This window comes from Toxorhynchites rutilus, chromosome 3 (assembly GCF_029784135.1).
Source record: "Toxorhynchites rutilus septentrionalis strain SRP chromosome 3, ASM2978413v1, whole genome shotgun sequence".
Classification (NCBI taxonomy): domain Eukaryota; kingdom Metazoa; phylum Arthropoda; class Insecta; order Diptera; family Culicidae; genus Toxorhynchites; species Toxorhynchites rutilus.
This window is the reverse complement of record NC_073746.1, coordinates 277,051,015-277,176,327: the sequence shown is the minus strand read 5'-3', so window position 1 is coordinate 277,176,327 and position 125,313 is coordinate 277,051,015. Positions and strand designations below refer to the sequence as shown.

Genomic DNA, 125,313 nt, shown 5'->3' with positions numbered 1-125,313 from the left:
GCGGGTGTTCGAGCGACGCAGCATAGCTAGTAGAATGCATCTGAAGAGACAGATGCTCACACTTCGATTCGACGGCGGAACGTTGCAGCAGCATTTTCTTAAGTTTGATCGACTTGTGCGGGAATATCGGGCTACCGGTGCGGCGTTGGAAGAGCTCGATGTGGTGTGCCACCTGCTGTTAACGCTTGGATCTTCATATTCGACTGTTGTGACAGCATTGGAAACAATGCCCGAGGAGAATCTGTCCATCGAGTTTGTGAAATGCAGACTGTTGGATGAGGAGACGAAGAGAAAAGGCGTAGAGTTGTGTGTCCCGAAAAATGAGGCTGCGTTTTCCGGTACGAAGCAACATCCGAAGACGAAGAAGAAAATAAAGTGCTTCGGGTGCAAAGTTGAAGGACACAAATTGTCCGAGTGTCCGAACAAGAAGAATTATGATTCGGAGAAGAAAAGTGACAAAAATAAATCGAAGGCTAACGTAGCCGAAACGAGTGGCGTGTGTTTTGTGGGGGTGAAAGAAGGACGACTGAGAAAAGTGCATTGGTACATTGACTCAGGTTGCTCCGATCACTTAGTGAACGATAAATCGTTATTCGAAGACATGACGCGGCTAAAGACTCCCGTGGAGATCGCCATTGCGAAGGACAATGTAACGATAAGGGCGGAGTATTCGGGAACCGTGAAAGTGATGAGCAACGTCGCTGGGAAGCAAATAGAGTGCACGGTGAAAAATGTATTGTATGTGCCGGATTTGCGATGCAATCTTTTCTCAGTGATGCGTGTCGATGAAGCCGGGATGACAGTTGTGTACAAAAACGGAAAAGTCGAAATCCATCGTGGTTGTGAAATCGTCGCGTGTGGTTCTCGAGTCGGTAAGCTGTACCAGTTAGACTTTTGCAGTCAGCGACGTGGTGAAAGTTCGATGTTGACGACCGGTCGTGTGTCAAAAGATCTGGAACTGTGGCACAAACGTCTTGGCCACCTAAACGTGCGTAGTATCGAAAAGTTAAATCGAGACGAGATGGTAACGGGACTGAAGTTGTCACATACGGATAAAGACAGTGTTGTGTGTGAGTCGTGTTTGATCGGCAAGCAGACGCGGAATCCATTTCCGTCTCGTACAGAAAAGAGATCGTCGCGAGTGCTTGAACTTATTCATTCGGACGTTTGTGGTCCGGTTACGCCAGTCGGTGTCGGTGGCGCGAAATACTTTGTGACTTTCGTGGATGATTGGAGCCATTTTTGTATGGTATTTCTCATTAGTGCGAAGAATGAAGTGTTCGAGTGTTTTCGCGACTACGAAGCGGCTGCAACGGCAAAGTTTGGTCAACGGATCAGTCGTTTGCGGTGCGATAACGGCGGTGAATACCGGAGCAAGCATTTTGAAAAGTTCCTGAAGCAGAAGGGTATTATCGTAGAGTGGACGGTTCCGCACACACCCCAACAGAACGGGGTCAGCGAGCGGATGAACCGCACTCTGGTAGACAAGGCCCGGACGATGCTGGAGGATTCCGGTATCAGCAAATGCTTCTGGGGAGAAGCCGTGCAGACGGCTGCGTATCTTTTAAACCGCAGCCCCACGAGTGCGATCGACAGCAGTGAGACTCCGTACGAGCGATGGGAAGGTAACAAGCCTGACTTGGCAAAGCTTCGGGTGTTCGGGTGCAGCGTGTTCGTTCACGTTCCTAGGGAACAACGAGGTAAGCTTGATGCTAAATCATGGAAAGGAATTTTTATTGGTTATGCCATCAATGGTTATCGGGTATGGAATCCGAACCAGCGGAGAATAGTTCATGTTCGTGACGTTGTGTTCCTGGAAGTTTCTTCTCCCACCAAAGCAGTTGAAGGTGTGTCATCTGATGATTTATTCTTAGTGAAGGCAGCTGACGATGGCTCAGTGCGCGGTTCAGCGGGGGCTGACTTGGAGAATGAATCGAGTAATGCCGAATCGGAGGTATTTGAGGATGAAGAGTTCAACAGTGTTAGTGAGGGAGACGAATCCGAGGAAGAAGCAGAGAACCAAACAGCGAAGCGGAAGCGGACGGTCCCTGGCTGGCACAGGGATTATGAAATGGAGTACGCTGCGTACGCGCTGAATGCCGCAAGCTACGTTGAGGAGCTCCCAAACTCACTAGCTGAAGCTCGGAAGCGGCACGACTGGGATAAATGGAAGGTTGCTGTAAATGAAGAGATGCAGTCCCTGATGAAAAATCAGACCTGGGAACTGGTGAAACTACCAGAGGGCCGAAAACCCATCACGTGCAAATGGGTATTCACAGTGAAGAGGGGTGTTGACGGCCAGCCTGACCGTTATAAGGCTCGCTTAGTAGCAAGAGGTTTCAGCCAGCAGTTCGGTTTCGATTATAATGAAACATATTCCCCGGTTGCAAGATTGGACACCCTGCGTACAGTGCTGGCGTTTGCGAACGAGAGAAAGATGATGGTCCATCAAATGGACGTTCGAACCGCCTTTTTGAACGGTTCGCTCACCGAAGAGATTTTTATGACGCAGCCTGAGGGGATGAAGAGTGATGGAAATCTTGTGTGTCGTTTGAAGAAGTCTCTGTACGGACTTAAACAAGCTTCCAAAGCATGGAACGACCGATTCGACCAAGTCATCCGTGAATGTTTGGGTTTTCAGCGAAGCCTGAACGATCAGTGCCTCTACATATGGTCAACGAAGAATGACATCGTTATCATCGTTTTGTATGTAGACGACGTTGTGATTGTGGGTTCGACATTGCAGGCCGTAGAACGCGTGAAGAGTTGCCTCTCACGTGAATTTGAGATGAAGGACATTGGCGAAATAAAGTGTTTCCTCGGGATGAACATCAGCTACGACAGAGAGCATGGAGTGATGCAGATCGACCAGCGACACTACCTTCAGGAAGTCTTGCGACGGTTCAAGATGGAAGATTGTAAGCCTTGTTCGACGCCAATTGAGAACCGGCTAAAACTTCCGAAGGGTGAAGAGGAAAAGCGAACTGTGCAACCCTATCGCGAATTAGTGGGTTGTCTCATGTATGCGTGTTTGACAACGAGACCTGATCTGGCAGCTTCTGTTAACTTTTTCAGTCAGTATCAGAGTTGTCCAACTGATGAGCACTGGACGCATTTAAAAAGAATCCTTCGTTACATCAGAGGATCTCTGGATGTAGGACTTGTCTACCTTCGAGGTAAAGGAAAGGAGTTGGAGGTATATTCGGATGCCGACTGGGCAAACGATCCCAACGATAGGCGATCAGTGAGCGGTAGCGTGTTTAAGGTGTTTGGGTCGACTGTGGCATGGATCACTAGGAAACAACATACTGTTGCGCTCTCTTCGACGGAGGCTGAACTGACAGCTTTGTGCGTTGCCGTTTGCCATGGATTATGGATGCAGCGCCTGCTCCGAGACTTGGGTTGTAAGGTTGATACTCCCGTGACGTATTTTGAAGACAACCAATCAACGATTCGCATCGCAGAGGATTCCAAGGGATTCGGAAGGTTGAAGCATATAGATGTGAAGTTTTTCTTTCTGAGGGACTTGGTTAAACAAAAGCAAATCGTTCTTGAGTATGTCCCAACATCGATTCAGCAGGCAGATATGCTGACCAAGGGTCTACCTGTTGCGGCCTTTCGACGGAACTGCTTAGCCATAGGGTTGGCAAGCTGCAGTGGTTGAGCGGGGGTGTTAGAGTGGGCAACCCCTCGCTACTTGTCATACCTTGATATAGAATACTGTGACAGCACCACTTGTGTGCTTACCTTTGTATCACATACCTTGATACTGTTCGTCATTCCAAATTATATATTCATCGAGAATAAACGTGTTTCCTTTCTTTGCTAATTCCCGCGTGTTAAATCTTTTTTCCAAGCCCATCCGAAATACCGTTTTTAGGGAAAACACGTATATCGGAACAAAAATGCCCCCGACATACATGTATTTGCCATGCCAATTTCCCCACGCTCCATGGATTTGAAGTCTGTGTTAGGGAAACACATTTCAGTCGCAACAAAAATACCCCTAACTTTCATGTGTTTGCAATGCAGATTTCCCCAAGGCTGATTGGTTTTGATGGCTGTGTTAGGGAAACTGTAGATCGGGCCAATCAAAACAAGGCAGTTAGGGCGTGTAGATAACGCCTAACATTTTACAGTTATTCAATTGTTTCTCTAATGAAAAATAACATTTTATTCATTGCGATAGAAGCATAGAAATATTCCCTATCAATCCCTATCAATCATTTTCCCGATCCAGTAAGAAATGTTCGAGTTATAAGCATTCAGAATCTTTCATTTTCTCCTGCATGTTCTGTGTTTAGGTTTTCATTTTACCCTCCATATACTCCGGTTAAACGTAGTCCCACGTCAAAAATATTGGACCACCGTATTTAACTGCTTCAGTAATACCGAGGTGCCCTAGCTTTATTTAGCACCCTGCAATAATAGCCGGAATAAGCTTGTGTTTAACAGTCAAGACAAAATCATGATTCGGTAGATTTGGCTCAGGAAACACACCTCTTTCGGTCCCAGAATCGAAGCTAGTTGCTCAACTCTATATGGATTGAAGGAATTTATTTAAGAATAAAAATGGAATTTTGTTACGTAACGATCACGGCTACCCCCTCACCCTATGGCACATTAGGTATCGAAATCTCGAGCTCCCTCCTCCCCCCTACTTGCGTTACGCAATTTGTGCACGAATTACTTGATCACATTTTGTGAAAGGTGGTGAGCTAGAAACTAGGACCTAGATTCCATCGAACTAGTAATTTAATTGTGGTGTGGTTTGTGATGCCGCGTGATAGATTTGCCTAATATCAAATTCCTCTCTTTTCCATATTCCATGTTCACCGGAGCTTATTCCGACCATATCTCCGGAATCAGTTGAGCGATTCCAACCATATTCGATAGTGACATCTAGAATTAGAATACTTTCCATTCGACGGTTGCCACATTCAAACTGTTAACTGGCAAATTTAGGAGGCCGGTGTGGCCCCCATGGGGTGCCGGTTTCACTCGCATTGGTTGGTTAACTCTGTTTATATGTCAGCATTGAAAATTGACTATTACTTGAAAAATTGCCCTTATATCTCATGGATTTTTTTTTATTCTTTATTTAAGAGGCTTTCAATCTCCTGGGCTGGTTCGCCTCTGTAGTGACGGCAGTAAATATTGCCGCAAGGTACAACAACTTACATAAAATGTATATAAAACATTAACGAAAGAAGAACGCATTAAAACATTTTTAAATAAATTGAATAAAAAATACTAGTTTTTCTCCAATTGCTGCTTGCTTTCTGAACCAGCTGGTAAGGATGTCCTCGGACCATGGCTCCAGGCCAGTGGAGAGGAAGCCGTACCGTTGAAGATGCCGAGAAGTTCTTATTCTCGGCATCTTCAACGGTACGGCTTCCTATATATCATGGAAAATAATTTAGACATTTCAATTCTGTGAGGAAAACATAACAATATGTGCCCTCAGATCTCACGAAACAATACTTTCCCTTATGGGACCTTGCTTTCCACCAGTTCCCCTATTAATAACACAACAATGGAAGCCTCATATCAACAGTCCCGCTGTGTATGGTCCAACTGGTGACCATTCGAACGATAGCAATATTCTTACGCCGAAAAAGACGACATGTGTATCGATAAGATAGGAATACTTTACGCCTAAATGGCTACTGTGTAATATACAACAAATTATCGTGAGATAAAAATGTACACGAATAAATTCGGCTCTGTTACAGCTAATTGCTAAATGAGCCTAATAAAATAAACAGATGGGATGAAAAAAACGATATACGATGCGTTTTACACTGATATGCGATATAATACTGCATATCGCGATACTAGGATGATCGTTATACCGATATACGACTAAATTCATCAATAATATAGAAAATCGTGTTTTTGCATTTTATATGATTTCGGATACACATGATGCATCCTTTGATTGATATTTTATACGTTTGTAATTTGATACGAATTTATTTGCAACCTTGCATGGGCAAAAGTTACACGATTTAATGTTGGTTGGGTGGTGCACTTGCATTCTGTTTAAGATGCGAATGTCATTTCCTGTTGCTGTAAATACTCTTTTGTGGGCATAAACGACATATTTTACAAATGAACCAAAATAAAGTTTATAAACTGTGCACAAGCGTATTGTGTTTCGTTTACAAACAACACAGTAAATTTCCAATATCACTGCAGAATGGTTCTGACGTATTGAACCACCTCACAGATGACACGATTTTTTGTATGCTTCTCGAATGTAAACACATTTCGACCTTTCTGGCTAACACCGCAATGGACTAATCACAGCAAAAAACTATTGACGTTTCCATTTTGGAACATTGTGTACGAATGGTACAAATGTTGCGGCAGTGACGCTTTCCAAGTTGTGAATAAACCTTGTACTATTAAAAGTAAAATATTTTAATTTTGGAAAGTTCTGGTTGATGCGATGGCATTGAAAACCTATGGCGACAAGCCTCTGAGCTTCCAAATTGAGGAAAATGGAGAATATTTCTGTATTGGCTCGGAGGTAATAATGTGTGAGAGCTACGAACTAAACACAATCTTGCGGCATTACGTCCTAATGCAATTGAATTTGATGTTAACAACTCTTCTAGGTGGGAAATTATCTCCGATTGTTTCGAGGTGTGCTCTACAAGAAATACCCGGGCATGGTTCGGCGGATGTTATCTCCAGAGGAACGAAAGAAATTGCTTGACTCCGGTATTAGTAATCAGTTTCTAGCAAGTTCGGTGTCTCTACTGAAGGCAAACGAAGTGCAGGATATTCTAGATGGGAACGATGAAAAATACAAAGCCGTCTCAGTTACAACAACTGAACCTCCGGCTCCAAGGGAGAGCAAGTCGAGCAAAAAGCAACCACCGTGGGTACCTACAATGCCAAATTCCAGTCATCTGGATGCTGTTCCACAAGCAACTCCCATAAACAGAAATCGTGTTTACAATAAGAAAATACGTACATTCCCGATGTGTTTCGACGATACGGATCCGACGTTGAACGTGGAAAACTCTTCTCAAACGGAAGTCTTGGTTCCAATCCGATTGGATATGGAAATTGAGGGACAAAAGCTGCGTGATACTTTTACTTGGAATAGAAATGAGTCAATGATAACACCGGAGCAGTTCGCAGAGGTTCTCTGTGATGATTTGGACTTGAATCCAACGCCATTTGTGCCGGCTATAGCCGCCGCTATTCGTCAACAGATTGAAGCTTATCCGAGCGAGCCGATTGTACTCGAGGAAGGTTCCGATCAACGCGTGCTGGTCAAATTGAACATCCACGTTGGAAACACTTCGTTGGTCGACCAGGTCGAATGGGACATGGCCCAGAAGGATAATAATCCGGAGGATTTTGCTATCAAGCTATGCGCTGAGCTAGGGTTGGGAGGGGAATTCGTTACAGCTATTTCCTACTCGATTCGTGGTCAGTTGTCTTGGCATCAGCGAACTTACGCGTTCAGCGAAGCACCGCTTGCCACGGTGGAGGTTCCCTTCAGGACGCCAAGCGATGCGGATCAGTGGGCACCATTCCTGGAGACGCTCACCGATGCCGAAATGGAGAAAAAGATTCGTGATCAGGATCGCAACACCAGACGTATGCGCCGGTTGGCTAACACCTACACGTAGATATAATTTTAAAGTAGATGGTAAGGTAAACTAATTTGTGACTTTCTGAGTACAGCAAAATATATATGTCCGTATAGTGATTGAGTAATTGCTTGCTTGTAATTTATAAGAATCTCCCTTTTTACAATGTTTGATTCATATCGAAGCATAATGCCTTTTTGACGTAGAACTTCGTCTTTCTTTAAGGGTGCCTAATCAGAAAACAGGTCACGTTTCAATGAAATAAAGTTAACGTTAATAACTATTTTTTGCTGCCAAGGGATTTTGGCGATTTACATACCAAACGAATCGGAAATTCACTAAGATTTGTTTGATATGCTGGAAATTACAATACTCTGGTGTGTAAATAGTTTTATTTGATGAAAACTAGAAGCATTTCCATTTTTCCATACATTTGTTTTGCTCATTCGTGAAATTTCCTACCCGTGCCATCAATAACGAGCATCTTATCGACGAACAACGGAGGGGAAAGTCTCCATGAACAAAGGAAAAGAAGAAGAAGAACGAAGTGGAGTATTTGCCTAAAGTATAAAAATTGAATCTCGCTGAGGCAACCTTTCAGTATCGTTCTGTATTCGAAGCAATGAACATCGCTTGTTCTTCTTTGTTTTGTATCATCACATGTCTTCGTTTTGGATTGAGCTGTGGAAGCGACCAAATTGCTCATTCGCTGATGTATCTGGTATTGTAATCATTACTTCGAACTGACGCCAATGCATAATGTTCTGAACTACACAATTGTGTGAGGAATCATCAAGCTAGGCTATCATCGGCTCACCAGGAAAAAAATAGTACTGGAATTTAGTTTGTGATTTGGTTTCACATGACAGTAGCAAAACACCAAGGATGACAGCTAAACTAATCGAGACCGGCAATATTAACAATACATGGTGAAGCAGGCGTTAAGGTTGTGCGTCAAATAATTATTTGGGGAATATCACGCTAAACCATCGTGAATGTCGTGCTTGAATGTTATGAGTTATTGGAGTTCGCGTGCCAGTCGCAAAACTACCTTCAACAAGTATGGCATTTGCGCTAATCTTTATCATAATGAAGCAATCCAACTCTTTTCGAGGTTATAGGGAATCACAGAAAGAGCAACAAAGTACATGTCGTTATGGAGTTTTGTATGCGATTTGGTTTCACTTGCCAGTAGCAAAACTTTCTCCAGTAAGGATCACATTTGCGCTTATCTCGAGAATGAGAAAGTAATGCAACTTTTCTCGAGGCCAGTAATATTAGCAGAAGCGTTTGTTTTGAGAATAGCGCAAAATGAAAATTTCGCACCATTCTAAAATAATATCCGAAGTTATAAACTAGCAACTTGAACAAAAAAAACATCATAGTTCTACGTCAACAATGCGGTCATGTTTGGATACAACCTTCTATATTTTTTTCAAATTCGTTTATTTTTACAGGCTCAGTAACATTAAGGAACTCAAAGGATCGCTTCAATTCGTTGAAGAGCGATTTCTCATGTTTCGAGCCACTTTCCATAATTTTTTCATCGACGTTTCGCGTGGCAAAGCTTTTAGGAAATTTCGCTAACATGCACGTTCTTTCCCTTCGATCAAGTTTTTAAATTCATTCTCATGGGCTAAATATGTTTGAAATTTTCGATGGTTCTCCGTTTCCGAACAGCTTTAAATGCACACGATTTTTCCACACAAAGTTTGTTATATTCCCCCAAAGGAGGTAAACCATCTCTAGAATTGATAACTACAGCAATCGCGTCCGCATATTGACGAATTTCATGTCAACTCGACTGGTCGTTGGCAGCACCATCTCAGGTATCAGTGAAAGGTTGTAAGCAGAGATGGCAACCTTCCTGATTTTTCGGGATTTTCCAGACAGGTTTTTCAAATTAGTGCTAGAAAATTTCATGCCAGATTGTCTGACGAATTTATGAAATTACAACGAGATTAAGTTTCAGGAACAACATTGTTTCATCGGGAATAATATGTATGTAGATGTATCCCCAGAGTTATTAATGTAAGAATACGTTTCAGAGTATAAGATTATTCAAGGGAAACATTCACAGTCAATATAAAAAAGGTTTAATAAGTAATTTGTTCGTCTGATTCAAAGCAGAATCCACTTTTATGATGGAACTATGGTAAATATATCTACAACCGTACTAAATATCATAAAATTAGGAAAAATTCAACAAGTCTTCCACTGCTGATATGCTTTTCTCATTTGTTGAGTAAAGATTCTTTCCAAAGCATGGACGATGAATTCAGTGAAAATTTGAATATAAATTGCTCTGCAATTGACTGTAGTGATGCTGTAGGGTTTTCGGAAAAAATATAAACGATAAAAAGGGTCGGCGAAACACTAGCATATCCGCATAAGCGGGGATTTACACCATGCTTATTAATTGTTCTACATATCCGGTCTTCACGCGAAGAAAGATATACTCTGTTTCTGGTAGAATTTGGAATGGATTCTGTATTATGAGATGCTACCAAGCAACCTGTTTCTCACATATATGGCACGCAGCAGTTTTCGACGAGGAAGCAAATATGTTCTGGAAGGATAGAATATTCAAGCTGTGTGAAAAATGACGAAAGATTGAGAGACAGAACTATGGATATAAAATTAAATTATAATGCTTTGAATGAAAATTATGTTTTTGATTTCCCAAAAATCGTCATTAACTTTTTGGACAACCCATTATGAGCTATCTTGATTTATCCCGATTTTTATTTTCATTCTTCCTGATTTTTTAAAACTATAGTTGTTAACCCTGGTTGTGAGTGTAAACACATGGATCCTTTAAGAGAAGGTGGAAGTCAAGACGGGTCTATGGTACTAGGTGAGGCCGTTTCGTCACTAAGTTGGTTAGGGGAGCGGTATATGAAAAAAGTACGGAAGAAAGCAGAAGGGGAATTATTTGCTTGAAGCGTGAAACAGACAGGCTGATCACGAGCGTGCTTGGGCACAGGCGTATTGTGCTTTGTTTACCAACAAAACACAGTAGACTCCAAGATGGCTGAAGAGTTATTTTAGCAAGTTGGCCCACCTTAAGGCTGATTTAGACGATGCCAGTCAGCGCTCTAGTTGAAGTATCCAGTGAACAGAGAACAGACACTCTGTTCAAGATACTTGTACCAGTATCGAACAAGTAATTGGCCTCTAACTTGAACAGAGTGTCTGTTCTCTGTTCACTGGATACTTCAACTAGAGCGCTGACTGGCATCGTCTAAATCAGCCTTTAGGATATACTTCTAGGTGCCTTGGTGGAAGCTAGCCACAAATAGCTGCCTAAGGCGGCTCGCACACCGGAGCAATAAGCAACTAGCAACTGTTAACATGCAATAAGCAATATTATCGCCAATGGATTTTTCCATTTAATTTTTGTTGATCTCGCACACCGACGCAATACGATATCTCTGTCGCCTTTACAGAGCAACACATGTCGCTAGCAACATGGCTGTCGGTTGAAGAGCAACTTATCGCCCATATTTTGACAAGTTTCGTACATTAAGCCGATTGTTTGCATAATGTCAGGGGTTTTTATTGCTCTGGTATGCGAAGAACAACAAAATATGTTGCCTGTTGTATATTGTGTATTGCAGTTTGCTAGTTGCTTATTGCTGCTGTGTGCGAGCCGCCTAAATGGCGCTCATTTCTTTCATCTCCCTCCCTCACCCCTCGTCGGGAAATCAAAAATTTTGCGAAACAGTGTGAAGAAAATTATCGTTTTCGCACACTTCCCATCAAGTAATATCAACCAAACTCTAATCGATTATTCACAAGATATTAAATTTTCATCTGCTGTCGCATTGTATAGTGAACAACGTCGGAAAACTCGAGTTAGTGCTCTGAAAGTTGATTATTCACCTTAAGGTGAAGGTGGAAGCTAGCCATTGTAGTAGTATAGGTAAACCCACGTGTAAAAATGGGGAAATAGTGTTTGTGAGAGAAGAGCAAAGCACACGTAAATAGATCAATTCACTTATCAGACTGTGTGACGCTTCATTAACACGAGTCTTTGAATACATTTGAAAAAAATTACAATTCAATACTAAAGTAAAATGTATGAACAATATGTTCCGATGAACAATTGCAAAAATAAATACATATAGAAGGTGCATTTGCATAAGAAGTGAAATTCTGATTATACGCGAGCGTAACATGGGCAAATTCATAACACATGCGAATTGGGGCTCTTTTGGTATTAACAAGTTCTTCCGCATAGTAACTCGATGTTGATAATTCCTTAATATTTTCCTTCATTGATCGTATTGTTTTCACATATTCACGTTGGAGAACCTTTACCCTTCCTTCTCTTCGTTGGCCGAAGCATTTTGATTGAATGTAATACTTTTCCGTTTACTGTTTTTGAAAGCATAGGCAGCTGTGGCAGTGTTCCGAGCTCTGCCATACAATTTTCTTACCCAATGTTAAAGTTGCTAAAACTTACATTATAGACCCATTAAACGTTGAAATAATAATTGTATTAATATCAACACAATTTTACTCTATTGATTTTCATGACATGAAACGCTATGGCTAAGGAATAACATTTTATTGAGTGGTTTTTATAGCCGTTTCGATGATGTTGTCTGGCATCAGTGTCGAAAAAATAACGATGCTTTCACCCGTACAAACAAAACCATTGCCGAAGATTGAAAAATGAAAATTTAACTTTCAGAGCACTAACTCGAGTTTTCCGACGTTGTTCACTATACAGTGCGACAGCAGATGAAAATTTATTATCTTGTGAATAATCGATTAGAGTTTGGTTGATATTACTTGATGGGAAGTGTGCGAAAACGATCATTTTCTTCACACTGTTTCGCAAAATTATTGATTTTCGGGCGAGGGGTGAGGGAGGGAGATGAAAGAAATGAGCGCCATTGTGGCAGCCATATGTGGGTAGCTTCCACCTTCACCTTAAAAGAAAATATTTTAATCTATATAATGTGCCTTTTTTTCTATTTTTAATCTATATAATGTGTCTATTCTTTCTAATCAGTGTGTGTTATGTGAACTCGTATGCCATGTATATTGGTTCAGAAGAATTCAACCTATTGTTGATAGGAATTTTGATTGACAAGTGATCACTACCGGTGGGATCCTGGATTACATTTCACTTGCAATCTGACGATAGTGAATTCGAGCAAAGCGAAAGGTTAAGATCAGTTGGATTAGGTACACGCCTTGTTTACCCAGTGTTCGAAACGGTCATATTGACTACAAATATATTGATACAAAGGTCATAAATCAACAATGAACGGTTGTCGTCGTACTGTTCCCCTCCCAAGACGGCTCCGTGAGAGTTTAAGTATCCCTAGATGTACCGTAGCTCAGGAAGGAGTCAGCACATGTATGCAAGCTGCTTGCGGCTTACCGCAGCTCTCGGTGGTCCATACAAGCTGACAATACAGAGATCATTCCTCTTAAGGATAATGACTTAACTGTTAACGTATGGTACCAAGCTATGCGATTCTACAAGATAACTCGATGATAAAGGCGAAATGTGGGATTCGTTCTTTCAATTGGCTATTGGTTCGAAAAATAATTTCTAGAGTAAAAACAAAAACCATCAATTTCATTTATTAAAAAACCGTAAAATTACATTTTGGCATTTCTACATAGATGATTTCCAAATATTTCATCATTGGTTGGATGCTATGTAAACTATTTCCTTCGCACCTTTTTTATCGTCACTCCAGCTACCTTGAACTCAACGTCCATAGCTGAATGGCCCGTTGTACTTTGTACAATAGTTTGTACTTTCTGCTGAGTGACAGTGCTTGAAACAGGACTAGAGATCTTTTTTTGGACGATCAGTGGATGCTTCGATTGATCGTTTCGATGATACGATTTCGGGGCATTACAACCGACTGCTTGGCGTGCGTTACAACTTTCATCTCCACTGTCATCATCCTCGCAAACTTGTGAAGCGCTATTTTGTCGCATGCTGCTTAAAAAGCTTATAATGTCTACCGCATCACACGACTCATCTAATTGTTCCAGAAATCCGCTATATTGCTCCTCCTTTCCATCACCCAACTGAAAATCATCTTCATCGCACAATTTGCTTCTTTTCGAGTCTCGACCACAAAGGGAAAGCTCTGGCGATTGCAGCCTCTTTCGAGATTCCGATTTGTGTTCCGTAACTGACGTTGCGCTCGGCAACGGTTTCATATCTATGACGGAGGTAGACGGCGGCGTTAAGCGCGGTTGTTTGTAAAGCGCACCCAATAGTGTCAGGGCCTTTTTTTGGACACCTCCCGAATTCTCAACACGCTGTTCCCTGGGGGGGCGTTTCGGTTTCGCTATTTTTGTAGTTTCTGGCTGCCTTTCGGTTACCGTAGTGCACTGCCGTTGAAAATCTCTACCTTTGACAAATTTTCCACCGCTGCTAGGATCCAAACTGTTATTCGATTGCTTCCCAAATGTCATCAATGGTTTGAAATTGGACTGTTGAACATGCTGAACATGCAATGCCGATATACTTTGTGAATAATCATTATCAGGATTCCCTGGGAATGTCAACTCTAGGGACTGCTGACCGGTATCGTGTGAAGTGTGACTAATTTGAGGAATATCAATTATAGGCGCTTCCACATCCTTCATCGTTTCCTCGGGAATCTCATCAACAAAGTAATAGCAATTGGTGTGTTCATCAAAAATTCGGGAAGAAGTCTGACCTGGCTCCGATTTCATTGTCGGTGACGACGGAGGATGTTCTCGAAATGCGCGACCACTGTCCGGAGACATCATGTTATATGTTCTAGACATTCGCAGGATATTACTTGCGGTCTGTATAATCTGCTGGATGCACGATTCATCTACATTACCTCTATCCGAAACCGTTTCATCTGCAACGGAAGCATCTTCTTTATCTTCGTACTCCACTGGTTCTTCTTTTATTTGCACTTCATCGTCGTCTATAACAATTATATCATCGCAATCCTGCACATTTTTCTGTTGGGAATCTGCTATGTTTGGCTTCGGATTGAATTTTAGTCTCTCCGGATTGCATTGCTCCCAAACATCCTGATGCAGTTCTATTTCATTGGGTGTTGCCTTCTCCAAGTGAATCCAACGCCAGGCATGCGGAGTAAGCTTAGTAACCTCTACTGGAGCGTTCCTCCGTTTGGAAGATCGATTGTACGTCTTTTTGGGAGCATGTATTACCTTTATATCCAACTCCAAATTATTACTGTAAATCGGTGTGATTGACGAAGTATTACGTCCGCTCACACAAGGATCATTTTCCTTTGCATCCACTCTCGCCACGGATACCACGGCGGAGCTATCAGGAACTGTACCCTCATTTGCACTACCGGAAACGCTGGAATTGCACAAACCGTGCGTTTTTTTGACCTTCGAGTCAGAATCTGCCTCTGCTAATCCTGTTTCAGGAGAACTGCATCGAGTTGCATCCGCAAGCGTTTGTGTTCTGAGGCTGGCTGATTCAGGTTCTAGTTTTTCCGGCTCAGGATTCGGTGATCCGTGTTTCGAAGAACTTTGGCTGACTGCTTCATCAATCTCCTCGATGACAAAATCGTTCACACTGGTAGCAACAGAAACATCACTTTCGATGTCAGATTCCAGCTCGGTGGTGGATTCAGATGGCAACGCCGTGAGAATTGATTCATCCTGCCCTAGAAAAAGATAAAGGATAACGAAATATTATACTATGAAATACATTTTTCAATACCAAATAGATACTTCAAGATGGGAAGAGGGAATAGTGACAAATGACACGTAATTGGATTGCAGAAACTTTGAATGATAAAAAACCAAACAAATTAATCTATTTCGACTGCAAACAAAAGCTGTTTACTGTGGGCTTATTGAACCCCATAGCTCTCGCTGCTGATGTGTAGGGTGTTTCACGTTGTTTTTTTGCCAACTCAAAGGTCAGACGAAGGATATTGGAAATAAGGATCTCAAGTTCGAGCAGGTGACGGGCAAACTCCTGTTCGTGGTCCGGGGTAAATAATGTTGGTCCCAACTACCGAAGATGTGGCCGATGAGCCTTTTTTGTTGACCTACTCAATGTTGGTTCTGGCTGTTTTCAGCTGAGTATCAACGCAGCTCTGACGTTTTGTCTTCTAAACATAAACACGAGACATCTATAAAAACTAAGGACGCATTTTTCCTGTCAGTGAGACACAAAGCAGGTGTCGGTTTTACCCTGACTGAATATGTTGATTTCACCCCGAATGGATTCCAAATTTCAAAACAACGTTTTTGAGCATCGATAAACGACAAAACCACCTACCGTCTCACAAAATATACTAAACGATGATCTAAGATGAAATGGGATCATAAAAAGTATAGAATTTTCAAAATGTTCCGACTAAAAAATTTCAATTCCACTAGCGAAATTTTACACAGACCGATTTTGTTTTTTGTTGTTTGTTTTGATGGCAATTTCCGCAGACTTAAAAATGCATGAAACATGGAGATATGGTGTTATCTCGAAAAAAAAGTTCGATTCTTTCAATTCGATAATTAATTTTTTTCTATACCTTCTTTGCCACTCAGAGAATGCCCGAAAATCCCAGAAGGTCGATTCTCGGCCAAAATTTTTTTTCGAGATGACACCTCATTTCGACGTTTCATGCATCTGAAGTCATTTGGCATCGAAAAAAAATAATTTATTTTCCATATATTTCCAAGGGGGGAGGAAGATTTTCGAGGATGAAAAAATCAAAACTTCGAGCGCTTTGAGGTACACCTAAATCATGTCCGATTGAGCTGAAACTTTGCACAGGTCATTTTTTGTGCCAATGAATAAACTGTACATGGTCAGTTCTTTAAATTCGATAGTATTTTTTTTCCATACCTTCATTGCCTCTCAGGCTAAGTCCCAAACGGTCGATTTTCGGCCAAAAATTTTTTTCGAGATGACACCAGATCTCGACGTTTCATGTATTTTTAAGTCATTTGGCATCGAAAAAAATCGATTTTCCAAATTTCTTTGAGCGCTTTGAGGCACCCCTAAATCATGTCCGATTGAGCTGAAACTTTGCACAGGTCATTTTTTTGGGCCAATAAACAAAATGTACATGGTCGGTTTTTGAAATTTGACGTAACCATTTTCGCTGCCACCCTATTGACCACTTAACAATTCCATCACGTTTGATTTGTCTCAATGTGCAGAGCTGAGTTGGAGATCTAATAGAACTTAGGAAAACACATTCCGGTCTGCACAAATGCAAGCTAGTAGAAAAGTACTTGCATGAATTTGCAATGTCTTCTTCTTCTTCTACTACTTTTCTTTGTTCACGGAGACTTTAAATCATATGATTCATTCGTCTCCGATGTTTGCAGTGTCAATTTCCCCATGATCCTTGGTTTTGAAGTCCGTAGTAATTGATGCAAACATCTTTGCTATCTATTAAGTAATGCTCGTATTTGAAATCTTAATTTTCTTCCTACATGTCCAGTGTTCAGATTTTGATTTTACCCCCTGTTAGACGTAGTCCTACGCCAGAAAAACTATTCAGAATCCGTATGCTATATATAAAATGCTGACATCCAAAACACTCACCTTTACTGGTAAATTTTGATTCCTGCGTAGCGTCCTGCGCCTGCTCAGCTTCTGGAATTTGTCCTAGCACATTTACGTTGTCGCTATGATTGCTATCAACTGAATGCACTTCATCATACGCTTGATCGGCATCAGTGGTATTCTCCCTTGAATCAGTCGATTCACGTGATTGAAGCACAACTGGTTCAGGCGTTGCTGGTTTCGACGCTTCCACTAGTACTGGCTCTTGATGTAGCTGCGCCACGGGTAGATCTTCCGGGTTGATGATCGTAATTTGGGCCACAAGACTCATCTGATCTGGCGGTTTAGCGGCTTGTTCGCTTGATGTTAAGGTATATGGTAGAGTTTGATAGATCGGCGCTGGCGGCACTGTCGTAGATGAACTCGCACCATAATACTCTATTTGGTCCGGGATAATGGAATAATGCAGCTGGTATGGGACGAGTTGCGACGTTAAGAGATTCATGCTGCTAGCAGATAAGGTTTCAAGAGAAGAATGTGGGATGTCTTCCGTCGATTTGGACAACTGCTCAACTGTTGATTCAGCTGTAATATCCTTCATAGGGATAGCTTGAGCTTTTGGTAAACGTCTTGGAGCACGAGATTTTCGGTTTGGTTTTGTGCTTGAATGTACATTGATTTGTTCGGCTTCTTCAGAAATTCCGGTTTTGGATGCCACCTGGACATGTTTTGTCTCGATTTGGACATCCTTCTCACATCCTTCTAATGGGCGCAAACGTGCACTGTTGTGTAATTTTGACAACTGTTGGAGGGAAATTTGTTTCTCGAGCTCTTCATTCGTCTTTACCCAGTTTTCACTTTTGTGAAGATCTGCATCGTTAGGATTTTGTTTCACCAGGAGCATTGTCCAAAAGAAAACCATGCGAAAGCGGTTTCGAAAGTTTTCCAGCGCATACTGGTAGTCTGTTTCATTCGGCACTAGAGTCTCATTAGTTTCTTCTGTCATTGCCTCTTCAGGGTATGTTGCACTAAGGACTATCCCTCGTAGTCCAAGAATAGTGTTGTAATTTGGAGGAAAAAGAAAGCAGTATCGTGCACTTTGTAAGTAATTTATTAACCCTGGATTAAGCCTCATCGAGAGGCTGGCACGTATGAACTTTATCTCATCGATAGTGAACAATTCAGAGTAGTCATTAACTCGCTCGAAAGAAGTTGTACAGTGTAACAAATGAAATATTGCCTTATTGATGCAATAAATCTTGAGATTCTCTTTAGGCGGAAATTGATCGCCGAACTTATAATGGAACGAATGTTTGAACTTCGCGAAGAACCTTTTTCTAAATAAACATTTGATAGTGTCGGAAAAATGTCGATTTTTAAACAAAGGATCTCGTTTCTTTCGAACTTTCCGTTCCTTTTTTGGGGCACTAGAAGTGGAAGGCAACTCTTGATCCTCCGCTTCCCTTGATGTTGATTCTGTTTGTATATCGACCATGGTTTTCTTCCAATTTTCGTTATTCACTTTGGTAGAGAGCCTTTTCTCCTTTCGTGGTACGTCATCCAGTGTGGCATCGGGGTTTTTCTCGAGAAATTTTTCGATCGTGTAATACCGAGTTCGACAACTCAAACGCGAATGATTCCCAAGTGCTTTGGAACAAGCAGCCCACGATATTTTTCGGGGTCCTTCCTCGGTTAGATTTTCTCTAATAAAATTGATGAGCCGATAATCTTCCTCAATTGTCCAGCCAGAATGTTTGTTAACGTACTTCAAAGTATGATTGTAACGTGCCCAGATCTGACGGTTGGTTCTTCCAGGGAGTAAGTTTGGGGGGATGAATCGAAACTCATCGCCACACTCCTGCACGTAAGCGGTGATAATACAATCTTCCTCCGGAGTAAATTTGGTATTCTTCGTTGGCCTCATAAGTGTAAACATATAACGATTGTAACATTGGATTTTGTTCCGCAAGGGCATTTTTTCGACAACTTTGTTCCACACTATGTTTGATCCGATCCTGTTTTCATCAACTAGTTTAACTAAAAGTTCGTCTTCTTCCTCAGTCCATCGTTCGTGTTTGATCTGGGCCAAGTCGGAGAATGTTGTCTGATAATGAACGAAACACTGATAAGGGGATCTACCTGGAACCTCTTTGGCGATTTCAATCCAGTTTTGGCGGTGATACTTTTCAGTCGCCGCAAGCAGTTGTTTTTCTTCGTTGTGGTTCCAACTACTCCTTACCAATCCCGGTATCATATAGTTGTTCCAAATTCCGATGCAAGCCGCTACCGAATGCCTTCCACTAATATTCACATTTGAAATACGCATCCAGTCTATTTCAAACTTTTGGCTGGGATACTCTTTCGGGAACAGTTCAACCTTCTCCCACAAAACACCTATTTCCTTGCCTTTCAAGGACACAATTTCTCGCCTCAGCCTCTCCGCTTCCAGCCCGTTTCCGATCTTTTTAATCTTCAATCGATTCTCTACACTGATGAACTCAATGATCTGCGTTTTTACACCCTTCAAAATATTAACCTTATCTTTGATGGTCCAGTTGGTGTCCGTTACTTCGAACATGTCTAATGGGAAGAATTCTTTCCGAACGTTCTTCCGATACAAATAATCATCGTTGTGAGGTCCGGGGTACAGATCTTCGTCCTTGAAATATGGCTGCCCACAGATATAGCCGGATGTCCTTGACTTACCTACCAGCGGTTTTTTAGTGCTGCGATATTCCGAAATCTGTTTTTCTATCTCCCCTTGTCGTTCCTGACACTGGACCAGCAATATTTCTAGTTTATTTTTAAGTGCCTTAAGCATATTATGATACCCGCTGTTTAGATTCAGTGCATTCTCCGTTGTGATGTTTACATTTTCGCAGATTATATCTTTGGCCGTAGCCGTGTAATCTACCTCCTTTTGCTCTTTTTCCTACAATTGGGGGAAACCTTAATTTTTCCATTCTTGGCATTTGAATTCAAACACTTACCTCACCCCAGACAGACTCGTGCTCGCTTTCCGACTCAGTTAAGTAACTGGGACAGCTCTCCGAATCTGAATTGAACTCAGACATGGTTATAATTTGTGGGTTGTGTTCAAAAAGTCGTCCGAAGTAGAATGTAAAATCAGACCAAAATCCTTGGAGATACGTGAAAACCTGCCGGGTATAATAGTTCACATACAAATACTGTTTACATTTTTCATTCTTCTATAGTTATCATCTGTCTCATATTCATCGATTGTGAACCAGTGTAGTGGAATAAGGGTGGTGTAGATGGTGGATCGTGTGAATAGATCATCGCGTTCCCATATTACGTTCTATCTTGTGACGTAAAATTTTGAAAGTATTTTTGTTTTATGTGTAAAAAAAATACGCTTGTACACGGTTTGCGTTTATCTTTAAAAAAATCTGCTAGTATCAGTTGAATACCACTGGAATTATTGAGAGAATGCAGAAATTCAGACCCTTTTGATCAACCTCTCGCTTTCACGCTTCAGGTAAACAATATCGTTTTTGCTTTCGTCCGTACTGTTTACCGCTCTCCAAACCCACTTAGTGAGCAAACGACTTTACCTGGTACCCAAGGCACCTAGAAGTATATCTTAAGGTGATGCCGTTTCGTCACGGAAGAACGGAAAAAAGCAGTAGGGGAATTATTTGCTTGAAGCGTGGAAGAGACAGATTGATCACAAGCGAGCTTGGACGTCTCAGGCTTGGACACAAGCGTATTGTGTTTTGTTTACAAACAAAATATATTAGACTTTCAAGATGGCTGAAGAGTGGTTTTAGAAAGTTGGCCCCCCTTACGGGAATGACACTGCTTCAATATAACCTCTCCACACATTTGTTCATCGGTTTCTGAATTATTTTTACAATATAGGTGCGGTAATTTCACTGTTTTTAATTTGAAAATGATTAAGTAAACTGCTATTTCATCATTTCGAATCATTTTTTTAGGCAGTTCTTGTGTTATAATTTAAAAAAATAAAAAATGTTTCAATTTATATGGATTCGATCGATAGTTTATTACTATTTTTTGCTATTTTTCTTTGCCTACCATCACTTGAACAAAGAAGGGAGTAAACTACCTTCTTATTCTACGTACTTTGATGTGAGTTGTGAAATCGCACCATCAAACCAAAGTACGTAAAATAGAAGGTAAAGGATATTTCCTGTGTATACAAACGGAGAGCGCATGAGTTACACACACAACGAAGTTAGTAATAAAAAATCCTCAATTTGTTCGACGTCCTGAAGTTTTTTCAGTATTTCTCGATTTTAAAAGTTCTAAAAATCATAAAAAATTACAATGATATAAAATGATTAAGTAAACTGCTATTTCATCATTTCGAAACATATTTTGAGAGAGTTCTTGTGTTAGAATTTAATAAACTAAAAAGTGTTTGAATTGATATGGATTCGATCGATGGTTTATTACTATTTTTGCTTTTTTTACTACACTTGAACAAAGCAGGGAGTAGACTACCTTCTTATTCTATTTACTTTGCCATCAAACTATCTTTCTCGAGATGAAGAATAGAAGGTGGGAAGACTCACGAGCTTTTCTTGTATAAACTTTGATTGTTTAGTAGCTATTTGATTGAAAGAATTTCACATATCAGGCATACCAGTCAGGTACTCAAATAGTACAAAATTGAATGTGTGAACGGATAACGTTATAAAAGTATATACAGAATCTAATTACATATTTGAAATTTTTCTCCTATTCACTATTTGTCAACTGTTTCTCCTATAATTTTCATGCATAAAATACAAGAAACGCGAATGATGCAATAACAACTAACTTTTTATTTAGTAGGCCGCAAATTTTACTATTATCTAAAGAAATAACTTTCATCATTTCGATGCCCAGAAACATTAAGCGAGCGGTAACAATGGCTGAGTTAAAGAAATTGTTTATCTCACATGTGAAATCTGTGTTGTGAAATTGTAAAAATGTTTAAATGTTTTGATGTTTGCATCAGCTATCATGTTCGTACTGATGATGAAGGATTTTTTCTGCACTATTGTTGTTATAAATTAGATTATTAAAATATATACACATGAGTAGCCTACCAACGTCTGAGCGTCGCGCGCGTTTCGGTAAACATAGAATCTTGATTTAGAACATTGGTGAAAACTGATATATGAACAGATTTTATAGGGTCTACGGTGGAAAAGGGATTCAACGGATTTTTCGTAAACTATCTTAGCATCAGATAGTTGATGAGGTGTTTCTGTGCCGGGGCAGATCTCAGAGTAAGACTTTAGTGGAAACTTTAAGATATCGGGTTAAATTCCCGCTCAGTCGAGGATCTTCCCGGGTTAGAAATTTTCTTGACATGCATTGGGATAGTTTTTTCCTAGTTTTCGCCTATATCGTGATGTTCTGTTGATAGTAAATTTATGTCTGCAACAAAACCAGTCTGTTTTATTGCATACTGGGTTTTCTTGTCTATTTTAAAATCATAAAATTATCTTAGAGATAAATCTTTCAGCTAAAACCTTCGTAGGGGTATGAGGTGGGACCATTATCATTAAATCAAAGGAACAAAAGTTTTTGCGACTCAAACTTTGGTAGTTAATGTTCTTGTTTATTTATGGCCGAGACAGAATTTCACCCAAGAAAGATTGTCCTTCTCCAGAAATTCAAATTTCATTACTTTGTCAGATTCAGGTTTTGAATTAAAGAGACTTTAAACTCTGAGAGTTCATTCGTCTCTATTCATTACTTTGTGACATTAGATACTTGCTACACGCAGCTGAGAAAGGCATCAAAAATCGAGGAAATTTTTTATCGAAATGCTGAAATTCTTTGTCGGTTTCAATACTTATACCCAACTGTTTTTTTCTTTCTAAAAAGAGATTGAATACGAAGAAAACCTTGAAAATGAGAAAAACAAAGCGTGATAGCCGAAGTCTGTTTATTTAAGTCTTATACATTGATCTTGATTTTTTGCCTTTTGATTGAACTCGAATGAAATAAATGTTGTAGTTTGTGTAATTTATATTTTCAGTTGTTTTCATGAAAGAAAAAGCTTAAATAATATAATTCTAGCATTAAGATTTAATTAAAACAAAACTTATTAATGGAAACTTGACATTTGAGAAGAAGTAAAATTGAATAGTAATTAAGTTTGGTACACCTTAATAATACTGAAATTTTAGTTCCTGCCAAAATATCAACTGGATGATTTTAAACTCTAGCATTAATTCATGTAAACATGAAGTTCGTTTTTTTTGTTCGGTTTTCAATAACAATACTTTTCCTATGTAGTGGATTATCATAAGAAAAGTAACATAACATAAGCAAAATCTGTGACGTCACAGATTTTGTTCGTGATAGAAAATATATCACCTTATATTTACATCTCGCATCTTCATCACCTTCATATGGGATCATTGGATACAACGATAATAGCATACCTGTGGTAGCTGTCAATACGTTGGATCTAACCCTCCGCTAATAGTAAACAATGTGCTAGTTGATAACAGACCTGTTTTGATTATAGACTCGTTTAGACGGAAACGGCGTTTATCGGCTCTAGACCGTATAAAATAGAAGTGAAGAATGGAAAAGTTTTCTACAAAAGTATTTTTTTCTTCTACAAAAGTACAACAAATCACTCTATATGTGTTGTTTTTTTGTAGATACGTCAGCAGAAGAAACCCGGAAAAGTGCATGAAGAAAAGCATGGCTACGATTCTATGATCGAGAATGGAACTGATGATGACTCGGATTGCGATTCCATGAAACAAGGAAGAGACAGTGGAAATGAAAGTGGTGGACGCTTCGTCAGGGCACCTCCGCCTAACGTATCGGCGGATAGAACAAAAATGGGAGGCTCCAAGAGAAAAATCGTTGCTCATGATGAGGCTCATCAGCGCAAACTGAAGACATTGAAGCAGCTTTATAAACCCCCCACTGTAGAGGAGATAAATCGGCTGAAAGAAACGGAAAATTATTATCATTCAAATTTGTTTCGGCTTCAAGTTGAAGAGATGTTGAACGAGATGAAGGTGAAAACGAAAGTGACCAATTTCGTTGATCGTTGGTTGGGCGACTTCCGCAATTTCCTGCGAACCATGAAAGATGGTGAGAGCAAGAGATCGTTGACTGATGGAAATTACCAGGGGATCACATTCCCCCTTACCTTTCCCAACGACGCTGAGTTTCTGGCCAAAGAAAACTTCAAATTTGTGCAGCAGAGAATTGTGCACCAGATCGGTTCATCTCGTCTGGGTACATCCATTGGAAAGCCTCTCGCGGTCGATTTAGTGCTGGAAATACCCGATGGGTGCTTACGGAAGGAGGACTACCTCAATTTGAGGTATAATTTTAAGAGAGCACATTTTCTTTGCCATTTGGCTGAAGGATTGATGAGTCAGACGAAGTACGCACTTGCTGAAAAAATGACTTTCAAGCCGTTGAAGGGAAATCCTCTTACACCAGTGCTGGAGCTTATTCCGAAAGAGGAGAAGTTTGCCAAGCGAGTGAAATTTGTTATCCATGCTGTTCCAGCCGAGAAGTTTTCCCCGAACCGGTAAGTTACGCTACACAACCTATGAATAATGTGCTACCTGTAAGCAGAGGGAGGACATTGAAAGACAATTATTGCATAACTAGATTTAGGAATTTATCGAGAAAAGGGAACTGGGAAGCTAGAAGAAGCTAAATTAAATATGAATAATGCGCATAACATTTACAGTCAAAAATTCAAAAAATAGGAGGGTAATGTCAAGGACACGACCGCATTGTAAACGAAGGGCTACAAATTTATTGCTTTCAATTCGTTTTCGATTCAATTGTCACTTTCGACATAAACCTAGGAAGGAACGGAATTTTTCAATTAACTTTTTAGTAGAATTTTTTGTTGACTCTAATATGTGATTTTGTTGTAATTTTATCGTTGTATTTTTCATATTAAGTTTTTTTTTTTTTTTCTGTATTATAGTGACTTTCAACGCTTCTGGCTGGTTCGTCACTTTTACCTTCCATTTTGGAAGAATGTCGGGAGTGAGAATTGAACTCGTGATCTTGAGCGTGAGAAGTATGGATGTTACCTCCACGCCAGATCGGCTCCTTTCATATTAAGTCTCAGCCTCAGCATATGGCTTTGGCTGATCGCTATCTAGAAACGAAAAATCACTGTCACTGTCAGTCACTGAGTCAAATAATTCATACTTCTTTCCCGATGCAATGTTACATTCTTTTTATCTTTCTTTATTTTCTGGAGGCTTTAAACTTTAAAGTTCGTAAACGTTACATGTGCGGAACCAACCCCATATAAGCTTAACCAATCTACAAACCCATTCTTTTCAGAAAAAAATATCTTTTGGGTTCCTGGTTAATACGGAATTCACGGAAATATAGCCGCCGACAAGATTGCTGGCAGTCTTCAGAAAATATACACTGCGCTGCACTCGAGGTTAATTTTCATCAGCGTGCGTTCATAACAAACACGTATTCTCTCTTGAAGCGAAGTGTACCAAACTCAAAAACATGAGAGCGAATTTTGAAACGTGTCACAACTCAGTTACAGAACATCGCTTTTTGTGTGATGCGTGCCTTATACACAAGCACACACACAATCCGCTCCGCGCTTCACAAAATTAAAAACACCAGACTTTCTTGATTCAACCGAAACAACAGTCGATGAAGACTGGTTCACGTCCGTCTCCGGCTTGGTCATATTTTCTTTACTCACTACTATCTAATTGACAAGCCTTATCTACCGTTCTACGCATAGTTGTCCCATGTTATTTTTGGACAACTTCCACTTTTCTTCATAAAACGATGTTTTTATGCATAATCTTCCGAAAAAAAAACAAAAAAGCTATTGTTTGTTCACAGCTTTTGAAAAAACAACATCAAGCTTAATTGTCCCATGTTGATATTCTATGCATGACTGTCCTGCCATGAATTTTCCAATGAAATGTAGATTCACAATAAATGAATCGGTTCAAGTACAAGAATGTTATGCCACACTTTCAGCAGGGCTAATGCTCTCATTTCTTGTTTGGAAGAACGAACTAATTCTTAAAGAAATAAAAAAAAAGTTCAACAGTACCTTGTTAGTAAATACCTAATAACTATGAGATTTCTATTTTTCAAGGGTGTTGCAGATCACTCTCTTCTTCATTATGCGATGTTTTTATGCATAATCTTTCAGAAAAACACAAACAAACTTATTGTTTGTTCCCTGAACTTCAAAAAACAACATCAAGTTCAATTGTTCCATGTTGATATTCTAGGCATAACTGTCCCAAGGGGGCGAAGGAGGCGGTCTGGTCCGATAAGCTTAAAAAAATCCTTCAAGTTTTTGAATAAACATTACGCGTCAGGGATTGATGATATTATCCTGTGAAAAAGTATAGGGATCTGTGCCTAAGGGCACGAACAAAAGCTTAAGGTAAGATTGTAATAGTTCGAAAATGTTTTTGAATTTAATTGTTTAGAAATTCGTAGATTTTACTAATTTTACATTGCAAAATTGTGGTTCTGAAAACAGCCGTTTGTTGCATGGATTAGTATTCTACAAACGAGTTTTAAGTGTTGAAGTGGTATAAACATTTCGGAACCAATAATCAAGTGGATTTCAGAAAGTTAAGCAGAAATGAAAACGTAGTCCCACGTCCAAAATTTTAGCATGGTCCATATTAGGATTGAGCGATCTTTAGAAAAAGATCTATTTTCTAAACGGCGCAGGGTTCGATTCACTGATTAAGTCGGTACCAAAGAATCGATCTTTGAAAAATCGAATGCATTTTTTTCCAATTTATTTACTTGCTCTATATAAGTTAAACATTTCACATTTCTATTCAAACATCAAAGACATTTCAGTTTGATTCTCAGAATGAAAGTCACAAAAAATTTGAAATCCCAGAAAAAATGTGTTTTCCAGAGCATTCATCTTGAACCGTAATGGAGTTATTTAATCAAATAAATTGATTGAAAATTATTATCAGAAATTCAACAGCTGATGTTCATCCAGAACTCTGCTGACAATAATCCCGTTGAATCCAATCGTATCATACGCCTGGTATCTGGTCGAAATCTTGCTAGTAGTCCCAGTTCTAGAAAAGAACGTTTCAACTGGACCTAATGTCACCATCCCATCTCGTCACAATTTTCACTGTCAGCCTAGTGAATATGATGGTGTAAATATAACTTGTGACCATTTGTTTTTTAATGACCAAACTTACAAATATGCTTCTCCTAAATTTACGACCACTAATTTGACAACTTTGAAAAGGATCCCATGTTTATGAATTTGGTGAGAATCAATGTTCATAAGAAAACAAATTTACCAAAAATTTTCTACCGTCAAAATGATCGAAAAGATAGCAAAGAGAAGATAGATTTTCGCAATTTTATTTGGAGTAGGGAGAATCGATCCGAAAAATCGTAAATCGTTGAGAAAAAAATCGATCTTCTAAATATCGACCCAAGATAGCTTAATCCTATTCACTATCACTAATTTGATAGCCTTCAAATCCAAATGTTGACATTATGTTCATAAAATTTGTCAGGTGGTGAGATTAAAATCGATGGACATTGAAAAAAAAACCCTAAGATCGAAAAGGTCGAAAGAAAAAGATCGATCATAACGATTTTTTCGGGTACAAAGAATCGATCCATCTTCCGATCTTCTGAAAATCGATCCAATCTTACGTTTTTTTTTGTTTTTGATGGAAAGGGCTGTTGATTCGAGTTACGATCCTGGAGAGTAACGGTTGAGATTTTATGGAGTGCATTCACAATCATTCGACGACGCTCCAACGATGTCAGGATGGAGCAGTTCGCGGTTTTGTTGAGAATAAAGAATAAAGGTGTATCCATTGGGTTTATACACGCAACTCGATGGAAATTTATTCGACAACGATGGGTTGATCATAGCTATTGAAGTTTCGAGATATCCTGCCGAAAGCTTAAATATTAGATCGAGCGCGTGAATTCCTTCTACTAGCAGTTCATAAGGCAGTCCAATCGGAAGACCATTTGATGGATCTGAACATTGTGGGAATGGCGGATTCTCCGGTTGAAGGAGGTCTCGATGTTGATAGCTCTGAAATCGGATGAATCTGGTACTTTGGTCTTGAGAAAGATCGTTTGGATACAGCACTGGAGAAATAAAACCTATGGAAAATTAAAACACACTGGAATACTAACTAAATAACGCATAGTTTATTTTCATGATGCTTAACTTACATTAAAAAAAATGTAGTACATCGTAAAAAATCAACGCATGGAGATGAGATGTACATAATTCTATAGCGAATTAATAGTTTAGGAATATTATACGAACGTATTTTTGTCTTGGTGTGTGTAGATATAGTGGAGAAATATATCGGGAAAAAATTAACAATTGATTTCTTTCTGTTTTTTTTAAGATTTTGTAGACTAACGCATTTTTTTGCCAGTTAAATCAATAGCAAATCCATTTAACCTTACCAACTTTCATTTGAAAGCCAATAACGTTCCTGTACGTTCGTAATGGTTCAATCATGTTCTACACTGATGGGTCGAAAATGGGAATCAGAACAGGTGCTGGAGTGTCTGGTCCCAGAACAAAAATCTCTGTGGCTATGGGGAACTGGCCAACAGTTTTTCAGGCAGAAATAGCTGCAATAATAGAATGTCTAAATGTCTGCCTCAAAAGAAAGTATAGACATGCTAACATCTGCATATTCACTGACAGTCAACAAATTAAACATAAATTTCTACATTACTAAGGAATTTATCAAGCAACTGAAACCAAAATAGGCATGTGGAGGTTTTAGGGTGCAATAAATGTTTCTATGGTGGTTAGACTCTCCATCCCCCTCTCTAAGGGGGGGCTGCCATACAAATGAAACTCAAATTTCTGCATTACTCGAGAATTAATCAAGCAAATGGAACCAAATTTGGCATGTGGTTGTTTTAGGGTGCTATACATGATTCTATGGTGGTTAGGTGCTCCTCCCCCTCTCTTAGGTGGGGAGGTGTGTCATAGAAATGAAACACAAATTTCTGCATAACTCGAAAACTAATCGAGCAAATAGAACCAAATTGAGCATATGAAGGTTTTAGGGTACAAATAATGTTTCTATGGTGGTTTAACACCTCACTTCCCTCTGTAAGGGGAGGGGGGGATGGTGCTGCGATACAAATGAAACACAAATTACAGGGAGCACACAAACACAAACTTCTGCATAATTCGAGAACTAATCAAGCACAATTTGGGATGTGAGGGTTTTTTGGTATGAGAAATGTTTCTATGATGGTATGACACCCCTCCCTCCTCTGGAATGTAGAGGGGTCCCATAAAAATATTACATATATTTCAACCAAAAATATTCCAACCAAACATGGCAATTGAAAATTTTCGGAATGTGTTGATAACAGCAGAATTCGATTTATTGCTGAAACATGTTATTTGCAAGTGGTTGAAAAATCTTCAACGAGAATTGTGTCTGAAAATAATCTGATATTATAATTTTGAGTTTTGGTAGAAATACTAGGAATTTTATAGTAAAAAGTAATTTCAACAGGGTCGATTAGAAGATCAATCAATGAACAGTTCTGCGATTGGACTCATGAACTTGCGCTTAGTAAGAAAACGTGAATGTTTGAAGGTATTGATAACAAAAAACAAATTTTGGGCGGGACGAAGTTTGCCGGGTCAGCTAGTGCCTTAATAAAAACAGGAAGTGGGTTATATCTATGGTATAACCGCAAGGGTGACGTAGGACTATCGTTGATTTAGGGATCATTTGTTTGAAGTTGAATCTAAATCCATTCTGAATAAATGAATAAATGAATATTTGGGGGACTTCGAAAACGAGAGCGTTACGTTGGAGGCACAAGGTTTTATGCATCCAATATAGGATACGAAAAACCTTGTTCTGAAAAATAATCTTCAGAAACTTTCCTGCTAAACTGCACTTGATTGACAAATCACAAACCCAAATGTATTATATGGATATTTTATGGATAGAAAACATTAAAATAAACTCTTTCGCTTGAATGTTATTTTCAATTCCAAGGGGAACTGGCAGATTATTTTCCAGCAACGATTAGATATTTCTACATTTTCCTCGATACTGGAAGCCCACCAGTGGTTTATGCTAACTCGATAACCATCTGTTAATAGCACTTGATTGAAACATATTTGGTCACAGTGTTACATGGATAGAAAACATTCAAATAAACTCTTTCACATGAATGTATTTTTAAATTCCCAGAGGAACTGGCCGATTATTTTCCGGATCTTTCTCGATGCTGAATGGCATCCAAACGGAAAGAATTCCGTGCGTGTATGTGTGTGTGTGTAGCGGCTGCTTCGATGGTCACCTTCTCTTCTCCTGAAGGATCGGCTTCTCTGTGCTCCCTCACAGTTTCAAACAAACTGCTTGCGTTTCAGGGCAGATCTCGATCCTTCGCCGTCCAGCACCCTCAGCAACGATGTTGTCTTGTCGATGTCCTCACGAAAAATGAATGCGTCTCACCACCATAATATCGCTTAAGTATGCTTTTTGTGCGTGATTGAATCGAGAGAAGGCGTGGTTTACGATGGCAATTTGAAAGGCAAACTAGAGGGGAATGAACTCTCTGAGCTCGGAACTTTCGGCGACTGAGCAATAATCGATTGCGGGCGCATACAATATTGGATACGGAAATATCCTACTGATGGGGAAGAATAATCTTCAGAAGATATCCTGTTAATTGCGATTGATTGAAAAATCACAAAACCAAATGTATTTGGTCACAGTGTTACATGGATAGAAAACATGCAAATAAACTCTTTCACATGAATGTAATTTTAAATTCCCAGAGGAACTGGCAGATAATTTCCCGGATCTTTCTCGATGCTGAATGGCATCCAAACGGAAAGAATTCCGCGCGTGTATGTGTATGTAGCGATGTCTTCCCGGGGAACCGTTTGTGGCATCACTCTCCTCCTGATGGATTCCCTTCTGGCCTAGGGTGCACAAACAAGCTCTTGGTGACACCGTTCATCCGCGCTTTCATGATAAACGAAGAGCTTCACCACAACAGCGACAACATGCTCCAATCGCTGTTCAATTAGAACTGAGTGGATTTCCGAGCGGCGCTCGCTTATATACCGATTGGTGATTTCAACAGCCTGTTTTGAAAGCAATTTTAAGACTATTGAAACAAGTTTTTGGATCAAAAAGTAACAACTATAGAACGCGTAGACATTTTATCTTTCGAATGAAGTGTCTATCATACAATTTCGTTCAGTTGTTTAGGAGCTATTAACGCTCAAAATCTCGGTCTCCGGCGTAACGCTTTCGTTTTCGAAACTTTGATTTTACACCCCGGTATAGAAATGAAAGACGTAGTCCTACGTCAAAAAGACTTAAGCACATTCACTGGTCTTGTAACAGGACACTGCCCGAGTAAATACCATTTTAAGAACATAGGTTTAGCACAAGATGATATATGTCGCTTTTGTAATGCCGAAAGTGAAACCTCGGAACATTTGCTCTGTAACTGCGGAGCTCTAACTAGACGCAGACTTCAACACCTTGAAAGAGCTATTCTGGAGCCCAAGGAAATTTGGTCTGCGTCGCCGATCAGGATTATAAATTTTATCAAACAGATTATTCCTGATTGGCACCTATCACGCTATAGCTTTCAGTCTACTCCTTCATTAAAAAGTAGTAAACAAGCTTGAAGTGAAGTATAAAAAAGGGGTATGCTACAATAGTTCAAAATAATGTACGCAGTGGTTCACACCCAACAGGGAAAAAAAACGTTCCTGTAGGACCATTCAATACAAAGATATTTTTGTTTGAATGAAAAAATTTCTCTTCGTGTTTGATGATGATTATTTATAAATGTTTGATAAATAATTATCGCACCGCAAGTTTTTCCAAAATATATATTTTTATAAAGGCTCATATGGCGTCAGCCTGACGGGGCCGGGAGTTCAATATTTCGACAATGTTTGCTTACAACTATGTTAGTAATATTTATCCGATTACTCGCGGTTGGTTCGGGGTTAGTATTACAAGTGATCTCATAATTGGCAGTCTTCAATGCTCTGTACGTGTGCTTCCCCAGTATTCAAAACTGTCAATTTGAAGTTGTCGCACAGATCATGCATCAAAGTGGCACGGTTGTCATCGTAGAGTGATCCCCATGCTGTTCCATGGGAGTTGAAATCACCTAAGATTAGCCGCGGCTCCGGCAATGTCTCGATGATATAAAAAAATTGATGGCGGCCTACCATCGTTCTGGGAGGAATACATATCGAGGCAATGCAGAGGTCTTTGCCAAATCTAATATATTTATTTATTATGACGCTATATGAATAAAATAGGTGAGATGGGAAAAAATATTATTGACCTAATGGCTTGAGGTCAATAATATTTTTTCGTTACGTTACGTTACGTTATTTAAAAAATCTGTGAATTTTGCATGAAACACAAAAAATCCCGGCCTTTTCTTTTTTCGAACCCCGAGGCTTTATTGTAGAGAAGTGTTTACTTCCACCACTTTTCCCATTTTTTTAGCAACGAACGAATCACTCGTTGAAAAACCTGATCACTTTTTGATGCAAAAGTCAGATTGGAACAAGTTACATTCAGTAAGAGCAAAGTCTGGATAATACGACGTTTTCAACTCTCGACCACTATTCGCGTTGACGGTATTGAGCTTCGTTTTACGAGTTCGGGGAGCATTATTTCATGGTTTTTCAGGGGAAATGCAAACGCTTTTAAAATATAATTTAAGAATGAAAATTAACTTCTCAGTATCAAAAAAGGATTCTATGTAAATGAAAAGTAAAAATATCGAGCATGTATAGACAAAGGGTTAAATAAGAGTCAGGAATATGTGTTTAAGTAATTCAATATCTGTATCTACAGATTCTTGGTTTAAAAAAAGTCTAAAAAATCTGTAAAAATAAAGATTATTATGAAGATATGGTAACCCTGTTCGAGATGCATCTATCGGTGCTGGCTGCCGTTAAACTCATTAAAACACGTGCTTTATTATCTTGGCTCAGTAAACACAACTTATTCGGTCTCAGAATCGAAGCTAGCTGCTCAAGCATATAGGTTGATTTAGACGATGCCAGTCAGCGCTCTAGTTGAAGTATCCAGTGAATAGAGAACAGACACTTCTTGGATGGCACTTACGTTCCAGTCAATGTCCTGGAAAAAAGGTAATGAAGATGGTCGAGTTTCGAGCGACATAGCATGCGCTGCTACAACTATTTCGCAAATAGTGACGTCAGTCGTTGTGTTTATCTTTGATTGCCCACCGCGTCCATGTAAAAAACGAACATTTTTGTACAGCTCCCGCTGAATATGAGGCTAATGTGATAGTGTGGAGTGAATATTTGTGAAATCACGTCAAAAAAGACGGATAAAAGTGATATTATCATGTGCCATTTTCACTCCCCCTCGTTCATAGAAACAAACGAAGTTTCATTATTTTACCGTTATGAAGATGATGTTCCGAAGGCTCTCAGTGTCGGTGTGTATGTTGTGAGATAATAATCGCCAATTAATTAAAATTTCCCCAAAAATGTTACTGCTTTAAAGAACTAAGCATACCGCTGCTCTCTGGACCTTTTTACCACATGAATAATCGAAATAAGCCACGATATAATTGTCACCTGTTAAAAAAAAAAGAAAGTTGAATGATTTCATGAGAATTTTGGGTCAAATTATCATGCAACCGTGAGTATTTTCAACATTGTTTTGTTTCTTCCATATACATTCCATATTGAATGCAAATAATTACGACACGATATTTTGCTTGCCAATACAGATACACTACGCCTACTGCTCCACCTCTATATGTACCTCATTGCGTTCCAGTGGAACTTTTGTCTTCTCAACGTAGCATTACTTGCGTCATTTTTCGTGAATGAAATTTCTTCCGACTTGCACTGTGGTCAAGCGTATTTTGGAGCTTGCCACTCCAGAGTACATTCAAGGCGTGTTATTCGGCATAAAAATCTCAACCGAGCACTACTTATAAAGTGCTCGGTTGAGATTTTTATGCCGAATAACACGCCTTGAATGTACTCTGGAGTGGCAAGCTCCAAAATACGCTTGACCACAGTGCAAGTCGGAAGAAATTTCATTCACGAAAAATCGCCCGGCATGATAGTGTGGGACGCTAATCACTCGGCCACGGGATCACCAGCATATAGGGCCTCATGAATTTATTTAGGAATAAAAATGAAATTTTGTTATGTAACGATCGCGGCTACCCCCCTCTCCCCTCTATGTCACATTAAGTAACGCAACCTCGACCCCCCCATCCCCTACTCATGTTACGTAATTTGTGCACGACGCCTAAGACTAATATGCCTCTTTTATGTCCAATTTAAAAAAAAGGCCCAGGAAAATCCAATTTGGAAGAATGAAATCGAATGAAACTTTCAATTGAAAACAATTATCGTCATTTCACATGTGAAACTGAAACTGACATATAGCTCACTCGAATGGTAATGAACAGAACATTTCACACAACAATCGTAGAGTGAATGCGTATACTTTCAAATTCAATGAACCTACTTCTAGCTCTATCTCTTACTGTGATCCGCGATGACAGTTGCCATGCAAATGGAACACAATTTTTTGTATTACTCGAGAACTAATTAAGTAAATGAAACGAAATTTGGCATATGGAGGTGTTAGGGCGCAATAAATGATTCTATGGTGGTTTGATCTCCTCCTCTTTTAGAGGGGCTGCCATACAAATGAAACACAAATTTCCGCATAATTCAAGAGCTAATCAAGCAAATGGAACTAAATTTGACATGTGATGGTTTTATGGGAAGAAACATTCCTAAGGTGGTTCCACACTCCTTCCCCCTTTCTTAGGGTGGGCTGTCATACAAATGAAAAACAAATTTCTGCATAACTCGAAAACTAATCAAACAAATGGAGCCAAATTTGGCATGTGAAGATTTTAGGGGACACGAAACGTTTCTGTGGTGGATAGACACTTCTCTCCCCTCTCTAAGGGGAGAAGAGGGGAGAGTTCTATCATATTTTCTGTATCAAACATTTATTCCATGTATCGGAGAAACATGTTATTTGCAAGTGGTTAAAAAATATTGAACGAGAATTGTGTCTGAAAATAATCTCATATTATAATGATGAGTTTTGGTAGAAGTACTATGAATTTTATAGTAAAAGGTAAATGGATCGGGGTCGATTAGAAGATCAATCAATGGACAGTTCTGCGATTGGACTCATGAACATGCGCTTAATAAGAAAACGTGAATGTTTGAAGGTATTGATAACAAAAAAACAAATTTTGGGCGGGACGAAGTTTGCCGGGTCAGCTAGTTATAATATAAAAATGTCTTTGTTACGCCTCTCAGGCTGAGCGCACCTTAACATCCAATTGCCTCTTCGAATCTTGTTCAGAGTTTTGAGTTCAATGGATGGAAATAGGGGAAAAAAGGAAACTATAGCAACCATTGTTAGAAGGAAAAATCTAGTAGGCATTGTTGAAAAGAAAATCGAGATAGTTAGAAAAGAGAGTAGCAATTGCGAAGTGCGAAGATTTTCAATGAAAATTAAATTATTTGAAATTCTAGATCAGGTAAAAGAAACAAAATTATTTGATTTTGCATTCGAGTTAAAAATTAATTCATTCATAGATTAGCACCAAGCATACACCTAGCCTCAGTTAAATGATTCTACTGCTAAGTGATTTATCTACTATAAAGGGTAAGCACTTAAGTTTACTTAAATTAAACCTTAACTTATTTCTAACATTATACTTAAAATAAATAGGCTAGTTAAAAGGCGTATTGAATACACCTGAGGAGGCTTCCTGATAGAACAGGCAACAGGAGTCACTAACTAACTTACTAACTAGACCAGAAACAATCATATGTAACTAATTGAAATTTAATTATAGGAAATTTTAATATACCCAGCAAAAATAGTGGTGATTTGTTTTTCGGAAACTGCACTCCTGTTGGCGAAGCCAACATTTTAAAATTTCGTTTTATACATAACGATGTTGGATCGGACCACAAACGCTCCAGACGGAACCGGTAAACAAGCTACCGCAGATCATCAAAACCTTATTGGCTCAACCCCGGAAGTTTCAAGTCTCCATAACATGGTAGATCCGCCCGCGGGTACATCTAAATCTACCGTTGTACAACAAAGTACGTCGAAGGTGCCATGTTCATGTTTGGAATGTGAGAAACCGGACACTAGTAGCATGGTCCAATGCGACAAGTGTGATGGATGGGCTCATTATTCATGTGTAGGTGTGGATGAAGACATTGCGGACCGAAGTTGGAACTGCTCGAAATGTGAAATCGCGGGAGCATACCGGAAAGGTAAACTGAAGTCCAAGAAGATCTCATCATCGCTGAAGACATCGAACGCCAAGGACCGGAAGAAGACGTTACTTGTTGCGATAGTGAAAGGTGGCGGGAAGAAGACGACATCGAAGGTTGTTAAAAAGTCAACCGATAATGGTCATGCTAAGGAATCTGCTGATACAGAAGCATGCGGAAGAGGTGGAATGTCTGTGGATAAAACTAATGACACGGCGCAGAAGGCTAAATCGATTGTTTCTGCGTCTTCCTTTAAATCTGCCAAAGCACGTTTGGAGGTTCGCTTGAAGCAGATTGAAGCAGAAGAAACGCTGATGGCAGAAGAAATGAAACGTAAGCGCGAGCTAGTAAATAAGAAGTTCGAAGTCCTCAAGGAGTTGGCTGACCTGGAAGATGATGGTGAATCTGTGGACGATACACCAAACCCTCACGGTAAAGTGGAAGGTTGGCTGAAGGACAACGACAGAAAATTCGTAAAAGAAAAACACGATTCAGAGCACGATGGAGAGGATAAGTTTGAGGATGACGCCAGCAACAGTGAAGAGGACGTTTCTGTCGACAACGAGAGCAACGAAGTATCTGGAGATGAGTCAGAAATGGGAGATGAAGAAGTGTTGGAAGAGAACCATGGCATAGAATCATTCAAACCCGGAAGGCAATCGACGATGAAGGATGCAGCTAGTAGAACGTCAGGAGCGGGATCTAAGAGTCATTTACAAAGATACAAACGACTCACTAAAGATGAGTTAGCAGCGCGTCAGGTCGTTCCACGTGAATTGCCCAAGTTTAGCGGCAATCCCGAAGAATGGCCAATGTTCGTCTCAACCTACGAAGATACCACAGAAATGTGTGGGTACACCGAAGCCGAGAATATGATCCGCTTAAGAAATTGCTTGAAGGGGGAAGCGTTTTATGCAGTTCGCAGTTTTCTCATGCGCCCGGCAACGGTGGGAAAAGCAATGAATGCCTTAAAGTTGCGGTTTGGAAGACCGGAGACAATCATCGAGTACCTTAAGGACAAGATCCTGTCGTTGCCGGCTATCAAAGGAGAAGCAATAAATAAGATCGTTGATTTTGCTCTTGAGGTGCAGAACTTGAGTGCAACCATAGAAGCTTGCGGAAAAATGGAGTATAGCTCTGACGTAACTCTGCTGAAGGAATTAGTGAACAAATTACCACCTCACATCAGGCTTGATTGGGCGAAGTACCGGAAGAACAAATCAAAGGTGAAGCTTTCTACATTCAGCCGTTGGATATATGGTCTGGCAGAGGACGTAAACGTTGTTTTCGAACCACAGTTTCGAGTAGGAAAACAGAAGTACGTGAATACCCATTCAGAAGAGGTTGGTAAAGAGGAGTCACAGAAAATCCCTCAGAAACCTGTAGCGAAGGCTGATTCCTCAACGAGCGCAGCAGCAGATAAAAACAAAAGTTGTTTGGTGTGCAAAGGTGGTTGTACGAACGTCGGGAAATGTAAACGATTCCAGGAGTTATCGTATGAGGCAAAATGGGCGACCATCCGGGAATTCCATCTATGTCGTAGGTGCTTACGACGCCATAAAGGAGGCTGTGATGGTGCGTGTGGAAAAATGGATGTACCTTTAGACACCATGCGTTGTTACACAAGGATCTCAACGATACGGTTACTGTTGGGGAATCCGGAAATGACACTTCACGTCGAATGCAAAACGAGGAGCGCAACATTAATACTCATCTATCCGGCAGTGGTCCATGTACTTTCCGCTATGTGCCCGTTACGCTCTATGGAAATAACAAGCAGGTGAAATGCTTCGCCTTCCTTGATGATGGATCGGAGCTGACTCTCGTTGACGAGGAATTAGTTAAAGAGTTGCAGCTTTCTGGAGTACTGCGCCCACTTTGTCTCAAATGGACCGGAGGTACACATCGTTTCGAGTCGAACTCGCACAGCGTAAATATTGAGATCTCCGGTCACGAAGGCAAACGATATCGGCTTCAAGACGTCAGAACGGTTGAAGAGCTTCAGTTACCTTGTCAGTCGCTGGACATGAACTATCTCGAACGCGAGTTTAGCTATTTACGAAATCTTCCTATCGATTCTTACTCAGAAGTCCGTCCCCGAATCTTGATCGGCCTCAAGCACGCCAACATAATGCTGGTACGCAAAAGCCGTGAAGGTAAAATGAGTGAACCTATCGCGGTGAAGACTAACCTTGGCTGGGTCGTTTATGGTGTTCAATCAACGGTGGATTCCATGAATACTAGTCACACCTACCATATCTGCACTTGCAGTGAGTCGGATGATACGAAACTCCATCAAATAGTGAAAAATTATTTCTCACTGGACAGTGCAGGAATCATCAAGCAAGAACGCACATTGTTATCCAGAGAAGATGAGCAAGCTGTGGCGCTTCTGGAATCCCGTACTCGCTACAACGGCGAACGGTTCGAAACCGGATTACTGTGGCGATCAGATGGTATCCGTCTACCGAATAACAGATCAATAGCAGATCGGCGTTTTAAATGCTTGGAAAATCGCATGGATAGAGATAAGGAACTGGCGAAGGTCCTACACGAAAAAATGGCAGACTACCGAACGAAGGATTACATTCGGAAGTTATCACCGGAAGAGCTCGCCGAAAATCACGAGCGTGTGTGGTATCTTCCTATCTTTCCTGTCAGCAATCCCAACAAACCAGGAAAGATAAGGATTGTATGGGACGCTGCAGCCGCAGTTCACGGAGTTTCCTTGAATTCAGCGTTGCTCACCGGCCCGGACCAGTTGTCGTCATTGGTTGGAATTCTGTACCAGTTTCGAGAACATAGAATCGGTATTTGCGCAGATATCCGGGAAATGTTCCACCAGGTGAGGATTCTTCCTGAAGACCAACACTGTCAACGGTTTCTCTGGCGTGATGATCCCGAGCAATGTGAGCCGAGCATCTACGTAATGCAAGTAATGACATTTGGTGCCTGCTGTTCGCCAAGCGCTGCCCAGTTCGTGAAGAATCGGAATGCGGAGCGGTTTCAAAATGTGCACCCAGAGGCGGTGGCGATTATCAAGTACAAACATTATGTGGATGATATGGTGCTGAGTACGCAGACGGTGGAAAAAGCTATCGAGTTGGCTACAACAGTGCGATTCATTCACGAGCAGGGTGGATTTGAAATCCGCAACTGGGTGTCTAACTCACCGGAAGTGTTGGCCAAAATCAACGGCATAACGGTAACTGAGAAAAATTTGGATTTAACCTCGGAGCTGGCGAGTCAAAAGATTCTCGGTATGTGGTGGGATACCCAAGCCGACACCTTCAAGTATAAAATCTGTTGGTCCCGATTTAATAGTGATCTTTTAGAAGGAACCCGGCGTCCGACGAAACGTGAGATACTGAAGACGTTGATGACCATTTACGATCCTCTAGGGCTTATCGAACATTTTATGGTTTTGTTGAAGATTCTTCTACAAGAAGTGTGGAGGGCTGATGTAGGATGGGACGAATCAATTCCCCAGGCACAGTTCGAGAATTGGCAAGTTTGGCTGAAGTTGCTTCCGGAATTAGAGAAACTGCAAATCTCACGATGTTACCAGCGGAATACAACTGTGGACGAAGAAACCATCGTAGAAATGCACACGTTTGTTGACTCCAGTGAAACAGCAATGGCAGCTACGGTATATCTACGCTTTGTCAGGAACGGTGATGTGGAATGCACGCTTGTGGGAGCTAAAACCCGTGTGGCACCAATCAAGTATACGTCCATCCCAAGATTGGAGCTCCAGGCTGCAGTAATAGGGTGCAGGCTAGCTTCCAGTATAAAAAAGAACCTGAACTGCAAAATCTCGAAGCACGTTTTCTGGACGGACTCGCGGAACGTCCTCTGCTGGTTGCGCTCCGACCACAGACGATACAGTGTGTTTGTCGCGTCGAGAGTTGGCGAAATCCTGGAATCAACAGATCTGCAAGACTGGAGATGGGTGCCTACTGGTTCCAATGTGGCTGACGATGGAACTAGATGGAAAACCCGACCGGATTTGACATCAGAAATTAGGTGGTATATGGGCCCCGCGTTCCTGAAAAAGTGTGAAGCAGAATGGCCGGTCCTTCCCATCAAAACTGTCTCTACCGAGGAGGAGCTACGACCGAGAATATTAGTTCACTGTCTAGCACCGGCATCAGTGATCGACGTTGGGAGGTTTTCGAGTTGGCGTACAATGATAGCGGTGACAGCCTGGGTATTCCGGTTCTTTTCAAACCTCCGCCATCGAATCAGCGGAGAATCAACAACGTCAGGGCCAATTGCAAGCGAAGAGCTGCGTCGAGCCGAACAGTATCACTTCAAGCAAGCTCAACGGGAGGTCTACCAGAACGAAATCACTGTTTTAAAAACATGTGATAGTAACGGAACGTACAAACACCTTCAAAAAAGCAGTCCTTTATACAAGCTGAGCCCATTTGTAGATGAATTCGGTGTCCTGAAAATGAGAGGGAGAACGGGAACTTGCACATACTTACACGCCGATGCAAGAAATCCAACAATTCTACCACCAAACCATCCGATAACGTCGCTGCTTCTCCGCTATTATCATGAAAGGTACCTGCACCGCAATCACGAGATTGTTGTGAATGAAGTCCGTCAAAAATACCGCATCTTCCGTCTTAGACCGGCCCTTGCAAAAATCCGAAAAAATTGCCAATGGTGCAAGAACCGCGATGTACTTCCTCAGCCTCCGGAAATGGCAGATCTCCCAGAAGCTAGGTTGGCAGCGTACACTAGACCTTTTGCTCACGTGGGGATTGATTATTTTGGACCAATTGAAGTATCTGTGGGTCGGAGGATCGAGAAGTGATGGGGAGTTTTACTGACCTGCTTGACAACCAGAGGGGTCTATATTGAAGTAGCTAGCACTCTAACGACTAACTCTTGTATAATGGCCATTAAAAACTTCATTGTACGGAGGGGAACGCCAGTCAGTTTCTACAGCGACTGTGGCACTAACTTTGTAGGCGCTAGTAAGGTGCTTCGAGAAGCCTTGCGCGAAGTTGACCGACACCAGTTGATGCGAGAGTTCGTGACACCAATTACGTCCTGGCACTTCAACCCACCTGCTTCGCCCCACATGGGTGGAATCTGGGAGCGCCTAATACGGTCGGTAAAGCGCAATCTGATGGAAGTCCTTGCAGTGAAGCACCCTACTGACGAGGAGTTGCGGAATGCGTTGACGGAGATAGAGGGTATACTCAATTCGAGGCCACTAACGCATGTTCCCATCGAAGACGAAGCAGCTGCAGCATTGACACCAAACCATTTTATTTTGGGGTCATCGGATGGATCTAAACCGCTAACCCTGATTGATGACGTCAAAGCGAATCTACGGCGGGAATGGCCAACATCTCAGTGGTTGGCCAATCTTTTCTGGAAGCGCTGGATCAAAGACTACCTCCCTGAAATATCCCGGCGCACGAAGTGGTACGAAAAGGTAAAGCCATTAGAAGTTGGAGATATCGTGCTCATCGTCGACGTCGACAACCCGAGGAACTGTTGGCCAAAAGGAAAAGTTATCGGTGTGGTGTCCAGTGGTGGCCAGACGCGTAAAGCGACGGTACAGACTAGCAGCGGTGTTTATGAAAGACCGGTGGTGAAGCTGGCGGTATTGGATGTCCGTCGCGGAGTCGAGTAAGGTGGACCGATCGGATCATGCGGTCCGCTTACGGGGGGGAGTGTTACGCCTCTCAGGCTGAGCGCACCTTAACATCCAATTGCCTCTTCGAATCTTGTTCAGAGTTTTGAGTTCAATGGATGGAAATAGGGGAAAAAAGGAAACTATAGCAACCATTGTTAGAAGGAAAAATCTAGTAGGCATTGTTGAAAAGAAAATCGAGATAGTTAGAAAAGAGAGTAGCAATTGCGAAGTGCGAAGATTTTCAATGAAAATTAAATTATTTGAAATTCTAGATCAGGTAAAAGAAACAAAATTATTTGATTTTGAATTCGAGTTAAAAATTAATTCATTCATAGATTAGCACCAAGCATACACCTAGCCTCAGTTAAATGATTCTACTGCTAAGTGATTTATCTACTATAAAGGGTAAGCACTTAAGTTTACTTAAATTAAACCTTAACTTATTTCTAACATTATACTTAAAATAAATAGGCTAGTTAAAAGGCGTATTGAATACACCTGAGGAGGCTTCCTGATAGAACAGGCAACAGGAGTCACTAAAACGTAAGACTTACTAACTAGACCAGAAACAATCATATGTAACTAATTAAAATTTAATTATAGGAAATTTTAATATACCCAGCAAAAATAGTGGTGATTTGTTTTTCGGAAACTGCACTCCTGTTGGCGAAGCCAACAGTCTTTATACGCAATTTTCGTATAAGTTTTTTTCACCGTCCGCAAGAAGTGTTTTTCATTTAGTAAGAATCTTTTTTTGATACGGAGAAGTTGATTTTCATTCTTAATTTTTATTTGAAAAGCGTGTTCATTTCGCCTGAAAACAATTAAATAATGCTCCCCGAACTCGTAAAACGAAGCTCAATGCCGTCAACGCGAATAGTGGTCGAGAGTTGAAAATGTCGTATTATCCAGACTTTGCTCTTACTGAATGTAATTTGTTCCAGTCTGACTTTTGCATCAAAAAGTGATCCGGTTTTTCAACGAGTGATTCGTTCGTTGCTAAAAAATGGGAAAAGTGGTGGAAGTAAATACTTCTGTACAATAAAGCCTCGAGTTTCGAAAAAAGAAAAGGCCGGGAGCGGAGTTGTACGTCTTATGTGAATATATTCCAATTGAACATATATTTGAACATTGAATTGCCTATTTTAGTTTCACATTTATGTTATGTGTTCTGGGAAATATAAATAGCTGTCGCTATGTGACATTTTATATTAATCGGTTTTAACAACCCTCTATATAAAATGTATGCTCCAATGTCAATATTTCCTGATATCGCCGATCAAGTTTCAAGGTGAAGAAACTGGTGGCACCCGATGGGGCCTCTGAGTTCTTTTCCGATGCTATAAGATATTGGTTGTAGTAGATATTCTTGATGTGCCATCCTCCCTTACGATCCCTTGATTTTTCGAATCCCCATACTCCGTCGTCTGGCCGGGTTGTATTAAGCTGGTGATGATAGGCAAACACTGGAACCCGATCTATGTGTGTAGCCGTATTCATTGTTGCTCCGAAGACATACTCCCGCGGATTGAGCATCTTCATATAATACAGTGGCTCGTTGAATTCGGGAATTTTTTCGAGTCTGAACGCCGAATAGTGAGGCGTACGGAAGTATTTCCAGATTCCGAGAAAGCGATAATAGTCCTGGTTATGGAAATATCCTGTTCCAAAAACAAGTCGTCGAAGAGCTACGCTGCGGATGCGAACGCAATCTACAGGAGGCGATCCCACATTCACGCGTGTTGTACAACCATAACAATCATCGTCCTTACAGTACCCGACATCTACCCAAACGCACAAAGAAATCAGCACCACCGTATAAAATCGTTGCAGCAGCATTGCTATTATATGGACCACTATCGATCTATCTTACATATCAACGTTTATAAACACTCCCCGATTTTTCACGTATTGAAGTGTTATCAATTGGAACATTCACCGTTACGATTGATTCGATGTTACTAGTAAACCACTATCGATGTTTCCTCCTGATTCGATACGATGACTTAAAAAACTTTTCTTCCTAGTTTCGTTCCAGAAAAGAACAATGTTCGTCCAGCTTTAATTGGGAAAGAAACACCAGCCGAAGGCGATCTGTGCCCAACTCCTCACTATAACGCCTCTATAATGTATGACGTGCGTCTTCTGAAAAATCAAGAAATCCTGGAAAATACCATCAAATCGGATCATATTCGCCAAGCGATTATATTACTTAAGGTATGGTTTCGGCAGCGGAACTATGATGTTGGCCTTCATGGTTTCGACGGAGCACTGGTAACATTTTACGTCGCATATCTGCTGCAGAACAAAAAAATTTACACAACCATGAGCAGTTATCAAATTATTCGATTATTCTGGAATCAACTAATCAATAGTACATGGGATACGACGGGTATCACCCTCGAACCCAGTGCCACCGACTCCTTATCGATGTATCTAAAATTCCATGAAGTCGTTTTTCTCGACAGCTCGGGCATGTATAATATTTGCGCTCATCTATCCGGCGAGTTGTATCGTTTGATAAAACAAGAAGCCGCTGTGGCCATTCAGTTGCTGGACAACAACAAGCTCAACAGTTTCGTTCCCCTGTTCCTCAATAATTACCCTGTGTACACTCAGTATGATCACATACTTAGTTTTGAAAAACCGGGCCTCATTCCATCCGTAGTCGAGACGTTCGGCACCGATGAGGATACGCTGAACTACTTCAATGATCCGTACAGTCATTTTCGGAAAATGGTTCAAAAGCTACTTCGGAGGGGACTTGGCCCAAGAGCGTCGTTCATAGTGCCGGTCCAAATTAAAGAATCTGCCAAATTGACGGTGACTTTCGGCATTCTTTTGAATCCGCAAGAGGCGTTCGCGACGGTGGGTAAGGGTCCGGAAGCGATCGATAAAGCCGCCTCGGACGAATTTCGCGACTTCTGGCGTGGCAAGTCCGAGTTGCGACGCTTTAAGGACGGTTCGATCACGGAATCATGCAGTTGGGGAACCAGCACCGATCCTATCGGAGAGAGACGTTTGATTTGCAGGAAAATCGTTCTCTTCCTACTAAACGCCCATTATGATATTCCCGAAACAATGGTTACATACTTGGCTCAGCAGTTTGAGGTTTCCATCAAACCGCTGGACAGAGAATTGAAGGAATTGCACGAAACGGTAGAGGAACGTGCTCTGGCTTGTATCCGTGCGTTCGATGAGTTGAGCAAAGTGCTGAAAAATCTGGATGATCTACCGTTGACCATAAATGCATTGATGGGTACGGATGCCCTGTTTCGCTACTCGGATCCCGATCCTCCCAGTGCTACTGCCAAGGCGTTGCTCGTCAACGATCAGCTATTGTTCTTAGCTTCCCACGTGGTGAATGCAACGATTCAGCTGGAAGCCAGTGGTAAGTGGCCAGATCAGCTGGAACCGATCCGGATGTTGAAGGCTGCCTTGTACCTGAAGATAGCCGACGCAATCAAGGCGTATGCCGGTAGCACGGCGGAACTCGTGCCACAGGCCTGCGCAGACTATCTGGATGTTTTGTATGGTGAGTATACTGTTGATATTCGAAGTGCGAGTACAGATTCCAACTTCAACTGAATTATTTGAATCAACATCCAGTTGAAACTCTGCTGCTAGAGTGCGTGCGGTTTGGCACAGGCCGGGGCCGTGCCGCACAATGCGCTGAATGCATAGGAATGGGGGACAAAAATCATAACAGCAGAATTTAGCCATTTTAACACTTTGGTGTGATGGGACAATTTATTCATAAATATCAGATCTGATATCATTCGAATTTTCGCATAATTGTCTCAATCATTATTAGAGTAACTACTGGTTCAAATTATGTTGAACTAGTTGTTTTCAAAGAGCAGGATAACTGTTTGCATAAGTGTCTTATGTCAATTGAATAATCTCATGTAAAAAATCTTTGTTTATCTAAAGTAAAAAGTGCTACACAAAGGTATACATAGCTGGCTTTAGTTACACATTTATTGTATCATTGGCAAAAGTGTCTCATAATCAACGGATTATAAAAATAAAATTATGTATTGATCGTACTTCATATGATTTACTCGGGTTTCTTTCAAAAACAAAAAAAAAACTATGGTATTTTCATCTTTTTTTATTCATAAACAAAACTGCAGCTTGCTCCAAACACATATTAGAAGCTTTTTTTTTGCATTCTACATCTATTATTCCTGCTCATTTTCAATGTCATCGCCATTAGGAATATCTACGTCTTTCAAAATTTTCGCGCGGTGTTTCCGTCGTTGGTCGTACCGTATCCAGGTTTCGGCTTGTCAAATATTAAGCCAATTTGAGCCCTAAAATGAATAAGTTTCTTGCGTTCCTCGTAACTTTTCTTGTTAGATTCTCCTCGAACTTGCCACGTTTTGAATGGTAGCCTCAAAATAGAATATCAGATAAATTTCGTCTCAAATTTTGAAATGTACAGAGTCTTTCAGATTAAACGCTCACGAAAAAAAAAAATCGAATAACTCCTTATAATTTTTTTTTTCGCTCCGTCGATGGTAACATTGCATTCCCCACTTCGGGACGATAATATTCGTCTACTCGTTCAGTCTGATCGAACGGTTTTTAGTGTCAAGATGTACAATTTACAAGAACGTGTATTTTTAGTTAAATCGTATTACTCGAGCGACCGAAGCCTTAATGAAACTTTGTCCTCTTATGGTAAGAATTTCAACATTTCTCGTCGTTGATTATTTCCTCTAGGGTAATATGCGTGTGCCATTGGCACGGTACGTACCATGGCACGACAAAATTTTGTGCCATTTGGTACGGCACAGAGCTGTGCCATGGTATATGGTACCATGGCACAGTTGGCACAGCTGACACAGATGGTACAAATGGCACGGTTGGCATACATTGCACAATGGTCCAGGAGATGCATTTAAGTGGAAATTAGCATTTAGAACTCGACAGTTATTTTCTAGACAAAAACTGTCTTCGACAAAGTGGTTACATATGATAGAGCGCTTATTTTCATGTTGCCAAAAATAGGGTGACCAAAATTTTTCGATGAAATAAGAAATCTAACTTTCTTTTTTCTATAGATAGAGGTAAACATAGTTCGACAACGTTGTAGTCCCAGTTATTTGAGACATCTTTGTAGAACAAAGCTTTTTTCTATCTCCTTAAATAACCGATATAGCGCCTTTTTTCTAATTTGCGTCAGGGTCACCATGAAAAAAACTCTTTTCTTGCTCTAACTTTTATATTTCAAGTTCTACGTACAAACTGTCTTCGAAAGACTTTTAGAACATACTAATACAAACATTTTGCGATGCAGAACTTGTCAATATCTCAACTTCACTCAAAGTTAATGATATCCCTTCAAAAAAAAAAATACGCTCTCTTAAATTGCTTGCCATTCATTCTGGGGCAAACATAAACAAAGTTTATTGGCAGCATTTGAAAGAGAAAAGTTCACTCTACATGATGTGTGATTTTCAAAACTATGTTATTCTTTGTGTTTGAGTAAATTAAAGTTAAAATCATGAGTTTTTGGGTAGAAAAAAAACCATCAATAACTTTGAGTAGGATTAAGATATTGAAAGGTTCTGCACCGCAAAATGTTGGTCTTGATAAGCTCTAAAAGTCGTACGAAAACAGTTTTGATGTAGAATTTGAAATATAAAAGTTAGGGCAAAAAACCCGCTTTTTCATGGTTACCCTAATTCAAAATGGCCGCCACCACAAATTGCACCATAAATATTTTTTTAAAACCCCATCAATATGAGTATCGAATGAAATGGCTTGACTAGTCGAACACAGTAGGGTAAATGATCTTGGTTGTGTTTTCACGCAACTAGTAAATGTAAATCGATTTTTCTTCATGAAAATCACAAATAATCAATACGAGTTTGGGTTTGTTGAAAAACCCCAAGTCTCTAGTTGTTAATACTATCATGAGGCGTTGTCATTTTTTTAAATGTTTTTTAACGATTCTCCTCAAAGAGAAATTATGATAATGGTTTGATCACCTCTGATCATGGTTTGTCTAAAAAATGATCATGGTTTGTTTTTAGGTTTTAGAAATCACTATGTCTGAATGAAAAAATTAGAAAAAAATTTCAAGTAGATGTTGCACTCGAAAACCAATTAAGCAAATGGAGCCAAATTGGGCATTTGAAGGTTTTGAGGGACAAGAAACGATTCTATGGTGAGCAGACACTCCTCCCTCCACTCGAAAACGGGGCTGTCATACAAATGAAACACAAATTTCTGCATAACTCGAAAACTAATCAAGCAAATGGAGCCAAATTTAGCATATGAAGGATTTAGGGGGCAAGAAACGTTTCTATGTTAAATAGAAACTCCCCCCCCTCTCTAAGAGGGGGTTGCCATACAAATAAAACAAAAAACTTTTGAATAACTCAAAAACCAATCAAGCAAATGGAGCCAAATTTGGCATGTGAAGGTATTAGGGGCAAGAAACGTTTCTATGGTGAGCAGACACGCTCTCAAAGGGGGGGGGCATGGCTGCCATACAAATGAAACACAAATTTCTGCATAACTCGAGAACTAATCAAGCGAACGAAACCAAATTTGGCATGTAGAGGTTTTAGGGTGCAATAAATATTTCTATGATCGTTATACACTCCTTCCCCCTCTCTAAAGGGGGCTGCCATACGAATGAAACACATATTTCTGCATACCTCGAAAACTAATCAAGTAAATGGAGCCAAATTTGCTATGTGAAGGTTTTATGGGACACGAAACGTTTCTATGGTTAATAGACACTCCTCCCCCTCTCTAAGTGGGGGCTGCCATACCAATGAAGCATTAATCTCTGCATAACTCAAGAACTAATCAAGCAAACAGAATTGTATTTGGCATGTGGAGGTTTTAGTAGGCAAGAAACGTTTCTAAGATGGTTGACACTCCTCCCCCTCTCTACAGAGGGGGGCGGGCTGAATAACTTGGGAACTACTCAAGCAAATGAATTCATACTTGGAATATAGGGGTTTTAGGGATCGATAATGTGAGGGTTTTTGGATACGAGAAAGGTTTCCATGATGGTATGACACCCCTCCTTCCTCTGAAATGGAGGGCGGGGGGCCCCATAAAAATAATACACATATTTCAACCAAACATATTCCAACCAAACATGGCAATTGAAAATTTTCGGAAAATTGTGAAGGAAAATGGGAAAATTTGAAAAATTCAATCCGGATATGTTCTATAATTACATATTGACAAGCGTTGTTAGTCCATTTGATCTTCGTTCGAAAGTTGAAATGGATTTTAATGGCAAAAAAAAAAAAAAAAAAAAAGGAACTCCTATATCGTCTTCTATCTATATAAATAGAAAAGGATCGCCGAATGTGTTGATAAGAGCAAAACTCGAAAAGGCTGTATTTATCTATCATATTTTCTGTATCAACCATTTATTCCATGTAACGGAGAAACATGTTATTTGCGAGTGGTTGAAAAATCTTGAACGAAAATTTTGTCTGAAAATAATATGACGAGTTTTGGTTGAAGTGCTAGGAATTTTATAGTAAAAGGTCATTTTAAAGGGTAGATAAGAAGATCAATAAATGAACAGTTCTGCGATTGGATCCATGAACGTGCGCCTCATAAGAAAACGTGGATGTGATAACGAAAAATAAATTTTAGACGGGACGAAGTTTGCCGTCAGCTAGTTTCATCATATTTTTAACAAGAATACAACACTAGTCTAAACCTGTCTAAAACGCACCGTAACGCTCCTCAATTTTTTCGCAGCCAAATATGTTTTCCGTTTCCGCATTGTACACCAGCGCGAGATCAGCATCTTGCGGGAGTACATTTCCAGCAACAAAGTAACGCGTTTGTATCGCGATTCGGACCAGAGCATCCAGCTGGAAATGCAGGCAACGATACTGCCCAAGTTAACCAGCATCTTACACGGTCTGCATCAGCAGTATTTCTCCTTTGGGTCCGTCGCAGCCATGGCCAAGCGATGGCTGTACTCGCAACTAATCGACTCGTTCCTGTGGCCCGACGAATGCACCGAACTTATTGTGGCGGCGTTGTACTTGCGACGGGTTCCGACGCTCCAGCCGCAAGCGGGCTTCCTCCGGTTTCTTCACTATCTAGCTAAAACGGACTGGAACCGAGAGTTGATTCTGCTTAATTTCAATGATGAAATCCCGGACGAGCGAGTGGAAGAGCTGGAGAAGCAGTTTGTCGAGAACAGGGACAGCTTTCCACCGTTGGCCATTGTGACGTCTTGCGATGCGGACAAGTATGGATTGTTCGCCAGAAGGGCGCCTAGCCAGGAAGTGCTCAATCGTGTTGTGTTCTTGGCGCGGCATGTTATTTCGTTGATCGAAGAAAATATGAAGAATATTCGGAATCGTGTGCATGTAAGGTTACCGTTAAGACGTCTGCGTATTTTCAAATAATTATTCTATTCTTGTTCTAGATATTTTATCAACCATCCTATACCGGATACGATTTAATCATACACTTGGATACCACGATTGTCCCAGAGATTGGAATCACCAGTTTGGAAAATCTCAAGCAGCGCAAAAGGGAAGTTCTCTTCGAAGCAGAAACGAAAGAACCTGCGGCTGGTTTCAATCCGGTGCTGTTTTACCTTGCGGAGTTGAGAGACTGTTTTCGGAAGATCGCATTGTTTTTCTATGATCCATGTGGCGGGGACCGGATTGCGGTACTGTGGAGACCGGATACAATGGAAGGGATGCCTTTTACGGTAATAGAATGTCATATTGGATGACGCAATAAATTGAAAATTACTTTCCACAGACATCGAACATCAATGGAAGGGTACATGCTGCGGACAACATTTTGAAATTGAACACGGAGGCGCTTGTTCACGATTTCGAAATACTCGGCAAAGGATTAGTACGGAGAATAGAAACGAAACCTTAGATACAAAATAAATATTTATTTTTATTTTTTTCGAAAAAAATATTAACAATTTTTCATTATTGATCATTATATACAGAAATCACTCTATCAACTAGGATATGCTAACTACCCGACTGGTAACATATTTTACCTCATTTGGAACGTGCTTTTGATGAAATAGGGCAATATATTGATTGGGGCCGGATACATACGTATCCATTGGCCCCCCTCGTAAATATGATTGGTATTTCCGTCTCGCCAAGTGCCCCCTGGCAGGTACACATCACGGGTCGTTGCAAATTCAGTTAAAACCGGTGCCACCAGGATGTCCTCACCGAGGAGATATTCTGGAAGGAGAAAAAAACCTTATTGTGCCTTACTCTTGCATTGCTTACATAGAAAGATGAATCGTACCATCGCTGATTTTCAACGCCTCTTCGTCATCCGGATCTAACCACCAGATGGGTGGGTTCACGGGAGTTCCCTCAGTGACCGTTATTCTCATGCGCTGTAAAATATAGTCAGAATAATCTTCGTGCAGCTGTGTGAAAACACGAGTCAACTCAATGCTCTGGAATTAGAGAGAATTTTTTTTATCTTAGAACAGCTATACTCAACCTGCGGCCCGACGAGGTCTTTTGGTGTTACTTTATTTTGAATAATTTTGTATGTGTAGAAATAACGAAAAGTCAAGAAAATTTTACCAGAGTTTTTTGAAGTAGGAATACGTAGGTCTTTCAATAACGGTGCCAAATCAGAAAACAGGGCACTTTTGTATGAATTAGAAGTAGCAAATTCAGCATTTGTTCTACGGACAATAAAGACAGAGAAAATATTGCAATTCAAGCCCCACTCGTTCGCGCTTTCACGGCAGTGAAAGTCCAAATGAAATCGAACTAAAAATGCAGATTTTAAAAATTTTGTATTTTTGATTCGAACGAAAGTTTGTATTCCGTTTGGGTTAGAGTAAATATGAGTTTTTCACAGCATTTGGGAATTTTTTGACTCAAGTGTAACTTTTGAAAAGGGCGTATCGATTTTAGTAAGAGAAATTTTTGATAATTTATATCTCAAAAACTATGAGTCGTACCGAAATAGTGTCTTAGAAAGAGTTATAGAGTATGGATGTTAAAACGTGAAAAAATATACACTGAGAAAAAAAATAGTACAGGTCGGACTCGATTATCCGGGATTCGATTATCTGGAATTTTAGACTCGATTATCCGGAGTATTTTATTTTTGATTTTCGGAAATTTTGAATAATTTGTATAATAATTCCATATTGAATAGCCAATATGGGTATCAAATGAAAGGGCTTGACTATTAGGATACAGTTATTTATGAAAACTGCAAATCCAAAATGGCGGATTACATATTTTCTCAGAACCCCATCAATATGGGTATCAAATGAAAGGGCTTGACTAGTAGAATACAGTTATTTATGAAAAATCCAAGATGGACGCCACCACAAGATGGCACCATATATAGTTATGTACGGAAACCAGCCCAGCAGCACAACAATCCACACTACACATCAAGGTCAGATAATCATCGAGCCACGCAGTCATCATGTAAACATTCCCAACGAACCGTACGATGCCAAAACAAATTCCAGCGCTATCGCCATAGAAGACATCGTCAGCAGAATCCGGAGAACCAGATGCAACACGACACATCATGAACGGGAACCAACCAAGATTGAAATATGCTGACTTAGAAATTGATAGTTATAAAACAGGGAACTAGAGTTAGTATCTAAGTTGACTTTATAATCCAAAGTTCGGTAAATAAAAGTTTGTTTTTTTTACACCACCTATGGTGTATAAATCATAACTATATATTTTTTCACAACCCCATCAATATGGATATCGAATGAAAGAGCTTGACTAGTAAAACACAGTTATTTATGACAAATGCAAATCCAAGATGGCAGCCACAACAAAATGGTGGATTTCATATTTTCTCAGAACCCCATCAATATGGGTATCAAATGAAAGGGCTTGACTAGTAGAATACAGTTATTTATGCAAAATGCAAATACAAGATGGACGCCACCACAAGATGGTGCCATATTTTTTTCCCAACCCCTTCAATATGGGTATCAAATGAAAGGGCTTGACTAGTAGAACACGGTAGATCATGAAAAATACAAATCCAAGATGGCCGCAGTCCCCAAATAACTGATTACTTTTTAATGATTTCATTCAGCTTGCCCTGTTTGTATGTATGTTTGAGTGTTCGTAGGATTGCCCCACATTAATTGAAATTTGACCCCGTTCCTGATCACTGATTGATCTGAAATTTGGAACATACCTTTAATTCTATTGCCATTATAAAACTGCGTATTCCATGATCTTGAAAAATTCAATTTGGCCGTCGCTAAAAATGACTGAATGGCTTGACTTGACACTACATTATCAACAACACAAACATGAATGAAAGAACGGATGTGATAACTACTAACTGTTACTTGTCTAATTATTTTCTAGCTTTTAGTACATTAATCCGTATAACCTCAAAAGATGTTTTATTTATTTTATTTTCTAGTTTTTAGTAAATAATCTGTACCATGAGCATACTACAATATTTTAATTATTTACTGTATTCTATTAGTCAAATAATTTTATTTGATAACAATACAGGGTAACTTCGATATAACGTACATTTTACTTTCAAAATTGTACATTGTATCGAATTGTACGTTATATCGAAACATAATAAAGAACTCAGAAACGTAGCTCATATTACTTTATTGTGTTGCTGTTTGAGTAAGGTTAATGGATAAATTCAACTAGAAGACGAAGCCAACCTTTCTCATGATGTTTCTCTTCGTACTGTTGATTAAAATTTGATTCATTTAGAATCCGGTTGTACAGTTGTACTTCGGGATTGGTTAAAAGTACAAACCAAGCTTTAGTATCAAAATACAGATAATTCATTATTCTTTCAGAAAAATACTATCCAAAGATTATTCCTTTGGACTTTGAAAATGTGTACGTTATAACGAGGGTACGCTATATCGAAGTTTCCCTGTATTGACGGGAATGCAAAAAATACATAGTCGACTATTTAGTGGCGGTTACCTTTTCGAATTTATGTTGTTCATAATGTAGTCTATTGTCCAAGTCAAGCCTATCAGCCATTTTTAGGGGCGGCCAAATTGAATTTTCAAGCAGTCAAATTTCAATTAATGTGGGGCAATCCTACAAAAACTCAAACATACATACAAACAGGGCAAGCTGAATGAAACCATTAAAAAGTAATCAGTTATTTGCGGACTGTGGCCATCTTGGATTTGAATTTTTCATGATCTGCTATGTTCTACTAGTCGAGCACTATCATTTGATACCGATATTGATGTGGTTTTGAAAAAAAAATTATTTGGTGCCACTTTGTGGTGGCGGCCATTTTGGATTTACATTTTTAATAAATAACTATGTTCTACTAGACAATCCCTTTCATTTGATACAGGTCAGAGTCGATTATATACAGTTTGGATTTTTTTTTTATATTTCAAATATGACTTACTTCAAGAAGAAATGTAACCTTTCAACGTTAAGGTTAAATTTGAGTGGCTATTACATGTAGAGTGGGGTAAAAATAGTGATTTTTGGAGATTCTGCTTGATTTTTTACCAGGAATTCTTTATATCGATATTGCAGCCAAATTAAGAAAGATAGAATTTGGGTGTCAAAGAACAAATTGTAGAGCGGTTTGAGAGCTTCAGTTTAATTGATAGGAACAATCCAATTAGTACAATTTTTAGGATAAAAGTAATAATAACACATTTAAAATTATTAACTTTTAAGTTTCTCACTTCCAAAATGTTATTGAAATACACTAATTTAGATGTTCCACTACTATATCCTTTACTAAATTTTCTCATCTTTCAAATGAAGGCAACAGAGTTGTCTTCCGTAGCGTACTTTTTAATGTAGAGCCAGTTTGAGGCAACAGAGTCCGAAACAGAAAAAAAATTCTATAACTCTGTCATTGTTGAAATTCGAACATATGCGTAGAAGGATTTTTTTCATCAAATACGATCGCCCATCACCTCCTGAGAGAATCTGAATAAATCAATTTTTTTTCATGTGAGATAGGTGTTTTCTGACTTTTAGGGGATGAATCAAAAATCAAATTCCTCTTTTATATTCAAAAAACAAAAAATATATGCAAAAAAAAACGATTGAAAAAAAAATTTTTTTTGACTCGATTATCCGGAGTGAAAAAAAATCAATACTCCGGATAATAGAGTCCGACCTGTACTCTTTTTTTACTAAAAAAAACTTTACTTTGCAACATCTTATGTTACGTTGAAAAACATCGCTACGTTTTGTATTAACCCACATGTCTTCAAATGTTTTTCAACGTGACTCCTAAACATATATTTTTACCATAATGATGTATTTGGAGAAGTTGTTGAAAATTATAAGAAAATTCATAAAATTTCATGAACATGGCGGTATAATACGACAATAAATTAGAAATATTTTTTTCAATATCTCGAAAATGGCTGCATTTAGAAGAAGATTGATAAAGAGCTTAAATCACATCAAGATTCATAATTTGTGGCTAAAAATTCGAAGTTTTGAAAATTCATAAAAATTCGATGTTCGTCAAAAATAGTTTTACCATATTGTACCCATTTTTTAAATTTTTTACATGACTTCTATTTTATATGGAAAAATTTAAAAAAATATGTATTTTAGATATTGCAATTTAGTTTTTTTTAAGTAAAAAAAATACTTTTTTTTCTCAGTTTATATTTTTTCACCTTTGGACATCAATACTCTATATCTCTTTCTAAGACACTATTTCGGTACGTCTCATAGTTTTTGAGATATAAATTATCAAAGATTTCCTCTTACTAAAATCAATACGCCCTTTTCAAAAGTTACACTTGAGTCAAAACTTGAGTACTCCAAATTGGAAACTAAACTAAACTCTCGGCATTGAGAAAGGCCAGTTGGCTGGAGGCGCCACTATAATTCAAACGATGATCATCATTATTCAAGCTACAGTTTCGGTTCAGCTGGCAGACTAGCAGAATCTCGACACAATGAAGCCCATATTATCTCCAAAACTAGTAGAAATTTGATCCTGGGCAAATGAAAAAAAAAAATTATTGCGTTTTAAAATTTGCAGGTTTTCTTTACAAAAATTTCTAACTCAAAAACTATAATACCTACAAAATTCTCGTCGAAAGATGACACGTGAGAAATTATATTTTTTTTCATTGTTTCATTGTTTTTTTTCATAAAAAATGCGAAAAAAAATAAAAATTAGGAGTTGTTGGAAAAACTTTTTCCCTGTAAAAGAGCTCATCTGCCGATGCATGAGCGACTTGTTAGAAATAGTAAGGAGTATTCATGTAACTTTTTGAGGATTTAAAAAAATACGTTTTTGAGAAAAATGAATATCAATTTTAAAAATATTTTTATTTCAGTGTAATTTAAAAAAATCGTATTTCTTATGAAAATTTAAACAATTTCCTACATTCCATCTTTTGACGAGAATTTTGTGAGTATTATAGTTTTTAATTTAGATCTTTTTGTAAAAAACGTGCAAATGAAAGGATAAAATTTCTTCCAGTTGTTGGAGACAATATGGGCTTTATTGTGTTGAAAATTAATGTTTTTTAAAAATGTAGTTTTGAGATATTCAATTTTTTAATTTATTTTCAATTTCTTTCGGTGCAAACTTTTTCGCCTCTGGATGCATTCTCAGAATATGCGCGAAGTAAGCATAATGCAGAGCTTGTACTGACGGGTAGCAGTGAAGCAGAAGAGAAATATTAAATAGGACGTACCAGAACGGATTTCATAACGTTAGTGGAGGTTGGTTGTGTATTAATGAATCACATGTACGAATTGTAGATTTTATGCGTTGTCAAATAGACAACGGTGGTAGAGGAACAAATATGTAATCGCCTCGAGCAGCATTGTGTCTAGCACGAGAAGAATATTCGCGATGAATACTGAGAACACTACGAGCATTGGCAAAAAGTAGCCAAATCTCGTGTATTGTTCTCGCGAGAATAAGAATTCATGAATCACTCGTCTTAAACTGCTTCTACACAACCACGCAACACAATGTTAACAATTTCGATGCATTCTGAAATAATACTCGAGGTAACAAAAGCGAATTTATTTTTATATCTATGATTTTGAGAGCGTGTTAGGATTCATTGTTGTAATGATGGTGATGTTTGGAATAATATAGACTTTCTTAGACTTTTAGATTTCTCAGTTCATTCGCCTGTAGTTTTGAAAACGGCCAATTTGGAAAAATAAATTAAACACTCAGCCTTAAGGGGGTATTCTAGTCTAGAAATCTGAAAAAATCGAAATTTTTTTTACCATATTTCTGTAGTTTAGGCATTCAAGAATATACTCTAGAAAGGACTTATCGAAAATCCTATTATTTACCTAGTTAGAGCCATCTTAGTGATGTGGTATCTAACCTGTTACGGCCATCACAATGAACTTCAAACGCGTTTCTCTCGGAACTAGTTTTTTTCTAACTGGCGTACACGATATCTCAAGTTCTACTGAACCGATTTATGTCAAATTTATATGAAAATAATCTGCATACATCTCTCTATCGCATGAACCAATAAAAAATTATAACTTTTTAATTTTACTATTTTAAAAAAATCGGTAAACGCAAAAAAAACGTTTTAAACAGCATTTTTGTTTTCAAACGGCCGCCATTTTGTTAAAACCCATGTTTTTGACTTGTCCGAGGTTCATGCCATAGCGACATCTTTACTGATTCAGAATCTGTTCGATTTTATTGTTTCAGATAACCAGAAGGACTGGAATCGTGTACGCCATGGCACAACTTTTTTTTGAACACCCTCACTTCACCAGCATGTAACTATTCTAATTATGAATATTTTTTTTCCGTCCTATTTTTGTTTTATTGTTGAAAGATAGATAAACGAATAATGATCCATGACTATCCATTATAGTAAAAATATTCTTTGTTTTATTTTTACGGAGTTCGAAAAAACGTCCGAAATTCGTGTCTCTACACTAGAATCCCCCCTTAAGAAAGGCCATTTGGAATGCCTAAATCGTGAATGACTTGGTGGCTTTTTCCGTTCGATCAAATAATTTTTGTGAATTCGAGCATTGTTTCCAGGTTAGAAGTGGCGTGAAAGTGCAGCGCATTTTAAATCAGACATGAAGAAGGAAATTTTAGCGGTGAGAGCTGTGTTCTTCGATGGAAAGCCGAAGGTGAAAATTTATTACGCAGTGATTGCTATCGACGCCGCAACCCCCCCATACAGCCGATTCGTTTGGGTTTTTCTGTTGCCGTTCTAAGTGTTCTTCGGAGCGTGTGGAATGTTTGTGGCTTGTCTGAAAAAAAGGTTCCGCTGTTTTAGAACTACATAAAATTGCATACCTCCTCATCAATATCCCACGGCGTTTTCGAAAACTGCATACTGGGCATGAATGTATTCGCCTGCAGCCATCTGACGAAAAGTTCCTTCGTCAATATATCGTCTCCGTAGACGTTTCCCCCAATCATGTCTGGCAGGACGAACGGATATCCGTTGAGGTTCATCTGCAGCATGGTTGGAATCAGCGATTGCAATCCGTTATTCATTCCCCAACGTGTGTCCAGATCAATCATCCTAACAAATACCGGCAAATCCTGGGTCGTCCAGCCGGTTCGGATTTCGATCATCGGACCTAGCTCGGCACACATACGCACATAGTTGGTGGTTAAGCTCGTCGGAGACAAGACTTTCGAGCCCTCGACATCGGGATCGGCAGGAGCCCAGCTCGGTTCACCGGCATCAAATTTGAAACTGTCGATCCCTTGCTCTTGCAGTTCTTTAAGTCGTAACCGAAACCATTCAACAGCGGCCGGGTTGTTGAAGTTGATGTAGGATGCTTCATTTTCAACGCTGTTCCACCACTTGGTGTTATATCCAATGGATTCATTGTGGGACTTGACGAGGAAACTAGAATCAGGCAACAAATCATTAGAGAATTCAATGGAAAATTAATGAAGAATCATACCCTTTACTCAGTGCCTCTGTGTACCACGGCTGACAGTTCTTATTGATGAATGGATGTATCCACAGGGTTACTCGAAATCCCATTTCTTTTAACTGCTCCGTCAGTTCCGTGACGTTCGGAAAAGAGATTGAGTCGAACACTAGTGATCCATAGCAACTTTCCCAGAAGTCATCGATATCCAGCTGAGCGTTCTTAAATCCACGCTCTTTGATTTCCGAAGCGAAATCCAACACCGTCTGTTGACTAATCGGTCTTCTATACCTTACCCAAGTGGACCAGATCGGGTGTCTAACCATTCGTTCATCGGGAATCCCCACTGGTTGATTCAAAACCTTATCCACCGCCTTAACATGTGCCTCTTTTGCATTCTTGGCCACCCCAATGCGATAGTTGAACTCAAAAATCTCATCGTACGAATAGTATGGCAGTTCTTTCTTAGCCGTCAATCTCAGTGTGGCCTCATCCTGATCTATAAACAGAGGTACCTCTTTTTCCACGTATAGGAACACACCCGCGGAGTTCAACCAGTACCTCTCCGATATAGCCGCACTGTGTAGCTCTTTCGGTATATAAGCATAATCTTCGAATCTTAGCTTCTGTACCGGATATAATTGTTCCATTTGTTCCGGTCCACCATACCATTGGATCTCCTTTCCCCGAACGTGATCCCCGGTATGAACAACATCCGAAATGATTTGTCCTTTGCGGAGTTTTCGGGTGATACTGATGAATGAAAATTGATCCGTGTCTTCGATGTCAGTTATCTCGATTCGTTGACCGTTGCCTTCCAATCGGATACCTCGGTCGGTCGATACTAGCACCGAATCGTCGGTAAAGTCGTGATCGAATGTGATGCGCTGAATCGGTATACCATCTGGGGGAAGTAAGCATGTTATATTGTTATTGCACTTCTACTAACGTTTTGTGTTTTAATGTAAACATGATTGGTGTCGTGTTACTATCACAATTTAGTCGTCTAAAACTTGGCGCACTTCTTTTAACCCGTGTCGTACCAAGTGTTCGAAAAAACGAACAGCAATCATATGATAATGTTTTTGCACCAAATGTAGCTTAATTCATTAGCTACCACTTACCATTAATTTCATTTCATTTTGTTTAACTTTATTGGGCAATACATTCGGTTGAAAACAAGTATGTGCGTACATAACCTAACATAATCTAATAGATAACAAAACCTACTTTCTCCTGATATAAAGTTCTCTGACTCTGAAACAAATGACACCCGTCAGTTGTTCAAACGATAGCTGGTGAATCACCAAAGCGCATTCCTACTTCGTCTGATTTTCTCTGGATTTCATCTCTGTTTGTTCGGATTTCTATGAACTTGTTGAAGGTTCCTCCAGGATCTATGTATTTCTCATCACAAGTGGTGCTCAAGGAACACTAAAAGCTTCACACTTCCGGACTACTTGGTAAACGTCAAGACTCCAAATAAGCTGTTTCAAAACGAAGAAACGAGGTGTTAGTAGCCGAAAATAATTTGGACGGACGAAGACTCGGATACAGAATTCCCAAATCCAAAATTCTCATTTTAGCGTTACGTAATTTGTGTACCACGCCTTGCAAAAAAGCCCACCCTGATGTGTCGAAACATCGCTTGTTAGATTTATACAACCAGTTTCTAAAACATAATGTTTTTCCGGATGATTGGAGACTTCAAAAACCCGGTAAACCCGCGACCGTTTTCAATTCCGCCCAATAGCAATGCTGTCTTGTATACGGAAATTATTGGAGAAAAATATCTTGTTTCATCTTGATCGATTGGTTGAAACAAATAACGTGCTCTCAGATACACAATATGTGTTCCGAAGGACCAAGGGGACGAATGATTGTCTTGCGTTGCTTTTTTCAGAAATTCAAATGGCTTCACTCTTCTTGAACATAAAGAGAGCCTCAGACAAACTACATTCTCGGGGTCGTCCTCTATTTAATAACATGTTATATAAATTGCTCACGGAGATTCGACAGTAAGTCGGGATCCTCAACTAGAATGTCACCGGAAGGTCCTCATCTCAGCATTGTGTGGCCGAGCGGCCAAGTTTGAACTTATCAGTCCATCGCACAGTTATTGCGACCTAGAACTGAAAACAAACAGTGTAATTGTTACGGAAATAACATGATAAATGTGCATTCATAAATAAAAACGATTCCCAAGACGTGAGCAGATCGCGTGCGAGCAGGAGCTACTTGAATTGATTGCGGAAATTATGAAAAACAAGTCAAATTATTTATGAGCAATTTTCTGCTGAATTATTTCTGCCTTTCATCCTATACCCCTGTGCGCTAGTCGTAATCGCTGGCGTGTGCCAAAATTAAAATTCAACGGAGGAAGCGGGAAAACCCTTTAATTATCGAAATTTATTGGCTCTCTACAGGAACATTACTACTCGGTTTCTTTCCTTTGACACTTGGCACGGCGAATGGATTGTGGTCGGTTAATTTGCAATATGTGCATTTGTGGCCAAAGTGGAGGGGATTTGAAAATGTGCTAGAGACAAAAAAGACGCATCCAATGTCCCAAGGGTAGCCCGGGCTCTCTTCCTCAGTTTCATATTAGTTCCTATAGGTTCCTTCGGACTTCAATGAGTACTAACTTTAGCTGAGTCCTGATTGGTAAATAAAATTTGATTTATTGGTTTGTTATTTCGCCTCCTGCTGTAGTAGTATTACATGTATTTGTCATTATTTTTTTATTTGCGAGCATCTTTGAAGGTTTTGTCAGATTATGTGGGTTTCCACCAAAACAATAATTCATTCATTTTCTGTGTGAAACTGAAATGCTACAGATACTCCTGATCCAAAATGATTATAAAGAGGCCATGTCACGTGCAATGGGTTTCAATTGGCAGGTTCGGAAATTGTGTTCTTCCGCCACAAGAATGCGCCTTCCTATTGGTCGCTTACCGCCAACTAAATTTTGATCACCTTAGGAACTGGTGATTTTTAACATTTACAGACGAAATTCGATTCACCAAAACCCCCCCCTTCCCCCTGCCAAATCACCGTGAGAAAATTGGAATTATTCTCACAAATTAAGTTGTACAACATGTGATATGGCGCTTATTATCTTTGGGATTTTTTCCGGGAATCCTATAATTCCTCCTTGTTTCCAATTATCCGAAACAATATTATGCTCCCACAAAAATGATTAAATAAATTTGTTTTGTGTGTTTCAGCTAATTTTTTTTTTTATCCCATTTATTTATTTATCAGGCTCATTAGCATTTTATCTGTAACAATGCCGGGTTTTTATCGTGTACATGTACATATGTTTATGTTTCTATAAATTGTAAATTACACAGTAGTAATAGTAGCCACTTAGGCGTTAGGTTTTTTTTTGTTCCATTACATTATGGTAAATTTACACTGTAGTAGCCATTTAGGCGAAAGGTAATTCTATCTGTTCTTACATTGTTCAGTAGACCGGACAGCGGAGACAGTTGATATTGATCATTGTTGAGTTATTTATAGAACAGCAGCCCGATGTTTCTTGCAGAGCAGAGCAGTTGTATGGATGAATCGATCTTATTTCGACCGTGGATCGATCTCCATCGCTGATGATGGTTGCGTGGACGTAGTTATTCTATAACAACACAAAGATGGTCAATTGAGGGCCCTGAGATTGAACTCATGATCGATCGCTTAGTAAGCGAACGCGTAACCAAGTGGCTACGAAGACCCCCATCTCAGCTAACTGACTTCAATATTATTCGATCTTGAAGCAATCTTGTAGCATGAGAGGAGAGCAACGAAGAATTATGTCATCGGAAACTCGGAATCAAGATCACGTCTAGTAGAGTCCTCCTTCATTCATGATTTTGTATGCAAATACGTAAATTAATGGGAGATATTCCCAGTATTTTTTTACTTAAGACATATACACTAACAGTTCGGCTAAAAACTTTATAAGGTAACACAGTAAAACTATTTTTTTGCAAAATTCAATTATATTACTCAACATAATTGCCTTCGAGGGTGATACAGCGTTTATCGCGATCTTGCAACTTTTCGATATCATTTTTATAGTACTCTTTCGGTTTTTTTCCGAAATAGGCCTCAGTTTACTGTTCACTTCATCACTTCACCGTCGGTCATAAATGTCTTGCCAGCGAGCATTCTCTTCAGGTCTTCGAACAGGAAATAGTCGCTGGGGCCATGCTCTGGATAATATGTTGGATGCGGAAGCAATTCGAAGCGGAATTCATGTAATTTTGCCATCGTTTTCATTGATTTGTTATGTTTCCATTTTTTTCACAATAAAAAAAGTTGCTTTTCTCTCAATGCTGTAACTCACGAACGAATCGACCGATTGCTGTCAAATTTTGTCACGTATCCATTGAAAGATGGCGCTTTGTGATAGTCAAGTAGTTTTTTGCAAGAGGCGCCATCTAGACGTCAACCTTATGAACTTTTCAGCCGAACTGTTATGATCAGAAAGTACGGGGAATTTTTTATTTAAACGTACCGTGCATGAGGGAACCGGTTTATTTTTTTTCTAATGTTGGTACGACCTTAAGACGCACATGTCAGGTTTTAGTGCCATCCGATCATTAGTGTCTGCCGGTACGTTGCAAATGTGGGCCGACAATTCCTGGATTTTGCGCCATCGCACCGAGCCCAAATTGTACTGAATTATTTGACCAAACATCGAGTGAATACCATTGAGCAAGTACCATATTCAACTGATATGGCCCCGTGCGACTTTTTTTTTGTTTTGTTTTTGTTGTTGTCACTTCGTGGAAAGAGATTTCAGTCGATATAGGAGATCAAAGAGAGTGTGACGAGGGAACTAAAGACCATCCCTTCGCCGGCCTACCAGGGATGCATGGAGGACTGGGTCAAGCGTTGACATATGTGTGTTGCTTTTGATGGATCATATTTTGAAGGAGATAAAATAAATTTGTCTGAAATTTAAATCTATTTTGTAGATTTATATAAAACTGTATTTAACTATATTTAAAAATTCCAGGTACTAGTAAAACAAGTGCACACTGAAACGAATAAAATAGATTTTTTTGTTCTACTCGCTCTTTAAATGCTTCACAATACAACAAGTAGCATTCTTCTATGCAATTTGGGCGTTAGCTTACATGGTACGTTTCTTCTTTTGATGTCACGTTGCATCAAGAAAAATAGGTACAAATAATTACGCGAGGTACAGCGATCAGCCAACACCATTGGTTAAAGATAAGAATTAGTTTGGAAATATAACTTTGTGCCAATTGCTCGCACCGCTTAGTGGAAGCATTATACACAATGAAATTTGCGTTTGTAAAATAAAACTGGGAATATGTCTGTTTCCCTCTTCCAACCAAAATGAATTCGTTTTTTCTCTCATGTATCACGTATGCATGTATCGATGTTTGAGTTCAAATAGTTTGACATGTACTACAGATGAACTAGATTTTTGGTGGATAGACAATAAACCGCCCAATAATAGTGTAACTACCTACCTTTTTGCATCAGAAATCAAGACGTAAAATTATGATATTGTACGCGGGTAATAAGATTCATGTCAGAGGGAGTAGAAGTGTGTATTGAAGTCATGCTGAATGAAGCAGCAGATTTGTATTCATTAGTCACGTCAATTAGAATAACCATTGGCTAGGATAGTTCGTCAGTCATCCTCGCCCTCAACGTTGGTCAATTCATTTTCTAGTCAATTCAAATCATGCTGACTTCGAATGCCGAAGTAATTACCCAGCAAACATTAAATCGTATAATTTTGTACGTGCCAAGTCTTACAAGAAATCCGAATGAATCATAATCGCATATAATATCAATCAAAGTATGTATCGTGTATATTTGAAATCGCATCAAATGTAAAAACTCGATTTTATATACCATTATCAAATTAAGTCGCAATTCGGTATAATAAACATCAGTTTTATGATGTACATTGTCGTAAAATATATTTAATCCGCATCATATGCGTATATTACGCTGATGCAGTTTGTGTGTCGTATAAGCGTATAATTGAAATCGATTCAGTACTGTAGTAAATCGTGTTGCATGCTGAAGAAAATCATGGAACAGTAAATCATATTAGATCCTAATAAAGAACATATTACATCATATTGAAACATTAAATCGCATAACCAGCGTATATATAACATCATATGCCCTAAAATTTGGTGGGCATATAATGCGCCTAACTGGCATATGCATGCAAAAGTGGAGGCCATATACATACATGGCAAATGCTTACCGAATTTGTTTGGATGAATATGCAACTTTGACCGGCTATAATAGCGATTATGTTGGAATTGAATTGCGATCTAATATGAATATATTCATGAATTGTCAAAGCACCAAATACGACTTTTGCCATACTTATATACGATTTATTACAGACATAGAAAAAAACAAATGGCGCAAAATATTTTCGTGAAATGTTTATTACAACCTCACGAATCGCCATTTTTATATATGAGTATTTATGTTCGTAGAAATAATAATTGTTTGATTGACTTGTGTTGGGAGTGGAATATGAATGTTTAAAATGCCACAGATTGATGTTTGGTGAAAACTGCTCCGATGTGGGTTCGAATTCCGGTCGTCTGGATTATCATCCCCCAGCTATCTCGCGCGGCTATCTGAAATTTAATTCAACAGCGGTTAAAACTTTCGAGTGCATCAGCATTTCATTGACATTTCTATATGATGTAATATGTTCTTTATATATTAGATCCTAATATATGATTTACTGTTTCATAATTTTCTTCAGCATGCAACACGATTTACTACAGTACTGGATCGATTTAAATTATACGCTTATACGACACACAAACTGCATCAGCGTAATATACGCATATGATGCGGATTAAATATATTTTACGACAATGTACATCATAAAATTGATGTTTATTATACCGAATTGCGACTTAATTTGATAATGGTATATAAAATCGAGTTTTTACATTTGATGCGATTTCAAATATACACGATACATACTTTGATTGATATTATATGCGATTATGATTCATTCGGATTTCTTGTAAGACTTGGCACGTGCAAAATTATACGATTTAATGTTTGCTGGGCACTTAAAAAGCGCTACAGTGCCGCTCTTTTTTCTTAGAAATTGAGTTTAAATTTAGGTAAATTCCGTGGGAAGCTAATTTTTATTTTCTAAATAAACATCATGAGGGTTATTTTTGTACCCGTCGATACAAATAAGGAATATAAAAAACACATCCCTGAAGCAGCAGATCTCGTAATTTACACGCCATCAGCAAACCTTCCTTTGTTCATATCACAACACGCGACAGTAGAAGATATCCCGGTATGATCTGTGAAAGCAACCAACATAACTCCTCATAACAAACCGGACCGACGAGATATTCCGAGATTCATCATCCGTTGCACTGAAACACGGGGCGGTTGAGGTTATCTCTGGGTGACTTTTTGAAGTTGAGAATAAACTATATGTTTTTTGTGTTTTTCCCTAAGATTATGCATAAAAACAACGTTTCATGAAGAAAAGTGAAAATCGCCAAAAAGTAACATGAAAACAAGTCGCAGTAATTTTCTAGAAATCCTTTTATATTATCTTATTATGACTCTTCAAAAAACAAGCATTAATTCTAAGTTTATCAAGAACACAGAGACAAAGAATATTAGAAATATGAAAACTTTATATTCCAGAACCCTTATCATCTGGTAACTATCTAGATCTTTTCTTCGAAAAAAGACCTTAAAAAACACGCTACAACTGCATGAAATGTAAAAAATATGTCTGTCTCGAGCATGCAGTGGTATGTTCTGATTCTTACACCAATGAAACCTCAATCGATGAATGTTATTTCATATCTCTTTATACCTTCATGAATTATATTCAATTGTTTTCTATCAATTAAATGCGCGAGTATACGAGTTATGATTTTGCGCGCGAGTGAGTGAGTTCAGTATGTTCAGCCAATGTTTCTTAAATGTGTGTATCTCATCTCCAAAATGATTTTCCGGAAGCTCTACAAAATACCTGTCTTCTTCTGCATCTTATTCATTTGATGGAACATGCTTCGGCGTAGAAATTTTCTCAGTGTTGGCAACAGATAAAAGTCGGAACGAGGCAAATTTGGCGATAAGGATGGACGCTCTACGTTCGTACTTCAATTCGAACCATTGCGCATTTACAACATCGCCGACAATGCACTTTTGTCAATATGATGGATATTTTTTTTGTCACGATATTTTTAATTTAGCTGATCCCAAAGTTTGTAAATAACATTTCCCGTTATTGTTTTACCGATTTGAAGGTAATCAATTAATAACACTTTTTGCTCCCCGAAAAACTGATGTCCTAACATTTTTTTATTTAAGTGCAATTGTACTTGCTCAATAGATGCTGTTAGGGTAAAAATTTCCTAAACAGTTTTGAAAAAAGAGAAGCAACAATGTAGCACGAAAACTACTAAGTACCGGTTAGGCCACGGTTTCCCAACCAAACCAATCAACCTGGAAACATTCTATTTTAGGGAAATAATCCACTCACGACCGACCATGTACCATAAACCTACTACAAACGGTACACGTCAAAAACACCAGAAAACAATTTACGACGGTCAGAGTCCCGCATCTCCTAGCTGCGAAAGTACACTTTGCAACAGAAGCGCATTTCAGACTGACAGCTTAATGTAACACCAGTTGCATGCATATGACTGTGAGCTGGTTCGCATCTAACGAAGGTATCACCTTAAACAGCTTCCAAATCACCGTGACGGACGTGATCTTGGTCAGCGGGAGCGATTCTTGGCATGCATTATGCGCGAAATGACAACCAAGCTCAACCCCGATCGTGGTATTCCGTAAAAAATGAATGCGAAACGAGGGATTGATGTTTACAACCGGGATGATTGATAGATGCTTGTTTTCTATTTTGTGAGAACGGGCCAAAATGGTTTATCCTTGCTCTACCTATCCAAGTGATAGTAGGGTTCAGCGTATCCGGTGGGTAGGAGAGCATCGTGCTAATTTCCACTGACAATTAAGCATTGCTACTTGAACGTAATATGAACTAAATTTGGCTCGTCTGTATTTCGTAGAAAAATAACGAGACGGCTCATTACAGGTGATATTTGGAAATGATGGCTAATTATACAAACATACAATGAATTGTAGAAGTCAATGATAAAATGACGGGTAGATGACAGCTTAGATCAAATAAATTTTTATTACGAATGTCCAAGGCGGAATATCTATTTGCAGTAGTCTATTGGCGATCTAACGTACAAATCTACACCTAGGTGGCGCTGCGGTGAAAGTGATGATGGTTTTAAATTTTGCCATGTGAGCTTATGGAAGGTTTCAGCCGGGTGACGTCTTTAGAGAAACCCCATTGAACTGACAGGAGCCAACATATCGGGTATCCCACTGACATTTCCCTTTGTTTTCATATGAATTGGGTATCCCACTGACAGTTCTGCTTGAGATTTTGCTAACGATCCTAGCATCAATCATAGCACCCGGCTGGAAGGTTTGTAGTTCTTTCCATAAATTACAATGTTATAATCATAAAAGATTATTTGATTGCGATGAGTTTGTAAGAAATTTAATTCTGCGCAACTTTATATATAACTTGTTATTTATTTACCTCTTTCAGTAGTGAAAACTATAAAAATGTTGACAATGGTTGAATTGAAGAAGGAAATTCGAGAGCACAATCAAACACAAGTAGAAAAATGCACGATTCCTGCATGTGAGAACTACCTTGGAAAGCCCGGAAGTAAAATATACGTGATTTGTTTTTGAGTTTTAGGTTACATTAGCATCATTTTCTTAGTTCAAAAACAAAATCCAGATGTCTCACCGATCGTTTACGTTTTGCGTTAGATCGTCAATTAGTTAATCCACGGAAAACCGGGGCTCTGGCAACCCTATCCCATCCAATGCAAATTGAGCGTAGGCAGCATAGAACGGGGCTCGCGCTTAGCGGGCTCACGTATTGTTTTAAAAAACAAGTTGTAAAAAACGTATATATTCCTGAATTGTTAGTTAATTTACATTTGAAGTGTCTATCAGCAACTGATATCGAACCAGATATGCATTAAATTCTGGGTGTGTTTGTACTATCTTATGAAACTGATTATATTCGTGTCGATAAATTTGAAAATGGTCGCAATATTTTGGATGATGAACGCAATGGAAGATCAAAAGTGGTGACAACACGAAAAATGATAGAAATTAAACCACAATATTGTGTTAAATTATCGAACGGTAAAATCGAGGTGATATTATTGACCGGTTATTGAGGACCTACAAATATAGATTGGCTTGTGTCATTTGATTTTTCGGAATTCCACTTGCTAATTGGACTGGCATATCAAACTTCAAATAAAAGCCGCACGCGAGCTGCATGTCTAAACTGAGGATACAGTTATCACTCACCAAAGAGAAACCATGCGCTGTTTCCCTTTCACCGGCGAATATGTGCGCTGGTTGGGAGAAATCTTGGTACGAGTGAGTCACACTCTCTTACGCTCTCTTTACTCTCTTTAGTTCGAGTGTGCGAAAACCTGTATCGAGCACTGAGGCGGGCTGATTCGCACTCTGCCACACTGAGGAGTACACTGAAGAGTGCAATCTCATTCGAGCACAATCAAAATATACTCTCCAGTGAATTTATTCGCTGCACTGTACAGAGTTCGTGCGCTTTCTTTCCACACTTTAGCGCAACCGAGTGTTGAGTGAAAAAATACTAATATTCCATCATTTTGCGCTCGCATATCCAAAAATCAGAGAGGCGTGAATTTTTGTTTGAAAATGACTTTTTTCCAGAACTAATAGCTTTTGAACTACTGGACCGATCCAGATCGATATATCGGGTAGGGTAGGATCGATATATCAAATGGAAGCCAATGAGCTAGTCTTTATTAAAAAAAACTCTGGCAATTTCTAAAAAATGGATTCCAGTCGCATACATCTAGTCTAGTCGCATAGGAATATTGAACGAAGACTGAAAAGAAGTTAAATTTGAAAAATCATAACTTAAAAACGAAAAAAACACCTCTTTGGTTTTTGGATATGTTATGTAAAAACCTCAGAAAAAAAATATTAAAAATAAAGTGCCCTCAATCTTCAACCTTGTGAACTATAAAAAATAAATACAATCAATAATGACGAATGAAAATCCAATTTTATCACAATTGTATATTTTTTCCAAAAAATAATAGCTCATTGGTATCAATTTGATGTATCGATCATCTGAATCTAGAGATCGGCAAAACGGTTCATTTTAATGAGCGGCTCAACGGCTCTTTTCCTGAACTGGTTTATTTTAATATGTACTGAATGGAAGACGTAAAAAATATGGTTTAGAACAATAATCAGTGCAGCGAATAATAAAAATATTACTTTACTGAAGGTTTTCTCTGATACATTTCCATCACAATAATCTTATTTACTTTTTTTTAATTTATAAACATTATCTTTTCAATGTTATATGATGAAAATCTGCTACATCTTTCACTTCAAACTTGTTCTGTTTTCGAAAAAACTCGCTCAAATTGTACTGAAGTCGCCAGAATACATAATATTTTCAAAAAAAAAATATGATAGAGCCGCGGAGAGATAGATTTCCTTTCATTCCACCAAAGCAAAGGGTCACTTATTCTCAGCAGATGTGGTTTCGCTAAATATTTATCTATAATAGATATTGCAACAGCTTTTGGATCATGTGAGAATCGAAGATTGCCAACCAATGCATCTAACTCCTCCCAAACAAATGACCGCGCTTCATAACCAAAGAGTTGTGGTAGTTTCGTAGGTGTGTATTCTTTGGATGCCATCCTTATCAACGAGTGGTGCGCAGAGTTGTACTCTCTGTTATCCCCAAAACCTTGCTGCTTGAAGCGAGGATCTAGCAGTATTAATTAGGCTACTAATTCGCCTGACTCAAGTTTTGTAAATTGCTTTACCAGCTCCGGAATCTATTCATTACAGAGCTTTTCTATAATCACTAAGACTGATTTCTCTTGATCCATATAATGTTGATCATGTCGAATTATCAGTTGGGAGAGTATAGCAGTTTTCGATAACGACACATTTTTCTCCCCCTTTTATATCCCAAACATTTTTATTTTTATTTTAGTTTTCATGTTTTCATATAATACAGCTAATATTAGTCAATCATGTCATTCGATACCCATATGCCGAAATTGCATGAAAAAAGTAATTGGCGTTGGATTTATCATAAATAACTGTGCTCTATTAGACAAGCCCTTTCATCTGATACCCATATGATGGGGTTTTCAGAAGAAATAAAGTCTGTCATTTTGTAACGGTCGTCATTTTAGATTTATATTTTTCATAAATAACTGTGTTCTACTAGTCAAGTCCTTTCATTATATACCCATATTTATGGGGTTTCGAGAAAATATGTAATCCGCCCAAATATACAAATATACAAACAGCTGAATAAAACCGCTTAAAAAGCAGCATGGGAAACATATACTTCTTCCGCACTGCCGCAGGCCACGGTTCGTCAGAATGAGCGTACGATCCACGGTTCTTTACCAATAAGCCGGCTTTTGAAAGAAACACTGTTTTTTTATGAACCGCGGTTCAAAAAAGGCCTACGGTTCTTTTGTGAGTCATTTAAGAGCCGCGGCTTATTTTCAAAGAATCGTGGATCGTACACTCTTTCTGACGGACCGGATCAAATGAGCGGCTTGTGAGCGCCGCCATCTTTAAGTAAAGCTACTCTGTTCAGTAGTGTGCGTGTTCAAAGAACGGTACCCCGCCGCGTCGAAAACAGACATCGTGCGGCCCTTTGTGGACGCCGGATACGCTCGTTCCAGCATCTACAACATCTTGGCACTATTGAACAACAATCAGAGTACCGAAAGAAAGCCCGATTCCGGACAGCCGACGACCCTGACAAGAATCTCCAAAGGATGTTGGAGCTCAAACATGTTTATACGCATGTTTCCGTCCGCCATGGCGAATGTTCCGGTTGACTGCCGGAAGGTCGTTCGCAAGGGCGTAGCATTTTTTTTGCAAGTAAACTAATATAATGGGAAATTTATCAAACTCAATTTTTTGTCTTAGTTCTTTTATCACCATCCGAAAAAAGTCCATTTTTTTAATGAAAACATTAAAATTATTATCATTAATTATTATTATTATTATTATTATTTACTTTTATTCATCGGACTATTGTCTACATTCTTAATCCGTGCGAGAAATTGAGCAGACAATTCTCCAAATTCAAATAGATCTTCAACAGTCGTAAACATACGAACCATAGCTGTGAGTGGTTCATTGTACCCGAAGGCCGTTCGATGATATCGTGGTTGAAGCATCGTTCTAGTTTTGTAATGGCCTCGGTGGTACTCGGATATCCAGCAACGAGAGGAGCCTCGAGCAATCGACCTCAGCATTCAGAAGCTTTGCAACAAAAACCGCTTGTTGATTCTTCCGTCGACGTTCCAAGGTATCCAATCTCAGCAAATTGCAGCGATCAGAATATGGTGGGAGATGTTGCGGATTACGCCATGGTAAACTTCGTAATGCTATCCTGATGAACCTGCGCTGAACACATTCGATCCTCAAGCTCCATGTTAACTGGTGAGGAAATAAGAACACCTAGATCACTGAATTGATCGGTTCTTTGAAGAATTTCACCGCTTATGGTATAGTCGTATGTGATTGGTTGTTTGATGCGAAAATAAGACATTACCATGCATTTGGGAATACTGACCGTAAGTTTGTTTCGACGGCACCAGTCAGAAAATGTATCTAATAATGACTGAAGACGCATACAGTCCTCAGCAGTCCGCACGATAAAAAACAACTTCAGATCATCAGCATATGCTAGCTTACAGCCATCTCCTAGTGCAAGCAACACGTCGTTAAAATACAAAATGAACAGCAAGGGGCCAAGATTGCTACCCTGCGGCACACCTGACATATTCGTAAAACACGGAAAGAAGTAGTGGAATCCAATTTTACACGCAGACATCTGTCAGTCAAATATGAGCTAAGCCACGACGTTAACCTTACTGACACGCCAAGTTTTAATAATTTTTCTAACAGGATATCATGGTTGATGGTCAGTATAGATGACATCTACTTGAGCCCCATTTTCCAATTGCTCAAAACAGGTCGTTGTAAAATTAAGTATGTTAGTGGTAACCGAACGTCCCGGTAAGAAGCCATGTTGATCACTAGAGATGTAGCATTTGGTGCGCTCGAGAATGATGTTGCTCACAACTATTTCAAATAGTTTTGAGGCAGATTAAAGGTTAGTTATTCCTCTATGATTTTTCACGTCTCGTTTATCTCCTTCTTTGTGAACCAGTACCATGAAAGACTCCTTTCAGACTGTAGGAAATTTCGATTCCACGAAAGATTTGTTGAATATTTTACATAGTGACTCAACAAGAGCTCCATTCGTACGGCGAGGTTCTCTATGGACGGGTCCACATAATTTAGAATGTTCAATGGAATTTGCAGCACTTTCCTTCTTCTGTTTTCTCCAGTTTCAGGACTTGAGCCGGAACATTGATCATATCTTCTCTCGTTTCATACCCTACCAGTGTTCGCAATACAACTGCCTTACCTGCACCAATAGAGTAGTGCGGGGCAAAGGTGCGCACGGGTCAAAAGTGCGCATTGGCCTTTTTGAAGCAAACGAGTCTAAAAATTCTACAACATTGCATTCGTTTGATACGTTATTACACCAGCAGCTCACACATATAAACACGATACATTTCATGAAAGTGGCAAAAAGTATGAGGAAAAAAGAGTTTTGCGATGTTTCGATCTTATTTTTCTGTTTAGGAGATGACGATTTACTTACCTAAAATAATTGGTAAGATCGAAACTACACTGTTAAGGAAATCTTCATTCTATAGTAGATGATAATGCGTATTCGTTTTTGTGAAAAAGTTCAAAAGTTTTTTTTTAAAAAAATCGATTAGTTCCAAAATTGCTTGTGGGGCAAAGGTGTGCAGTGGCTGTGGGGTAAAAGTTCGCACTAGCGTTTTGCTCTGAAAAAAATTATACAATGTTTTCAACAAAATTTTCAACGGGACCCACAAGAAGCTGATTTGAAGAAATGCCCTCCAGAAATGCTCAAAAGGCCCGACAGAGGCTTCGGGAGGAAGTCTCGAAGTGTCGGATTGCGGCAGACCTCGGGTTTCTGAATTAGATCTGAGGAAGAGGCTCATATCAGAAAGTGATTTGAATATTCTTTTATTGACATTTTTACTTCTGCTGGGATGTGTTAGCGAGCACCTAGAGCGGTTCAGATAGGTATTTACGAGTGAGCAGATTTACTCAAAGATTTACGGCGTCTGGCGTTTGATTTTACGGAAGGCAACAATCAACCAACCAACCAACAACCAACCAGCACGAATTCAACCAAGTTGCAAAACTGGCAGGAAGAGATTTTGATTCTAGCTTCATGAGGAACCATCGTCTGTCTCTTCGAACCCCACAACAACGCTCCAAGGCAAAGCGTCGGAATCCTCAGAACCGAAATCCAAGATGAGGAATAAAAATAAACAATTGCTTGTGTTTTTAGTTTCACCAATTCAATAACGGCGGTTATGTTCCGTTTATGTTTATGTTTTCACAATCAACTTCAAAGGAATATTGTTTTTTTTTCAACAATGAGTTTCAAATAAATCAAGTGAAGGTAACTCTGGAGAGAGCCATGATGAGAATCCTTGCCCGAAAGAGCGCAAGTGTCTTCATTGCGGCGGGACTCCTCATGATCTTACTCAATGCCCGGTGTACATACAACGAGGGGAAAAAATCAAGTGTTCCTTAAAAGAACGTTCCAAGCGGACTTATGCAGAAATACTTAAGAGTTCCGTTCCAACGACTCAGGACAATCCCTACTCCATTCTGCAGAACGACGAGCCTGTTGCTGACGCTCCCAATGCAGGAAGTTCCGGTACATTGCAGGGTGCCGTCAGGAAAAGAAAAATTACTTCTTTTCCATCACTCCCCAGAAAGAAAACCGAAACTTCCCAAGTTTGAATGAAAACTCGAATCGAGCGTGCTGAGAATAGACCGAAGCAAGTACCTCCTGGTTTAAGCGGTTCTTCTACGCACCAGGGGTCCTCAGCACTTCCCGGAGCAGCACCGAACACGTCTGCTCCTTTTTCGCGGTCGAGGCAACAGCCACAATCTGGCTTGCTCGCGCTTTCTGACCTGGTGGACAACATTTTAAATGCTTTAAATATAAACGACCCTCTTAAAAGCATACTATTATGTTTGCTTCCGATTGTGAGAACATTTTTGAAAGAAAAATGTGGTTTTTTGGCAGCGTTCATTTCCCTCGATGCCTGATTCAGTGCAAGAGGTCAAGGATTTGACTACTGTAATACAGTGGAATTGCAAAAGCATCATTCCTAAACTAAATCAGTTTAAATTTTTAGTTCACAGCTCTAACTGTGATGTATTTTCTCTCTGTGAAACATGGCTTTCTTCAGCCGATGAGCTGAATTTCTACGATTTCAACATGATTCGCCTCGATCGAAACGACTCGTTTGGTAGCGTACTATTAGGGATTAAAAAATGTCACTCCTTCTATAGAGTCACTCTCCCATCGATGACAGGCATTGAAGTTGTTGCTTGCCAGACACAAATCAATGGCAAAGACCTCTGCTTCGAAGATTGCTTCGATATATATCCATCCCAGAACTACGGTAGGCCGCCATCAGTTTTTTGATACTATCGAGGCAATGCCGGAGCCGCGGTTAATCTTAGGTGATTTCAACTCCCATGGAACAGCATGGGGATCACTCTACGATGACAACCGTGCCACTTTGATTTATGATCTGTGCGACAACTTCAAATTGACAGTTTTGAATACTGGGGAAGCAACCAGAATAGCCAACCCTCCTGCACGGGCAAGCATGCTAGACATATCTCTATGCTCTTCTTCGTTATCCCTGGATTGCATGTGGAAGGTAATCCAAAATCCCCACGGTAGTGATCACCTACCAATAATTTTATCGATCGCTAATGAATCAAGCTCTCGTGAGTCAGTCAATATTTCGTATGACCTCACGAAGAATATTGACTGGAGAACATTTGCGGAAATAATATCTGAAGCAATTGTTTCAATGCATGAACTTCCTCCACTCGAAGAGTATAACTTTATATCGAGTTTGATTTACGAAAGCGCCCTTCAAGCTCAAAAGAAACGTGTACCGGCTACCACTTTCCGACGTCGTCCTCCATCACTTTGGTGAGACAAGGGATGTTCAAAGGTCTACTTTGAAAAATCATCCGCTTTCAAAAAATTCAGGAAAACTGGATTAGTGGAATGGTTTCTAAAGTACCAAACTCTAGAAGCCAAACTAAAAGGTTTGATTAAAGCAAAAAAGCGTGGATATTGGCGGAAGTTCGTCAATGGTTTGTCAAGGGAGACCGCTATGAGCACTCTTTGGAATACGGCTAGGAAAATGCGTGGCTGGAACCATACAAACGAAAATGAGGAATACTCTGACCGTTGGATTTTTAACTTTGCAAGGAAGGTTTGCCCCGACACCGTTCCTGCACAAAACGTCGTACGCGACATTCCACTTCAAAGTGATTATGAGAATTTTTCGATGGTGGAATTCTCAATTGCCCTTCTCTCATGTAACAATTCAGCTCCGGGGTCGGACAAGATTAAATTCAACTTGTTGAAGAATCTTCCCGACTTGGCAAAACAGCGTTTGCTGAACTTGTTCAACAAGTTTCTGGAGCTGAATATTGTCCCGCATGACTGGAGACAAGTGAGAGTGATAGCCATACGGAAACCCAACAAGCCGGCTTGCGATCACAACTCGTATAGGCCGATTGCAATGTTATCCTGTATTCGTAAATTGTTAGAGAAAATGATTCTACTTCGGTTGGACAAGTGGGTTGAAGCGAACAATTTGCTGTCAAATACGCAGTTTGGCTTCCGCCGAGGTAAAGGGACAAATGATGGGCCTACCACGAGGTAAAGGGACAGTTTTATGGGCCTACCACAAGGCTCCTGCCTAAGCCCCCTCTTGTACAGTTTTTACGTCAATGATATGGATGATTGTCTAACTAGAGACTGCACGCTGAGACTACTTGCAGACGATGGAGTTATTTCCATCACGGGTACTAATCCCGTCGTTCTGCAAAAATCCTTGCAAGATACCCTGAACAACCTGTTCACGTGGGCTCTCAAGCTGGGTATCGATTTCTCTACGGAGAAAACCGAAATGGTCGTTTTTTCTAGGAAGCACGAACCCGCCCAATTCCAGCTTCACCTATCCGGCAAAACAATCCAACACTCTATGTTTTTCAAATACCTGGGTGTATATTTTGATTCTAAGTGTACCTGGGGGAGAAACATTGCGTATTTGAAACAGAAATGCCAGCAAAGAATCAATTTTCTCCAAACAATTACCGGAACATGGTGGGGTGCCCATTCATGAGACCTCATTCAGTTGTACAAAACAACGATATTATCAGTGTTAGAATATGGCAGTTTTTGCTTCCGATCAGCTGCCAGGATTCATATTCTCAAGCTGGAGAGAATACAATACCGTTGCTTGCGTATAGCCATGGGGTGTTTGCATTCGACACATACGATGAGTCTGGAAGTTTTGGCAGGAGTACCCCCGCTTACTCTTCGGTTCACAGAATTATCCTACAGATTTCTCATTCATTGCAAGATCATGACCAGGCACCAGGCATCTCCAACCAAGTTTGCTTCCCATACTTCTGCAATTCCTCTGTCACTTTTGATCTGTCCATGCGACAAAAAATCCATGGAATCCCAGATCACCTACGCTCCGATTCTATTCCGCCGATATTTTCGGCAGAATATGGGAAAGTTGGATCTGATAAAATGTTCTTTACTGACGGTTCATTCATAAACGGGTCCACTGGCTTCGGCATCTTCAATGAAAATTCCAGTGCCTCTTTCAAACTCAAAGATCCTTGTTCCGTGTATGTCGCTGAACTGGGTGCGATATATTACGCATTATGGATCATTGAAACATTGCCCATCGACCACTATTTTTTTTTCAGACAGTCTCAGCTCAATAGAGGCAATCCGCTCAATGAAAGTTGATAAACGCTCATCTTATTTCCTAACAAGAATATAACAACTATTGAGTGTTTTGGTCGAAAAATTATTCAAGATTACCTTAGCATGGGTTCCCTCTCATTGCTCGATTCCGGGGAATGAGAAAGCGGACTCGCTAGCTAAGGTGGGCGCTTCAGAAGGCACACTTTTTGAAAGGCAAATTGCTTATAACGAATTTTTTCACATTCCTCGTCAGCACACACTCGAAAGTTGGCAGTGCATGTGGAGTGAAGATGAGTTCGGTCGTTGGTTACACACGATTATCCCCAAGGTTCAAGGGATTGAATGTTGGTCGTGATTTCATTCGCGTGATATCTCGGCTTATGTCCAATCACTACAACCTAAACGCCCATCTCTATCGCATTGGGCTCGCAGCAAACAATCTTTGTGATTGTGGCGATGGCTACCACGACATCGAGCATGTTGTCTGGTCGTGTATCCGGTTCCATGCTGCTCGCTCTCAGCTCTCTAGAGCACTGAGAGCACAAGGCAGACAATCGGATATCCCCGTCCGGGATATCTTAGGTAGCCGGGACCCTGATCTTCTGCTTCATCTATACCTGTTCCTCAGAAACGCCGATGTCAACGTTTAATGATGTTTCCTTCGTTGTGCCCCAGTTTCATATCCCTCCTATCCGATCGATAAACTTTTACTTAGTCGCGGCAATATATACACACACTCTTTACAGATGCACGGGCCGAAGGTTGTGCAGTCCACTGATCATTCAACAAGAGCCAAAGGTTGTACCGCTCATGACAACTCTACACGAGCTGATGATTGCGCCGGCTAGTGACCATTCTATCCTGGATTCCTCGAGTCGAGAAAGACGCACCACGCCAGATATGGGTTACAGACTAGGGGGGCGTTGCTGATTAATGGTCAGCCGCATCCCAATAGGAAGTATCCCGTGTCGGGCATACGTACAGAGCATCGAAGACTGCAACATACCAATTATGAGAACATTTGTAATACTAACCTCGAGCCAACCGCGAGTAATCGGTTACATATTACTAACATAGTTGTAAGCAAATATTGTCGAAATATTGAACTCCCGGCCCCGTTAGGCTGACGCCATATGAGCCTTAATAAAAAAATATATTTTGGATAAAAAAAAGGTAACTATGTATTTATAAACTTGATCTATATAAATAAAAATGATTTGGTGTCCGTTCCTCACGATTTAACTCAAGAACGAGAAACGGATTAAAACATTTAAACATTTATTTTTGGTAGAAGTTATCTCAGAAGTTCAATTCAATAAGTGCGCACCTTTGCCCCCACTATGGAGCCTAAAACTACAGCTAGTGTAAATGTTCTATAATCGGATTCGGTGGGTGAGCTGAACGACAAAGGAAAACCTACACCCAAACTAGCGTTGGCAGAAAACATGCCATTTCCTGGTCATGAGAGTAAAATGCGCAAAAAATGAGCTATTTTGAAGCTTAAAAATGGTTTGTATGTATGCGTGCAGACATCTCTTATTTTCTTTTCTCTTTTCATTTGGGATTATGCAAAAAAAAAGTCCATGCGACGTCAATGGGGATCGAACCAAGGACGGCTGGAATGCGAAGTTACTTTACACGACCACGCTATCCATATAGCTGCCTGCGCTATTCTATAGGAGCGTGATAATATTACACCTCATCATAAAATGAAGTTGGAAGGTGTTTTCTAAGCCGATAAAGAAGAACATGAACGAGAATACATCTTTCTCTGTCTGGGCCGTGTATTTGGCAAATTATACGAAAAGCTTTCATTTAAATGTGTCTCCTGTTTCGCTCCCTCATATTGGCTCTAGCATATATATTACACAAATGATATAGAACATTTTATGTTATCTTTCAGCTCATTTAATGTAATAATTCGGGATGCCAGAAAATGTGCTAAAAATTAACTTTGGGTGTAGATAACGATTCTTCTCCACTGAATAACAATTTTCAATGCTCAATGCTATATGGAACTACAGAGATGATTGTTTTTGGTAGTGTCGATGTCGATTAACTTCAGATACCGTCATTTTAACACGATGGGTCTATTCACCAGCTTCACGTATAGTACACTTCGTTCAATATTGATGCTGATTGATTACCCAACTATGAACGAAGTGCGTTATCGAGTGTACAATCATGTTCATGCAGTGTTCTTATGTTTGTGAAACACTTCCAGTTATAACCAATGATCGATTTTTAACAGTCCCCTTTTTGCTAGGCTCCTAATGATTTTAAACACTGTTATCTTCCGAGAACATTCTATATATATTTGAAATTGAACGATAATTAGACTAATTGTATGGCGTTGTAGAAGTTACTCTAAGTAGTAGCTCAATGCTTTTTTATGCAACATGCGATCGTCAATCAGACATGTATTTCTAATGAAATCAAAACTCCCTTCTCTGAAATGCAATGCTAAAAACTCACCACTTATCAAACTCAAAATATATCGATGATCGGGTTGTTCCTGCACCTGTATCACCAAGTCACTATTACTAAACTCGTAACGCTTCATTATCTCCTCGTCGTCTCGCAGAAGCAACACTAATGTTATCGCGAGTGCTGCAGTTCCGATTATCACCGCCAACGCCGTGTAGAATATACATTTTCGCGTCACTTTTAGCGCCATAATCTGATTGCTCTCACGTTCACATTTGTTCAAAGCTTTTCGATTTGTGTTGACAGATCACACACGAAGGGATTACACTTCAAGTAAAGCACAACACAACAGTCACTATCAAAACAACATACGCCACTGTCGGGTATTCAGATGGACGGGTATTCAACGCTTGCGATCTCAAGCGAACCGTTGCAAGTCGAACCGATCTGGATGGATGCTCGCATCTCGATTGAAGCAGGATGAATGTGCTCTCCTGCTCCGAAGGTATACCAGAGTATTTTGTAAGACTGCTTTCGGTCGGCGTTTGCTTTTAAAAATAGCCCTACTCCTCCTCCCATTTCGAAGGTATTGGATGCCGCATTCTGCTGATGTTTTGTGTTTTTATCTCCTCTCCTATGCTTTCATCTTGCATTTACCGCAAGTGAAGTGAAATACACATTGATCACAAGGGGAAATTATTGCTGAGGATAATTGAAACGCGAGGAAACGATTACGAGCAGTAAGTTATCACAATTTTCTTTTTTTTTTGAGATAAAATGCCTAAATATAGGACGACCTTGACGCCATGATTCTCGGATGCAGTCTCATCAATCAATGTATTGTTTGCCCAGCAGTCTTATCTACCGGGAATGGAAAGGAATTCGAAAAAAAACACTCGAAACAACAGTTGTTTATGTCGAGATAATATATATAAATCCTAAATTGAATCGTTTAGATCATATTGTGAAATTCAAATCAATGTTTTGCATACAAAGGAATATCGAACAAGATTCCGATTATCTACGCCGCGTGTGAAACACAAGAAGTAAAACAGAGCGCCTCAGAGATCTTGAGGTTTAAAATGGGATAAATTAATGTTTTGAAGATATTCCATGTTAATCTAATACAATGAGGATCACTGAGTAATTCACAAACAGTTTTGATGGGAGCTAATGTTCGTGTTTATCAAGGGAAACCCCTGCTACTTACGAAGTAATGAAAGGATATCTTATCATGGAATGTTCACCGAATGTGAAGAATGGAGAAATAAGTACTGAAGCCACAAGTTTATTTATTGTTCGAACAGAAACATGAACTCCATGTTTTGATGAAGCATTGACATTCGGTTAGCATTGCTAATGCTTCAAATTGATTCGTTACAATTCGTACATAAGATGAAATTGTACCGGAAGTGCATAATATGGGCCAGAAACACAAACTATGTATAGATTTACTACTTAAGATATTTTTTATGCATTCAAATTGATTGTACCGTTCTCAAACCTGACTCCTTCCAGCTCGGGTATAAAATAAAAAACCGATCAAAATTCGCAGCCAACGTAAATTTGACCGAACATACCAGATGTGTGAGTTAATATTGACCGGTTTTTGCGATGAAGAAAGCACATAACTTTCAGGAGAACCTCAAAATATTTTTATTGAAAGTAATCTTCGTCATGATATTTGCGCTTAAGGATTCTTGACATGAATCCATTTTTCATCTCCAGTGACAATTCGATGCAAAACCATGCCATAGTACCATCGTTTTGGTATGCTGTATCCATTTTGAAAGCTTCCGGATCTTCCCAATAGCTTTCAAATGATGACCAGTTACTGTTCGGAACACATTCGTGCTTTCTCCCAATTCATGTTTTGCTTGGGTTGCGTCTTTTGTCAAATGAAAAAAAAAAACATACAGTGTCGGACAAAACATTAAGACCACCCCAGCAAACATTAAATCGCATAACAAGCGTATATATAACATCATATGCCCTAAGTTTTGGTTGGCATATAAAAAATGCAAAAGTGGAGGCCATATACATACATGGCAAATGCTTACCGAATTAGTTTGGATGGATATGCAACTTTGACCGACTATAATAGCGATTATGTTGAAATTGAATTGCGATCTAATATGAATATATTCATGAATTGTCAATGAACCTAATACGACTTTTGCCATACTCATATACAATTTATTACAGACATAGAAAAAAAACAAATGGCGCAAAATATTTTCGTGAAATGTTTATTATAGCCTCACGAATCGCCATTTTTATATATGAGTATTCATATTTGTAGAAATAATAATTATTAAATTCACTTGTGTTGGGAGTGGAATATAAGTGTTTAAAATGGCACAGATTGATGTTTGGTGAAAACTGATCCGATTTGGGTTCGAACTCTGATCGTCTGTATTATCGTTTTGTCGCATGTTTCATTAGAAGCATCTTTCATCGAACATCAGCAATTTCGAGTGCTGATATTCAGCAGTCCATTTTTGTAAATCCATAAAAAATCTATGGTTTCCTTAATAGATTGAAATTAAACACGTTTTATGAAATCATTAAAAATTAAAAATAAATTACCATCATCAATGAAGTCATTGAATTGCTCTATTCCTGCAATTAAATCAAAATCCAAATTGTTTTGTTTTGGTGATGCATTCAACATTCCATTTTCATCTGTTAATTAGTTATGAGTTTCGCTCATATTTGTTTCGATCCGTTTAGCTTCTTTCCAGCGGTTGCGATGTTTTGTGAGTAATCGACTATAAGAGCCACTTTTTTTTAAATTTAATTATTTTATTCTTCCGTATATGTTCAGACATTGCTGTTATGAAAAGAAACTTGTCAATGTTAAAGCATTTCATTGATATTTCTATATGATGTAATATGTTCTTTATTACGATCTAATATGATTTACTGTTTCATGATTTTCTTCAGCATACAACACGATTTACTGCAGTACTGAATCGGTTGAAATTATACGCTTATACGACATACAAACTGCATCAGCGTAATATACGCATATGATGTGGATTAATTTTTTTTTATGACAATGTACATCATAAAACTGATGTTTATTATACCGATTTGCGACTTAATTTGATAATGATATATAAAATCAAGTTTTTACATTTTATGCGATTTCAAATATACACGATCAGTTCCTTCCCTGATCTCATCGGAGAAGGACGTGTTTTTCTTTCGCTGCAGAGTGGAAAGGAAGTATCAAGTTTTTTTTCTATTACTCTTTTGCTACCTATTTTAAAAAATTGTGTTTTACAGGTATACATACTCGCCAGCACTCAGGATCTAAACAGGGCACCCATCGACTACCTGGACTAACATCGTCACCGGCTTACAGTCAGCTACCCAGCTTGTTGGAGTTACTCTTCGAAAACAGGTAGGCTAAGTTCTGCTTTTTGCTACCCTTTTTTGCTTTTCCTTCTTGTTTTTATCGTCCTCATTAACAAGAAATTAATTTCTTGCTTTCACAATGGAAGTGTATGTTACTAAACACCACAGTCCCCCTGCCCCTCCCATTCCTAATAATGAATCAACTATCCCGGAGCCGGGGAACCCCGATCCACCATCAAAAACAGCTCCTCGGATTAAGTCCTATCCTGAAGATTCCTTTGGACCTTACAATGTTTATTTTCACCCCCGTCAGAAAGCTTTGAGAATTTTGACAATAGCCAGAGAACTCAAAAAGAATTTCAGCACGGTCGATTCGATAAAACTAATTAGACAGAACAAGCTTCGCGTGGTTGTCAAAGACCGCAAGCCACTGAGATAACGCAATGCAAACTTTTTACGGAGGAATATTTTGTTTATATTCCTTCAGAAGACGTTGAAATTGATGGTGTCATCACCGACCCTAGTCTAACGTGTGATGAAATATGACGCGAAGGAAAAGGTCGATTCAAGAATGCCAATATTGATCATCTGAAGATACTTGCAAGAAATTGCATTCGGTATCTCATTCCGAAAAAGAGAAAGAGTACTTCGAATCAGGTTCGTTTCGAGTAACCTTTCCCGGAAAAGCTCTTCCACAATTTGTGGAAATTGAAAAGGTTTTGCTTCCGGTGCGCCTTTACGTACCTAAAGTATGAGCTGTATGAAATGCAAGCAATTGGGGCATACAGACTCCCACTGCAGCAACAAGATACTCTCTCAAACAACGATCCAAGATGACCTATGCTGAAATGCTCAAAAGGGCTGTGGCAAAAGAGACCCCTAATCCTGGAGCACAAGAGAACCCTTATGCAATTCTGCCAACCGATGATTGTGAAAATTTTACTTCCATTGAAGAAGCATTCATGTCAATACCGGGAGGCTCAAGAAAAAGAAAAATTTCTGCTCCTCTTACTCCTCCGACTCCAACTGAGAAAACAGAAATGGTTGTATTTTCTAGGAAGCACCAACCTCCCGAACTTCTGCTTCAATTGTTCAACAAAACCATCGTTCAATCCACAAGCTTCAAATATCTTGGAATTTTGTTTGATGCTAAATGTACATGGGGAAAACATATTGCGTATCTGAATAAAAAATGTCAACAGAGAACAAATTTTCTCCGGACAGTTACTGGAACATGGTGGGGTGCTCATCCAGAAGACCTTATACGGCTGTACAAAACTACAATACTGTCAGTCATGGAATATGGTTCGTTTTGTTTCCGTTCGGCATCATTAAACTGGAGAGGATACAGTATCGTTGCTTGCGTTTAGCCTTAGGGTGCATGTAATCAACACACAACATGAACCTTGAAGTCTTGGCAGGCGTTTTACCATTGCAGGTTCGGTTTTGGGAACTGTCTTATCGCTTCTTAATCCGAAGCGAAATCATGAACCCATTAGTAATTGAGAATTGTAAGAAGCTTCTCGAGTTGAATCAACGGTCGAGATCCATGGATCTGTACTCTCATTACATTTCTCAAGAAATAAAACCTGCAGCAGTCAATAATGTTAGCTTTCCGAACTTTTGCAGATCTTCCGTTGATTTCGATCTTTCTATGAAGGACGAAACTCGAGACATTTCAGATCATCTTCGATCATCGTTAATCCCTAATATTTTCGCTTCAAAATATAACCATATCAATTCTTCAAGAATGTTTTTCACTGATGGTTCAAGAATCAACGGATCCACTGGTTTTGGTATCTTTAATGAACATTACACTAGCTTTCATAAACTTGAAGACCCTTGTTCAGTGTATGTTGCCGAACTGGCTGCAATATATCATGTAATTAAGACCATTGAGTCCTTACCACCTGATCACTATTTTATTTTCTCGGATAGTCTTAGCAGTATACAAGCCATTCAATCCTTGAAACAACAGACGAAAGCATCATATTTTCTTATCGAAATTAGGAATGCATTGAATTCTCTTGTTGATAAAAGTATTCGAATCACTTTCATTTGGATTCCTTCCCATTGCTCTATTCCTGGTAATGAGAAAGCGGATACACTCGCAAAGATGGGTTGTATGCAGGGCACAGTTTTTGAAAGACAAATAGCGTATCGGGAATTCTTTCCCGACAGCAGTCACTCACCAGTTGGCAAAACCAATGGAACAGAGATGAGCTTGGGAGATGGCTATACTCTATTATCCCTAAAGTTTCAACGAAGGCCTGGTTTAAAGGGTTAGATCTTGACAGAAATTTTATTAGAACTATGTCCAGATTGATGTCCAATCATACCGCGCTAAATGCGCATCTCTTCCGCATAGGTCTTGCTACTAACAATTTATGCAATTGTGGTCAAGGATATCATGACATCGAGCACGTTGTTTGGTCATGTAATGAATTTTGCAATGAAAGAATTAAACTGGTTGCCGATTTAGAGGCTCAAGGAGTACACTCACGCATGACAGTTCGCAATATCTTAGCTACTCGCGACCCTAATTTTATGTTCCCCATATATGTCTTCCTAAGAAGCGCTAATGTTATTATTTAGGTCACATCTCCTACTCCCACTGTCCATTCTCCCTTCCTTTCCTATTACACAAGCAGAATTTGGTAGCCGTTGAGATAAGATCATTACAGGAGCTATTAACATAACAAGGAGGCACTCACTACCAAAGGATACCGTTGCTACATCAACTGGCGATGTAGTTGTTACGACCCACCACAGGCACTGTTCAAGACAAGGATAATACCGACGAGGCAACGAAGGAATAAATTATATTTTTTTTATATATTGCACTGTAGTTTTAGCTAATTAGACTTAAGTTAATAATTATGTACTTATAATATATTCAAATAGTTTTAAAATGTATTGCTTGATGGTGGCTCTTTATCCACTTGAGCCTAATTAAATCAATAAAGGAAAAAAAAATATACACGATACATACTTTGATTGATATTATATGCGATTATGATTTATTCGGATTCCTTGTAAGACTTAGCACGTGCAAAATTATACGATTTAATGTTTGCTGGGACTAGTCTAGCAAAAAAAAGAAAGTGACAGAACTTTGAGAAAAAATAGTCCAATCCAGTGCTTCAATCCATTTATTATAATTTATTCGCATTGTTGAAAGAAATTTATAACATCTAGAGTTAAAACAATAGTCATTCATAAAAAATGCGTTTTAAGAATACTCAACAACTAAAATGAAGCGACGAAATTCAGGGCCATTCGTTTCGGTTGTTTCGACCGATTTTTGAAGAAAATTGATTGTTTTTTTTTGTGTTTTTCGGATCCTGACAAGTATTTATCATGTAAACAAGAAGTATGTAAGATTTCAATTCTCGAATTCTAGTTGCAGTCAACGAATAATGGTTCGCGCACATAATTGCACGGAACACAGCGGGCGGTCATCCGCAAAAGGGCGGCTGAAGTTCGCGGAAGACCACTTCGACTGGATTGGTCCGGAGAAGAAAAAGCAGTGGTGAAATATACTGTGGTCGGATGAGACAAGGTAAACCTCATCGAATCGGACGGAAAAACTTGGATCCATCGCCCAATTGGCTACGGTTGCATGCCACGAAGACATTCAAGCATGGATGAGGAAACATTATGGTGCGGAGGTGTTTCTCCTGTTGGATAAGATTAAGGATCAGTACCTCTACGTGGGAGATGCCCTTGAAATTTCATGCAGGATAACGATCCGAAGCACACCGTCAAGACCGTCGAACAGTGGTTCCAGGATAACAAAGTCGACGCCATGGAGTAGTCAGCGCAGTTACCGGATCTGAAAACCTATGGGAGATTGTGAAAAGATCGGTGTTCACGGAAAAGTCGAAGAATAAGCAGAAACTGTGGGATAGGATCCAAGCATTTTGGTACGCCATTCCGGTCACCACGTGTCAGAAGCTGGTGAAATCCGTGTCGAACCGGGTACACGACCAAGTACTTACCCTAGAAGTTTTTCACGGTATGAATTTTTTTGTTTTTATTTTTTTTACAATGAATTTTAAAATCGGTCTTAATTTTCGCAGCGTCATTTTAGTTGTTAAGTATACTTAAAACGCATTTTTTAATGAATGACTATTGTTTCAACTACAGATGTCATAAATTTCTTCGAACAATGCAAATAAATTATTATTAATGGATTGTTTTTTTTTTCACAAAGTTTTGTCACTTTCTTTTTTGCTTGAGCAGTGGTCTTAATGTTTTGTCCGACACTGTATATGTCAATCGAATGTCAGTTCCATACAACCCTGCTAGCAACATCTAAACAATCAACCGGACAATTTCAACTCGCACGCCTGATATACGTCAAGGAATGCCAAGTACCGTCACACTTAAAAGACCAAATTTTGTTCCAAACACCCCTTATTATATTTTTAATCCACGAATGTAACCGATAAGTTATCCAAATAATACATATAAAATGACCGTAGATCGTGAAACACATGGATCCGTTGCCTCGGTTGTGAGCATTAGGAATTCAAAAATCGGTGTATCGAATTATAGAATACATATGAGAGATTCACATGCGTTTACTACATCTAGAATGGCGGACCTTTTATTTTCCCATTTGATTATGTTGGTAAAGGCGTATTTTTTCAAACGGAAATATGTCGCCGCTACAGAGGTGAACCAGCCCAGGAGGCTGAAAGCCTCTCAAATAAAGAATAAAAAAACAGAAATATCCTTGGCGTATTCCTACATCTAATACGAAGTTTTAAATTTTTGATACCGAACCACCACGATGAAAAATATATCTAGTTGAATACAATCAACAACTCTGATTTATCGACCGATTCAACTGATCAGCAACATTCATCACTCATCATGGCTCAGATTTCATCAGGTTCAAAAGACAATGAAAGCAACTCGGGTGATCCTCTCTAACGCCCACCATCGTCCTCCGATGCGCTTGTCAATCACCTGTAAACAGTCGTCTCTCATCGGACTGCGGTACGGAAATAATCTCTAAGATTTTCACAAGACGTCCGTGATTTATGTCACCCTCTTAATTGTTCGCATGCCACAGTGAATGAACCATTTGCACTTCATCATACACATTTAGGTAAAAATTTATTTTCATCTACTCCCCCACCAACCAAGCAAGACAACGCACTCAATCTTTCCAATAATTATCCATCATCCGGTGGGTACATTTTCTGAGCGGAGTGTTTCCGAACCATTCCCTAGTCCCAGCCGCGATCCGAGAACAGTTTCATGCTATTTTCACTTTTAAGTACAAAATCACTTAAATAATCTGCTACAAGCGTGATGTGATGTCGGGCGTCTACACGTTTCCTGTGTTCTCATCTATTTCATTCACCGTGAAAAATTTCCACTTTTTCAAAGTGTTACCACCGCGGGATGCTGGGATCTACTGAGAAGTGGCGAGTGCTTGGGTCGGCGTAGAACCACCGACCGACATTCGTTCAGTGAAGATCCCGACACAAGATTATTCTTCAGCATGCTTTCACCTGCTCCAACGGTGAACGGCGATGGGAAGTACGTCTGAGTGGAAAACAGGAAGAGTGCCTCAGTGGGAGGCAGCAATGCCAGATGTGCAGGCAGTTCTTTGAAGTGTTTGATTTTAAGATCACAACGTTGTCTGAGAATAAATAAGACACATGGATCCGTTGCTTCACAGATGTCGATTGTGAGCATTCGAAATCGACGATTGTGGGTGTATCGAATTATAGCATACATTATTGCATACTTCACCAAAAAATGTTGGCATCTCTGGTGAAACATTTTTGATGTCGTTGACTTTTTGAAGCGTCGTAGGGTAGAATAGTAGGACAGACGAAGGAACGGCTTAGATGCCGTTGGGGCGTTTGATTTACGATAATGTTAGTGGCCGACTGCCGAATGTTTACTACGTGATCATATCCTGCCGTTGATCTATTTTATCAAAGAAGCTAATAAATTAGGGAAATGGAAACAACTGAGAGTTAACATATGTAATAACATATTTTATTCGATTTGTTTGCAAGATACTCCTTTTCCTCGTAGCTTATGAAATGTTGTTGTTTGGAAGGATGTACAGGGCTTTACCCCCTTCCATTAAGCCGGGTTCAGACGGTGCGAGCAAGCATACGAGTCGGTCTAGTCAGTTACTGCAGTGCAGCTACTCACACCGTGTGAACACATCATGCCAGTTATTGTCATGTGTGATCCGGCGTGCGAGCTACTTCAAAGTTTTTTGAATTTACTCGCACTCGCATGCTTCAAAACGTCAAAAACAGAATTTAGCGTTCGAATCAGGGATGCCAAATGTAAAGAAATGTCTCTATTTTTAAGATATTTGAAAATATGCGAAGATATTTATAGACTTGAAAATTATTGGAAAAACAAATAAAACCCTCATAGTTTCTTAACGAAATCATTGTTATTCCGTTTTGCACGCTGGCGGGGCACGCTTTCTTTTTGAGATAGTTTTCTGGAGAATGTCTAATATAGAATCATTATCAGGCACAATTTTCATTCAAAATTCACTCACAACTTGCGAAAAAAAGTAAGGTTCTAAGAAACAGAATACATATTCGATTTAAAAAAGTACATTTTCATTCATTATTTTAATTTTTGACGCGTGTGAATAAAATTTTAAAAAGTCTTCTAGACTATCATTTAAAGCATCACATACTTCCGGAATTATCTTAGCTATGGATGCTTTCGAGATTCTAAAAAATATCGACAACAATCTGAACAATATTCCAGAAGAAAGGCATATTAATGTCATTTATATTATCACTCTTGCAGGTACAGCATCCTTCATGAGTGTATCTTGGCGTTGTATTTGTGGAGCAATTAAATTCAACAGTTTTTCCACTTGTTCAGGTGTTATTCTCAACACTGCTCTGTAATCTCTATAAAATTGTGTAATGATACATTCAACTGAAAACCTAAGATGAAAACTACCAATAAAGAAGTCGATTTCGGACCAATCATTTGACAAATTCGGACCTGATTGCTGTTTCTGACTATTTGATGGACATTTGAAAAATCGCCTGGCATCCCAGGTAAACCCGTGCCGTAGTATCTAGTTTCTCGCCAGCAGCTCACACTATGTGAACGGACAAGGCGAGTCAACCAATTGTCAAGCGAGTCCACCGGGTCAGTAGCTGCTCATTGTCAAGTCAGCTACTAGCAACGTATAAATGGGCCTTTATACACAACATCGCTAAAACAGACAGTAGATACAGTAGAACCTCGATTATCCGCGGAATAGTCTGGCTAGCTTACCGCGAATAACGAAAAACGCGGATAACACAATGAAGGCCTTGAAATGAGATCCAAACACTGAAAAAAGATATTTCAGCACGAAAACTATTTTTATCAATACAAAAATCATTAAACTATCCATCTGTCATGACCAAAACAAAAGTGCATGAGCCTATCACGCACTGTCAAATTTCTGGAAGGCCTATGAATTTATTATGGACATCACTGCCGCGTTCGCGGATAATCGGGGTTCCACTGTACATAGTGAATATGAAATGAAAACCAATTAAAGATAATGAATTGAAAACAGAAGAAAATTACGATTTGAGATATTTTTGGCGCTTCTAAGATGTCGAGATGTCAAGAGGCCTCATTCCTCATTTCTGGATCAATCATATCACAACATACAAGTGTAGTTTCCTTTACTACTTTAAATAACGTGAAAGCTGGATTGAACCCATGGCAAGAACACGTTACTTTCAATGCATTCTGTAAAATCTACCATGGGAGAAGAAGTTCTGAAGCACTTGGAGTATGAAGTTGTTTCAATGTGGAATTGCGATCGGATTAAATAAATTCAAGCCATTTTTATGGCACTGGCTTCCACCAAATCTCCAGTCTTGTGAACACGAATAATATATTGTTGGATTAAGCGTTGGTCAATTGTCCAGATGGACTAGGCCTCATAGCACATGGATAATATTCTATTTGATTAAGCGTATGTTTTGGGATGACATGTTTGCGATTACACCTTTATGATTCAATGCCAACTATTCTGGCTCATCCCATGATTCATTTGTTTGGAACGTTAGTTTGCTGAATCAAACGCTGGTTCAAAGATGAGGAGGAATACTTGGTTTCCCGTGAATAATGCAGTTGTTGAACATATGGGAATGTAACATTTTCTTTCTATAAATTACTCTGGAGATAAAACATGACTATCTATACATATAAAAATGGATTTCCGTCTGTCTGTCTGTCTGTCTGTCGGATTCGAAAACTACTGAAGCGATCGACATGAAATTGGTATGTAGGGGTTTTTGGGGCCGGGGAAGGTTTTCATGATAGTTTGAGACCTGCAGAGACAAAAGAAACACGAATTTCTACTTTATTCGAGAATTAATCAAGCAAATGAAACGAAACTTGGCATGTGGAAGTTTAAAGGTGCAATAAATGATTCTATGGTGGTTGGATACTCCTCCCCCCTCTCTTAGGGGGGATGGGATTCTGCCATACATATGGGGGAGGGAGGGTGCTGAACAACTCGAGAACAAATCCAGCAAATTGAGTCATATTTGGCATGTGCAGGTTTTAGGGGGTACGAAACGTTTCTATGGTGAATCGACATTTCTCCTCCCTCTCTAAGGGGGACTGCCATACAAATAAAACAAAAATTTCTGCATAACTCGAAAACTAATCAAGTAAATGAAACCAAATTCGGCATATGACGATTTTAGGGAGCAATAAACGTTTTTATAGTGGTTTGACACTCCTTTCTCCTCTCTAAAGAAGAGGTGGGGGAGGGCGCTGAACAACACGGCAACTATTCAAACAAATGGAATCAAACATAGCATGTAGAGGTTTTAGGGATCGATAAACGTTTCTATGGTAGCTCGACACTCCTCCCCCTCTCTGAAGGGGGGCTGCCATACAAATCAAACACAAGCTCCTGCAAAACTCGATAACTAATCAAGCAAATGGAGCCACATTTGAAATGTGAGGGTTTATTGAGTACGAGATATGTACGAGAACCCCTTCCTCCTCTGGAAAGGAGAGGGGGTCCCATAAAAATAATGTACATATTCCAAGTGGATGAAAAAATCTTGAACGAGAATTGTGTCTGAAAATAAGCTGATATTTTAATGTCGAGTTTTGGTAGGAGTACTGAAATTTATAGATCAATCAATCAATGAACAGTTCTGTAATAGGACCCATGAACGTGTAAAAAAACGTGAATGTGATAATGAAAAATAAATTTAGGGCGGGACGAAGTTTCCCGAATCGGCTACTAACAAAATAAAATGTGGAACAAAATATGACCCTAAAATTGGGAACAATTTAGGTGTTGAAAAAAAAGGTGCGGAACACAAACTTGATAGAAGAAAAGATAACTATCTATAAACAAAGACATATATATATATATACATATATATATATATATATATATATATATATATATATATATATATATATATATATATATATATATATATATATATTATATATATGCAAAAATATATATAGATTATATATAGGGATATAATATATATATTTTTGCATTATATACGCATTAAATATTGCAAAGAATATGAAAACAGAAAAAATGTGAATAATATAATCAGAAGAATAATCGAAATTCGAAGAAAATAATAATGACACTAGAAGAGATACAGAAACAAAAGTGGAAAACAACATGGAAAATTGGAATAAACATAAAATATACTACTAAACAAGATATTGAAAGCAAAAATGGATGCTTATATATCAGAGATATTTAATAAAATTATTTATTACTGAATTTCTGAGGTTAAGCATAACGAGTATGATAGAATAAATAATTATAAACGATATACAGAAAACGGAGGGAGGTTGAAGAGAAAGACATAGTATAAAAAAAATGTGAAATGTGAGGGTGAAAATAAAAGTTGAAGCGACAGATAAAGCAGGGAATATGAAGGGTAAATCAATAAAAATCGAGGATTTAATATAAAGGAGAATATGCAGGATGAAAACAAATAGGTGAAACAAATAAAGAGGATAAAGAAATCAAGAAGAGATAAAATATCGAGAATGAAAAACCGAATGGTTATGGTTTTTTTTTTGAAAAAAAAGGTACAAAGAATAAAGGTTATAAAAGAAAATGAATAATAATAATTTGAAGAAAACAAATCATAGTAATAAAGAAAAAATCTAAAGGTGATGGAGAAGAACATACTGAAAGAAGAAATAGATATATTGGAAAACTATATATAACGTGGTATCGTATTACCCACAGCTAAACTATAACAAGAATGCGTCCATCAATTGCTAGAATAACAATTGAATGTACCGAAGAGCTGGAAAACCAGAATAGCTCTTCTATTACTGTATAGGTATTATCTATTCACAGGTATGTAGGAGGAAAACAATAAAAGAAGAAAATTATAAAGATACAAATGATTATAAAAAAGGAAAGAAAATGTTTTAAATAAAGTTAAGATAATAAAATGGGATGGAATGCACAGCAAAGGGAATAACAAAAGATGAATTGTTATTGCTGAAATAAAGGATTAAAGAAAAAGAGAAATGGAGGAGAGGATACGAGGTAAAAAACTAGATTGAAAAAACCGGAGGTTTTGAAGAATGAAGTTTGAACAAAATGAAGAAAGAATAATTGAGGATACAAACAAAAAAAGTGAATATCTTAAAGGTAGCGAAAAATGACGAAAAAATTAAGAGATCAGTGATAACATTTTTTTACAATATTTCAATCGTTTGAATGAGACAATTGAGAGATACAGGACAAGGGAGACGTCCCAGTATAAATGAACGATGCATGAATGGAGTATTTGAATACTTGAAAGTAATTGGAAAAATAACTATCGATTATTTCACGCGTGTGAATTTTTGATTTGGAAAAGTGAGATTTAAAATATATGTATAATAATAAAAGAAATGTGTGATTTCAAGAAAAATGTAAAAGGTTGGATCATAGATGTCTATACAGCCATTCCATGGCAAAGCGATATAGTGGTTCTCAGATTTTCGTGAAAAGTGGTAGTTTTGTTCTTTATCGCAAAATATTAGACCCGTATTTTTTATTTTTTTTGTTAGGGTGCCCATTTTCATTTTAAGATGATCCGAAATAACGACTTTTTCCCCCTTTTTTCCGAAAATGACATTTTTCAAAAATTCATAACTTGTGAACTACTGAACCGATTCAGACGGTCGATATATCAAACTAAAGCTAATAAGCTAGTCATTCTTGGTCATGCTACGCTTGCAAAAAATTCTAGGTTTTGGTTTTGTCATTATCATTATTTTTTTTTTATTAAATCGTTTATTTTTACAGGCTCAGTTACATAAGTTTAAAGGAGCCAAACTCCTGACTGTATTGTTACAAGTATATATAACATTTTTCCTTAATTCTAATGTTAATGGTGTAGAAAACCGATTACTCGCGGTCTACTCGAGTTTAGAAGGGTGACATATTTTCTTCAGGAAAAGGAAGGGATAAACAGATATGTTGACAATGTTCACTCTCACATTCACACTCACATTCATTACACTCAATTCTTAAGCCTATCTTATATCTAATATGTTTTTACATTTCACCTTATTCTATTGTTAATAAGAAGGGATTTGATTTCTCGCGAAGGAAAAGGAAAAGGAGAATATAAGGATATAAGGACAATCAGACACGAAGATCGATAACTTTTAGGAAGACATATATTTGGGACATGTAATCAAGGTCTAAACCAGCCAACACATCTCTCACCGGCACATTGGGCTGCCTTCCTCTAGCCCGAAGAGAGTTTTCTAAATTCGATCTGGCAACAAGATACTCCTCGCACGACCAAACAACGTTTTCGACGTCGTGGTAACCTTGGCCGCAGGCACAGATATTGCTGTCGGCAAGATCAAAACGAAAGAGTAGCGCGTTTAACGAACAGTGATTGGACATGAGTCGGGAGAAGGTGCGAATAAAGTCCCGACTCAAGTCCAGACTTTTGAACCATGGTTTGAGGCTAACCTTAGGAATAATTGAGTGGAGCCACCGGCCCAATTCATCTTCGTTCCATTTGCGTTGCCAGTTAACGATGGTATTTTTACGAACTAAAGAATAAAATTCATTGAAGGCGATTTGACGCTGATAAATTTCGCCTTCAATTGCACCTACCTTTGCTAATGAGTCAGCCCTCTCATTACCCGGAATTGAGCAATGTGAAGGGACCCAGACAAAGGTAATGACATAACAGCGTCTGGTTAAAGCACTCAAAATTTCTCGTATTCTCTCAAGGAAGTACGGCGAGTGCTTTTCCGGCCTCACTGAACGGATAACTTCGACAGAGCTCAGACTATCCGTTACAATGTAATAGTGTTCAACAGGTCGTGAGGCGACGCTGTCCAGCGCCCAGTGTATTGCTGCCAATTCAGCAATATACACTGAGCAAGGATACTGAAGACCGTGTGAGGTGCTAAAAAAATTGTTGAACACTCCGAATCCTGGGGACTCATTCATAGAGGACCCATCAGTAAAGTACATATTATCACAATTGACACGCCCATACTTTGCTTCGAAAATCGTAGGAACGATCCCCGATCGATGATAATCTGGAATTCCATGGATATCCTGCTTCATGGACAGATCAAAATGTACAGAGGAATTGATGTAGTCAGGAAAACAAACACGGTTGGGAATATACGAAGAAGGATCAACCTGCATGGAGACGAATTCATGATATGAGCTCATGAATCCAGAATGAAAATTTAGCTCGATCAGCTGCTCAAAATTTCCGATCACCAATGGGTTCATAACCTTACACCGGATGAGGAACCGAAGAGATAATAAATTGAAGCGATCTTTTAGTGGGAGTAGGCCTGCCAAAACCTCGAGACTCATGGTATGCGTTGAGGGCATACATCCCAACGCGATACGGAGACAAAGATACTGAATTCGCTCGAGTTTAATGAGGTGTGTTTTGGCAGCTGATTGAAAACAGAAACTGCCATACTCCATCACTGAGAGAATAGTTGTTCGATACAACATTATAAGATCTTCGGGATGGGCTCCCCACCAGGTGCCGGTAATTGTACGGAGAAAGTTTATTCTTTGTTGACATTTTTTACTCAGATACCTAATATGGGCCCCCCAAGTACATTTGGAATCGAACCATACCCCAAGATACTTGAATGACATAGCATGAGTGATCGGTTTACCCAAAAGTTGAAGCTTTGGTTTTGCTGGTCTATTCTTCCTAGAAAAAACCACCATCTCTGTTTTCTCCGTGGAGAATTCGATCCCTAGCCCAATGGCCCAGGTTGAAAAATTGTTCAAGGTATCTTGTAAGGGTTCTTGCAGGTCGGATTCGTTTGATCCTACGACAGACACCACTCCATCATCTGCAAGTTGTCTTAGGCTGCAATTTTGTGTAAGGCAATTGTCGATGTCGCTTACATAGAAGTTGTACAAAAGGGGGCTTAAACATGAGCCCTGGGGGAGGCCCATGTAAGAGAACCGACTTACTGCCGAATCTCCGTGAGAAAAGTTCAAATGTTTCTCACAAAGCAAGTTATATAACATATTAGTCAATAGAGGCGGCAGACCCCGAGAGTGTAATTTGTCTGACAAAACCTCTATTGAAACAGAATCAAAGGCCCCCTTTATGTCCAAGAATACTGAAGCCGTTTGTTTTTTTCCGGCGTAAGCCATTTAAATTTCTGAAGAAAGCAACGCAAGACAATCATTCGTCCCCTTGCCCCTGCGGAACCCATATTGTGTATCTGAGAGTAAGCCATTCGTTTCAACCCAACGATCAACAATTTCCGTATACAAGACAGCATTGCTATTGGGCGGTACGAATTGAAGTCGGACTCGGGCTTTCCGGGTTTTTGAATAGCTATAACTCGTACTTGTCTCCAATCATCTGGAACAATATTATGCTCCATAAACCGATTGAATAAATTCAACAAGCGATGTTTCGCCACATCAGGGAGGTTTTTCAGCAAGTTGAACTTAATTCTATCCGATCCCGGCGCAGAATTGTTACATGAAAGGAGAGCAAGAGAGAATTCTACCATCGAAAACTCGGAATCAAGATCGCACCTATCTTGTGAAATATCTCGAACAATTTTTTGTACAGGAACGGAATCGGGACATACCTTCCGTGCAAAATTTAAAATCCATCGATGTGAATATTCTTCGCTTTCATTCGTTGAAGAGCGATTTCTCATGTTTCGAGCCACTTTCCATAATTTTTTCATTGACGTTTCTCGTGACAGACCTCCCACGAAATTTCGCCAATAAGCACGTTTTTTCCCTTTGATCAAGTTTTTAAATTGATTTTCAAGGGATAAATACGTTTGAAAATTCTCAATGGTTCCACTTTTCCGAAAAGCTTTAAATGCATTCGATTTATCCTGATAAAGCTTGGAACATTGGCTATCCCACCATGGATTGGGAGGCCTTCGACGAATAGTGGAACCTGGGATGGGTATCGTTCGAGCGCGAACCGCGCTGTCATAGATCAAACGAGAAAGGAAGTTATACTCCTCCAATGGAGGTAAACCATCTTTGGAATTGATGGCTAGAGCAATCGCGTCCGCATATTTTTTCCAGTCAATGTGTCTTGTGAGGTCATATGCCATGTTTATAGATTCAGAAGAATTCGACCCAATGGTGATGGAAATTTCGATTGGCAAGTGATCACTACCGTTGGGATCCTGGATTACATTCCACTTGCAATCTAACGATAGTGAATTCGAGCAAAGCGAGAGGTCAAGAGCACTTGGGTTAGCAGGAGGTTTAGGTACACGTGTTGTTTCCCCAGTGTTCAAAACGGTCATATTGAAGCTGTTACAAAGGTCATATATCAACGATGAACGATTGTCGTCGTACTGTTCCCCCCAGGCAGTTCCGTGAGAGTTGAAGTCTCCCAAGATCAATCGTGGCTCAGGAAGGAGTGAGCACATGTCAACAAGTTGCTTGCGGCTAACCGCAGATCTCGGAGGCCAATACAAGCTGACTATACAAAGGTCTTTGCCTCTGATGTTTGCATGACAGGCAACAGCTTCGATCCCTCCAATAGGTGGAAGGTCAATTCTAAAAAAAGAGTGACACTTATTGATCCCCAATAGTACCCTCCGTATCTGTCATCACGGTCCAAGCGTATTATATTAAAATCGTGGAAAGAGAGATCATTTTGAGAAGAGAGCCAGGTTTCGGACAGTGCAAAAACATCACAATTGACTTTATGAATTAGAAATTTGAATGTATCCAATTTAGGGATAAGACTACGACAATTCCACTGTAAAACAGTGATATCTCCGACCTCTCTATTTAAATTAGACATCAAGAGAGATAATCATTGCAAGGAGGGGCCATGTTTGCATCAATTGTTGCAAAATTGTCTTCAATACTGGAAGCATTGAGATGACAATGGTTCTGATGGAGTCGGAAACATTAAAACACTTGAAGATTTGATCCAAAAGGTCAGACAACTTTATAAATCCCGATTGGGAAGTTGAGCTGGACGGAAAAATAGGGACAGTTGGGGTTTTTGATGTCCTCTCGAGTGCTGGGTCGTTCGAAGGTGAACTATTCCCACGGAAGCCAGGAGGAACCTGATTTTGCTTGTCCGCTGTACTCGATTTTTTAGGCATGCTAACAGGAGGTATAACCGGAGGGGCTTGTCCTTGAACTTTGGGAGTGGTCACACATTTTTGCGCCGGGGATTCCCTTTGGAAATAACCGTTGTGCCCTCGCTAGCTGTGTCCGCTTCTATTTCGTCAACTGGCAACGTAGCGAAAACATTATGTGTGTTGATTGGTTGTTGCTCTTGAGCCAGTGGAGAAGCGCCCTTCAAAATTTCCGCAAAAGTGCGCTTCGAGCGTTCCTTCAAAGAGCGCTTCTGTTTATCCCAGCGACTCTTATAAGTTTCACAAGCTGAGAGCTCATGTGGGGATCCCCCGCAATATGGACATTTATGCTCAGTCGCACTGCAGGATTTCCCCTCATGTTGCTCTCCGCAAGTGGCACAGCGCTCCTTGTTGGCGCAATAATCTGCTGTATGACCAACTGACTTGCATTTGTTGCAAGTCATGGGCTTTGGCACGAAGAGTCGCACTGGAAGCCTTAATTTATCCACCATAACGTAGTCAGGGAGGGCGGAACCAGCAAAAGTTACTCGAAACGAGTCGGACGGCGTGAATTTTTTTTCTTCCCCATTCTGGGAAACTTTTCCTAGTTGCTGGCAGTCCAAAATTTTAATTTGCTTCAAAGGGAGCTGTTCAAATCTGCCATCTCCCTCTTTTATTATTTCGCTCGTCAGACCCGTTTCTGTAATCATCCCCGCAATTTCTACGTTATGGCAGGGCACATATACGCGATATTCTATTACAAAACGATTGTCGACAACAATATCGTTAGCGTGCTTCCGATTAGCCACGACAACACGCAGTTTGTTCGGTCTAACCTTTCTAATTTCGACCACGGAGGAATAATATCTTGCCAGATCTTTAGAAATTTGAATGACATTTAGAGATTTTCCTTTTGGTTTGGGCCGGAAGAAAACAACCCATGGGCCAGATCCAGGTGAATCTTCTGGATAGACCTTGACACGAGGAGAGGAAACAACTGAGGGGGAGGACGAGGTCGATTGTTTAGCGGGATCAGGAACAGTAGGGCTGGGAGCCAAGTTCGGGAGTTGATCGGAAGCGGGAGCAGGAGATTGAGGGTGTGAAGAGGAAAGGTTTGCAAATTTTCTTGAGGGGGGCTTGTTTAGGTGACTTAACTCTCCCTCTAAAGAGACATCCGAGGGGGGAACGCGTTTAAGCGACTTTCCAGCTCCCGTAGATATGGAGGGGTAGACAGTGGATTCAATCTCCATGTCAACGGTTCCTTCTTCATCTGCCATTTAAAGTGGCAGATGTACACTTTTTAGTTAATTTTTCAATTTTTTGTTTGTTTTTTCTTTCTTAACCTAATAAACTTAACCTAATAAAATTATTGATACTTATAATGCACACCACACCAGTGCGGATAATCTCCAACGCGTATCAATCCTTCGGTGCAGCTGAACCGGTGTATCGCACCACAGCACGATAATGGTGTCGATGACGAGAGGCGATAAATTCACCAGCACACAGCACACAGCGCCCGCGCTGCAGGCCTTCTTCCTCCTGCTTGTTGTGTCCGCTTCAATGCAATCCAGTTACAATCTAGGGAATACCGTTATTGCGCCCAATCACTTGACCAGTCACGAAAATAACGGTATCACTTCAACGATACACGATCACGAAATATATGCGTCCGGCGGCTTCGAACTTAAGAAGACGAATGATTATCATTATTGATTGTATTCGTTTTTTATAGTTTTCATGGTCTCGGGACCAAGGGCGCTGTTTTTTTTATATTTTTTATGGAAAGCTGAGGATTTTTCACATAACGTATCCCGAAATCAGGAAAGCGTTTTTTTCGTTTTTGAGTTATGATTTTCCAATCATTTCAATTTCAAATTTCAATCATTTTCCTGATGGTCCAAAAAATTATTTTCCCTTTTTTCCCAAAAATGACTTTTGTCAAAAATTCAATATTTTTGAACTACTGGACCGATTCAGATGATCGGCATGTCAAATTAAAGCCTACTAGCTAGCCTCTTTTGGAAAAATAACACACTTGCCAATTAATTGAATTATAGTCACATACATCCAGTCTAGTCACATAGAAATATTGAACGAAAACTGAAAACATGTTAACTTTGAAAAATCATAACTTAAAAACGAAAAATAACACCTCTCTGGTTTCAGATATATTATGTGAAAAACCTCAGCTTTCAGGAAAAATATAAAAAAATATGGCGCCCTTGGTCCCGAAACTATGTAAGCTATAAAAAACAAATATAATCAATAATTACGAAAACGAAATCCATTTTTATTCAGAGTGTAGTATTTTTTCAAATAAGACTAGCTCATTGGCTTTAATTTGGTATGTCGATCATCTGAATCGGTTTAGTAGATCAAAAGTTATGATTTTTTGTGGTGGAAAAAATGGGAAAAAAATGTTTTTTTGGACCATCGGTTAACTTTGAAAAATCATAACTCAAAAACGAAACAAACGCCTCCCTGGTTTCGAGATATGTTATGTGAAAAATCCTCAGCTATCCAGAAAAAATATAAAAATATATAGCGTCTTTGGTCCCGAGACCATGAAAACTATAAAAAAAAACAAATACAATCAATAATCATGAAAACATAATTCAATCTTTCTGCAACTGTAGTATTTTTCCAAAAAACACCAGCTAATTGGCTTTAATTTAATACGTCGAACATCTGAATTGGTCCAGTGGTTTGAAAGTTATGAATATTTGAAAAAAGTCATTTTTGGCAAAAATGCGAAAAAATGGATTGTTCGGGCCACCCTAAAATGGGAATGGTCACCCTAACAAAAAAATAAAAAATACGGGTCTAATAATTTGCGATAAAGGACAAAACTACCACTTCTGACGAAAATCTGAGAACCACTATATCGGTTTGGCATGGAATGGCTGTATATCTAATCCATAACAAATAAAAATTTAATTGAAATAAATGTAAAATATATGTAACATAAAAAGAATCTATAACTACACTACACTACACTATACTTGTATAATCTCTACAAGATTATTTCAAGCTGTACAAATAAGGGGGGATGAAGCGCCCCTAATCATCAAACATTCTGTAAAGGTGCTTGAAAGTTACATTTCTTACATTTTTATGTTTTCTGAAGCGCGAGCTAATTTCCCCACGAGCCCACCTCGTTGATCTCATATTACAGTTTTTATTCGTCAGCCAGTGTCGCTGACCAGGTTTAATTTTTTTACTGACACGAACTCCAGTACCGCGAGTATAAAAAAATAAGCTCGGGTTTCCACATCGTGGCGTGGAAAATTCCGCGTAACCAAATTATTGTTTACGATTATATATAGCCAATTCGATTGCAATTGGTTAATATTTTTTCCTCTCTCTAAAAGCGACTCCAAGCACCCCTCGTAGGAATCTGAATTTAGAATGAGCTTGTAGGATTAAGTATGTATAGTGTCAGGTTAATTTATATTTAGTTGACACAAAATAAAGAGTCGGGAGTTATACGTCCAAGAGAAGTTTTGTGTCTCTTGATTTTAAAAGAAAAGCCAGTTGCCTAGACCGCTAGGTAACGCTACACCAAGTTTCGCCTGACGATGGCCCAATATCTCTGAATGCAGCTGCCGGGATCGGCCGTCGAGTGCTTGTTCGCGATTCGGAGTTTTCACCTTCTTGTAGGATGACAAGCCGGCGCTTTTTTTGGCTTGCTGCTCTGTTGTGTGCGAAAATCCAGACGAATTCCATTTGAAAGAGCAGACCACTTTTTCCGTCGGCGTTGTAACTTCTAGCTTCCGAATTCGCTTCGATCCTGGCTTCCAGACAGTCTATATACCCTCCCCGATCACTATAATAACGTTCGTTACAGTTTATTTGGCCACAATTTTGATAACTTTGCGCGCGAGCACAGTTTTTGAACATTACTCCTTCTTCTTGAACGCCACTTTGAAAAATTAAGAGCAAACGTCAAATAACTGGTTTTCAGGTATGTGTACATATGCACATACGTCAAATTTAAGATGACCAAATTTTGATCGTTCCACCCTTCACTTTGACAAGCTGAGCTTATTATTTATTAGGATGATATCCTGGTAGATGCTCAATCGTTCCGCGCTCAACGCGGATCTCTTTTATGTACGTCTTGCTACTAACATTATATGCTCGAACTCGTTGTTTGGTCATGAAGATAATTTTACTTTGAAGGAATATATATTGATTAATTTTCTCATAGTTGTATTTATGTCTATCGCGGTGAAAGAAACTATTTTCAGCATTCATGGTGCAAATTGAACAAATCGGTTGTACATTATTTAAACACACATTATTCTGCTATACTATTGATTGAATCACATACATATAACTAAAACTAACTAGCGCAGTGGCGTTATTGTAACCAATGAGGTTTATCTGAGGTGCGATTATTGCTAGTTGGAAAAAAAAACCCAACTAACCAAACACAACAGTTTCGATTAGGCACCGTCAGAACTGTTCCTTTTCCCGGGCTGTGGCCGCCACCAAATCAAATTGTTCCATCAGCGCACTCAGATTTGCACGGAGATATTCGATTTCGTCACGCTGACTATTAATAATTTTCACCTGCTGATAAATCCGTTCTTTAAGTTGTCGAACTTGCTGGAGACTTCCATCCTCTGGTCGGAGATCGGGGTCAGCCCACTGACGGGTAACGATCACTGGTGGTGGCGTCGTGGGTGGGACGCCGCAAGCACGCTTGTCTACGTTGTAAATAATTTTGCGCTGGTGAACCAGTTTCAACAGCTGCTGGTATGTGTCGCAGTCCAGCGAATTGTGCTCAACGTCAAGAATTTTCAGCGCAGTTAAGCGCTGGGCAATGGCCGGAACGTCAAGGCTGACCAGCAGATTATCCCGGAGGGAAAAATTACTCAATCGCGGGAGATGACACTGATGGAGTGATGTGAAATCGAACAGAAAGTTACTGGATAAGTCCAGATGATAGAGATTCGGGAGACTGACGTCCAGTGAGGCAGTGATGGTTTTGATTCGATTTCCGCAGAGCAGCAACTGATTCAGATAGATCATTCCGGAGAAGATGTCAAACGATAAATGCTCAATTAAATTATCACAAAGATTCAGCTCAACGAGACTGGTTAATTGCTTAAAATTGGAAACGTCTGTTAGTTTGTTCAGGTGAATCCTTAGATACTTTATATTGTACGAAACGTTGGGATCAATCACAACGGATGAAAGCTCATTATCGCGAAAGTAAAGCTGCTCGACCGTGCTTGGCATTGTGAGATGAGAGATCTTTGTTCCTCGAGCGAATATTCCAAGGACACCGGCTTTGAAAAGACTCAAATTGAGGAAGTGTGAAAAATGATGAATCGATCCGTTGAGGAATCCAACCTGTTGCACTTTTGGAAATGAGACGGACTGAAGATCCTTATCCGATTGAATAGTAACATTGTGAAGCTGACACCATGCGAGAATGTAGTTGTCACAGTTGTACTGCTTTATCAGAAGACCAAGTGTGAAGTAATTGTTGATGAGAAGTAATCTGCGAGATAGTACTTAATAAATAATATCACTTTCACTGTCATAATATCACGAGTGACTTACCCAATAAACATCGAATGATTCATTGCACTGTACACTAAATATTGACAACCTCCGTCAAACAGTCTGTAAATAACTGAACTCTCGTTGCTCGTACCCTAGCAAGGGCTAACGAGGAGGAAGCTAAACTGTTGCTTTTCGTTCGTTCGCTGTATGCCTAATGAGCATTTGAATTAAATAAATTCATCTGCGCCGGATAAGGTCACGACGAGCATGCAATAACTCGCGTTTTCAACCCCCTCGCAATGCCGAGCGATCGAGAGTTTAATTCTGATCCGTGTTCTCTCTCATGGTACCGTAGGGTTTCGGTTTTAGAAGGGTTGAACATTCCATCGCGCACCTGCAGCATAAGTTAGCCTAGCCTAGCGGACCAGGCATTGTTTTAGCTAGACTGTCGTTTACGTTTAAATTTTTGATCTAGATCTCGAGAGCGAGTTGAGCACGATGATCTGGCGGACGCGTCTTTCCAGCTAGCGCAAATTTATTTTTTAGTTATTGTTTACATTCTTCAGTTTTTCTCAGCAGACCCCTTGTTGTAGTATTGAATCAACTTACAACTGAATTATTACAATGTTTATGAATCGGTGGCCAAGAAGGTACGAAATGATGCGCCGTGTTTGACATCAGCTCTGTTCTGCCTACGCGAAACGTGTGTTTAGAATGTCAACGATATTTTAGTAGTCAACCTTTCATATCGAATGTTGATTAATTGTGATTAACCCTTTCGCTACGAGTGTTGTCTATAGACGACATCAGGGTGATACTGCACATCGATCACACTAGCACGATATGCATACTTTTCGGCGCAGTACTCCGTTCAGCGGTAGCATTCCGACGAAGCACACTGCCGTAATGAAAGGGTTAAGTATGGAAACATGAAAAAGTTAAATTACCTCAAATGTTTCTGGTTTGATATCTGGAAGATTCACTTCAACGGCACAGTTTCTCAAAGCACTGGCACTAAAGGGTGTGTCACATCAAATTGCATCACGGAAAAAACGCAGTAGAAATTTAATTTTTAGGAATTATATCTTCAGCTTTCGCTTATAACCAGATAAGAGTGTATAGATCACGTTGGCCATGCTTCACTGTCAATTTTTCGTAAATTTGGAAAAATGTCGTCGAACGAAAAAGAGCGTCGTAAAATAATCCTGTTTCGAGAATCCGGAGTTGTCACATCGGGACATCGGTAAGATGCTGGGAATCGTCCAATCCACGGTCAGCAGAGTACTAAAACGATACTTCGAGAACCTAACCATCGACCGGAAGATGAAGAACGGCAAAAATGGATGCTCCGTCAGTGAAAAAGATCACAAGCGCGTAGTTGAGCAGTTTAGACATGATCCGAGAAGTTCGGTCCGGGATGTCGCCAATAAGCTGAATTTGTCAAGTTCATTCGTCCAGCGGACCAAGCAGCAGGAGGGCCTGCGTACATACAAGGTTCAGAAGGCTCCTAACCGCGACGAGAGGCAAAACATGGTGGGGAAGACGCGAGCCCGGAAGCTGTACACCGAAATGCTGACGAAGCCGCATTGCCTGGTAATGGACGACGAAACCTACGTCAAAGCGGACTTTCGTCAGCTGCCGGGCCTGTTGTTCTTCTCCGCAGAGGACAAATTCAGCGTTCCGGAGGAGATTCGCAAGCAGAAACTATCCAAGTTTGCCAAAAAGTACATGGTGTGGCAAGCGATCTGCTCTTGCGGAAAGCGGAGCGCCCCCTTCGTGATGACCGGCACGGTAAACGGGCAGGTTTACCTTAAGGAGTGCCTACAGAAGCGCTTACTACCACTATTGAAGCAGCACGAGGGCCCGACCATCTTCTGGCCGGATCTCGCTTCGTGCCACTATTCAAAGGACGTGTTGGAGTGGTACGAAGCCAACGGGGTCACCTTCGTGCCAAAGGAAATGAACCCGCCCAACGCGCCGGAGCTTCGCCCAATAGAGAAATATTGGGCGATTATGAAGCAGGCCCTCCGGAAGAACCCAAAAGTTGTCAAATCGGAGGCGGACTTCAAGAGAAAATGGATTTCTGATAAAAAAAACTACAACCTAACGTTGTACAGAACCTTATGGACGGGGTAAAGAGGAAGGTGCGAGCATACGGGCTTGGGCTCGAAGTATGAATAAAAAGAAAATGCCAAAAGTTGTTTAATAGTTTTCATTTTACTGTCTAAAATTTTCAAAAGGATCGGTCTACTGGGCGAATTTCTACAGCGTTTTTTCCGTGACGCAAATTGATGTGACACATCCTTTACAAAGCACTATAGATTTGCGCTTCGCAAAAATGGATGTGAGCCACTATTTAGACAATAAATTTTAATGATTTGTCTGGAGGTATCTATAGGACATGTTCTAAAATTATTGCAAGATAGTATTCCGGATATTATAGTCAGTATTATCTAAATATTTCAGGGTGAATCTTATTCCGATATGTTAAAAAACTCCACTACCAGGCTAATCATATCATCTTCGGAATCATCTTCGGTATATGGTAGCGAGACATCAGGGACTAATCTATAAGCCGACACGCATCCGCAACGGTATAAAGACTTGGACAGCGTTTTGACAGTCGTCCACAAAGGGTTATTATATGTTTTCCAAAACAAAATACCACAATGATCTTCTGCAGACACCTCTTCTGCCAAAAGGACTCGGAACAATCGAATCACATCGAATCGTGATTTTTCCAGTTTTTCCAATTACACAGAGCTAATCCCAGAAAACACACAACATTGTCTTCTTTCAGAAGTTATCTGACCTTGCTGTGTATGTGGCTGGTTGACCAGGGTCAACATATGATATGCCACACATCTTTCTTCCCTTTCCGATGTACTATAGTCATATCGTGTTGCTGCAATAAGAGACCCCATCGACTGCACCACGATGCTGTCTTCCATAGAGTGGCAATTCGGTTTTAATTGCCATTTTGTCTCAAATTCTGAACACTTAAGCTTTGTTGGCAATTAAACAGTGTCTCATTACTCAAAATGGTACTGTTTCGCGAAATTAATTTGATTTTTATCCAAAATCTATAGTATCCACAATAGAGCTTTTTTTCACTCGACTACAATAAAATTGTGTTACAAATACGTATACATGGTAAAAAAAAACTAAAACTTATGTTTGATACATTTGTCTCGAAATCCGAACACTATTAAATACAAATTTTAATTAGGATTTCTGCATAAAAGATCATTTGTTCATCTAATTATACAGGGTCTTTCAGATTGAACGCTCACGCAACAAATTTTAATAATCAAAAAAAAGTACAAAAGTGAACCGATTTTTATTTTTAAAAAACGAAAATAAAGCTTATTTTAGGACATTTTCGATGTGACCACCAGGGTTACCAAATCTACAGAATAATCTGTTGTTATACAGATTTTTCTGAGTTTTTCAAATCAAGAATCTGTAGATACAGATAACAGAATTTCAGGATTTCATACAGAATTTACAGATTTTTGAAGATAAGGTTCAAATTTTATACAACAATTATTTTTATTCAATGAATTTCAATAATTTTTTCCGATCACTTCACGAAAATTCTCCATTTCGAGAGCTTATTTCTTAGTCATTTCTTGATGAATTTACGAGATGACGATATATATTGCAATCGATTTGAACACTCCCTAATCATCTAATACTGTATATATATAATTATAAAATTGCTAAATGTTTTTAAATAGCGTTGCAGTGAGAACTTCTAATTTTCCAAACATTTGTTCAGATTGCAAGGCGTTTCTTTAACACGGAACAATCGGTATAGTAAATGTTAGGAACAACCATTGCGGTCTACACAAATGTGGCAGCCAACCTGGTTAGGGATTCTAACAATTCGAACATTGAAAACTATTCCTTTGGAGAAGATAGAAAATTCGGACTCTTCAATCATAATTGATGAGTCTACCTAACTGGGAATCCTAAAAATTCTAGCTATTGTCGTTTGAAGTTTTGATGAAAATAAGTTTAAGATACATTCTATGGATCTATCGAGTCAATCTATCTCATTGGAATCCGTCGTTGAACGCAGTCTGCGGATGTCCAACGAACTGAACCTGTTCTTTAATTTTCAAATTAAATACGAAACCAAACAGCGAATCGAACTTTACATCATTTGAACGACTCGATGAGCAAATCTATTTTACTTATTTTGAACTACGTTTTGGTATTGAATTTACTCAGATCAACTAGGAAACCAGAACTCTTTATCTTACTCTTTGGATAATATATGCCCAGAACAATACATCAAATCTGAGGACGCAGGATTAGACTTTGGAAATTTTGAGCAGAATCTATAGAACCCACAAAACCTTCGTTGGAGTTGAAGCTGTTGAAACAGGTATTGAACTGGATAAGAGTAGACAAATAACTACTGCTGAAATGTATTGGTGAACGGTTGAACAATAAAAGTTCAAAAAAATGTTAATATAGAGTAATTCCAAATGAAATCGACAAATGACAAAACATGGGTATTTTTGATTCGAATGAAAGTGTGTATTCCGTTTGGGTTGGAGGAAATATGAGTTTTCCACAGCAATTGGAAATTTTTTGACTCAAGCGTAACTTTTGAAAAGGGCGTATCGATTTGAGTAAGAGAAATCTTTGATAATTTATATCTCAAAAACTATGAGTCGTACCGAAATAGTGTCATAGAAAAAGTTATAGAGTATTGATGGTTGAATATGAAAAAAATGTACACTGAGAAATAAAATTAGTACTCTTTTTTTTATTTACAAAACAAAAATTCAATTTGCAATATCCAAAATACATGTTTTTAAATTTTTTCATACAAAATAGAAGTCATGTAGAAAATTTAAAAAATGGGCCCAAGATGGTAAAACTATTTTTGACGAAATTCGTGGAACATCGTATTTTTAGGAATTTTCGAAACTTCGAATTTTTGTATGTTAACAATCATTTTTAGCCACAAATTATGAATCCTTATGTGATTTAAAACAAAAAAGGTTATTATCAATCTCCTCTTGACATATTTTTTCAGGAAAAGAATGGGATATAAGGAAATTGTTACAATAATGATAATCTCACACACTCAATTCTTAAACCTATTCGTATACCTATTGTGTATTTACATTTCAACTTATTCTACTGTTTGTAGCAAGGGAACCAATTGCTCGCGAAGGATATAAGGATATAAGGATAATCACACACGAACATCGATAGCTTTAAGGAAAATATAGATTTGGGACATGTAATCAAGGTCTAACCGAGCCAACACATCTCTCACCGGCACATTGGGCTGTCTTCCTCTAGCCCTAAGGGAGTTTTCTAAATTCGATCTGGCGACAAGATACAACTCGCACGACCAAACAACGTGCTCGATGTCGTGGTAACCTTGGCCACAAACACAAAGATTGTTGTCGGCAAGATTAATACGAAAGAGTAGCGCGTCTAACGAACAGTGGTTGGACATGAGTCGGGAGAAGGTGCGAATAAAGTCCCGACTCAAGTCCAGACTTTTGAACCATGGTTTGAGGCTCACCTTAGGGATAATTGAGTGGAGCCACCGGTCCAATTCATCTTCGTTCCATTTGCGGTGCCAGTTAGCGATGGTATTTTTACGGACTAAAGAATAAAATTCATTGAAGGCGATTTGACGCTGATGAATATCGCCTTCAATCGCACCTACCTTTGCTAATGAGTCAGCCCTCTCATTACCCGGAATTGAGCAATGAGAAGGGACCCAGACAAAGGTAATGACATAACAGCGTCTGGTTAAAGCACTCAAAACTTCTCGTATTCTCTCAAGGAAATACGGCGAGTGCTTTTCCGGCCTCACTGAACGGATAGCTTCGACAGTGCTAAGACTATCCGTTACAATGTAATAGTGTTCAACAGGTCGTGAGGTGACGCTGTCCAGCGCCCAGTGTATTGCTGCCAATTCAGCAATATACACTGAGCAAGGATTCTGAAGACTGTGTGAGGTGCTAAAAAATTCGTTGAATACTCCAAATCCTGTGGACTCGTTTATAGTGGACCCATCAGAAAAGTACATATTATCACAATTGATACCCCCATACTTTTCATCGAAGATCGTTGGAGCGATCCTCGATCGTTGGTAATCTGAATATCCATGGATATCTTGTTCATGGACAGTGTTAAGGATTTAGATTCATATTGAACCCTATTGCGATCGTATCGCGAGAATAGAATTCTCTCGTAAAATAGTTTATCTCGGTTATCAGAGTAGGTACACCAGAGGAACCAAAAAGACCTATTGATTCGTTATCTTCGTATAATCTACACGCTCTCTGTATTGTTGGTAGACCCATATATATACCACAGTCAGAACCAGATCGAGTTAGTCCAAAATATAAATCCCAAGTAGTAGCATCAACGTAGTTAATCTCGTAAACTAACAGGCGAGCAAATAAAAGGTTCCAGTAACCGTTTCAAACCCCAGTTTCACCGCATAGTGTTAGTAAAAAATCCGAACATAAAAGTTGGTCCTTCGAACCGGATCACTTACGCGTGGGAAAATTTCGTGAACGGTTAGAAAGAACAGTTGAGTCGTGATCGTGAAAGTGTGATAAAATTACTCGATCAAGTCGTAAAACTGATCCGAAAAACAGACTCGAACAGTTTGAAAACTCGAGTGAAAAACTCACAGTGCCACGTGTAAAAGTCCTCACAGGAGGTGAAAATCTAAAAGTGATTCCGCACAGTTCGGAGAAAATTGATACGAGAAATTATTGGCAGCTTCCTACGTTGGAATTAGCCTCGGACAAAGGTCATCTCACACCGTCCACTTCATTGTCTTGGACACGCTATTGTTGGCTTATGTTGGGTCAACGTTCTTCTGGCTTGAGTTGGTGGCTTTTGTTGGGCTGGACAAAGGAGGTAGGAACAATCAAAACTGACCTCGTGGCGCACTGTAAGTACGTATGCATGATAGCAGCACGGATGCTGTAGATTTTAATTGGTCAAATAAAATTGAGAAAAATTTGCGTAATATTGAGTGACGACTTTCACACTGTGAATTGAACAATTTTTCCCTGATTGGTTTGGGTTCAGCTTCGGCGCATTTTTGAAATAAAATTGTTCATCGTAGACGGAGCAGTGGTGGTGCAACATTTTGGCGAAAATTTCGTTTGCGAGTTAATTCGTTTCGTTGGTCGATTTTGTGGATTTTCGTTATTTTTCATATCTACCAAGATGACACCAAATTTGCGTACTCTGTCTCGTCAAGAACGTTTTTGCCTTGATACGATGGACAATCTTCTGAGCATGATAACTAACTATGTTGAACAAAGAGATAAATTACTACTCGAGAGATGGATGCAGCGATTGGAGAAAAACTTTTCCGATTTCCAGTCAAATCGATTGCAGATGGAACTGCTCGAGGACCCGGGGGCTGATGCTGCCGCAGCTGTATGTGACGAGGAAGGGCATAGAAGAATCCGAAGTGAATTCGAGCGCGATTACATGAAGGTGTATGGGTTTATCGCATCTAAACTTAAACCAGAACCTACTGCGTCTTCTTCAGGTCAAAATGGCGTGGCACCAAAAGTTACAGTAAATGATTCATCATTCGCTCGTATACGGTTACCAGAAGTGAAGCTTCCCACATTCGATGGTTGCAAATTGTGCTTACCTTTCGTGATGCAAATTGGCTTACCTTTCGTAATGCTTTTGTAAGCCTGATCGATTCTAACCCGCAACTGAAACCGATTGATAAATTTTCGTATCTTGTTTCCTCTCTCTCTAAGGAGGCAAAACGCGTGATCGAATCTATCGGAATTACCGCAGAGAATTACTCAGTAGCTTGGGGACTACTTGAGAAGAGGTTTAACAATAAAAAACTTATCGTGAGAACATACATTGAATATTTACTTTCCATCGAGCCAATGCGCAAGGAATGTTATGAATCTTTAGCGCGTATCATCGATGAATTCGAACGCAATTTGAACATGATTCAGAAGATGGATGTGAAAACCGAAGGTTGGAGTGTACTACTTGCGCATATGCTGTGCGCACGCTTGGATAGCGCAACGCTCAAACGGTGGGAGCAATATCACAGCTCTACCGAAATCCCAAAATACGAGAATATTATCGAGTTTTTACGCGGACACTGTTCTATTCTGCAGTCTTTGTCGTCGACGAAACCCCGTACTGCAGACCAACCCAAATCAGAACCAGTTCGGTATCCGAAGCCGAAGTTTAGTCATGCTGTCATCACTAATTCATTATCGAAATGTTGTCCGTTCTGCACACAGTCGTCGCATTCGCCTTTCCACTGCGAGGCTTTTCGAAAACTTCCCGTTTCCCAACGATTCGAAATAGTGAAGAAAAATTCGCTCTGCATAAACTGCTTCTCGCCTTCCCACCTCGTCAGACAATGCCAATCGAGTTGCTGTCGAGTGTGTGGACAAAAACATCATACTATGTTGCACCAAAAAGCCACACCTCGTTTGTCGGATTCCAATCCGAATTTGAAACCACCAACAACACCCAACCAATCTCAGTCCACTCGCAATAGTACAAATACTCCTTCTCAGTCCGCCCCACCCCAACCTTTGCAACCGCCAAACGTTGTGATTCCGCCAAATTGTAACCCATCGACTAGCGATGTGTCAACTACTCTTCTCGGCAGTATTCGTACCGTTCCGCTGACTGTTCTATTGCAAACCGCAATGGTGAAGATCGCTGATAGTCACGGTTATGCTGTATGGGCTCGTGCTTTATTAGATCCTGCGTCGCAGCTGAACTTAATAACAGAGCAGCTGTCGCAGAAACTGAAACTACGACGTATCAAAACTCATCAGGAAATCGGTGGTGTGGGGAATGCCACTGTCGTTTCGTCGTACGCTGTTGACGCTCGCATAAAATCACATTGTTCTAATTTCCTCACGGATATCTCATTCCACGTACTACCGGGCATTACTCGCTAACTTCCAGCGAAGGCTTTGTGTACCCAAGCATGGAACATACCGGTTAACCTCGTTCTCGCAGATCCTACCTTCCATCAACCTGGACCCATTGATATGATTTTGGGGATGGAAGTTGTAACCCGCGACGCCAGGGAAGCGCGCGAGTTCGTCGCGACCGGGGATTTTGCGCAGATAAGCGGTCGGCTTAAGCGCCACTCCCGCGAGGGAGACCGACCGCCGTGTTTTATCCTTGCCCGGCAATGAGACACCCACTGAGGGCGGGTTTGTCCTTTTTCTCACAAACCCGGTTATTTCCGCGACTCTTCTGCGCTAAGAAGGACCCGCGACACCGTTTGTCCGCGTTCCACAATTCAGGCAACAGAGGCAATACGGTTGTTTCCAATGAACACCGTTTATGCCAAAATTCTCATCATTGGACCTACGCAATGATGCCAAACCCACCCACCTTGAAGTTTCAGAGGACGAGGTGCGGGGGTTGAAAAGTTGTCCACAACAGAAGAGGAGCCCCAACCCTGGGCTCGTGACCTATCTGAAAATTGTATCGGGTGTTTAGGCTACCGCTAGCCAGTAAATGCACAACATTTATGTCTACTTCAAATTACATTGATTCTTTAAACATTTATTAAGTTCTCCACATCTTCCCACGAATTTAGGTTATATTCACATCTATATTACATACGAAATCATCACAACAAATAACGAAAAATAATGGTTACTAAATTTATTTCACTAAATCCTCATATGGGTTTCGAACACCGGACCCTGGAATTCAAGCCCAGCGATCTTACTATCGAGTCTAATTCTCCATCTTGTGTGAACCCTTCTTGCTAGCGAGCAGCATGTGCACGCTGACGGTATTGCTCTATGCTTCTAAATTGTGTGGCATTTTTTTGTGTGGCGTTGTTAATTTGTGTGTGGTTTTTATTTTTGATCTTAACCCTACATGCGCATGTTATTTTTAGGGTGAAAGAAGTTTTGTACTCACACTACCTAGGCTTTACGTGCATCTACTTTACCGCCGTTCCACGGTAGGCGATGAATGACGAGTCCGTAGGCGTAGATGATGGGACGTAGACGTTGAATGCGCATCCGACGTGTAGTGGTGCCGTGCGGCGCCTTCCCTTGATTCGAGTGACGATTCGCGCTTCGCGCGGCCACCTGGTTTGACTGATGTGGTGGCGAAGATCCAATCTTCGATCATGGGGTCAGGATACGGCTCCTTCCTACACACAACAAAGATTAAAACACCACACATATGCCACATTAATTTTAGCATCAGCCACATGTCTTGGAGCTCTAAGCTTACCTTTGATTTCGCTAAACGGGAACACAAGCGAAGAATTACACTTTTCGATTTCTCGGAAAAACTTATTTTAAGCTAACTAAACATGAAACAAAGAGACAAAAAAAACAGAGAAAAAAACCAAAAAAACTTTAGTCTACTGACTAGCACGTGTAGCCTTTCACCTACGGTACCTTTTTACCGTCCACTCGCGATGCAAAAAAAACTGGTCCGCCCTGCCTATTCCACGGTCGAAGTCGGAATGGGCAAGCATATCTCAAGATCCTCAGATCAGCGAGACATTCATTGGAACCGGAATTACGTAATAGTTAACGATGTTAACTATTCCGTATTCACACCGAAATTCCCCTGCGCTTTCATTGGTCGCGCATTCAAGCATTCGCGGGCGATACCCTTTAACCTCCCGAGCAGAGTTCAAGTCGAAGCGCTCGCCGGGTTTTGAAATTTGAAGAACAAGAAAACCCCGCCGAAAGACTCTGCTATTTGGGGGAAATATCCAAATGAAAAAATAGCAAAAAAAAAAAAGAAAGCATGAGTCTTTCTGAGTGTTGGTATGTGGGTGTCTTGGCTAAAACAGCCGCCCAGTCACATCCAGCACCCATTATCGCTAGTTGCTCAAATCTAAAATCGGGAGCAGCACTCGCGTTGCCAAACATCCAATACATAGAAAGAAGAGAGAATCCCAGATCCACACAGGAGAGATTGTGTTGGATCTGAAATTCAAAATAACGAAACGAGGGGCTTCCAAAAGTCGAAATCAGTACCGTGCTACATCATTCCCTGCTTAATTTTCGAAAATTTGATTGGCCTGCACCAATCAAATTTTCGAAGGCGAAAATAGAGTCTCCCTTCGCAGAATTGTTTAGTAACATTTTCGGGGTCATATGTGGTCATCGTCAAACTGAATTGACTCATCCTCTATTTCCAGTATCAGATCAATTGATCTGTCTGTAACTGACCATCAACGCTTTGCAGCTCCGGTCTCCAGCGAAATGTCATGTGAAACCCTGCAAAGGTTAACTCTAAACGCCCATCAAAAATTACTGGTATTATAGAGAACTAACTAACCGAAAACTACTGAACTGAGAAACAAGAAAAAACTCGAAAAAAAAACATCAATCGATCTGACCTTCCAGGGCTACTATTTAGTTGACAATCCTATTTTCACAAAATGAAGAAAAAATATACTCGAAATTACCCAAAACTATAACTAAAATCTTTACATCCTCCACTTCTCATAAATAGAAGTATTTCTGGAGATGTAAAAAAGAACGTACTATCGACCTACGTCGAAAAAATAACTCGATGAATATTGTTCATTCCGACCTCAGAACTTTATCCAAGTAAAAAGGAATGAAAACAATATCCATCTTAAATTTGCCCGACATTTCTTCGGATATGGAAACTACTCTGGAAGGATCCAAAGATTTCCTGCTCCCATCCGAAGAAAGATCTTAAAGTTCGTCATTCTCAATCGTTGGCATGCTACCAACGATTAGATGACCTTTTTCCTAACAAAATTACAAAACAAAACTAAATATTCAATCAATCAAACATTCACGCACCCCTCGCTTACGAGCGATGTACACTCATTCTCCCCAATACACTCACACCATTCACTCACGCTATTGCCAACCAAACAGTGTTTGAGAAGTAAACAAACCGGTGCGAAGGTTTATCAGGGCAGTGTAATTTAATTTTTATTTTAATTCTTACACGGACGATTCCGTGTATAAGGGGAAAAAAAAAACTTTGTGGAACGATATGGACGGAAAAAGGAAAGTGTAAATGGTAAGTCGTTCCAATTATTAGATGTAAAGCTTTTTTCTTCTCTTTCTTCCCCAGATTAGGTTCGACAAGGGGAGCAGCATCACCGATTGGATGGACATGTTGCTGGGGAAACCGATCAAGACAACGACCGACGAAGGACGAGGATTATGAGGACAGAGGATTCTGGAACACGACAGGACCATTCTTGGGAACACACAACAGGAGAAAACAGGACCGGAATTGAAGCAATCAAGAAAACAAATGGAAGACGGGAAAGGATGGCAGCAGCTGAGAACAATAGTTGGAAACACAGACCAAAACATGGGAATCATTGGATCTGGACGCAGGTGAAATACGAGGAAACCACGGACGGGAAAAGGATCCAAATGGAACCTGACAACATCGTTTCCGGGACTGGAATCTTTTAAAGGATGGGACACTGATGATACTCTAGAAAAAACCTGGACGGGAATCAGAATACGAGCTGGAGTATACAGCGACGACAATGATAACAAGAACCACAACGATAATTATTACAAGTAAACAATAAGATTTAAATATATATTAATTTTTTTTATCTTATTCTAGGAACTGAAGTAACGAAAAATATAAACATATCGGAATTTCTTCGAAAAAAAGGACAAAATAATGGACTACTGGAATAAATACCACTATGAAAAAAAAAACAAAAGCAAAACAAAATAGACTATAAACAAAGAAAAAACGTGAGTGACTAAAACTTTCCTAATAATTTAACCAACTAATATGACTAGATTTAAGACTAACACTAGAAAATAAGGGCTAGGGAAATAGGAAAAAACTAATGAATTAATCTATTACTAATATATACAAGTATTTACAACCCGAGTCGCGTCTTCCACTTGACTCGGTTCCGAAGGTGGAACTCTTGTCTGGTTTTTTCGTTGGGATTCCCGTTAGTCGTCACTTCGGATACATAGCTTTCAAAAAAAAACTTGATTCTACGGAATCAACCAATCGAGAGGTTTATCAAGTCTCTTCTTCTTCGGACTGCTCTCTAGTGCTGAGGCGCTCTACTCTTCGTTTCTTCACAAAGTCCACTACTGATAATTTCGAAAGTCATCATCAGTGCTCGCTTTACGCTTCACGGTACCATGACCGCTACTTTGCACAGGTCATAGCTCCGACTCGTTCATTTTCTTCGTGAACTTTGCTACTTTTCCCGGATCATTGTGAGCTCTCAACTCAGACTTCAAGCAATCTTCCAAAGAATCAACGATTCCTCAATCGATGGGATTCGACGTAGGACTTTCCACATAGGTGTGTTTTTTGTTATTAGTTCCTTCATGAAAGGTACATAGCTTGAACAACAAACATATACACACGAATATACACATAGGAAGAAGGATTATGGAGAGGCGAACAAAGAAGGATGCCTATCTATCACGTCTTCTGCCTTGTGTCAACACATTATTGTCCAGATTTCTCTCATTTCTATTATGAACAGTACAACGTTCACAGCTTCGTGTCGTTCTGCCCATATTTCCGCAACCATAACAGAAAATTAATTTCCGTTCATTACAGTTCCTCCAACAATGCCCCTGTTGTTGACAATTCCAACAGGTCTTTGTGGTACTAGAATTTCTCGTTCTTCTTCTATCTACTATCCAATTGGCTTCTTCATTTCTGCTTTCCATCGTCTCAATGCAATGGATTGGTTTTAGAGTGGAACTTTCCCATGCCTTTTGGAGGGCAGAATCAGTTGCATCGATTCGATAATTCAGGTCCATCAAATGGTCCAGATCATTCACATCAATAATAGAGATCCTTGAACGATAATGTTGTCTCATATTATCGAAAATAATTTCGAATTTTCGTCGCTTTGAAAGTGGTTTTGACAGCATTTTATTGAGCTGTTCAATTCCCTCCACAAATGCAACGAATGTTTCATCTCGACGCTGCTTTCGGTCGAATATATTCTGACGGATTGCTTGATCGTAATTAGGGTTACCGAAACGATTCCTAATCCGACGTTCAAACGAATCCCAATCATTCAACTCGTCTACGTACGTGAAGAACCATTCTAGCGCTGATCCATCCAACAGTACATGAATTCTTTTCAGAATATCCTTAGCAGAAACGTCTTCTCTATAAGCTATCTTCTCCAATTTATATAAGAAATTCTCAACGCTTAGAGTTCTAGGTTGGCCTGTGAACTTCATTCGCCATTTTCCGATTCGCTCACTTATGTAATCTCTCCTATCTAGCTCACCACTGTGTCGTTCTTTCCTCCTTCGTTGCCTAGAGCTATTTATGCTGGAAGGTTGTAAATTTACTGATAATTCTGAATCATCCCCGTTTGCATTTCTCCTACTTTCATTTTGTTGTTGAGAAAATCTATTTTGACCCGAATCTAACTCGTTATCTTCTGAATCGCTTTCTACATTTTCATTAGATGTGTTTCCCTCAACATTATGTATAGGTATACTAATTTGGTTAGTCGTCTCCTTGATTGCTAGTCTCGACATAAGATCGCTAAGTGTTCTCTCCAAATATTCTACCTTTCCACGCAGTTGTGCTATTTCCTGTAGCACATTGATTTCTTGCTGTTCTGTTTCCGTCTCTTGCGGAACGAAATCTACTGGACACTCCGCATCTATCTTCGCATTGACGTTCGTACAATCATTTTTCGCTTCATCTGATAATTTATCTGCGTCATATTCTTTAATCATTTTACCTAAACAACGCAGCACTCCATCTTTCAGCAGCTGTTCCCCTTCATCGTTAACCGTACATCTTTCTGTTCTATACAAATAATGCAATAACTTTGATTTATGGTTCGACTCAAACCCTTTTTGCTTAACTTCCCTTCCAATCGCCGCCACATTTTTTTCCAGAACATTAAGTTCGTCTCGAATATTAATGGACGAGCTGTACTTGCGTCCTGACTTCGCATCTGATTTGAATAACTTTCTCAAACGCCGTTGCTTCCCTAAAAGATCCAAACCAACAATATTTTCTCCGAGTTGATTCCGTATGCGCAGTTCATAATCAGTTTCCTCCAAGCTCAGATGCTCAGTACATGGAAACTCCATTTTAACAAGTTCAGTAATACCACTAATATTCGACTAATTTATTGCAGGGTGACAGTGATGTAGCTGATAGATGACGGGTAATTTAAATCTTCAAAATGTGCCAGAAATACAGTTAGATAAATAAATCCAAAAAGAAATAAATCTGCTGAAAAACACTCGAAAGAAAAAAAAACATAGGAAGAACGACCTAAAATTTGCCCAATATCGTTTTTAAGAAAAGACGAGGATGACTGTTTGAATGGCAGACGAGGATTTTGCTAGAAAAAACAGCTTGAAAGTGCGATATATTGTACACGATATATATATTTTCTGAAAATTTTATTTCATAAATTATGCAAAATTGTATATATCGTGTACAATATATCGCACTTTCAAGCTGTTTTTTCTAGCAAAATCCTCGTCTGCCATTCAAACAGTCATCCTCGTTTTTATTTTTGATCTTAACCCTACATGCGCATGTTATTTTTAGGGTGAAAGAAGTTTTGTACTCACACTACCTAGGCTTTACGTGCATCTACTTTACCGCCGTTCCACGGTAGGCGATGAATGACGAGTCCGTAGGCGTAGATGATGGGACGTAGACGTTGAATGCGCATCCGACGTGTAGTGGTGCCGTGCGGCGCCTTCCCTTGATTCGAGTGACGATTCGCGCTTCGCGCGGCCACCTGGTTTGACTGATGTGGTGGCGAAGATCCAATCTTCGATCATGGGGTCAGGATACGGCTCCTTCCTACACACAACAAAGATTAAAACACCACACATATGCCACATTAATTTTAGCATCAGCCACATGTCTTGGAGCTCTAAGCTTACCTTTGATTTCGCTAAACGGGAACACAAGCGAAGAATTACACTTTTCGATTTCTCGGAAAAACTTATTTTAAGCTAACTAAACATGAAACAAAGAGACAAAAAAAACAGAGAAAAAAACCAAAAAAACTTTAGTCTACTGACTAGCACGTGTAGCCTTTCACCTACGGTACCTTTTTACCGTCCACTCGCGATGCAAAAAAAACTGGTCCGCCCTGCCTATTCCACGGTCGAAGTCGGAATGGGCAAGCATATCTCAAGATCCTCAGATCAGCGAGACATTCATTGGAACCGGAATTACGTAATAGTTAACGATGTTAACTATTCCGTATTCACACCGAAATTCCCCTGCGCTTTCATTGGTCGCGCATTCAAGCATTCGCGGGCGATACCCTTTAACCTCCCGAGCAGAGTTCAAGTCGAAGCGCTCGCCGGGTTTTGAAATTTGAAGAACAAGAAAACCCCGCCGAAAGACTCTGCTATTTGGGGGAAATATCCAAATGAAAAAATAGCAAAAAAAAAAAAGAAAGCATGAGTCTTTCTGAGTGTTGGTATGTGGGTGTCTTGGCTAAAACAGCCGCCCAGTCACATCCAGCACCCATTATCGCTAGTTGCTCAAATCTAAAATCGGGAGCAGCACTCGCGTTGCCAAACATCCAATACATAGAAAGAAGAGAGAATCCCAGATCCACACAGGAGAGATTGTGTTGGATCTGAAATTCAAAATAACGAAACGAGGGGCTTCCAAAAGTCGAAATCAGTACCGTGCTACAAAGTCTACTACGAACTCATCGAAGAAGGTTTGATTCGTCTTGGTCCGGATCTACCAGTACTGCAGAAAACAGTTCTCGGATGGGTTGTTTCCGGCAAGGTCGGCGCATCGTCTTCACCCACAATAAGTTTCGTCCACGTCTGTAGTATTGGTTCACTTGAAGAGCCGTTGTTACGCTTTTGGGAAATAGAGTCGTGTCAATCTCGTAGCACCTTATCGGTAGAAGAAACGCTTTGCGAAGCGCATTTTGCAGCGACAACTACTCGGAATGATTCGGGACGTTTCATAACTCATCTCCCGAAAAGGTCGACCGTTCTCTCGAAACTCGGAAATTCTAAGGAAATTGCCACACGACGATTTCTCGCTTTGGAGCGACGCCTTAACGCTAACCCACAATTGAAGAAAGCCTATTCGGACTTCATCGAGGAGTATTATCAGCAAGGACATATGGAGGAGATAACTGAATCCGAAGGCCTGGAGCCGGAAGCCCCATCGTATTATCTGCCGCATCACTGCGTCGTAAGACCTGACAGCTTGACTACCAAACTACGCGTAGTATTCGACGCTTCATGTGCTACAGATAGCGGAGTATCCCTCAACGACGGATTGATGATTGGCCCCGTCGTTCAAGACGATCTGGTATCTATTACTCTACGTTTTCGGATTCCCCGATACGCGATTGTGTCGGACATTGAGAAGATGTACCGGCAAATCCTACTTGCTTCGCTAGACCGTCAGCTTCTCAAGATCCTCTGGCGAGATTCCCCGTCAGAACCTCTGCGAACCTTCCAACTGACGACCGTTACTTACGGTACTTCCTGCGCACCCTATCAGGCAACCAGGTGCTTGCAAGAAATCGCCAAAATTGGAGAAGCCACACACCCAGAAGCATCCAAGGTCGTATCCAGAGATTTTTATATGGACGATTTGCTAACCGGCGTTGATGACATCCTGGAAGGCCAGCAGCTGTGCCAGCAGTTGTTGGTTTTGCTTCAGTCTGCTGGATTTTGTCTCCGGAAATGGTCTTCGAATCGTTCGCAGGTTCTCGAACACTTCCCAGCTGAATTGCGTGACGAACGAACCGTTTTCGATCTGAATTCCTCCTCCGCTCCTATAAAAACACTAGGATTGAAATGGCAGACTACAACTGATGAATTCCTATTCGACGTACCCAAATGGAACGATACCGCTCTAATCACAAAACGGATCGCGCTGTCGGATGCTGCCAAATTATTCGATCCCCTTGGCCTTGTCGGCCCGGTAATCGTACAGGCCAAAATCTACCTCCAGGACTTGTGGCGAAGCCAGAAGGAATGGGACGAACCTCTCGACAATGACCTCCAACAGCGATGGCTCGAATTCCGGAAAAATCTCGACGCTCTCCGGAATCTTTCTGTTCCTCGATGGGTTGTATCAGTCGTCAAACCGGTGTCGATCGAAATGCGTGGATTTTGCGATGCATCGGAAAAGACGTACGGTGCGTGCATCTACCTTCGTGCCCTAGCTGAAGATGGATCAGTCTACATCAACCTACTTACCGCAAAATTGAAAATAGCTCCTCTGGGAGACTCTCGGAAGCAGAAACGAATCTGCTTACCTCGGCTGGAACTTTCGGCAGCACTTCTCCTCGCACACTTGTTCCAGAAGGTGCAGAATACAATCTCTCTCGTAACGAAAGCATTCTTTTGGTCGGACTCTACAATTGTCCTTCATTGGTTGTCCGCTACTCCGTCCCGCTGGAAAACCTTCATCGCAAACCGGGTCTCGGAGATACAACATGCAACGGCAGGTGGCTTATGGGCTCATGTTTCAGGCTCTGAGAATCCAGCAGATATTATTTCTCGAGGAATGGATCCCGAACAACTCATATCAACACAGAATTGGTGGCACGGACCCGACTGGCTAACCAATCCCTCTCGCTTTTGGCCTGCTTTCGTACGTACATCGGATGAAGACTTCGTTTCAGAAGAACTCGAAGAAAGACCTGTTACTCTGGCCGTCCAGCCAATTCCAGCAAATCCCATATTTGCTCTACGTTCATCGTACACAGCCCTCCTACGTTTAATTGCGTGGGTTCGAAGATTTACCTTCAATACGAGACCTGCTAACCGTACACATCGTCGACTAGGTCTTCTTAATGCAGCAGAGCTTGAGGAAGCGTGCAAATGTCTTGTTCGTATCGCACAACAAGAAGCCTTTCGAGAAGAGTTCACTTCGTTCGCAAACACTGGTGAGGTCAAAACGACGTCCAAATTGAAAGCGTTAACACCGTTTATCGAAGAAGGCATCCTGCGAGTTGGTGGCCGGCTGCGGCACGCAATAATTTCTCCAGATCGCAAACATCCGATGATTCTACCATCAAAACATCCGTTCTCAGAACTAGTTGCTCGATACTACCACCTGAAAATGCTGCATGCAGGACCGCAATTGCTAATCGCATCTCTAAGGGAGAAATTCTGGCCTTTGCGCACTCGGAATCTTGCGCGCAAGATCGTACATTCCTGTATCAACTGCTTTCGCTGTCGTCCAAGGCTCCAACAGCAAATCATGGGCGATCTTCCGACTGAACGCGTTTCTCCTACGTTGCCGTTCCTGCGCACAGGCGTCGATCTGTGTGGGCCTATATATTTTCGCTATCCTCATCGGAAATCGCAGCCCATCAAGGGTTATGTGGCAGTTTTTGTCTACCTTTCGATCAAGGCAGCTCATATTGAGCTCGTTGGAGATCTTTCAACGGCATCGTTCCTTGCTGCTCTCAGACGGTTCATCGCACGTCGAGGTAAACCAATACTCATCGAGTGCGATAACGCACGAAATTTTCGAGGTGCTTCTCGAGAAGTGGCAGACTTGGCCAAACAACTCAGGGATCAACAACTGCAAAATGACGTCATTCGCTCGTGTGCCGATGACGGCATAGATTTTAAGTTTATCCCTCCTCGTTCCCCGAACTTCGGTGGGCTGTGGGAAGCAGCCATCAAGTCTTTCAAGACTCATCTCAAAGCCACTCTCGGAAACTCTATCCTGACAGTCGAACAGCTTACGACACTCTTAGCTCAAATCGAGAGCTGCATGAACTCTCGACCTCTTACTCAGATTTCGCCTGACCCTGAGGACCTCGACGTTCTGACCCCAGGGCACTTCTTAATCCATCGTCCACTCGCAACGCTGGCAGAACCATCATATGAACAGCTACCATTCAACAGATTAGACCACTGGCAGCAGGTCCAAGAGTTCCTTCGTCGACTTTGGAAACGCTGGGCGACGGAATATCTTTCCGGACTCCAGCCAAAAACTAAATGGACCCGCAAGAAGGACAACATTAGCATCGGTACTCTAGTGCTGGTGAAAGATGACGGATTACCACCACTCAAATGGCGCTACGGTAGAGTAACCCACATCTTTCGGGGTGACGACGGCAACATTCGTGTCGTCGTAGTCAAGACCAAGGACGGAGAGTACAGGCGCGCAATCTCCAAAATTTGTGTGCTGCCCATCGACCAATCAATGCCACCTGCAGCAAGTGAAGCTGCCGATGACTTCTGAATTTCATCGTCTCTTCCATCGCAGTGTTCGCACTGCGCACCGACCGGAGGCCCACGGGTCTCCGGACCTTGTAAGTATGTTTTTT

At 39.8% G+C, this 125,313-nt stretch overlaps 6 protein-coding genes and 1 pseudogene across 8 annotated transcripts; 4 read left to right on the top strand and 3 right to left on the bottom strand.

Annotated features, from left to right (window-relative positions):
- The first annotated feature begins 6,314 nt into the window (after positions 1 to 6,314).
- LOC129777375 (SWI/SNF-related matrix-associated actin-dependent regulator of chromatin subfamily B member 1) lies at positions 6,315 to 7,740 on the top strand. Its single transcript, XM_055783617.1, has 2 exons — positions 6,315 to 6,535; positions 6,624 to 7,740. Exons 1-2 carry the CDS (start codon positions 6,455 to 6,457, stop codon positions 7,650 to 7,652), a joined length of 1,110 nt encoding a protein of 369 aa, XP_055639592.1. The 5' UTR covers positions 6,315 to 6,454; the 3' UTR covers positions 7,653 to 7,740.
- A 5,494-nt stretch (positions 7,741 to 13,234) lies between these two features.
- Positions 13,235 to 20,581, bottom strand: LOC129779038 (uncharacterized). 2 transcript variants are annotated; one of them, XM_055786281.1, is made up of 3 exons: positions 20,127 to 20,581; positions 17,176 to 20,068; positions 13,235 to 15,277 (listed from the first exon to the last, which is right to left on the bottom strand). In XM_055786281.1, exons 1-3 carry the CDS (start codon positions 20,208 to 20,210, stop codon positions 13,302 to 13,304), a joined length of 4,953 nt encoding a protein of 1,650 aa, XP_055642256.1. In that variant the 5' UTR covers positions 20,211 to 20,581; the 3' UTR covers positions 13,235 to 13,301. The 2 variants fall into 2 exon arrangements, with proteins under 2 accessions (XP_055642256.1, XP_055642257.1); XM_055786282.1 differs by having other exon boundaries at positions 20,132 to 20,243.
- A 3,007-nt stretch (positions 20,582 to 23,588) lies between these two features.
- LOC129775732 (nucleolar protein 6) lies at positions 23,589 to 51,066 on the top strand. The gene is made up of 6 exons (XM_055780795.1): positions 23,589 to 23,730; positions 23,790 to 24,682; positions 44,162 to 45,669; positions 49,881 to 50,503; positions 50,563 to 50,853; positions 50,907 to 51,066. Exons 1-6 carry the CDS (start codon positions 23,710 to 23,712, stop codon positions 51,030 to 51,032), a joined length of 3,462 nt encoding a protein of 1,153 aa, XP_055636770.1. The 5' UTR covers positions 23,589 to 23,709; the 3' UTR covers positions 51,033 to 51,066.
- On the bottom strand, positions 51,029 to 81,495 carry LOC129775733 (myogenesis-regulating glycosidase-like). 2 transcript variants are annotated; one of them, XM_055780797.1, is made up of 6 exons: positions 80,550 to 81,495; positions 59,045 to 59,918; positions 58,422 to 58,986; positions 51,426 to 51,582; positions 51,257 to 51,358; positions 51,029 to 51,209 (listed from the first exon to the last, which is right to left on the bottom strand). In XM_055780797.1, the coding sequence occupies exons 1-6, from the start codon at positions 80,749 to 80,751 to the stop codon at positions 51,124 to 51,126; spliced, it is 1,986 nt and encodes a 661-aa protein (XP_055636772.1). In that variant the 5' UTR covers positions 80,752 to 81,495; the 3' UTR covers positions 51,029 to 51,123. The 2 variants fall into 2 exon arrangements, with proteins under 2 accessions (XP_055636772.1, XP_055636771.1); XM_055780796.1 differs by having other exon boundaries at positions 51,029 to 51,358; positions 80,550 to 81,471.
- A 20,065-nt stretch (positions 81,496 to 101,560) lies between these two features.
- LOC129777063 (trophoblast glycoprotein-like) lies at positions 101,561 to 105,222 on the bottom strand. Its single transcript, XM_055783121.1, has 2 exons — positions 105,051 to 105,222; positions 101,561 to 104,988 (listed from the first exon to the last, which is right to left on the bottom strand). The coding sequence occupies exons 1-2, from the start codon at positions 105,071 to 105,073 to the stop codon at positions 103,935 to 103,937; spliced, it is 1,077 nt and encodes a 358-aa protein (XP_055639096.1). The 5' UTR covers positions 105,074 to 105,222; the 3' UTR covers positions 101,561 to 103,934.
- On the top strand, positions 103,823 to 103,907 carry LOC129780861 (U4 spliceosomal RNA; annotated as a pseudogene).
- Positions 105,223 to 121,154: 15,932 nt separating the features above from the next.
- LOC129774256 (uncharacterized) lies at positions 121,155 to 125,228 on the top strand. The gene is made up of 2 exons (XM_055777975.1): positions 121,155 to 121,214; positions 121,665 to 125,228. The coding sequence occupies exons 1-2, from the start codon at positions 121,155 to 121,157 to the stop codon at positions 125,226 to 125,228; spliced, it is 3,624 nt and encodes a 1,207-aa protein (XP_055633950.1).
- Positions 125,229 to 125,313: the final 85 nt, after the last annotated feature.

Bases quoted from the DNA above. Each gene is read 5' to 3' on its own strand.
- LOC129775733 (XM_055780796.1), bottom strand. From the start codon at position 80,751: ATGGCGCTAAAAGTGACGCGAAAATGTATATTCTACACGGCGTTGGCG. The intron at 51,583-58,421 runs GTATGCAATTTT...CTCTAATTCCAG, and splicing joins CGTGGGATATTGATGAGGAG to AGCATTGAGTTGACTCGTGT. The intron at 51,359-51,425 runs GTACGATTCATC...TTCTCCTTCCAG, and splicing joins GGCGTTGAAAATCAGCGATG to AATATCTCCTCGGTGAGGAC.
- LOC129779038 (XM_055786281.1), bottom strand. From the start codon at position 20,210: ATGTCTGAGTTCAATTCAGATTCGGAGAGCTGTCCCAGTTACTTAACT. The intron at 20,069-20,126 runs GTAAGTGTTTGA...CCCCAATTGTAG, and splicing joins ACGAGTCTGTCTGGGGTGAG to GAAAAAGAGCAAAAGGAGGT. The intron at 15,278-17,175 runs GTGAGTGTTTTG...ATCTTTTTCTAG, and splicing joins ATCAAAATTTACCAGTAAAG to GGCAGGATGAATCAATTCTC.
- LOC129774256 (XM_055777975.1), top strand. From the start codon at position 121,155: ATGGGCAAGCATATCTCAAGATCCTCAGATCAGCGAGACATTCATTGG. The intron at 121,215-121,664 runs GTAATAGTTAAC...GGCTTCCAAAAG, and splicing joins TTCATTGGAACCGGAATTAC to TCGAAATCAGTACCGTGCTA.
- LOC129775732 (XM_055780795.1), top strand. From the start codon at position 23,710: ATGGAAAAGTTTTCTACAAAA. The intron at 24,683-44,161 runs GTAAGTTACGCT...TTTTCTTCCTAG, and splicing joins GAGAAGTTTTCCCCGAACCG to TTTCGTTCCAGAAAAGAACA. The intron at 50,854-50,906 runs GTAATAGAATGT...TACTTTCCACAG, and splicing joins TGGAAGGGATGCCTTTTACG to ACATCGAACATCAATGGAAG.
- LOC129777375 (XM_055783617.1), top strand. From the start codon at position 6,455: ATGGCATTGAAAACCTATGGCGACAAGCCTCTGAGCTTCCAAATTGAG. The intron at 6,536-6,623 runs GTAATAATGTGT...CAACTCTTCTAG, and splicing joins ATTTCTGTATTGGCTCGGAG to GTGGGAAATTATCTCCGATT.
- LOC129777063 (XM_055783121.1), bottom strand. From the start codon at position 105,073: ATGAATCATTCGATGTTTATTGG. The intron at 104,989-105,050 runs GTAAGTCACTCG...ACTATCTCGCAG, and splicing joins AATCATTCGATGTTTATTGG to ATTACTTCTCATCAACAATT.